Genomic DNA, 144,179 nt, shown 5'->3' with positions numbered 1-144,179 from the left:
CAAGCCCTCTGTCCCAGGCATTGGTGCACCTGCTGGCCCTTCTTTGAGTCCATTCTGCTGGGATCTCCACTAAGCCCTTCATGTATGGAGAAGATACTGACCCTCTCATCAGCTCTGACAGGGATCCCATCACCAACTCCATGGTGCAGAAAGACCAGTAACTTGCCCAAGGCTATACACTCTGGAGCAGGGGGAGCCAAGATGTGTAGAAAGTGCCCCAGAAGCAAGTGGTGATGTCATGATTGGTGATTAGGCTGATTCTCATTTAGTCTCTCTCCAGTTAAGACAGAGGACCATGAAAGCAAGCTTCAGAGTCGTCCAGGCTAGCCCATATCCCAGTTCCACCTCTAGAGTTTCCATCACAGTCTAGTTACGCTTAGCAAAAGAACAGTTCCAGGTGGCAGGGACAGCTAGCGTGAAGATTCCGAGGTATCACAGACCACACCATGCTCCCTGCTCGTCTGCAATGCTTCCTCCAGCAACTCAGCTAGGTGTTGCCTCCTCCAGGAAGCCTTCCACTACTGCTGACTGAACCAGAGCCTTTACCCCACCCTGAGTAACCAGAACCCATCAGCATTGACCCATCAGGGCCATCTTGCCATATTGATGTCTTTGACAGTGACTGTGTTGATGACATCAGATTCCCCAGTTCAACCAGTATCTTCCCTCTTTGAAGCCATGGGGAACCGTGACAAAGGGACAGATGAAAGCTAGTGGTGTACCATGGGACACAGGAGACAGAGCTCCGGGTATTCCTCAGGCAAGTGGCAGCATGTCTGGGTGGGGGCATGACTCTCACTCCCGCAGAACCATAACATGCTCAAGGCTACAGGGCCGCAGAGCCCTGGGGCGTCACTCTTGGGGGCAGCTGATTGGATGGAGAATTGCTGGGGTGCAGGTTATAGAGATGGATGTGAAGGGAGAGATGGAGAGGGACCTTGGGAGGTTCCCAGGCAGAAAAGGGGTTCCTAAGATATAATGGACAAGAAAAGCAGCACCCCCAGGACAGGTGGGACAGCCAGAGTCCCTAAGTCAATGCAGCTGTTGGAGACCAGGGAGAAAACAGCAGGACGTAAGAGTGAGCAAGGGAGCAGAGAGCAGGGATGTTGGTATCGGACCCAAATTCAAATCCCTCTGCTGGTAGTCTGAAACCATTTGGCCTTGAATAAGTCGCTTCAGCCCTTTGGGTCTGCTCCTTCCTATGTAAAAATAAATATCATAAAAATCAAACTTGGAGGTGCCTTGCTCTCTCCAGCTCCTGTGAGGCTCTGGGAAGGAGCCTCGGAGGTATGGTTAGGGAGACATATGATCTGCCATCAGTTTTCCCTAAGAACGACTTTCTAATTGGATAAGCCTCAGGACCCCCAGAGAACCCAGGTCCTCCTCTCGCACTCTGAGCCCACTTGTCTGTCCCCTGGGCTTTTCCAGGTGATTAAGTGGGAGTTTGTATATGAAGCTGTTAGCCCACGGTGCTTGGCATGCAGTGGGTGCTCAATCCATGCTAATCACATGACCATCATCAGCCCTTCATCCTTACTGTGTTCATCGGAGTGATGGGGTAATCTAGACAGTGGATTTCAACTGGCCCGAGAAGGATAAAACCCACTGGGAGAAACGCCCAAAAAGAACAGGGAGGTGGGAGAGCGGGGCCCAGCCCCTGGGCAGGAAGAATGGCATCTGGGCAGCAGGAGCCCCCCCTTCCTCTAGCTGGGAGCCTCATTCCTTTTTATGAGTTTGCCCCTCCCCCACCTCTGAAGAGGCGTGTCCCCGTCTTAACAGATAAGGCAGGCTGGTCTGCCTTAAATATTTCTATTACTTAAAAGTTCATAAATCTATTGGTTTAAAACTGTCAGCAGGATCGGAAAATTCAGAGACGGAGCCATGCTTATCGCCCGCCCGGTGAGGAATTTGCCTGACGGTGGGGAGCCAGCTGATGAGCAGAGGGCGCTGGCAGTGCCCAGAGCCAGCAGCTTCCTGGCCTCACCCTCTGCCTGCTGCCTGGATTCTAAACTCCCACCCTCTTAGCCAATGATGATGCCTTTGCCCATGACTTTGAAGTCCCCGAGGCAAGCGTGATCTCACAAACTAGCAGCCGCTAGTGTCACTAGGAAGTGACAAAGGCTCCCCAGGCAGGGACCATGTGCCAGACTTCCTACACCAGCTCCACCTCCCTTTCTGTGAAAGGAGATGCCAGGGGCAGATGATGCCGTCCGACCCCCCAGAGCAGAGTGGCCTGGAGCATAAGGAATAATTGTTCTCTGAAGAAAGCTGGGGAAAGCCTTGGACAAAAGGGTTGTCTTCGGCTGTGACAGAGAAGAATCCCTAACGACCATCATCTCTCAAGGAGAAAATAAAATAAAAGTAGCGACAGAACTGTGAGAAACATGGCCTCCCCGTTTCTGTGCTATAAATAACTGTGGTATTGCGGGGAGCTGGGGAAGCCATGCCGTGGTACTGGGACGTTACCCCACAGTTCAATGGGTGTGGGTTGCCTCAGAATGGCATTGTAAACTTACAAAACTGAATTTTTCATCTGAGCCTGGGTGTCACTACATAGTCCAGGATGACCTCAAACTGACAGTCCCCCTGCCTCGGCCTCCCCAGTGGTGGGATTCCAATGGCAGACACTATATGCAGCTCTCGATGTCAGTTTCCAGTAGGGTCTCTGCCTCTGCTCACTGAACTCCTGGCTTGAACAGTTGGTCTGGCCAGCCATTCCAAACCAGGCCAGTTCATACTGGCTTCCATGCCTCCTCTGAGAGGTGGCTTGAACACCCCCCCTCCACTTCCTGTCCACAGGGTCTTCTGTGCACGTGACTTTGGCCACTTACTGAGTTTTTCAGGAATGATATCAAGCATCCCCAAAGAGCTGTGTTCTTCTTCTGCAAGACCCCTAAGGCAGACCCTACAGCCACCACACTTGTGTAGGGGGAAACTGACCCAACAAGACCAGGCAGTATCGCCTTTATTATTTTATTTTATTTTTACACAGGGTCTCACTGTATAACCCAGGCTGGCTTCTAAATCACGATCCTCCTGCCTGAGTCTTTGGAGTACTGGGGTTACAGGGAGATATCACTATGCACAGCTTGGAGTAGATCTGAAATGTCCCCTGGAAGTCATGAGTTAGAAGCCTGGTCCCTAGCCTGTGGCTCTATTGGAAGGCAGTGGGATCTTTGGGAAGTGGAGCCCAGTGGAAGGGAGTCAGAACATAGGACATGACCTTGAAAGGAACATCTGTGTGTGTGTGTGTGTCTGTCTGTCTCTGCTTTTCTCTCTGTCTCTCTGAATGTGTGTCCATCTGTCTGTCCTCTGTGTGTGTGTGTGTGTCTGTCTGTCTCTGCTTTTCTCTCTGTCTCTGTGTGTCTATCTGCCTGTCTGTCTTCTGTGTGTGTGTCTGTCTGTCTGTCTGTCTCTGCTTTTCTCTCTGTCTCTCTGTATGTGTGTCTATCTGCCTGTCTGTCCTCTCTCTCTCTCTCTCTCTCTCTCTCTCTCTCTCTCTCTCTCTCTCTCTCTCTCTCTCTCTCTCTCTCCCTCTCTCTCTCTCTCTCCATATATGTGTGTGTGTCCATCTGTCTGTCTGTTCTGTCTCTGTCTTTGTCTCTGTGTGTGTGAGAGTGTGTGTGTGGTGTGTGTTGAGCAGTTTCTCCCACAGGTTTCAATCGCCACAATCCCTAAAGCAACAGGTCTTAGCAGTTGGAGACAGATACCTCTGGAACCCGGAGTTAGCTAAAGCAAAGCTCCCCCCCCCACACACACACACACTTTTCAGCTGTCTCTCTAGGGTACTTCGTCACGTAGATGAAAAGTTGACACTTTAAATGACTTTGCAAGGCTCCAAATGTGGGTGGTGTCGAGGCTGGGATGGGAAACTGGAGACTCCTGACCACTGCTCCACCCTGCCTGTCCTTGCTGCCTTTCCAGGCTCCACCCCTGCCTATGCCTGCAGATTCTGTTCTGTGTGAGGACACGGGATTACCCAAGGGACCACTTGGCACACAGGGAAACCCATGTGCACGTGTTGGCCTTGGCGAGCAAGCTGAGTCAGGGGCGGTGGCACCTTCTGGGTGCAGGGGACGGGCTGGCCCGAGTCCTATCAGCTAGCCGGGAAGAGCGGAGATGAATCACTAGCTGTCAGTCTATTCTTATCCAGGCTTCAAGCACCCAGCCTCTTATCTGCAGCGGCTCAGTTAAAATATAGCCCCTCCCGTGAGACAGACCTCAGGGCAAGGTACGAGGGTGTATGTGTGTGTGTGTGTGTGTGTGTGAATACAGGCAGCGTTTTCAGCCTCCGTTGCTGTTCCAAGTCTTTCCAACTGGCGCCTGGAGCAGCACCTAGAGGCTCATCTCTCCTCCCTACTCCAGCCTCTGGCTGCACCAGAAGCACCTAGATTGGTGGCAGGAGACCTCTGTCTGCCCCTTTGAATTGTGGGCCGGAAAATCTTCACCTCCCCTTGCCTGTCCTCCCCCTGTCTGCCCTGGGAACCTGTGTCAAAGTGACAGTTCTTGTGTCTTACTGGCCTTGCCTGTTTTTCTCTTAGGAATCCCTTCTCAGAAAGTTCTGGAAACCCTCGTCTCTCTGTCCATTCAGGTTCCAAGGTGGCAATGACTTGGGTTTGACTTGACCCTCAGTCTTTTTATTTATTTATTTGGGGGCAGGTTTTCTATGTAGCCAAGGGGCTAAACTTGAACTCCATTCTCCAACTCTGCCTCCTGCATGCTGGGATTATGGACACGCAGCCCTGCACCCCGCTTCTAATGAACTCCTCCATTCAATTCTCTTTTCCCCTCCTTAACTGTGTATCTGGTCCCTGCCAGGATAGCAAACCCTCCTCTGAACCTCAGTTTACCCACTCAGGGAAATGGGTCCCCTCCCCTTCTCCCCGGCCCTGCTCACAGAGATTGCCTCCAGGTCAGAGCGGGCAAGGCGGGAAAGGCCAAGTTCAAAGTGCCACCCAGGAGGCAGGCATCCGTGTTATTAAGAAAAGCCAGATAGGTCTCCTCCACCTCCCCTCCATGCCCCTGACCTCCCCTCCGCATCTCAGCTTCACAGGCTCCTCCCCAGTTGAGGGTCCGCTGACGCTGCCCCCCTCCCCCACCTGCCCTGCCCCTCTGCGTCTGCAGAGGGATGAAGCGCCAGGCTCATATAAGTGTGTTTACATTAGAATATAAGGACAATGCACCGGCCTTCTAATAGTCGGCTCTGTATATGTTAGCGAGTGCTTAGGACCCTCTTTTAGAAACCCATTATGTCCACGTGACTCCACTCAAAGCCTTTCTTCAGGGCTTTGTTTTGACAGGAGGGCATTAAGGAGCCAAAAGTGATAGCACAAGGATACCAGTTACACACTTTGATCAAATCGCTCCATAAGTCTCCTGAAGAAAGTCTTGTATATATTAGGAAAGGAAATTAATTTTATTGCTGCTGTGCCTTGGCTGGCTAATGGCCCAGCGGGCTGGCTGGCTTCAGAAGGCAGCCATGGGGTTGAACGGTTTACCCCACTCGCTTGCCTCCCAGTCAGAGGACTGGCCGGTGGGCACCAGGCTGACAGAGCCCCAGAGGGTCAGCACCAGGCTGCAGGTCGTGGGGTGCAGGCAGCTGCGACCTGCTTCCCTGATCTCACTTCTCACCGGGGCTGCCACAGTCCAAAGGCACATGGGTGCTTGCTGCCTGTGGGGAGCTGGCCATGCCCACAGCACAGGTCATAAGTGGTCAGCATTGGGAGATTCATAGACTCGAATGTGGAAGGACTAAGCCAAAAAGGGGGGGGGGCTTCCCACCTGCTGTTCTCAGAAATAAAACTGAAGGCAAGCAGAGAATAAAGGTGTCTGGAGAGTTGGAGAGATGGTTCAATAAGAGCACTGGTTAGTCTTCTAGAAGACCCAGGTTCTATTCCCAGCACCCACATGGCAGCTCAAAACTGTCTGTAACTCCAGCTCCAGGGGATCCAATGCCCTCTTCTGACTCTCATAGGCACCAGGCATGCAAATGTTGTACAGACATACATGCAGGCAAAACCTCATGCACATAAAGCAAAATATAAGCTGGGGTAGAAAATGGCAGAGAGGCAGAATATTGAAATATCAGGACAAAGATCGAACAACCATTCAACTTAGTGATGGTTACTTGACTCCTAAGTGAATGTGGTATCCATTGTCCTCAGGTGGGATGGGGTGTCCCAAAGCCTTCTTGGTCCCTACATACCCAACATGAACCTAAAAATTAAGATGATGGCATTTTGTATGGCACACTCCCAAATGCCAGCTGGCCACTCCAAAGGAAGAAATTCTAAGCTGTGCCTAACCCTGAGGGACACTAGTGATTAAAAGAGCATTTGAGGGCTGGGAGACAGCTCAAGTCAAGTCAGTAATGTGGGTGCTATGTAAACATGGGAATGGGAACGCAAGTTTCCAACACTCGTGGAAAGAAAGGGACGGAGGGAGAGAGAGAGGGAGGGAGGGAGGAACAAAAGAAGGAAAAGAAAAGAGAGGAAAGAAGGAGGGGGGAGAGAGGGAGAAGGAACAAAGAAGGGAGGGAGGGAAAAAAGGAAGAAAGGAAAGAGAGAAAGAGAGAGAGTGGTTGTCACTACACCCACTGGGGGTGTAGAGAGGAAGGCCCAGGAAGCTCACTGGCCAGTCAGTCTAGGGATGGATGAGCTCCAGGCTCAGTGAGAGACCCAGCTCAAAACTAAGGATCAAGGAAGACACCCGATCTCGGCCTCTGGCCTCACAGAAGCATGCATGCACATTTGCATGCACTCAGAAATGCGTTGCATGCAGCCATTCTACTTTCTTTGGATCGTCAGTCTGTCTGAGGTTTTCTGCCATTGGAGATGGAGAACTCTCATACTGTCGTCGATAGAGAATTCTCAAGCAGTTACTGTTATTGCTAGTACCATCAGCTGTAGCACCATTTCCCAATAGTACCTGGGTTAGAGTCCTATTGCTGTGACCAATGCATAAAACACTCACCTTAAAAGGCGACAGCGAGGCCGGGCGATGGTGGCACATGCCTTTAATCCCAGCACTTGGGAGGCAGAGGCAGGTGGATCTCTGTGAGTTCGAGACCAGCCTGGTCTACAAGAGCTAGTTCCAGGACAGGCTCCAAAGCCACAGAGAAACCCTGTCTTGAAAAAACAAAAACAAAAACACAAAACCATAAAAAGGCGACAGTGTTCATCCTGGTTCACGGTGTTAAAGGGTCCGGGGCCATTTGGGAGCCTATGCTGAAGCAATGCATCATGAGGGAAGTGCGTAGTGGAGCTGACCTCACTGCTGAAGTCAGAGAAGGGAAATGATAGGGCACACCCTGGTCCTTGAAGTGCCGGACACTTTAATTCCAGCACTCGAGGAGCAGAAGCAGGTAGATCTCTGTGAGTTCAAGGTCAGCTTGGTCTACAAAACAAAACAAACCACCCCGGCCTGAAGACACCCACCAGGTTCCACTTCCCAGAGGTTCTGCCATTTCCTAATAGAACCATGGTGGGGCCTCTGGCTCTACCACGTGGATCTTTGGGGGACCCTTAAGCTGGACATGGAGGTACATACCTGCACTCTCGGTCCTTGGGAGGCAGAGTCAAACCCTAAGTTTGAGGCCAGCTTTGGCTACACGGCATTCACCTGGGCAGAGTGTAGCGCTCCCTCTGGTCCGCCCGTTTGGGTTTTGTTCCAAGGTGTGAATAAACCTTAGGTGATGTGGCCGAGCCAGTTTTGCTACCTATACTAGTTATAATGTTTCTTGCTGTCAGCATCCATGCTATGCTGTAAACGTAACTAAGGACTGCTTTCTGATGTCGCTGAGCAGAGGAGGAGGTTGTTTGATGGTAGAGGAGGGAGAGCAGGAGAAGGAGATCTTATCCTCCAGGAACGTTCCTTGCCAGCCCCATCCCTCACTGAAATCCCTGGCATGTGATCAATAAAGTCCCCAACACCCTTAGGGGCAGGCAGGAGGGCCATGCATACTTTTGGAATCCACCAGGGCAGCAATGGGGTGTGAGAGGTGCTGGTGTGTTTGGGGACGAGAAACACATCAGCTCATATCCCAGCTCCCCCTTGCTGGGTGCCACGCTGTCCCCAAATGAAGTCTTCAAACCCACATGGTCACTTTACTTAGGTCACTGACTCTGGTTAGGAAGGCAGACAAGGCAGGGATGGTGCACCAGTCAGCTTCTCATCACTGACAAAATCCCCAAAATGAACACCTTCTACAGAGAAAAGGCCTTCCTGGGCCACGGTTTCACTTGCCGCTGTTGCTTGGGCCCTGTGGTGACACAGGACACCATGGCCACAGCATGCAGTGGAAACAGCTTGTTCACCTCATTGGTGATCAGGAAGCAAAATGAAACCGAGAAAGAGTTCAGTGTCCCAATACCCCCACAGGAGCATGAACTCAATGACCTAACTTCCTCCCATCAGGCCCTGCCCCCAAAGATTCTCTACCTCCCATGAGTACTACTGGTTAACCACTAAGCCTTCACCATGTGGGCCTCTGGGTCATATCCCAGACTCATACTGTACCAGTGAGGGGTGGCTGGTGGGACCATGATACCCGCAGCTTCAGCTGGGAAGTCCCCTAGCTAGTGGTGTTTGAACCTCAGAGGGCAGAGGTGGGGGCTGGAATGACCTGGAGGCACCCTAAACATGTCAGTGTTGTTCGGGCTGGGTGTCTTTGTACAGCTGGTATTGTTCTAGCCTGGAGGCTGAACTCTGGGAAGGTATGCCAGGAGGGTGAGCTGAGAGCAGGCAGGGCCTTTGAAAGCTTGCTCTACCTGAGGCCCCAAGCCAGTCCAGGCTCAAGGGAATCAGTTAGATGCCACCTCTTGGCAGAGGAGTGGCCTTGCAGAAGAGTCTGGCAAACAAGTGTCATGGCAACCTGGGAGAGGCCATAAACTCTGGTCTACAAACACCCGCATCGTATCCAGGGGAGACATGACTCAGAAGTGCTGAGAATATATTCCGACCAGGTTCTGAGCCTGGCAGTGAAGGTGTCTAGCTAGCCTTATTTCACTCTCTTCTGAGGCTGAGCCATCTTTATCCTCCTGTTGGGATAGAGGCTCAGAGAGGGTAATTGATTTACTCATGGTCACCCAGGAAAGACATGTGTGCACCTTACTTAGAGTCTAGGCTTCTTGAGCCTAGCCACCTGCCTGCAACTTCCTCTTCCTTTTGTCTGATCCCGTCAAGATGCACAGGAATGAAGGTACTGTACAGAAATGGACTTGGTACGGACAGGGTCAAGGTCACTGGATCAAACTGCCAAGCCAATGGAGAGGGAGGGGGCTGAGCATGTGGCTCAGTCAACAGAGAGCCTGTGCAGCAGGCAAGAGCCCTGGGCTCAAGCCCAGCACCACATGAACCAGGACAGTGGTGTTTGCCTATAACCCCAGTACTCCGGCAGTGGTGGCGGGAGGATCAAAGGTTCAAGGTTATCCTTGGGTACGTGGCGAATTCCAGGCCGGTCTGGAATGTGTGAGACTCTGTCTCAAAGAAAACAATTATCTCTCAGCTTCAGTTATGCCCAGCCTGGGACAAGGCCCAGATGGGGCTTTTCTGTGGCTCATGAGGAGGGGGTCCCTTGGCCTGTGTGCCTCGACACGACACAGCAGCCCTGCCTTCAACCCTTAGCGCCATTCAGTGAGTCCCTGCGTCTGCTCCCATGGCTGTCAAGATCATGAGGGATGGCTTTCCTGGCCCCCGTGTCTCCCCATCTTCACCCAATCTCCCTTTCCTCCGGCCAGCTCCAGACCGGGGCCTCCCTGGCTATCTCATCCCCACCCAGGGTCAGGGATTATGACGCATTCAGAGAGCGTCCAGCCCTGAGCCGTGTTTACATTGGAGGTTAGCATTTATCTCTATACTTTCAACCTCTTTCCCCAGCTCCGGCGCTGCTGTCTGCCTTGAGCAAAAGGCAGGGGCCTCCAGGGATGAGAGCCCGCCAGGCTGGGGCCACCTCGATGGCATCTGGAGCCCCTGGACTCTCTTTCCCACCATCTTCGGGGTCAGTCCTCCTCTGTGGTCTGGGGCTAATCTCCGAAAAACCGAATTTCAAAGGAAGCACTCAATAAAAATGAAAGTCTGTGGTATACTTTTTCCCGCAGGCACATTTACTATGGATATTTGAGTCTTGTGAACCCTTTGACCCAGAAAAGATTTTTCTAGAAACCTTACTCTGCAGAGACTTGCATGTATGTGTGCAAACATCTTCACTGCAATTTTTTTTTGCATTAGTGAACAATTAGGAGAAACTATATATCTTCATTAATAGAGAGCAGACTCACTGATCCTACCGATCTCGGTGGCATCCACAGCCTGGACCAGGGGGCAGCTGGAGATGAGAAAAATGCTCTGGTTACAGTATTTTCTTAGGATCCCAGCAGGAAAGCACGTCAAATTTAAACTGGGTCATTTGAGTATGTAAATGAGGGAATTGTGTATAAAGGTGAGGTGGGCTTAGGGAAACCTAGGAGGGGCCTGGTAGCGCCCAGAGGCTGGTGATATGAAGGAGCCATTACTACTCTAGGCTTAGGGGGGAATTGATAGCACCTTGCTCCCTGGACACTGAGCAAGGCAGAGAAAGATGAAAGGATGCGGATGGCGAAGAGAACCAGGCTAGCTCACCTTGGCCTGACTGAAACATCCACAGAGCGTCCTGCGTCTCTAGAACCTAAATGTGTTCTGTGCAGACTTGGAAGGACTTTTCCTGGACTACGATTTTTTCTGTCTTAAAGACAAAACCTCAAGTAGCCCAGGGTGGCCTCCAGCTCACCGCATAGCTGAGGAGAACCCTGAATGACTGATTCTGCTGTCTGCAGCAAGCGCTGGGATGATGGGCATGGCCCACCATGATTGGTTTACTCTGTGCTGGAGATCAAACCCAGGGCTTTGTGCACGCTGAGTGAGCACTGTAACTGCTTCTAGCCCCAGCTTTTAATTTTAATATTTCAGTTTCAAATGGATTGAATTTAAAGTAAAATTAGAGCATTCCCTGGCATGTGTAAGAGCCTGGGCCCAGAGACCCGCAACACACACACACAGACATACACATAAAAATAAAAGATGAAGTAATTCTTAAAAAGAAGTTGAGAAATAATTCTTTTCACTCAAGACTGAAAAATATTTCTAATCAATGCTGATCACAAATAAGAGGTTTGGGGTTTTAGTTTTCTCACACGCAAAAAGTCCCACTTCTTTTCCGAGCTGTCCAGCCCACCTGAGCAGTCACCTTTTCTTTTATGAAAATGTATTTTGTCTTGGTGTGTGTGTGTGTGTGCATGCATGTTTGTGCATGTGATATGTGTATGTTTGTGTGGTAAGCATGTTTGTGTGGTGTGTGTATGTTTGTGTGTGTGTGGTAAGCATGTTTGTGTGGTGTGTGTATGTTTGTGTGTGTGTGGTAAGCATGTTTGTGTGGTGTGTGTATGTTTGTGTGTGTGGTGTGTGTATGTTTTTGTGTGTGGTGTGTGTGTATGAGAGTGTGATTACCAGAGGAATACGGAAGAAGCCATCAGACCCCCCCAGAGGGGGAGTTCCAGGCAGACGTGAGCCATCTGATGTGGGTGCTGAGAACCAAACTGGGGTCTTCTGCAAAATCATCAGGATGCTCCCAGCTGCTGAGCCATCTCCCCAGAAGAAAGGCCGTGATGGCAGTGTTTTTATGGAGATGTTTGTAGAGGTGATACTGGAGAATACGTTTAGCATAGTGAAGGGCATGCAGACAGCATCCAAACCTAGTCATGACTTCCATGTGTTCTTCCTTTAACCCATGCAACATGTACCCTTTTCTTCCTGTCCTTCCATGTCCTTCCATGTCCTCAGTTTTCCAACCTGTGGGTTCAAAGGTCACTGGACAGAAGCTCACATGTGACTCTTTCTGGCAGGTTCCCCACCTCTGATGGGACACAGCTGGCCAGAGAGGAGAAAGCCTGTTAGATAAGGGAGCCCAATAAAGGCTACACTTTGTGTCGCGACACGTCTGACCTTGTTCCTGGCCCCAACAAGGACAGGTTCTCAACAGAGGGTGGGGCAAGGAGAGGAGGCATTTCCTTTCTCTCCCCCACCTCCATTAACCTGACCAAAATCACTCCTCACAGGCGCAGCCAGGGGATTTGTCTCTGCTGGTTCTATGTCCTGTTAAATGCTAAAAAGGTGCATGCTATTTTTAAAACTTTATTCAAGGGTCTAGAGGGACAGCACACTGGTTAAAAGTGCTTGTTGCTCTTGCAGAAAGATTAAAGTTCAGATCCCAGGACCCAGGTAGCTCACAACTGCTGCTATGGCCAGGTCCAGAGGATACAATGCCCTCTTCTGGTGTCTGACAACATAACACTTGCGTGCACATACACACAGACAAACATAATTTAAAAACACTTATGAAGAAAAAGAAAACAGTAGCTAGCATACTGATGTAATTATTTTAGTCTGGACCAAACACAGACTGTCACACGTACAGGGACAGATTTCCACTCTGTTTACAGCTAAATTGCCAGCACCTTGGACAGTGCCTGCCACGCTAAAACCGGTCAAACATTTGTTGTACAGAAAGCAAACCATCTACTTACAGGTCCTTCTTAAAAAATCTCCTTGTCTTTCCTGATTTCTGCAACCCAACCAAAGAGAGAGTCACTGGGCATAGGTTCAGCCTCAAGTCTCTGCGTTAGAGATCTGCCACCTATCAGCTTTGACTTAAGTCAAGTGACATCACCTCTCTGAACATCAGGATTGCTGGACTCTTACTTTCAAAGTGTCTCCCATGATGTCATCTTCCTAATAAGCAACTTCTATCTGTGTGTGTGTGTGTGTGTGTGTCTGTCTGTCTACCTGTCTGCCTGTCTGTGTGTGTGTTTAGGGCTTTAAGTGTTAGGCAGGTGATCTACAGCTGAGCTTCGTGGGTTTTGGGGCCATTGTTATTCTCACTTATTTAATCACAGATCTCCATGTCTCTAGAGAGCATATTGTCTTCTTGTGTGCCTCTTCACGCTTCACAAATAAGCAAGAAGTCCGTGTTTGGGCTCTGCATCCCACCTTGGACGGCTTTCCATTTTGAAGAGCGGAGCTATAATTCATCCGTGTTCTGTCGATGGGAGTTCTGATGTGTGGACATGGTGCACTTTACCCATTCTGCTGTGGATAGGCTTTGGGACTGGTTCCTGGCTGTTGTTACGATGAGCATGGCCACAGGTGTCTCCATCACGTGGCGCTGGACATGCGGAAGCTGCCCACTGAGGCCTCAGCAACCTTCCTGGTCTATGTATGAAGAAACTCTGAGAAGTGGATAAGTTCCACTTTGCGTTAGTGTGGACTGAACTAGACAGGTTGGTAATGACCTCTAGTTTCAGGCAGGCTTCTCCAAGCAAGTTCCTCCCTCATGTGTGTTTCAGGGACAGTTACATTTTCTCATCTCTTTATAACCAGAGTGCACACTCTCTCTCACACACACACACTCACATATATGCACATACATGAACACACATAGGCATACATGCACATACATATACACATGCATGTACACAAACATGCATACACATACTTTTTTCCATTACTCTGCACAAAAGACGCTCCAACAGACTGTCCAAACCTCCGACTCACACTTTTGCAAACAGTGTCCTTATTAAATTCTCCTCGAATTACCCAGAGGAACAGCATCACACTGTTTCCTTTTGAGGTCCTGAGTGAACTATTTTTCACTTAACAAACATATAGGCCAAAGTATGCTGGCCAACTTAGGAACCTAACTCAAGCCATGTTTGTTTTATTTTTTTTTCCAATGGGAAACAAGTGCACATGTTTATAGGGTACAGTATGATATTTTAGGACACTAAATCAGAGAACACCTCGGTCTTCAGAACAGCAGCCATGATGGTTTCCAAATCCCTGGAGCTTGAGCAAGAACACCAAGTTCACCTGCTTTGGGAAGAACGGCTGTGGGAGCTCAATTCCGATGGGTTCTCTCTGTTTGCCCCCTTCAGAGATAATTCCACTCTAAACCCTGCTGAGGAAACTCAGTAGGGGTGGCAGTGATCCTGGGCTTGATCTGCCAGACACCGTGAAAAACTTGGAAGTTGAACCCCAGTCAATGTACACTGTCAATTCAATTATTTTTATAAGGCCAGCTGTTCCATCCCCGTAAATGAGGACTGGGAAGGGAGGTGGGAGAAGGCTTAAGCCAGCATTGAGTCTTCCTTTCTGGCGACAGATTAGGTGGGGCAATCCTCAGATTTCTGTGGTAGGATGCAGCCTTCGAACCCAACCCCATTTACTGCCACGCTTCAGTAACTGCAGTGGTGGAGGAAGGCCCCAAAACTGCCAAGAAGGAGCCAGAAGTTGGTGAGGCAAATCCCCAACCCATTAGTTTTGAAGCCTGACACTCATTAATCCGAGTTGAGAGGGGGCCAACCCAGTTCACTTGGAGAAGGGTCCAAGCAGCCTGTTTCTTTCCCCTTGGGGAAAACCTGTCTCCTGTCCAAGCTCCAACTTCCTTCCTACAAAATGTGAAGTTACCATGGCAATAACTGACCCTGTTTATTTTGCCTGAAATATAGTGCTGGCTGGAGGAGTGACGCTGGATAAAACAGTGTATTTAGGAGCATCCGCTCTGAGCGCTGGCCCGGGGCTCCAAGCATGGAGCTGGGATCCTTAAAGTGCACCCAACTGGGGGAAGCTGGAATATACATTCCTTCTGTCAAAGGCTTCCCCGCTCAGAGAACCATTCCACCAGCCTTTCCTAAATCCATCACAGAATAGCAAGAAGGAGAGGCGCCGCTACTAGTCAAGCAAGGCATAACCACCACAGCAATGGCCAGCGTAAAGGGGCTTAAATAACACACAGCTTTTCTTCTCTACCCAATAAGAATTTGAGCCTAAGGGGTCCAGGTTCTTGGCGTCATTCCACAGAGTGGGAGGCATGGGATCCTTGCACCGGGTTTCCTAGTCATCCCCAATCTGTGACTTCCGCCGACAACAGCGCGGAAAAGCTGTTTCCCCACTCCAGGTAGGACGTTAGAAAGAAGATGGCACAGCCAGGAAGTTATATTTAACTACGTACATCTCATTGATGAGAATTAGTCACATGGTATGGATAGCTGCAAAGAATTCTGGGAAATGTAGTCTTTATCTAGATGGACGTGTTTCCAGCTGTAGCCAGTGAGTCTATACCTGTGAATTAGCAGGTTTAGGGCTCAGAAAGTCTAGCTCTTATACTCTTAGTAAAACCTCAGTGGCCCCTGAGGTCAAAGACGGACTGTGTACGAAGACTGGGGAGGGTATAGGTAAGAGGGATGGAGCCTGGTTAGTCTTGTGGGTAATGGGAAGCCACTAAAAGTGCTTGAACAAGAGAGGAGGAATGTGGTCAGGGCCTGATGAAAACTCGTTATTTTAGTGGGACATTTTCAGGCCTGGGGGTGATCTATGAGAGAATCTCAGAAAAGGGACCAGGACACTGACTTGTCCACTCTCAGGGACTTGGGTTCTCTTTTGTCCTAAGAGTCTCTGCTAGAGCAGAAGTCAGTTTGCTTTGCAAAGGTCCAAATGGCAAAGGTGTTTGGTCTCACGTGCCCATAGGTCCAGGCTGTTGTCCCCTCAACTCTGCCAATGTCATAGTGGCAATGGCCACAGGCCCTGTGTGGGATGAATGAACCTGGCCATGTCCAGATACAGATAATTCTTTAATTTTGCTTTTAGATCCAGGCTAGAGAGATGACTCAGTGGTTAAGAGCATTTGCTGCTCTTGCAGAAGACCATGGTTCAGTTCCCAAACACCTGTAACTCCAGCTCCAGGGGATCTAGTCCCCTCTTCTAGCCTCTGAGAGAACCGTACACACATGCACATGCCCACACACATATACAAGTGATAAATGTTCAAAGTTTTAAATAAATAATCGACCGCTATCAATAAGATACTTAAGAATGCCTCTATGGTCTTTTTCTCCTGTGTTACTGTGTCTTCCACACTGCCTAGATTTGTAGGACCTGAGGTTTGCACTCCTTAGGAATCCCACTTAAGCAAAAGAAAGCAAGATTATAGATGAAGGAGAACACGTGAGAGTGAATATTTATTTAACACGAGAAATTCAATAACAACAAAACTTCAAAAGCTCAAAAGTATGAAGGACACAGGATCCATTCAAATAATTTTCATCTGTTTATTTGCTTGTTTGTTTGTTTTGAGACGGGATTTCTCTGTGTAGCCCTGGCTGTCCTGGAACTCCCTCTGTAGGCCAAGCTGCCCAGGAACTCAAAGGTTCACCTACCTCTGCCTCTTGAGTGCTGGAATTAAAGGCACAATATCACCATGCCTGGCTTCAAATTACATTTTTAAATGATATTTTTATGAATTAACTGTCGTGCATCCTGCATGTCTCCATTCCCACCCCCTTTGGAGAGGGCTGTGTGCCCTGGCTCTATTTTTGTTTTGAGCCAAATTTGAATCAAGCTTTATTAAATACTGGCCAGGACAATGGACACTGGCCAGGCCCATAGCCAGGATTCCCTGAGAATGACAGAGACTTCTGTTCATCAGAGGCTTATAAAGGCAAAATTCCCACGGCTACATCAGAGGCAAGCAAACATCTGTTCTTAGTGTTGTGGTTTGAAATGTCCCTCACGGGCTCGTGTTTGTACACTCAGTCTCCAGCAGGTGGCACTGTTTGGGAAGGTTGTAGAGCTTTAGGAGGTGGGACATCACAGGAGGAGTTGGGAGGGTGGGGGGACGACTTGATGCTTTATAGCCTGACCACACTCCCTGGTCACTCTGTGCTTGCTGTCTGCAGGTGCAATGGGACCAGCTGCCCCTCCCCCTGCCTGCACCCGGGCCCGTCCCTGCCATAATGGACTGTATCTCCCTGAACTGTCAGCTAGGTAAGACTTTTCTTCCTTAAATGGCTTCTTGTCATGTATTGGTCACAGTAAAGAGAAAAGTGACTGATCCAGATATCAGTGATGCTGGAGAATTCAATCTCTCTGTCAGCAAATGCTTTCTTCCATTGATCATTTATTTGGGGATCCAGATGGCCTAAGGGACTGGGATAATGAGAATAGCTTGGATTTCTACACAGCCCAGTAAACCAGCTATGCTGGGCATGAAGTGCTTCTGCCGTGGAGAAGGAGAAACTGGCACGGGAGATGGAGACCCCCAGAATCCTTTGCGATGGTTCACATTCCACTCTGGAACAACATCCTCCTGTGCCCCTGGCCCTGGGTGTCCCCGAGGAAATTAAATCTGTGCAGCCAGTGCTCGGCTGTAAAGTAAAGGTTATGAAAAATAAAATAATAATAGCTCTGCTTGGCTTCCAGGAGTTCCTGTGGAAAAAAAAAGACGTGTGCCCACTTTTAACAAATAAAAAATTAATGCAGCAAGAATTCTTTTTAAAAAAGGAATTCCAGAATTTGTCCCAAAGAAAGCTCTGCCAAAGGCAGAATTGCTTCATCTTCCCCAAGAAATTATGGGCTTGAATTTAGACTTAATTTCAGATGAGATTTGAAAGTTGGGAAAAAGAAACATCTAATTCTCCCTCTGGAACTGTGCATATAGCTTAGCGGGGTGCTGGCCTAAGGTACGAAGACCTGGGCTCATTCCCAACATCACACAGGCTGGTAGTGCAGGTTAGAAGTGGTCAATCATTCAAGGCCACTTTCAGCTACATAGGGAGATTGAGGCAAACCTGAGCTATATGGAACCCCATCTCCAAAAGAAAATCAGCAATACATTCTTCCTTTGGGGACTCCAAAGTGGGGTGTCTTCCTGGAGGGCTCTCTATGTTATTCTTTGATGCAGAGTCTCTCCACTAGCTCTACTGGCTGACTAGTCAGCTCCTGAGGGCAGCCTGACTCTACCCCGCTGCCCCCAGGGTTGAGGGTGTGGGCATGAACAATCATTCCTGGCTTCTCATCTGGGCTCTGGGGATCCGAACTGAGGCCTTCATGCTTGCACAGCAGACTCCAGCTCTTGAGCATCTCCCCCAGCCCCGACTGCGTCTTTCCGGGCCCTCTGCCTCTGCACCTGTCTGCCACTGACTCGCCACAGCAGAATCTTCAGGCTTCCCTCCCTCCCCAGGGCAGTTTACTGGTCTCTCTATGATCTCTGGTTTTTCCTTTCGAGTCTCACTCCCCAAACAACTCCATAATACTCAGGGAATTCTACTTCCTGAGTGGACCAAGATCCAAAGACACCCCAAGATCCTGAGATAGTGCCTTCCCCACATCTCTTAAGTAGTGTATATATCTTTTAACTCTCCTAGTGCCTTCTTTGATTTTATTGAGTTTTTCAACTGAAGCCTGACTGATACAGACTACTTGAGGGGAGATGGGGGCACACCTAAGTACTGGCTACAGCAGAAAAACAGTTGACCCTCCATATACCTGAGACTCCCAGCCGGGCATTCAGTCACTCGTGGGGGCGAGGGAGTGGACTAGCATGGGGGACATCTGTGACCTTTCTTGCTAATAAAGGCATAAACAATAGAGTACTAACTGAGCCATTTGTTTTGTTAGATAGTATAAGCAATCTAGAAAGATTTTTTTTCCTCTTGGTGTTTTGAGACAGGGTCTTAATATGTAGTTCAGGGTAGCTATGAACATGTAATCCTCCTACCTCGGGCTTCTCAATGATGAGATGATGAACTTGCATCCCCATACTCAACTCTAGGGCAGCTACAAATAAGACACATAACTATACATAGCACATACCACCTCCAGCCACACCTACACGGGCTTGTGTGTAAAATATAACATGGGGTACTGACAATGATTTAGGTACTAATTTAAATATGATTAAATAATAAACAAGCTTCTATTTGTCTTTCTGTATGTAATCTCTTGAGTCAAAGGGGCAAGTGCCCCAGCTTGAAATGATGTCATCCAACTAAAGACTACATTTCCCAGCATCCCTTGCTGTTAATTGTAGTCATATGACTCTACTCAGACCAGTAGGATGTGAGACACTGGAGCAAGCCTGATCATGTGGCACTAGATTGCCACCATTTCTGCCCAGGGTGATTAATGCTTAAAAGAGAACAATATTAGAAATCACTCTCAGAGTGGGTTTTGGATCAGCAGTTGAACCTAGGCCCAGATTAATTTGGGTGTCACACTCAGTCAGGATGTTTTGCTGAGATAGGGCTGTGTGTGGAGGAGGGTGAGCTGGGGAGGTTCAGGTGTGGCCTCTGTTTCTTCTTTCATCATGGCATCCTTCCACTTGGATTTGTTTTTCTATAAAGTTCTGTCATTTTGCCCCTGTCGGGGAAATTTGGGCAAAACCCCCATCAGCATCACGCAGGGCCAGGTACGGGATTTGGTGATGAGCTGTTATGATGACCAGCCAGACACAACATGAGCCCCTGAGGCCAGGCAGATGCTGGAACTCTGGTCCAGTCACGTTCGAGCTTTTAAAAGAATTAGCGGGGTCTGTTTGATCCTAATTGAAACAATGGTGTGAGCACCAAAGAAGAAAGGGCTTTCGGATTCTCAGCCCAGGTTCTGTGGCAGGGCCCTGTCTCTCAGGATGACATGATGGGGTGTGGGAGGCGTCCTTCGGGGGTGGTCAGAGCCATCAACACCTTCTTCACTCTCCTATTTATTGACTTGCTCCAGATTCGGGTGAGGATGGAGGGAGGCATGGAATGACTCCAAGATGGGAGGGGGCTCTGAAACTACGTTCTGCCTTTTGTTAAAGGGAATCCCTGCTCCGGAGCTATGTCACACTGTGATTCAAAGCAGATCCATCCAGAAGTGGCAGGGCAAAGAGGGGAAGTGGTCTCAGCTGTAGTTCTGGGGAGAGGAAACCCAGAGCCCGCACCACCACCAGGAGTAAACTCCAGTGTATCACGGGAGTTCCCCAGCCCAGGTTTGCAGGAGGGTTAAGTGGGAGGAGCTGGCTGACCAGATTGCTCCCTGTGAGCAGCTCAGGAGGCAGTGGGAGTATTGATCTCCTCTGAGTCACTTTGGGCTAACCCATTAGACGGCAAACAGTCAAGTTGTGCTTGGCTGCATTTTGAACGCTCCCTGAACGAGGGAACCTACTTCAACCCCATGTGTGTCTTCCAAATGAAGTCACGGAAAAAAGACAGGGAGGGCATTGCTCAGAGAGAGGACTCAAGATCAGGGATGGCCAGAGGCGGTGGTGGGGACACCTTCAGGATGTATCTGTAGTGTCCGTCATTCTACCCAGCCTTGATCACGGTGATTGGCAGCTCTGAAGCCCGGCACTACTCAGAGGAGAAGAAATGAATCATGGTAGCCATGGTGTAGGGGCCTGGGTGTTGGATTCCACAAGGTCAGCCTCGCACGTCTCTTAGCCATGAATGAATCTGGCTTTGTTGCCTTGTCATCTGGCCTGAGATTGTTCTACCACTCCTGCGAGGGTTATTTGCATGTGTGTTCATGCATGCATTCATGTGTGCACATGGTAGGTGTGTGTGTAGCCCAGGCACTGTTCCGTGTTTGTTTGTATATCCATTTATTAGTTTTTAAGGCAGGGTCTCTCCCTGGTCTGAGGGTCACCAAGTAGGCTAAGCTGCCTTGCCAGGAATCCACAGGTCTCTATCTACCCAGTGCTAGGATTATGAGCACTCACTACTAGCAGACCAGTCCTTTAAAACAAAACAAGCAAAACAGCAAGGGTGTTGGAGACTGAACTCAGCTAATGTCTTCATGCTCATAAGGTAAGCCCTTCTGTGACAGAGCCTAATCCCTGATCCCCAAGAATGTTCCTAAGATGCAGGCTACCTCATTTAGGAGTCCATTTTCACAGGGGCTACGAGGATATCCTTAAGAAAATTACCCAGTGGTTTCTGGATTCTGTTCTTCTCCCAGGAAGGATGTCACATGTCCCCTCATGGTTCTGGTTTGGATTTGATTGTTTCTAAGATGACATGTTATCACTCACGCACAGTGCTCAGTCTAGCTTCTGGCTCCCAGAAATGCTCAATATATTTTAACAGCTTTCTGATGGCTTAATGTGTATTTTATATTACGCAGCAAACATATTTCGAGGGAGTTGATGGGGCTGTTTTGGGCTGAAGGTCTAATATTTTACCAGAATTAAATTAGTGTTGATCTGAAGAAAATTGTGATAAATGAAGATCATATTGCAGCTCCAAGAGAAACCACAAACGTGTGTGTGTGTGTGTTAGAGAGAGAGAGAGAGACAGAGTAAAAGTAGCATATAATTAAAGGGGGCACTGAAAACATTTGCTTAACACCAGAGAAGGTTGTAACACTTGACTATCAGTTGTAATAACAGAATCAACTGACTCTCAACGGCTGTTGTACCCAGGTCACTGGCGTCTTGACAGATGATGGCCTGTTGGTCTATAAATTATCAGTTGGCCAGTCATGGTGGTTTTTACCTCTGATTCCAATATTCAGGGAAGTTGAGGCAAGAGGATCCAGACCCTGTCTCACAAAACCAAAGCCAAACAGATGAACAGTCAGGATGATTGATGGATCTCAGCAGTGTGGCAGAACCACATGACTGAGAGATACCAGGGTGCTCGGTAGCCACCCGAGACCTTGTCTACATTATGGTATCTGGAATCCCACCGTCTTCTGCACGCATCTGAGGCCAGCCCTGTGTAAGTTGAAACGGTTTATGAAAAGGCTAGCCCCTTCCAGACGGAATTCTTAAGGAGCACAGCCAGGGGATTGAAGTTCTAGAAGCATGAGGACAAAATGGCCACTCACATGAGGGGAAGACATCATGTGAACAACAGGGGTCTATAGACATGCGCCTGCCACACAGGCATGAGGACCCGGATGTGGTCCCTATATCCACATAAACAGCAGGTTTGCTATTGCGCACTGCAGAGGTGGAAGCAGGTGGGTCCCGGGACTTACAGGCAGCTTGGTCACCTTGGCGAGCTCCAGGCCAGGGAGCCACCCATCTTAAAAAGCAAGGTGGATGGCTGCAACTCACTGACTAAGCCTAACCCTAACCTCTGGCCTTTCCATGGATGTGGATGTGGACCCGCACACGTATGTATATACCTGCACTGCACATGCACCGACAGAAATGAACACATAACAAATTAGAAGGGAACCTTATATGTTCAGGGGATTGTGTGGCAGGGTAATGCTAAATAGAACACTTGGTAAAGGTTTAGCAGAGTCTTGAACATCTGACTAGGGAAGACAGAACCTGGGGGCTCTGGAGAATTGGGCCCTCAGTGCCTCCTTTAGCTGGAAGCGGAGGTTTGTCTGACTTTGCCTGCAAAGTCCGCCCCCTCCTCGTGAGGAAGGAGCGAAAGCCCCCTTTTCCTGACACCTGTGGTAATCCTTGGTGGAATGCATCTGAAAAGATGCAGAAGAAATTCTTAAAATATATTTCCCTCCGACCACAATATATTCCATATGCTAGCAGAGTGTCGGGGAGGGGTCTGGCGCGCCCGGCTACCTCTGGTAAATGTTTCTCCCCCACGCTGGGGAAATCCTTATCGGTGCTCTCCTACCTGACAGCTGGAAGGAATTTAAGAGAAAATGCAAAATGCTGTCGCGGAAGAAGAATCGAAACCGCAGAATGAGGAGAGCTGCTTGCAAGGGGAAGGGGCGAGAACTCTGGGCTGCCCAGCTCGGGAGAAAAAGAGCAGTTATCACAGGAGGCTGTTCTGCAAAAGATCTCACAGTAAACGGTGGGGAGCTCACTGGCCCCTGTGGGCCTCAGTCTCCCCATTTTTAAAGTGACCATGGCGAGGGTTTAGTTCACTGGGAAGGGTTCGTGTGTGGATCTGAGTCTTCTCTGTGGACAGCTGCCACGCAGCGGGTGGGGGCAGCCTCCAGTGGAAAGGAAGGGCGAATGGAAGCCAGTCTCCCGCTGGCAAGGAAGCTGTTTACACGCGTTTGCAGCCTCCACTACACGTGGGGATCACCTGCGGTAGGAGGAAGCCCGTGCGCATCCCACTGTGGAGAGATGGGGATTCTTAGGGTGCCAGGGTGTTAAGAAGCACCAAGAGACACAAACACACAATGAACCATACAACCAAGGCTCCGGAAACCGAGTAGCCCTCTGAATACGGCACAGCGTGTTGCCAATCCCTCTATGGGGATGTTGTACCAGGGCACGGCAGGCAAAGCCTCCAGCCTCACGCACGTGCTTATATGTTAGCTTTGTTTTGAGACAGGGTCTTGGGTAGCCCAGGCTGGCCTCAAACTAGCAGAGGATTTTCTTGAACTCGCTACATTTCCCAAGAGCTGGAATTATAGGCGCTACCATACGGCACCTGGCTAACGCAGTGCTGGGGATAAAACCCAGGGCTTCGTGCATGCTAAGCGGGTGCTCCAACCCAGATACTGAATTTTTTACGGCTGCGCTTCACCCCTGAGATCTATTCCTCTTGACACTCTGCATCTGGAGAACTTGAAACCCAGACTGGAAAGTCATTGGCTCAAGGTCACAGAGCCAGTTGGAAACAAATTTATTACAAGAACGGCTTCTTGTCGCCATCCTGATGTGGGGATTGATGCTGGAGGAGACAGAGGTTTGATCTTTTCTGCATTAGTCCGTGGTGGGCTGTCCCTATAGGATTAGGGACTCAGCTCCATGGTCAACTACTACTAAACTTAATTTTGGATTACTCACAAACCCGAAGAGGTGACTTGGAACCATAGGGGCATCCTACAGCAAGCTAAAGCTGTGTGATTGGCAGTAGAAAAGCAATTGGTGTGTAGGACACCGGGAGCCAAAGACGGGCAGGACAGGCTCTGCTGTAGGGGATGCCCCATGTACAGCTCCCCTAGGAAACAGATTTAAGAACATGTACTTCAAAAGATTTCAGTCCAGCAACTCCCAAGATTGACTTTTAAGGATTGATCCCAGGAAATAATTAACATGATCTACAAGAGTTGGGCATACTTCCATCTTCCAATGAGAGGTCATTGTTTAATAAGCATGGGCATTGGGTCGGTTATTTCGTGGTACTTTAAAATGACGATTTATACAAATCTGTAACACCAATACTCAGAGCTTAAAACAGGAGGATTGCAAGTTCAAGGTTGGCTTCCACGGTGAGACCTGGTATTAGTTACTGTTTTGCTACTGTAACGAAAATACCCGACATAAGCAACTGAAGGGAGGAGGAGTTTGTTTGGGCCTACAATTTGAGGGTGCAGTTCACCATGGGGAAGACATGGCGGCAGGAGTGTGAGGAAGCTGGTCACATGGCATCCACAGTCAGGAAGCAGAAGGAGGTGGATGCTGGGGCTCAGCCCACTTTCTTTTTTTCATTCTGTCCAGACCTCCGCCAATGGGCTGATGCTGCCCACATCTGGGTCTTCCCACCTCTAAGAAGCCAGCCCTAGAAAATCTCCAACATACATGCTCAAGGTAGAGGGATAGTGTTTCCATGGTGATTCTAAACCCTGTCAAGTTGACAATCACAATTAACCATCACAAACTCTGTCTCAGAAATCAAACCAATAACTTTTATACATAACTTAATATTAACACAAATGGATTTAGAATATACCGCTAGGCTTTACAAATTGAGTTATCTGGGTCTAGGAACAGCTTCAGCAGTTAAGAGCACTTGCTGCTCTTGGAGAAAACGTTAGTTCAATACCCAACATCCACCTAGTGGTTCATAACCATCTGTAACTTCACTTCTGGGAGATGATGTCCCCTTTTGGCCTCTGCAGGCATGTAACAGATGCAAGAAAATATACTTTAAATAAAAATAAAATAAGTCTTTTTAAAAATTGAGTTATAGGTCTCCCTTAATGATATATGTTTGACACAGACAGAGATGCTTAGTAGATAAATATACACAGAGATGCGCTGGGAGACAGTCAGGGAGGTAGCAGGGAGGTTAAATGGATAATAGATAATAAATAGGTAGATGATAAGATGTGTGGAAAAGAACCTGGTACTCAGAGGATGGGAGGTCATAACTGAGCCAGGGATGGTGACACACAACTATAACCCCAGCTGGGAGGCTGAGCCATGAGGATCAATTGTTCAAGGCTGACTTGGGCTGCATATTCTCAAAACAATAATCTCTCCTTCCCCCGAAAGTTACCTGGCTCCTGCGTGCACCCTGAACATTCTGCTTCCTGTTTGGTGTGAACGGGATACCAGCATCTGCTCCAGCCTGTGGCCTGAACAGCATACCTTCCCCTTATGATGGACTGACTAGAGACATAATTACCAAACCTTCCCATGATGCAGCCATCCCTGAGAATCACTGATGTAGGATTCCCCTCTGTATGCTATGAATGTGTTTTATTGCCATTAGTTAATAACGAAACTGCTTTTGGCCTATAGCAGTCAGAATATAGCCAGGCCGGAAGAGACATGTATAGGGAGTAGGCAGAATCAGAGAGATGCTATGTAGCCAGCCTCTGCAAGAGACAGACACGCCAGAAGCTGTCCAGTAACCCACGAGCCTCGTGGTAAGATACAAAATAATAGAAATGGGTTAATTTAAGATGTAAGAGCTAGCTAGAAATATACTTAAGCTATTGGCCAAACAGTATTGCAAATAATAAAGTTTCTGTGTGATTATTTTGGGTTTGGGCAGCCAGGAATGAATTAGCAGCCTCTGCCAACAACTCACCTCCATTCTCACCAGCTCCAATATGCCGTTATTACTGGCTCTCGGATCCTTCTGGGAGCGTCTGTGTTCTTTCCAAAGGACACTGGAGCCAGGAGACTTGCCTATGCGTGCTGACAAAATAGGTCCATTGAGCAATTGGGTGTGAGTTCTCCCACTGTGCATGCTCCAACTAGACCACTGTTATGGGGGTAGGGGCCAGGAGGAAGCTGGAGACGTCCTGGAAGGGACTCCAAGCACACACGGCAGAACACTTCCTGGACAGTGCTTGACGCACAGAGCCATGAGTAGTGTGTGCCCAAACACCAGGTTTTTACACCTCTGAGCAATACAGGGCCTTGGATGCCCAGTGGGCCAGTCCTTTCTCCAGACAGCCCAAGAACTCTATGTACATTTGGATGTAGCAGGATCAGGGCAAAGTCCTTTGTTCCTCTGCTCTTAGTGATCATTGTAGATAATGGCAATCAGTGACCTAACACTGTTTCTCAAGGTAGGATCTTGATATATAGACAGCCCAGGTTGGCCTTGAACTCATGATCTTCCTGCTTCGGGCTCCCCTGAGTTGAGATCACAGGCATACTCCTGCAGTGGCTTTAAACCCAGACTCCTTAGAAAATCTGCAGGCGAATGGCAAAGTGAATGAAGACCAGGAAGAGGAGGAGGGGGCACAACTGGCAAAGCAAGCGTGTAAGCGTCCAGGAGTGGACTCAACACCCTTCACCTCAGCCAGGTGTACGAAAATGTGCTGCAATGGCCAAGGTGTGAAGGTCGGAGGATGTGCTGCGTTGGAAAAGGGCTGTAGGTCAGGCTAGAAGCTCTTTCTTCCCCAGGAGGTAAGTGGAGATGTAGAAGCGATGCTTTGCTCTTGGCTAAGAAGGAACACAGAAGTGACCCCAAAACCCAAAGATCAGAAGTGATCCAAAGACCCAAATTATCAGAAGCCCCCCCACCTCCATCCCAGGGAGGAGCAAATGATAAGCTTTAATGAGGAATTTATATAAAGTCTACAATTCATATAAAGTGGATGGAGGGGTAAGGACAACAACCCATGGCTTTCAGTCACTCATTATTTCCTCAGCAGTGGGCGTGGAAAAGAGCCAGGCCAGCGTTCACAGAGACGTTTGACTAAAGACAACAGAGATCCAGAAGGTTGTTCTCTGTCTCAGTTAGGGTTACTGTTGCTGTGATAAAACACCATGACCAAAAGCAGCTTGAGAAGGAAAGGGTTTTTTTTTTTTCTCTCACAGTTCTTTCTATATCACTGTCCATCACTGAAGGAAGTCAGGACAGGAACTCACACAGGGCAGGAACCTGGAGGCAGGAGCTGATGCAGAGGCCATGGAGGGTGCTGCTTACTGGCTTGCTCCTCGTGGCTTGCTAAGTTTGCTTTCTTATAGAAACTAGAACCGCCAGCCCAGGAATGTCACCACCCCCAATGGGCTGGGTCCTCCTCCATCAATGACTAATTAATAAAATTCCCCCACAAGTCTTCCTACAGCCTGATGTTACAGGGTGTTTTCTCAGTTGAGGATCCCTTCTCTGTGTTGATTTGAACGTGTGTCAAGTTGACATGAAACTAGCCAGCACAATCACTGTCTTTACATCTTTACCCACCAGCCATTTGATGCCCCCAGAGAAAGCTAGTTTCATGGGATTATTGTTCTCTGGGTCCCACCACTGCCCTCGAGAGGGCTGTTCCCTCTGCCGAAGACCTATGTCTATTCCCAGCTCCATCTGACTTTCAGGGGTCTCAGCTGGATGGTCACTCATTCCTCAAGAGGACCGGTGGTTACCGCTTTTCAGAGGGGCCCCATGGTCACTGCTGCACACATCACCAGGCCTTGTCATATCATGTCGCATGTTCTCCCAGATGTTACTGCATCATTTCATCAGTCTGCACTCATGAGTGATGTCTGTAAGAGCAGCTTTGTCCTTCTGTAATCTCACCGCACAAGAGATTCTTTGTCACAGACTACTTCTTAATTAGTCTACGCTTCTAGCCTACACGTGTCTGAACTTACTGTTGTAAAAATGACACCCCAGGGAGGAAGATGACTCTTAGACTCTAAGAAAAAGTTTGCAAAAAATGAGCCAATAGAGAAACATATTTTTTTTTAAAGCAAGAACGTTTGGACAGGTATCTCTGATGTTTGCATTTTTCCAGAATGTTCCCTCGCCTGGATCATCTTTCAGTCCATCCTGGATTCCCACTCTAATACCCAAAGCAGGGAACAATCATAACTCACAGGGGTGATGTTCACAGATTAAAATATAAAGAGTCACATTCTGCTAGTAACATTGACATTTGGCAAAATGTCTCAGCCAGAAAAATATGTGCATGCCGGATGCTTTGCAGGACACGGCCAGATTCCTTTTATTCTCCTAGAAATACAGAAAAGCAGCGAGCAGCCAGGTTTGGATGCATTCCCATTTCCTGGAGTCTGGGTAGGAAAAAAAACAATAAGAAGAAAACAATAAACAATGAAAATCTGGCAGGCGATATCATGGATGCCTCAATCTGTCAAGATGCGCCACTCCTAAGGAGCTTCTTATTTTAAACTTGAGATGCTTCCAAAATATCTAAAAACAAAAACAAAACAACAGTGGGGTTCTTCCAAGTCAAGAGGTCAAAAAACAGATCTGCCAGGAAGGAGGGCAGAGTTCTGGGCATCCACCAGCACAGGCGGCAGCTGATGAGCAAGTCCTGAGTGATAAGAGAATGCAAGGTAACTTCAGCCTGACAGGTCCCCTCTGAGAAGCAGTGACCACGGTGCCCACGTGGAGAAAGGAGCGGGGCTGCTGGGTGCTGCTGGCTTCTAACAGTGGGTTTTCCCTCTGGGTTCTGCTCTTATGTTCTGTCTTGCTAACTGTGCTGGTGTTTGGGTCTTGTGGTGGTTTGAATAGGAATGCTCCCCACCCCCGCCCTGCCAAAGACTCCTGTTCGAATGCCTGGCCCATAGGGAGGAACACACAGTCTCCACTGTCTGCAGATCAAGGTGTAGAACTCTTAGCTCCTCTTCCAGCGTCACGTCTGCCTGCCTGCCACCATGCTCCTTACCATGACTATCATGAATTAAACCTCTGAAGCTGTAAGCCAGCCCTAATTCAGCATTTTCCTTTATAAGTGTTTTCTTGGTCATGGTGTCTCTTCACAGTTATAGAAACCCAAGCTAAGACAGGTGTGAAGGGTGAGCATTGGCCAACAGTCCCTAACCTTCAGATGATGCGGAAGCCATTTTCTGGTCACTATTTCACCCTCTTTATCACATGTGCTCAGGAAACCTTTTTTGATACAAGGAGAAATGTGGAAATATTGCTCTTTATCTTCATTCCCCATTTTTGTCACTTTTCTCTTGCTCCCATAAAGCATCCAGAGAAAAGCAACATAGGGAGTGAAGGGTGTACCCCAGTTCACAGTTTGATGCCATACTCCATCATGGCTGAGAGTCATAGCAGCAGGACCATGAGGTACCTGGTCATAACTGCAGCCACTATCAAGAAACACAGAGTGGCAGGTGTTTTTGGTGCGCGTGCACGCGCGCGCACGCACACACACACACACGCATGCACACACACACACACACACACACACACACTTTCTCCTTTTAATATAGTCCAGGATCCTATCCCAGGAAATGGTGCTGCCCTCAGTGGACAGGTCTTCTCAGATCATCCACTGAATGTACTAAAGAAAATCCTTCACAGGCATGCCCAAAGGCTCACCTCATCTAGACAGCCCCTCATAAGAGCTCCTTTCCCAGGGGATATCAGACCTCATCAAGTTGACCATTGTAATTCACCAGTGCAGCCCCAAATATCTTGTTACCCTTTCGATGTATGTCTTAGCTACATATGATTGGGAACACACACACACACACTTTTATGAAACCCAATTGCTGCTGCACAGGCTGTCCTGCCAAATGATTTGTTTGCTTGATTCTTTTCTTTTCAACCGAGAAAAAGATGAAGCCTCAGAACAGGCCTTTCTTCCTGTGTGAATAGCACGTATCACCAACGAACTCCAAGCTTCAAATCTGCCTGTGCAATGGGGGTAAAATGAGTACAAACGTCATTTTTAAAGCCTTGGCCTAAGTCCAGGCAAGTGCTCAAGAGGTTCCCACACCCTGAATGCTGAAATAAATGTCATAAAACTCTATGTGTATATCTTCAAAGCCCTTTGATGTTCTAGTTCTTGCTTCAAGTCTTCTCCTGTGCAGGCTGCAGTGGTCAAGTGGGCGCTAAAAGTGGAGCAGCCTCTCGGGACTGATACCTGAGCAATAGGAAAGGCCGCGTACAAACATGTTTGGCTTTTGAGGTTATCACACCTTGATCCAAACCACTCAACTCAACATATCAGCTATAGATAATGATCAACAAATAGGCATGGCTATTTCAATAAAACTTTATTTATAAAAATGGGCGATGGGACAATTAGCGTGTGGGACAGTTTGCTAATGTTTATAGTGCCATCAGCCTATTCAAAAGAGGTTACTTGACCCATTTTTTTAAATAAAAAAATAGATTTTTATGTATTTATTTTGGGGAGAACTGGGCATATTTGGCATAAGCTGCACCATGCAGTGAAGGCCAGAGGACAAATTTCACCAGTCACTTCTCTCCTTCTATCAAGTGAGTCCCAGGGGAACAACCCAAATTGTTGGTGACAGGTGCATTCACCCATTGAGCCATCCCATGGGGCCCCTCATTTTCTTTATTCCTACAACATCTAAGAGGGGTCCACAGGAGCACTGTTCCCATTTTATAGATGGGGAGGTTTTCAATGCTTTCTGGGGGCCCCAACATGATTGGAGCAAAACTGGCACAAAGCAAAAACAAAACTGCCAGAGTTCGGTCCCTGCCTGTCCCTTCTTAACCCAGTCCCTCTCTCTTGAGCCCTTTTTCCAGCTCCAATCCCTCCATCACCTGCACTCCCACCACGGGCCCTGAGGAGCTGCCATTCTTGGATTGACCCTCAGCCTGCAGACTGTCTCCTTCCAGGGTTTGGAAGCATCTCCAGGGGGCAGTGAATCTCAAGCTCTGCTCTGGTTTTGGTCTCTTCATTATCCATCCCAGTAATAAATCCCAACCCTGCTCCCACCTCAGAACCACTCATGTCAACATATTTTTTTTTATTCTTTTGTGAAGCTCTGGTCTCCGAGATCAAAGACAGAGGCACAGCATCTGGGGACCCAGGGAGAAACTTCCACTCCATCACTTCCAAGCAAGAATCTGCAGTGACCCCAGCTCACAGATGCACCATCCCGCTCTCCCCAGCAGCCACCAAGCACTGCTCCCCAGCAGATGAGGATGAAGGCCCCAAACAGGCTCAATTTATTGCCTTAAGAGGCACAGTTAGGACCTCAGGGAAGGCTCCTTGCATGTAGCTAATCTGAGAGCTTCAAAGTTGCAAGGGGAGGTCAAAAGGCTATTGCAGGACTGGACATTTTCCAAAGCACAACACCAGACATCTTCGGCCCAGATAGGAGAAAGGTACCGTGGGATGGTTGATTTTCTCTGCTTGTTTGTCTAAGTGATGACAAGAAGGGACTTGATGCCACAGCAGAGTCCTGTCCAGAGGGGAAAACTAGGTGGCAACAAAAGCTCAAACCTTTAGTCCTGCTCAGGTGGCTTTTTCTAAGCCAGACATAAATTCCTGGGCCAGACATTTGAGTTCAACTTTCTCCTTCCCTCTGGCTTAAGTTTAGACGCCACTGATTATCTTAAGCTTTGTTCTGTATTGAAACCAAAATACCCATATGAGTGTCAGATGCATGGAGTACACCAGGACGGGCAATGGTGTGAGCCAAGGTGTATTTCCAACTCAATCTTAACATTTTGTCCAAATGGGGGCTGGTGCAGTAGGAGAATCTCGAGTTCAAGACCACCCTGTGCTACACAGTGAGGACCTTTGTCAAAGAAAAAAGAGGAAGAAAAGGAGGAAAAAAGAGGAGGATGAGGAAAACAGAAGCGGGGAGGTAGGACAGAAAGAAGAAGGGGCGGAGGAGGAGCAGGTTTGAAGTTCACCCCAGCGAGAAGAGCTGTGCGGTCTAGGCTGTGTCTTTGCTGGAACTCTCACTGGTCCAGGACCTAGCAGAGCTCTGAGAAGGTCTGCAGGAAATGGTCCAGTTCCCCTCTGACTAGTTCCACATCTCCCATGTAACAAGCACATGCCAACAGCAGCGTGTCACACTTCCCAGCTCCGAGCAGCATTCTCTTGGATTGCTTAGGAGAACTGGCCATGGCTGGAATGGCCTTGTTTACCTTAGTGGTTTGGTCAGTTTGCCCATTTGGAGACCAGTAAGACCTTGGAGGCCACAGAGGCAAAGGGTTGGAGCCAGGCCAAGCTGGTCAGTTTCAATCTGAGCTAAAATCTTACTTCCTGGAATCACATTGGGGTCTATTTTGTTCCCTAGCTACCTGGTTCAAGATGAAACACAGTCATTGGTCCAAATCATACTAATGGGTGCTGCAGGATGTCTTCAGAAGAACCAGGGACCTGTCTGACATACTGAGCCCCAAGTCTGGCACTAGAGATTCTGCAAGCACATATTGAAGGCAAAGTTGTCCCAGTGACAGCAGCTAAGGAGGAAGACACTAAGAAAAAGGCATCAAAATTCCACACACCACTGTACGGACCAGTCAGTAATGGGGTGTCATTAGCTACTGGGGGATGCCAAGATACACAGTTTCTGATCATCACTGCTTATGGGGGAAGGGCACGGAAATGCAACTCATGGGGAAGGTGAGGGGACACATGGCAGATATTAGAAGCCCTGCCTTGCAGAGTGAGGCCAAGGTATGGGGGGGTGGGAAGGCTCAGCAGTGAAGTGCTTATCCTGAGAACGTGAGGACCCAGGTTCCACCCCCAGAATCCATGTAAGAAAAGAGCCAAGCATGGTGGAGCATACTTGTAATCCCAGCTGTGGGAAGGCAGAGACAGACGGATCTCTGAGGCTTACTAGTCAGCCTCACTTGATCAACGAGCTTAATAAACTAGCTTCTGATCTGTGGGAGACCCTGAGGGACAGACCCAAGGTTGATGGCTGGCCCCCACACATATGTGCATAGGTGTACACGCTCACTCCTAATCAAACAAAGCTAAGGTAGGATGTGCTGAGTTCGAGGGCAACCTGGGACACTGTTTTAGTTTGAAGGAAAATGGCCCCCATAGGCTCACATGTTTGAATACTTGGCCTCCAGTTGGTGGAACTGTTTGGGAAGGATTAAGAGGTGTGGCCTTGTTGGAGGAGGCGTGCAACTGTAGAAATCAGCTGGATTTGGGAAATAACCAGCTAGCCAAAGGATAAAATGATTATATTTTTATTTATTATAAGGGGAAAATTCACGAAACAGGAACGAGAAATCCAAGCTCAGCTGTGTCCCTGGGAATCACAGAGAAAGAGCACCTAGCTCATGCCTCAGTTTTCTCTCAGGTTCCAGGAAGCCACGCCTTAACTAGGACCAACCTCTTAAAACTAATTGGCTAATAAGGCTTCTCCGTCAGATGACTTTTGCTCCTTTCTGATGTCTACACAGATAAGGGGGGTGTATAAGACAGCCTTGGCCACTGTCATAGGCAGCTCTCCCTGGGAAAGCAGGGTCCCTCTTATGATTTGTGATTTTGGACGCTGTGAGAGTGCTCAGCACATACTCTGAATCTGGAGCTAGGCTGGCAGCTGGCAAGTCCCAGCAATCCTTCTGCCTCGGGCTCCTAAAGGGCTGGGGTTACAGTTGCCTGTGTGGTCTTGCTTGGCTTTCCAAGTGGGTGCTGGAATTTGAACCCACTGAGCCATCTCCCCAGCCCTGCAACCGAGTTGATGATGGAACTGCAGGGCAGACAGGACATCAGTCAAATGTGTGGAAAGTCAAAAGTGGTTGGTGACCAGGCATGTGCTAGGTTTTCTCCAGTGGAACCAACCAGCATTGTGTAAAAAGTCAAGTCTTTGTTCCCATTTGACAGATACAGAAACCAAGGCCTTAGCTACTAAGGGCCTGAGCCATCAATCCGTGGAGTAGAAGGGGTGATCAAATCTCTAGACTGAAGCTTTAGAACATGGTGAGGATCAAGACAAAGGGAGGTCATGGTAGTTAAAGGTCCCCTGTGTCATAACTTCCTTTCGAGTGGGTCCTGATCTTGGAGATTGGTGCCATCTCCTCTAAAATGCCAGGTACTGGGACCCCCATAATCACATATTCTGATGCACCAGGGGTCTGTGTGGGAAGTCAGATCCCTAAGGTCGATGAGAGATGTGGGGTGAGGAGGTGGCACCGTAGCATGGTGATCACGTGGCTCCAGGGCAGGGCCAGGCTCCCAGCCAACCCATGGCCCATCTACAAAGTGGAACGGATTAACGGTTCACTTTCAATCAGACTGACTTACGAGTGTGGTGATCCTGGGACATTTACATGAACCAGAAGATGTGTTATCTGACGAAAATTGCTTCATTTACTATCCTGGCTTGACAGAAGTATCCCTACAACCTCCCCGGGGGGATCTTCCAGGGTGGGTGAAGTTTTTAAAAGGCCTTGGACATGTTTAAGAAAAGCAGTTCCTGTCTCTTCCTCCCCTTCATTGAACAGAACACAGTTCTGAGGTCCAGCGGACCACCTGCCATTCGAGAGGCCTCGGGATATCCACTGGCAGTTAACAGAGGTAATATGTTTAAGACAACCTACATCCTAGGACAGATGAACTCTGGTTTTCAGTCATCACAGAGAAGGCACTGAAGCCCAGTTCTGCTAGACCAGCAACCTGGCTGTGGGTGAGAGAGGATTCAATGCAGAGGTAACGTCATTTTAAAGACGTAAAACTGGGGGCAGGCAAGATGGCTCGGCTGGAAAACGCATTTGCCACCAAGCCTGATTACCTGAGTTTGGTCCCTGGGACCACGTGGCAGAAAGAGAGAGCTGATTCTGGGAAGTTGTTCTCGGACCTCAGCACCTATCCACGTCCGTAACACGTACACAGGAAAATCAATAGACGTAATTTTTGACAGCTGTGAAAATGGAGCTGTCTCCAGCATGCTATGACAATTTATGCAGACCTACTAAGGACTGGGCAGGATTCCCCACTCTGTCATGCCCAGAAGAAGCTGCTGGAAGCCTTGCTGAGTGGCAGACAACTGGCCTCACCCTCACAGTGTGTGCCTCAGTAGGTTTGGGGCGGGGGGAGGGGCTCTACGAATATGCCTGGCTATGTGTCCCCAAGTAACACCTCTATTGCTGCTATGGAACTCCAACTTTGAGGTGCATGTTGCCAGTTATGCCACCAGACATCCGGCAAATAATGTCACCTGGGACCTCTGTCTTTGAACTCCCACATATGTCTGGCCTGTATTACTATATTTTTACTGTGTGTGTGTGTGGTGTGTGTGTGTGTGCGCAAAGGTTATCAGGTACCTTGCCCTGCTTTATCCCCTTGAGACGGTCTCTCACTGAGTCAAAGAGACACCCAGCAAGCCTAGGTGACCCCCCCCCCCAATCTCTACTTCTTGTAGCACTGGGGCTGCAGGTGTGCAGGTAGCCACACCTGGCTTTTTTACACACGAGTCCTATGGATTCATGCTTCGCAGCAGGTGCTCTTACCCACTGAGCCAGCCCTCCAGCCCTGCATACTATAGACACGCGCATATCTGCCACTTCGAGGGTGTCTTATAGACACGCGCATCTCTGCGACTTTGAGGGTGTAAACACGTGCGTATCTATGACTTCAAAGGTGTCGTATAGACACGTGCATATCTGCAGCTTCAAGGGTGTCGTATAGACACGTGCATATCTGCAGCTTCAAGGGTGTCGTATAGACACGTGCATATCTGCAGCTTCAAGGGTGTCGTATAGACACGTGCATATCTGCAGCTTCAAGGGTGTCGTATAGACACGTGCATATCTGCAGCTTCAAGGGTGTCGTATAGACACGTGCATATCTGCAGCTTCAAGGGTGTCGTATAGACACACACATATCTGCAGTTTCAAGGTTGTGGCTTTCGCCTTAGATATTGGCCTCTATGAAATTACTCTGTTGGGTAATTTTCCTACTGTCTGCCGCCTCTCCTTATTCAAAATCAAGAGGGGAAATAAACACAGAAAAACCACTTTTGAATACTCCTGGTTGTGTTGAAGTCAACTTAAAACTGAGCTGGGGTTGTGTTAGTCGGGATTTCTATTGCTCCAACTAAACACCATAAGCAAGCAACTTGGGAAAAAAAGGGCTTATTCTGCTTAGGTTCCCACATCATAGTTCATCACTGAAGGAAGTCAAGACAGGAACTCAAACAGGGCAGGAACCTGGAGGCAGGAGCTGATGCAGAGGCCATGGAGGGTGCGACTTACTGACTTGCTCCTTATGGCTGCTCAGCCGCTTTCTTATAGAACCCAGGACCACCAGTCGAGGGATGGTACCACCCACCGTGGGCCGGGTCTTCCCTATCAATCATTAAGAAAATGTCCTATAGTCAGATCTTGAGGAGGTATTTTCTAAACTGATGCTCCCCCCTCTCAGATAACTCTAGCTTGTGTCAAATTGACATATAATCAGCCAGCATGGGGATGGGGTGGAGTGGTGATTACATTATACAATTTTTCTATTACATTTTTATTGCACACACACACAAGAACACACGTATGTGACAGTCCTCTCCTTCCACTAGTGGGTCTCAGGGATCAAATTCAGGTTGCCGGGTTTGGCCTCAAGCTCCCCTACACTCTGAGCCATCTCACCAGCCCACAAAAAAAGTCTCTAAAAATCAGACTAAAAAGCAGACATCTCCATTGTCAAAATTCTGACCTCTTCCAGTAAATGATCTGTGGCTGGCTCCTGGTGACGCAGGACAACCTTTCCAGTGGCTTCCTGGCTCCTCATCCTCTATCACCTCTTCCGTGTGCCATGCCCCGGGTTCTCCTGATTCTCCTCACTGCACTCCACGGGCAGCTCCCTCTTCCTGACTCCTTTCCCAGCACTGAGAAAGGCTCTCCCTCCCATTCTCAGGACGGTTGAGAGGGCACGCAGCCCACTACTGTCCCCATCTGCCTGGCAGAACCCATGGATGATGCCTGCCAGGCCATCAAACTCTTAGTGCATGTATGCTTCAGAGTGAGAGCCAGCGTTCAGAGTTCTGAGAAGGCAGAGAAATAGAATTTACCACCTATTAGTAGGCAAGGGTGATACCGGGGAGGGGGGCGAGTGGAATGAAACTCTCAACCTGCTAAATCCTTAGCTACGTCCAACTTCACCTCTAACCTTGTCACTTTCTTCCAAGAGTAACATATCAGTCAAGGTTCTCTACGCAGTGGTCCTCAACCTGTGGGTCACAACCCCTTCGGAGGGGTCACATATCAGATATCCTGCCTATCAGATACTTGCATTACAATTCATAACAGCAGCAAAATTACAGTTATGAAGCAGTAGAGAAATAACTTTATGGTTGGGGTCACCACAACGTGAGGGATTATATAAAAGTGTCACAGTGTTAGGAAGGTTGCCAACCACTGCTCTAGAGGAACAGACCAGACAGCATGAATAAATGTATGAATAATATTAAATGGGTTAATTAGATTGGCTTATGCACTATGGGCTGGGTAGTCCAACCACAGCTGCCTCGTGCTAGAGAGTCTGAGAACCCCGGAGCCACACCCTCTCCTGGCAACCTATATAAAGGACACGGAAGAAGGAAGCTTGCTCTCTTTGTTGTTGCTGGCAAGTCCGCCCCTTCACTGGCATTAGAGCCCACTTCTTCTGGATTCTGGTTTATACTGAAGACCAACTGAGACATCCACCTCATGGACTGAACAACGAATGGATTCTTGGACTTTTCGTTGGTAGAGATCCATTGTTGGACTAGCTGGACAACAGCCTGCAAGCCTTTCTAATAAATGCCTCCCCTCTATGTGTGTGTATGTATACATCCATATATATGTATGTATGTATTCTGTAAGTTCTGCCCCTCTAGAGCAGTGGGTCTCAAGCTTCCTAATGTTGCAACCATTTAATACAGTTAATGTTGTGGTGACCCCAGCCATAAAATTGTTTCGTTGTTATTTCGTAACTGTAATTTTGTTCCTGTTATGAACTGTAATGTGGGATGCCCAAAGGGGTCTCGACCCACAGGCTGAGAACCTACTCTAGAGAAACCTGAATTAATATATCATCCAAGAGGAAATCAGGCATCAGAGGATCAAGGTGACCCAAACTTGGTGAGAGTCTGGATTCCAACTATTTACTTTCAGCCTCTGTTTTCCAGAAAGTTCCTGTGCCAACCATTCTCCCTCAGACATTTCCCACAGAAGACACTCTCCACGCAGAAGCTGGTCCAGCCTGGACCGCATCCTTCCCTGAGACCCATCTTCATGGCCAGGGCTATGAGGCTCTTATTGACCAAACCCAAGACAAAAACAGGCCAGAGATGCGTCTTAGTCACTGAGAGGAATTGAAAGGATGGGATAGGGGGGCCTAGATCATCCCCACCCCTCCCCGGGAGACTTTGATCCAAGTGTTACCTGCCACCAAAATCCACAGCAAGCTCCAATTGTACCACGGCCACAGGACGTGTGGTACGGTGGTTAGAAACACGGACACGGCCTCAGTGTCCTGGGTTCATGGCCATTCCTGGCTAAGTCCCCTGGCGAGTGCCCAGTGGGCCTTATGTCAGTTTTAATCATAGCAATGTCTGCCTTGCAAAATTTTACCAAGAACTCAGGAACCTATATGGTTTCATCATCACCATCACTTACGTTACACGCACATTCTATGCTACTTTGTGGGTGTGTCCTGTTCAGAAGGCCTATACTTTTTTGCCGGGTTTTCCAAGGGATTGGGGATGAAAAAGAGAGCGCCATTTCTCTTTTGAGACTGCACTTGTCTGACTTGAACACATCCTGTTACTGAGACGCAGACTCTCTCTCCAGTGAGAGTTTCCCGAGCACACGCCGCTTCTCTCTTTCTGATTCCATGGGCAGGTAGACTCCTAGCTCTGCCAAGCAGACTTCTAGCACCCATCCAAGTTGGACTGCCAGCCTTGGGGTGTGCCTCAGGGTAGTGTGGGCAGCAGGTTCACTTGGGTTTCGTGACTTGGTGAGTACCAATGGCTCCTGGCCCACGTTCAATTGCAGGGCTTCCCCCGAGAGCCTGGCTGCAGACCTTGGGAGGCAGAGCTAACTGTACAGGGCATTAGTTACTTTGTCAGATTTCTGGAAACTTGAAGCCGCGGCATAGACTTTGCGGTAACCCACATTCTCCATCAGACCAAACTGGCAGCAGGCGAACAGGCCTCCTATTTCAATTAGATACTCTGTCTAGATAACCTGGGGAGAGAGGAGGGTCAGGCGCTTTCTGTATGGGTATGCCCGGGAGGAAACTGACAGGAAAAATCACACTCAGAAATCTCTACCCTCTGCCCTTCCCTCCTGCTTCCTCCGTCTCTTTTTGACTTCCTCCCTGAGTCTTTAGACACCTTACCTACCACCACCACATAGAGGAGAACCTTGGAGAGGGCCTCGGGGGTATTCTGGGGGAGCCAGAGTAGGGGTGTGGTCTGAAGGGCACCTCCGTGTTGTCTGTATCCAATACAGTGCCCCCATAAGACTGGTCACAGACACCTGGTGATGGGCTCCATTTTTATTTTAAGACAAGGTCTCACGTAGCCCAGGCTGGCCTCAAATTTTTTACATAGGCAAGGATGGTTTTGAACTTCTGATTATCCTGCCTAAACCCCTGCATGTTGAGGTTAGAGACATGAACTACCACACACCTGGTACACGTGACCTTGGCTATGGACTCCAGGCTTTGGACAGGCTATGTGAGCAGCTGACCAACTGGGCCATATCCCCAGAACCTAGAACCGGGCCTGGTATGCAGTAGGTGCTTGAGTTAGCTTCTTTTCCTGTTGCTATAGAATGTTCCACCTGAAATAACTCAAGAGAGAAAGGGTTTGTTTGGGTCTGCTCATGGCAACAACATCACAACATCAATTTAGGCAGCTGTTGCATCTTACCATGGCCAGGAAACAGAAAGAACTCCATTGTAGTGGCATTTCAAATGTTTTTTAATAAATAAAGACTGCCTGAAGATCTGAGAGTAAAACCGTCCCACTGGCCAGCCTTATAGGCCAGGTTATGGTAACACACACCTTTAATCCCAGTAGACACAATGACACACACCTTTAATCCCAGTAGACACAATGACACACACCTTTAATCCCAGTAACCACAATGACACACACCTTTAATCCCAGTAACCACAATGACACGCACCTTTAATCCCAGTGGCCACAATGACATGCACTTTAATCCCAGTAACCACAATGACACGCACCTTTAATCCCAGTGGCCACAATGACATGCACTTTAATCCCAGTGGGTGCACACCTTTAATCCAAACCCTAGAGAGGAATATAAAATGGGGGAGACAGCTCTCAGTCAGTCTCATTCTGAGATCCCTGGAGGCAGGATCACCATTTCAGACTGAGGTCGAGATAAGAGCCAGTGGCTGGCTGTTTTGCTTTTTGGATCTTGAGGTTGAACCCCAGTTTCTGACCCTGAGCTTTTATTAATCGTGTATCACTTCATATTCAGATAGTTTTCTCCTTTTCATTTAGCTCAAGACCCATACCTGGAAAAGGGTGCTCTCCTCATTCAGGGTACGTGTTCCTATCTCACAGGCTTCCCCAGGGGCTAGCCTAATCTAAATGAATCCCTCACAGGTGTGCCTCAGCTTGTCTCCTAGGAAACTGTAGAGCCTGTGAGTGGACAGTCTGCACTATGAATCCATGGCCCATGTGAAATAGAACCTGTCAATAGAACCTGTTGGGAAATAGAACCTGTCAATCATCTATCATCTACTTGTCATCTATCTTCTACCTACTATTTACCTATTGGCCTATCAGATATGTGATGTGGGAGTGTCATATGTCAATCTGTTGATTTCATTGGCTAAGCAATAAAGGAACTGCCTTGGCCCATCTCATTGGTTAGAAGATAGGTGGGAGGAGTAGACAGAACAGAACGCTGGGAGGAAGAGGAAGTGAGCTCAGACTCCGCAGCTCTCCTCTCCAGAGCAGACGCCTCAAGAGAGACGCCATGCTACCTGCTCCAGGGAAGACGCACACCATGCCCCAGCTCCGACCCAGGATGGACTTAGGCTAGAATCTTCCGGTAAGCGCACCTAGGGGCGCTACACAGATGATTAGAAATGGGCCAGAGCAGTGTTTAAAAGAATACAGTGTCCGTGTAATTATTTCGGGCCATAAGCTAGCCGGGCAGGGCAGGCGGCTGGGGTGTTTGGGGACGCAGCCCTGCCGCTGCCCCTATTACTACAGATATGTATCAATTTATTTCTATTGCATATATAATTTATTTATCTATGTATCGTCATTTACCTACCCATCATCTATCATTTATCAATCTTTCATCTATCAGTTAATCATCTATCTATATCTGTCCATATGTCTACTTACGTGTGTGTATCTACCACCTATCTATCTGTCTGTCTGTCTATCTTCTATCTATTCATATGTCTATCATCTTTCTAATCTATCATCTATCTATCAGCTATTTAAGGTGTGTGTGTGTTTGTCTGTCTGTCTGTCTGTCTATGCATAATTTCCTCAGACTCACACACATCTGGTACACAGAGACAAAGCCATGTCTTTCTGACTTCTATGGTCATGGTCATCCCAATACCACATGGCCTCTTGCATTCTGTTCACCAAACCAGAATCCAGCAAGAAGCAGAGTCCCGTGAACGACACAGAGAAAATCTTGTGTGTTCATAGCTCTGCAAATTTCTTTTTGTTCTCTTCCTTTGTTCATTTGGTTGTTGGTTTTGAAACAAGGTCTCTCTATGTAGCCCAGGCTCACAATCTTCCAGCGTCAGCCTCCTGAGTGCTAGAGTTGCAGTTGTGAGCCATCATGACAGGTTTCTCTCTGTGTGTTTCTCTGTGTGTTATAGTATATGAATCATGTCTGTTGTTACAATGGTGCGCATACATGATATGTATGTACATATGTGTGTGTAGAATAGATAGTCAGACATTTACTATACTGGCAGATGTATGATCCTAGAATGAATGAAGACCCTGTTTGCAGGGCAGAATGCCGTGGAGGTGAGTGACATCTGTCTTGTTCCATACACAAGTGAATCTCAAACACAAATTCAAAATCAGATCAAAACAGATTCTGGTATTTGAAGTTAGGACAGTGGCTGGGCATGGTGGCGTGAGAGGGTCATCCCAGCATTCAGGAGCCGGAGGGAAGAGAATTATGAGTTCCAGGTCACTCTAGGCTACATAGAGAGACTGTTCTCAAATGAAACAAAATGAAAAGGTTGGGGTAGTAGCTTCATTTGGCGGGGTGCAGGAAGGGTCTCCTGGGGAGAGAGGGCTCTGGTTATTTTTTTTTCTTTTGCTATGATAAACACCATGACCAAAAGCAACTAGGGCAGAAAGGGGTTTATCCGTATACTGAAGACTTGACACTTTGAGGTCACAGTCTTTTAGTGAGGTACACTGGGGCAGAAACATAAGCAGGAGCTTGAAGCAGAAACTGGGGGAACATGTTTGTGGGCTTGCTCCTGGGACCATGCTTCCTTGTATAGCCCGAGATCTCCTGCCCGGGGAATGGTGCCACCCACAGCGGGCTGAGCCCTTTTACATTAATAAACAAAGAAATCAGCCCCACAGCCATGTTCTCAGGTCAGCTTGAGCTAATCAATTCTTTCCCATGGGATTCTAGTCTGTGACAAGTTGATGGTTAAGGCTATCTAGGATGGGGAATATCTGCTAACAGGTCAATGTGAATAGTTTCTCTGCCTCTCTCTCCTTCCCTCCCCCGATCTTTCACACACACACACACACACACACGCCACACATGTACATGCACACGCATACACACGCACACACACGCACACACACGCACATGCACACACATATGCATGTGCACACACGTACGTGTGCATGCATGCGCGCACACACACATGTTTTTCTTGTCCCTCTTCCTCTCGCTGACTTGTCCCCATCCTCCTTCCACCCTTTCTCCCCTGGCGTCCCTGACCCTTGCTGGGGGTGGGTTATCACGGACGTCCCATGTTTGACTGAGCACTCGGTCTCATTCTCACTGTTAGGACCAGTTCTCCGAGATCTCACACTGGCTGCTGTCCACCGCAGGAAGAAGTTTCTCTGGCCAAGGCTGAGAGCGACCTGGGTCTGTGGCTAAGGACTTAGAAGTTAGTTTAACAGCATGATCATTCAGCGAAATAACAACAGAGTGGGGGTCTGTGACCCACCGCCACCCCATCCCACCCCCAGCCAAGGACCAAAAGTGAATTCCCTCCTGTGAGCTTCTAGTCCAGTTTGAAATCGGTTAGTTACATCATAGCGTTCATGTCACTATTGCGACCAAGGGATACAGTTAGCCTGGTAGGTCCACGCTGCAGCATGCAGGGTCCAGTGCTGGGCAATAAAGCCATTGGTGGTCTTTGTCCCCCATCAGTTTGTGTGGTGCCTTCTGACACTGTGAAGGCTAGCCAGCAGGAAGGAAGCTTCTCGGTTCATCTGAACATCTCTGTGTCCTTCTGCCAAAGCGCAGAGCATCTTCAGCAAACAGTCTTACCATGTAGCTATGGAGAGCAAGCGAAGGATATGGCAGCTGCCTGTGCTGTTTCGAGACTTGGGGCCTCCCTGACTAATAGCTCATAGGAAGGTGTCATACGCATGGCTCGCACTGAGCTTTTCATCCAGTAACTCATGCCTGCTGGCAATGACATTGCTCACCCGTGCACAATAATTCTGCGTGACCTTTTTTCTTTTTGAAATTTGTATTTTAAAATTAGCTTACTAACTGGCAAGTTTCCATAAGGCATTCCCACGCATCTTTGGTTTCGCTGAACAAACCCTCTACCCCTTCCTCTCTTGCCTTGAACAATGAGCCCAAATAACTTCCTTCCTTACGTTGCCTTGCCAATAACTGGCACCCCCTCGCTGTACCCCAAACCAGACCCATAACTCATAACTGTAAGAAATGATTACTTAGCCCTGGCTAAACAGGGGAGAGTGTTCTTCAGGCTGCCATGGATAACTGGAAACTTTTGTGGAAAAATCTGGAGGCCACGCTAGTCTAAACCACATGGCCGTGTCATCAGACAGGGGGGATAGAATCTCATGTGCTAATTAGAACCGTCATTGCCTTGGATGAAGGACGGGCACTTACAACCCTGAGTAATCACCCCGCACATTCTCTCTGCTGTTCACAGCTGTGTGGCCTCCAGCGTGTGTCTTCACCTCTCTGGGCTTCAGTGAGCTCATTAGGGAGGTGGAGACAGAAGGAAAAGGCGTCTGTCGTGCTTAACACTGGGCCATAGCCGGCACTCACAACCATCTGTGACTTTCCCTCTGTGAGCTTAGTTTTCCATGTAATGGAAAGGACTGATAATGTCCACCCCTCTCCCTCACCCCTCAAGTTCCCAGAAGACAAGGATTCAGGGAGAACACAGCCAGCTGCAAACCATGGCTTTCAACACGGAACTTCTGGCCCTCCGACCCTTCACATCTGTCTCCCATCCCTAAAGACAGTACTTGTCCAAGAGGACATATCTGCATCAAGCCCAAACTTCATATGGTGATGGGCAAATTAGGTGAGTTTAGAATTTCACGTGGCATCATCTGGGTTGGACCAATAGGACAGCATGAGAGGATGTCTTTAGCCACTTCTTTCTTCCTCAAGCTCCCATGAGGACCTAGCTCAGATCCAGAATTGGGCTGGAGCATGGCACTGATTAGAATTACCTCTGGGCTCCACGGACCTACGGAGCTGGGCTGGACCAGGCTGTTCTGATCATCCTCTCTGTCGTCGGAGGTAAGCCCCACCTTCTGGGACTCTCCTATTGCCTACTCTGGGCTTCGGCTGTCAAAATCCACACAAGAAAGACAAAAGAAAGTGGGTTTGGGGTAGGATGATATGAGACTCACTCAGACACCGGACTCCGTGGTTCCAACCAACCAGGTTTCTAATCCTCCTTGTTGATTCTCCTCTCAGGGACAGCACAAATTAAATACTGTGCTAGATCAACTTGGACTTCATCACAAAACCCTGTCTCAAAGAGGTAGGGGCAATATCACATGCGTGTGTCTGCCTTTGTGTGGTACACACCTATTACCAATTCTGTTTTATGGAGAGGTTCAATGACTTTCCCAAGGTCACACAGCTAATAGCTGGCAAACTCTGCTTCAGAGTTCAGGTCATGCTAAGCCTGTTGCTTGCTGCATCTGGCTCCCAGTTTATGGCTTTTGTGAACTTAGCCAGTGTGATTATTTCTAGGGGATTCAATTTCCCCATCTGAATCTCGGGCATGATCCTGGCAGCTTCCTTGTTGGGTTCTTGGCATATGAAATGTGGTATGAAAACAGCATGCCATGGAGTGTTCAGAAACTGTCAGTCATCAGAATCCACAGCTGCTATTCCTGCAGCGGTTTATAATTAGAGGACTATCTAATGCAAGCAGGGATGACTAAGTGCACTGTGGATGTCCTCCTCTTCCTCAAATTCCACTTCAAAACAAGACACACACGGCAGGAGGGAGGCGTTCAAAGTTTACAGAACTTGGCTTTGACAGAGAGATGTTGGGAACTTCTGATTTTTTTCTCCCAACCTTACTCTACAGCTTGAGAAACTGAGGCCCCCATGGAGTTCTGAGTCACCTGCTCTGGCTCCAGTTTATCTGGCAGGTTCCATGCCTGTGGGATGGGACTTACTGACAAGCATGGCTAATTGATAGATAATAAAGCAGGGTCATCCTCAACCTGGGACGAGGGAGGCACAGGGCCTCTGGCTGCTTTCCCCTCCCCTCCCTGGGCTAATGGTTTTATGGAGGTCGTAAACTACCACTATTTCAATAATGAGAGTGGCCTCCCTTGGCCCAGTGACCCTTGGAGACTTGATTGACACCTCAGCCTCAGCATTCCTGAGAACTGTGAGAAACGGCTCTGCTCTGGGTGTGCCGTCAGAACCACAAGACCCCCACCTTCCCTGGGAACTTCCCAGATGTGCATGGGAGTTGCCAGGCTCAGCTCCCCCATCCTGACTCAAGGCAGAAGTACCCAGGCTCGTAATGTCTCTAGCAAACGCACGGCTTAGTCCAAACTCAAGTCACAAATAGCGATTCCCTTCTCTAAGTGGAACATCGCGGGAGGCATGGGGACCAGCATTAGATGCTTCTGGACTTTTCTTTTGTTTGTTGAGCCCATTCACACAAATGTCATAGCCAACCTTATAGGCGGCCTGTGCTGAGCCCACTGCCTAGAATTTGTGCCTTTATTTTATGCTTTTCTGTTTTGGTTGAGGCAGAGTCTTACTTACTACACAGTCGAAGCTAAAGCTAGCCTTGAACTTGTGATCCTCCTGTTTCACCCTCCTCAGTGCCAGGATTGCAGGTGTGTGCCACCAAACCCAGCTCTGAACCGATGCCTCTGCATAGGACCCTTCCCTGCATCTGATTCAAGTAACAAGATACCAAAGCAATGACAACGTGGCTTCTGGTCCCAGGTCACAAAAGAGACTGCAGCCACCATTCTCTCCTCCCTTTGGGTTACTTCTCTCAGGAACACCATCTACCAAGCTATGACAACATTTAAGCAGTTCTACATACCAGGATGTCTGGTCAGGGATCAGAGCGTCCTGCAAGGCAAGTCTTCAGATGAGACCAAAGCCCCAGTGTCCGGAGAGTGACCTCATGAGATACCCCCAAGCCAGAGCCACACAGTCAAGTCAGCTCCAGATCTTCCCTGTAGAAATTGAGACCATCAATATTCGTTGCTTTGGCTGCCAGATGGGCTTATTTGTTATGCAGCCACAGCTGACTGATACTGTGAACACTTGTGTATGATGGGTCCAGCACACGAAACTTGACAAGTGAGTCAATACTGAGGATGGTGCCTTCCAGAGTTTAGAGTCCAGGGGCAAATCTGGTGGAAAGGAGAGAGTGAGTCTGTGGGGTCAGGATCTGGTGCAAACTGGAATAGCTCATCAGCAGTGTAAGCTCCCACAACTCACCCTAGTCTCCGTCCTCACAGTGAGGCGCTGAGCAGGTGGGGACCTGACCCTGCTATGGTGTGGTGGAGAAGGTTAGGATTAGGATCGGATGAGGTCATCGGGTGGAGCCCTGAGGGTAATTACTAGCTATGTCACTAGAGGAAGAGATAGAACATGCTCACGCATACAGACACACAATTGTTCCCTTCCCCTTGTCTCAGATGCTCTCTAAGGATGAGCGCTGATCACCAGATCTGGTCTGTTGACCTGAACCCTTTAGACCTCTGGGCCAAGGCTGACCTGTTTTCTTCCTCATGTCGTCTCACCTCAGGCACCTCAGTGTGGTGGTGCAAATGGACTAAAACAGAGGTAGAAAAGCAGTCTTCTCAGGGAAGTGAAAATGAACACTTCTAAAATATTTTTTACTTATTAACTTTGTTGTGTGCACATATTCTGACTAGCCCTCCCCATCACTCTTTCTCTACCTCTCCTTTCTTCCTATCAATGCCCTCCGTCCGCTACCGCTCCCTCTCTCGGGAGCATAATTTTGAGTTTTGTTTTATGGCCCATTTTGTTTAACCAGGGCCATGTGTTTGACCACTGGGTTAAAAGAACTTTGTATTTCTGTGCTGTCTGATTATCTTTTTAAAAAATAATTCAGGCTAACCTCAAAGTTTCTATGAAGCTAAAAATGACTTTGAACTCCTGATTCTCCCGGGCAAGCACTCTACCCACACAGACTCTTCCTCCAGCCCTAAAACGATTTTTAAGGCACCTTTTCCCAAAGAAATTGCTTTATGCAGATTCTCAGAAAGGTGTTTGGACAACATTATGTATATTCTTAAAAATACATGCTCTTTGACTTAGACATTCCACTTAAGTTATTATTTAAAAACAAAACAAAACAACCACAGAGCTGGGCATGATGGCACATACCTTTAACCATTACAGTTAGGAAGAGGGAGATAAAATATGTCTAGGCACTTTTGATTTCTTTTGATTTTTCTCCCTTTCTCTCTCCACACCCCCCGTGTGTGTATGTGTGTAGTGTGGTGTGTGTGTGGGGGGGAGTGGGAGTGTGTATAAATATTTATGAATATTTGTTTTGAAAAACATTCATTACTCTTGAATATGTAACTTTGACATCTGTATTGGAGAAGCCCCCCCCCCAAGAGCTCCTTAGCTAGCCTCAACTGCGCTATTCTGAGCCTGGGTGTTGCCCCAACCCTGCTGCCAGGATGCGGGTTCCAGATTCTGCTTCATTTCCTCCTCACCCCTAAACTTGTTGGAAACCAGAGTCACCCCACTTTTGAAAGCCCAGAGTCTCCAGGGCTTCCCGGGATGTCCCCAAATGCCACACATCTTCTATGGGGTAGATCTGCATGTCCACAGAGCATGGCACTCTGACAATCGCATCTGCCTTTGGAGGAGGGAGTGGGGGGAGTCCGATTTACTGCCCACCCAGGACCCACGTAGAAAGCAAGCCATGATGCTCTCCATACTTGGATGGCCTGTGAAGGATTTGTAATTCTAGCAGAGAGGCTCTTTCAAGACTCTAACCCCGGTAAAGTGAGCAGGATCTCATAGTGAAATATAAGTCAAGTGGAAGGAAGCTGGACTTTCCAACTTGGCTGAGGGTCTTGCACAGCGGGGAGAACAAGGAGACAGACTGGGGCTCTTCACGGCTTCCTGTCACCAAGAAACACCTACCTCAACCATTCTCAGCTCTGGAGTTCATCCTTGGAGGCATCGCTATGGCTCGGGTTGTCTCCTTCCTGTCCACACTGATCTAACCTGGGCTACTTGTTCCCCCGTCTCTAAGAAAAGTCAGGCATTCATTTGCCAATAAGAGCCTTGCAGTGACACAGAGACATGGGGACTTCATTGTGAAGATGAGAGGAGGCAAGGCTGGCCTGGGCTAGGCAAGGGCCCCGGAGTTTTGAGTCAGACATCAGGATTGCTTGCTGGGCAAGAGAGAGGGGGCTAGCCACATACTGACACGGGCAATCACTGCTGCTGATGCCTCATGGGAGGAGACATTGGGGACGGTCTGGGAGAATCACTGCAGGCCTCTGGGAAGAGAAACATTTAAGCCAACTCCCGTAGAGAATCAGAGCTTGTGGACTGCAGAATCTCTTTTTACAATCTGACCTTTGTAGCCCTACCCAGAATGCATAGCGAGCCAGCAGCACCCTCCTGAGCTCAGTCTATCCCTTGGTTCACAGGAGTCCTGGGATGGTAGGGGTGGGGTTGGTTAGGAAGGATGACCACATCAGGGGCCAGGCAAGTCCTAGCTAGATGCCACCGTGACTGCCACCGTGGTCCCTGGCATTGGTGGAGCACAGCATGGGCGGTCTCACCTGGTGAGAAACCAACCTCCAGGCAGAAGCTCCTGCCCAGCACTCGTCATCTGAGGCCACTTCACCTTGTCTGACTTGAGCTCCCATTGGGTCAACCAACTGAAAACAGAAAATAAAGCATGTGACTTTACTGGGAAGACTGTGAAGAAGAATATTCCTGCTAGGAAATAGGCTTTCTGAAGTATGGGCAAATTCTTCCATTAAACAAACGAACAAACATATGGGGCCTGAGGATGTTTAAGTTTTAGGAGTGCTTCCCTAGGCACCAGGAGGCTGGAGGATCCAAAGTACAAGGTCATCCTCAGCTACTCAGTGAGTTCCAAGCCAGTCTGGGCTGCATGAGTCCCTGTCTCCAAAACAGAAAAACCCACAAGCCAAGGGGAAGTCACGCTCTGGGTGAAAGGAGTCTGAGGTCTCTATGCCACCCACGGGGGAACAAGATGGCTTCCTACAAGGCCTGGCTCCCTGCCTCCAGCTCATACTTCCTCCCTGGCTCAACCATCTCCCTGTCCCTGTAAGTGGACACCCCTCCCGCCCATCCTGGCCCATCATTCATCAGCCAACCATTGCTGCCCCCTCCCTGCCCCTCTTGCTGTCCCCCTTCCACGTCTTATAGAAAGGATGCCTCCCCTGAATCTCCCTGCATCTGTAACCCAGAGACTGCTTAACCCTTACAGTCCCACAGCACCTCCAAGTTGCTGCTCTGGGAAGGTGGGATTGCTGGATTCTGAACTCTTAGGGGACACGAGGATGAGGCAGGAGCATCCTCTGGCTCAGGGGATGCACGGTTGGCAAACAGACCAACCTGATCCACCTCTCTGAGAGGCAGCTACCTCCTTCGTAACTCTCCGAACAAGCCCTTGAATGGACCCACACCCTCTGGTACCATAACCTTGGATTTGAACCTGTACCACAGCAAGGACAATAGAGTCCTGGTGTGGGTACAGGAGGGGAAGGGAGGAAGGGAGCAAGGGATACATGGTTGAGCTCTGCTAAGAATGAAAATTTGCAGCTATAGCCAGGCTCTGAAGGTGCCAGAGCTGGGCTGGAATCTTGACACTACAGTAAATGTTGGAGCAGTTGTCTGGGTGGGGTAACTCTCAATAAATTCATCTGTAAACTGATATGAGCACACCTATTTATCTGACAGGGGACATAGCCACAATTTATAAAGAAGTCCATAAATTACCCCCCCCCACACACACACACATAAAAGGTCTAATCAGTAATTGTAGAAATACATTGACCAGATGGACAGCTTTCTGAGGAAAGTAAAACAGGCAGAAATACAAGAATACAAGAAAATATTCAGCACCCTCAGCTGTCAGGGAACTGCCAATCAGAGCCAGGCTGAGATCCTATACCACACAAGTCAGAAAGGCTGTTGAGAATCCAAAGTCCTTGGGAGGACGGAGGGAGCGGGCCTTCAGCGCTGCTGATGGAAACCCAAGCTGGCATAGTTGCTGAGAGTGTCAGCATAGAGATTTCTCCAAAAACTAAACAACAACTACAGTTTGAACCTCCTTCCCTACTTCCGGGTGTACACACAAAGAAACCACCACAGAGACACCCGCACTTCCACCTTGATGGAGGTCCCGTGCACGGCCAAGAAGGGAACCAGCCAAGAGACCTGACAACAGAAGGACCCATGAAGAAAACACACAGTGGACACAGAACCATTCAGCTGTAAAAGAAGGGTGGCAATGAACGGTTTGCACAGAAATGGGTGGAGCTGGAGAGCCCTGTGTTAAGGGAAATAAGCCCGGCTCGGAAAGACCAATGTTGTATGTTCTCTCTCACGTGCGGGATCCAGATGTAGACATGAGAGACTGTGGGGCAGGAAGGCAGAGGCGGGGCTGTGTCAGGGAGGAGGGAGCCTGGTGGGAGGCGAGGCGGGAAGGAAGACACACATTACTGCTGTCTCTGGTGTGTGGGCGGTAGGTTTAAAAACATATAAGAACACACCAGCCATCCCAGCGGCTTGAGAGCAGAGGTGACTGGGGAGGAGAGGAACGGGAGGAGTTGGAGGGTCCAGGGAAGGCTGTGGTGGGGGGCAGCGTGGCTGCAGCCTAGCGACAGACATTTATGAAAATATTATAAGGAAACCCATTATTTCATATGCTAACTAAATAATATGGCCAGGGTGAGATGGCTCAATGGGAAGAGGTCATTGATGCCGGGCCTGAAAACTTGGTTTTGATCCCTAAGATCCACGTGGTGGAAGGCAAGAACTCTCTCAAGCTGTCCTCTGACCTCTGAGAGTACATGACACATGGATGCACTCCGACCCCCCCCCACACACACACATAAACACCACACCCGAATAAACAGAACTTTAAAAATAATTATAAAATCACTATGGGACGAACAGTAAAATCTACATTGCAGGACTGTGGTTAGTCAAAGTGTAAAAAAGTGTGACGGGCCCCTGTGTCAAACAGTCAGGGGCGGCATCCCAACGGTTGAGCTACAAGTAATGATGCCTGATATTCATGGGGTCCTTGTGAGGCTCCTCTGGGATAGAGGCTAACCTTGTCTCCATTCTAAAGAAAGCTGAGGCTAGAGAAGCACCTTGCTCCACAGTTTCACAAATGGCAATGGCCAGACCAAAATCATGCTGGTCTTGTGTCGAGAAGAGACCTGAGCATTTGTAGGCTGGCCCCGGGGAGCCATGGAAGGCTCACAGCATGGCGGATAAGGTCTTATAAACAGTGGCGGGTTGAGGGCTAGGGGGACCATATCTGATTGCAACCTCAGTACCATTAATATCTCATACGGGTGCTGGCAAGATGTCTCAGCAGGTAGAGGCACTTGCCACCAAGCCTGAGGATCTGAGTTCCATGTTGGGGACCTGCAGGGTGGAAGGAGGGAACCAACCCCTCCAAGGTGTCCTCTGACCTCTGTGCATGTGTCATGGCGCGCGTCCCTGCCCCTCATTCTCTCACCCGATCAATCGATTAATGTAATACAAATATCCATTTGGGGCATATCAGTTTCGCTGTAGTTTTGCATCTCAGTCCTGTGTCCAGGCTGGCATCAAATAGCTGCTTAATAAACACTTGTTTAAATCGCCCCATGGATGACTCTACGGCTCTGAGCCACTCCAGTTGACAGTCTCTCCCCTCACTAGGCTGCAGACCCCACTGAGTTTTGCTGAGTTCAGAGCCGTGACTCACACCCCTGCTGTACCTAGCGCGGCGCCCAAAGCACTTGATGTCCCCAGGGAGTGCGTGATCACCTCCGTCACCGAAACTGAGAGAGCTGAGAAGAGAGCTGAGACTGGAAATAAAATAAACAAAGAATGCTGCCACCCATGATGGATACGGTTCTTCTGTGCTGGGCTCCGTGTCCCGCTGGAGCCTGCTTAGAACTGGCTAATCCCCTCCAGTCTGGGCAGTTTAGTGGGAGGACTGTGTGATTTCTTTGGTGCAGATTTTTAAACCAAGCAGATTCAATTGGATGAGCTGGGTGAAGTGAGCCAAGGAGTCCCATCAAAGTGTCTGATGTCTGGGATGAGAAGATCCTTGGGGTATCGGAGACTTGGCCAGGTAGATGTGCCTGTCTCTGAAGCAAACTGGGTCCTTCTTTCCTTTCTTTCTCCTTCCTTCCTACTTCCCCTCCCTACTGCTTTTCCTTCCTTCCTTCCTTCCTTCCTTCCTTCCTTCCTTCCTTCCTTCTTCTTTTTGAGTTAAGGTCTCACGTAGCTCAGGCTGGCCTTGACTCACTATGCAGCCTAGGATAACCCCAACTTCTGATCTTCCCGCCTTCACTTCTGTTGAAGGAGCTGCGGCCTGCATTCCTGCCACCCTGCTCCCAGCTGCCTGGCTAGCTTATACCCCAAAATAACAACACACAAACTGTATTCATTTAAACACTACCTGGCCCATTTCTATTAAAGTGTGTAGCACCGAGGTGCGCTTACCAGGAAGATTCTAGCCTACGTCCATCCTGGGTCAGAGCTTCATCACATCTGCCCCAGAGAGCAGAAGCCTCGCATCTGAGCTCACTTCCTCTTCCTCCCAGCATTCTGTTCTGTTTACTCCACCCACCTATGTTCTAACCTATGAGGCCAAGCAGTTTCTTTATTAATTAACCAAAGACCTTCCTCCATCACACTTCCTGAGTACAGGGGTCACAGGAGGCATGCGCCACCATGCCCAGTTGACACGGTGCTGGGTGAGGGTAGAACCTGGGACCTTGTACACGCCAAGCAAGCACTCTGCCTACTGAGCCCAGGAGGTAAACAGAACTCTGCATGTCCAGATCAAGTTGGATCATTTGACATCAATTATTGGTCGGGCTGGGAAGTGACTTCTTGGAAACAATTCAATGAATAATCTCAGTAACTAGAGGCCTCTGGAGCCAGCCGCTAGTCATCCACTCCATAAGGGTTTAAAAGGAAGCACCTGAAAGAGCTGTGCTCACACCAGAGTCTCTACACGGAGAAACAAGGAAGGGGTTGAGAGTCGGCACTGTGCACCACACACGCCAGTTTTCCCTGCGTCTGTGGGGGTCTGTCTTCTTTGTGACTCTTCCCTCTGCTTTTGATGCTCTTCCCTCCAACACCACACAAAATCCAGATTCCTGCTCTTAACCCAATGTCCCTTGTGTCCTCAGGAGGCCTGCCTTTAATCCCCCTCCCCCATCCAACTGATTTAATAGGACCTTACTAACACTTCATTCTCTCTCTAGAAGGGGCTCTATGCTCTCTTCATCTCTGGAGACCTGTGTACTCTGCCCACCCTGACTTGGCCAGGCAGAGCTTAGAACCCAGACTCAAAGAGACAGCCAGTGCTAATTGAGTCAAGAGCCATGGATCATCATGACAGCTGGGCGACTGATAATCCTGGCTGGCTAAGAGCACAGGCCTGGGGTGAACCTTCCAGTGTTGGCTTGTACCCTGAATTAAATCCCTTTTTGTCTAACTTCCAACAGCTGTGCCTGCCTTGCCTTCCCACAGCTTCTCACTCTCTGGCTGCTATGTGGATGATGGAAGAAGCAAGAACGGCCCGAGCTTGCCTCCCTCGCTCCAGGACACTACAGCTGGGGAGCCATCTTTGATTTCCAATTCAGAGTCGTCCTCTGGCACCTTCCTGTGCGTCCCTGACCCAGCCCCCACCACTTTCACATGACTTCCTTCCCTCCAGAGGTGCCAGGCTCCACTCTCCCTCCGGCATGCCAGTCCCACCCCTCCGTCAGAACCTTTGTGTTTGCTGCTTGCTCACCGCCGTTGGTCTGCATGGCTCACTCACGTCGTTCTTTGAGGTCTCAGCTCCAGTGCCATCCCAGAAAGGCTGCCCTTGAACTTGAACGTCCTTGTCACTCTCTCCTAGTTAGGGTAACGACTGCTGAAGTGAGACACCATGACCAGGGAAACTTGGGGAAGAAAGTATTTATTGGGCTTACACTTCCACATCATCGTCCATCACCGAAGGAAGTCAGGACAGGAACTCAAGCAGGGCAGGAACCTGGAGGCAGCAGCTGATGCAGAGGCCATGTAGCGGTGCTGCTCACTGGCTTGTTCCCTTGGCTTGCTCAGCCTTTCTTTCTTTTTTCCTTTTTTTTTTTAAATTTATTTATTATGTATACAATATTCTGTCTGTGTGTATGCCTTCAGGCCAGAAGAGGATACCAGACTCCATTACAGATGGTTGTGAGCCACCGTGTGGTTGCTGGGAATTGAACTCAGGACCTTTGGAAGAGCAGGCAATGCTCTTAACCTCTGAGCCATCTCTCCAGCCCGTCAGCCTTTCTTATAGAACCCTGGACACCAACCAGTAAGGGCGCCACCCACCATGGGTTGGAAGTCCATGTCACATCCTAGTGCACGCGTGTGTGCACATGTACTGTAAAGGTCAGAGGGTAACACGAGATGGGATTGTTCAGGTGTGGGCCATCTTGTTTCTGTTTGGTTTTTGGATATAGAGTCACTGACTTGTTAGGACCCAAGGCTTGCTGATTGGCCAGACTGGCTGGCCAGCAATCCCCAGGGAATCCACCTGTCTCTTCCTCTCCAGTGCTGGGATTTCAAGCGTATACCCCCACAGTGTCTGGCGCTTTACGAGAGTTCTGGGGAATCGAACTCGGATTTTCCCACTTGCACGGCGTGTATTCAATCAACAGCGCTCCCTGCCTGAGCCCCCACACCACCCATTTATTTACAGTGTTCAGCCTAGGCCGGTGGCCAGGCCCACAGACCCCTGCCGAGTGTCCTGCCCAGTCCCTAAGTCCTCCAGGTCTGTTGCTAGCTAGATGGCCTAGCTTGGCTCTGACCCAAATCACTGGAGGCTACAAGCCAGGGCTGAGATTCAGGTAGTGCCAGGGAGGCTGAAACCAAGCCTTTTCCTGTGTGGAGCTTGATGAATTGTCTAATGAGATGCCTGGACTCTGGGAATTAAAAGCAAGTGTTTGTGTGCCCCGCTGCGAGCGCCCCTCCCTGGCGATGGAGCCACCTCCATCTCCAGCTTCAGGTCTGCCAGAGTTTTGCTAGCATGCTCTCAGAAAGTCATTTTTGGACCCAAAATGAAGAAGTGTGGCCAAAACTCACTTTGTGGAAAGATTTTATTTCCAAATGAGCCTGCTTCAAGAACAGCCATGGATTAGTTTTGTTAGCTTTTTTTTTTGTTTTGTTTTGTTTTCAAAAAAGAAAAAAAGAAAGGAAAGAAATGGGAAGTGGCTGGGTCTTTCTGAAGCAGTTGGATGGACCCACTGGGCAGCAGTGTTTCTAATCACAGGGGCTGGGAACTTTTTCAGTGATAACATCTTCACGCTGGCTGGCACTGCAGTGGGAAGGCTGAATGGAAAGATTCATTGAGTCCTGTGTAAGGTGGGCCATGCCAGGGCAGGCTCTGCAGAGTCCAGGGCTGCTCCAGATGGACCCAGCGAACTCCTGGTGTGCTAGATGCATTTAACACAAGGAGAAAAACAATCCACGTGTGAGCAAGGAGGAGGCAGGGGGTGAGGGAAGAGAACCACCTTTGAGGGTTCCAGCCGAGGAGACGGCTTGTCAGGAGCCAATTTCCTCCTAAAATCATTACAGGAACCATCACCCTGGGGAGTCTGCAGAGAACCCCACACCCTTAATTGTGTTAGTAATGGTTCTATTGACAGAGCCTACCCCACACCCAAATTGGCTGTTAATGAGAGCTATCTGTTAGCGGAACCCACCCCACATTCCAAACTATCTAGGGAGCTAGGTGCGTCAACTTCCAGACCTACTGTGACTTGACCGAAGATAACCTCCTGCCTATGTGACCAACGAGGACCATGTGACCAACGTGAACCACGCGGCAAGAGCCCAGAACCCTGTGCCCATCCCCCCAACTCCTTACCCTATAAAAGGTTGTATCTTGTCCCTAATAAACGGAGGCTTTGACAAACTTTGCATGGCCTTCTTCCTGTCTCCTAGCCCATATCTTCCAGGTAGTGCCTCTCCGGGACCCTGGAATAACTGAACTGCCAGGCGGGTTACTAACCCTAGACTAAGTAGCCCGCCAAGGCAATCGACAACGGCTCCATGGGCAAAGAACTTGATGTACGAGGATGAGAACCCTGAGTTGAAATCCCCAGAACCCACGTAAAGCCAGATACTTTTTATCATCATTGCCTTTCTCCTCCCCATTGTCTTCTTCTTCCTCCTCTCCCTCTGCCTTCTTTTACTGAGAACTGGGACCTAGGCCCTCTAGCATCCTAGACAGGTATCTCCTTTTCTAACTTCTTATTTTGAAACAAAGCCTCACTCAGTTACCCAGGCTGTTATCAAAGTCATCATCCTCCTGCCTCCTGGGGACCCTCATCACAGCCATGCACCACCACGCCCAACTTGGATTCAGACCTCCATATCTCAAAAAGGCTGCTATTTCTGTCCTTACTTAACTGATGAGGGATGGTTTTTATGGGATAAGGGGATGCCAGAATCAGGACACACCTTGGCTCCCTTGCTTTACCCCCAGAGCTGGACTGTGTGAATCCCACCTCAGAGAGGCACAAAAGCAAAGCGCCTCAGCTTGGCCCACTGCATGCTCAGACCTCCTTCATGCTGTGAAGGAAGCCAGTGGAACTGGTTCCTTATTCTGCATACAAAACTGCCCTGCAATTAGGTTTCAAGCTTTGGAACCAGAACCCTGGAGTAGCAACAAAAGAAAAAAACTCACATCAGGGCGGGTTAGATTTAAAGGAAAGAAAAAGAGTCTGTCACATGTCAATCTGCTGGTCTAGGATGCAGGCTAGGAGAGATCCAGGCTCATTCCCTTAGGAGAGAGAGAGAGAGAGAGAGAGAGAGAGAGAGAGAGAGAGAGAGACTCAGAAGCCAAATGTGGAGGAAAAGGCTGTCTTTGTGGCTAAGAACTAGGGAAGAGCGTTGATGTCATGCTGTGATGGCCAGCCTGACTTGGTAACTGAGAGCTTAATTCTCTAATTCTAGGGAGAAAAGGGGTGTGGCTGTGTCCTGAATATTCCAGAGAAGGCCTGACCCACTGTCTCCTGGAAAGCAGACCTTAGGAAGAAGGGATGGGAAGTCTCAAGTGTCCAGCTGGAAGGTCCCCAGCTGTCCCAACCAGTAAGAGGTTTCCACCCCACCCCCACCCCCAGCAGTGGACCCATGAAGAAAATTCCTATCTTGGATAGGGTTATTGTTGTGATGAAACACATGACCAAAAGCAACCTAAGAAGGAAAGGGTCTATCCACTCACCGTTCCATGTACCAATTCATAATCAAAAGCAGTGTGGACAGCAACTTAAACAGAGCAGGAACCTGGAGGCAGGAGGCCGTGGAGGCTCCCCACGACTTGCTCAGCCTGCTTTCTTATAAAACCCAGGGCCACCAGCCCAGGGATGGCAACACCCACAATGGGCTGGGTCCTTCCCCATCAATCACTAGTTAAGAAAATGTCCTACAGCTGGATCTGATGGAGACATTTTCTCAGTTGAGGTTTCCCCCTTTCGGATAACTCTAGCTTGTGTCAAGTTGACATAAAACTATCCAGCACAGTTCACTTTGTTCTTGTTACCCTACTGAGTCTCCAGCCTTCATGGGTCTGGCGCCTTCTCCTTCCTTCTCTACAAAGAAGACCTGACAAGTGAGGGGGCCCAAGCCAGAAGGCTCCCATAGATGGGTCCTTCAAAATCACCAACCTTGACTCAACTATCATTTCTTCCAAGCTTCCCTTGGAGTCACCTGACCCTGGAACCCAACGAGCATTCAACCTGGGGATACTCCATCTCGCTATTGCTTTCCTTTGCACCATGAGGATAGCCTCATTCCTTTGGGTGTTTGATGACTCATGCCCAGTGTCCTCCTTACTTTATATAATCCGCAGAATCAGGCGTTTCCAGAATCTGGAACCAAGTTCGACTTGCCTACTAGATCTGTCGAATGGACCAATTCAACAAATAAATAACCAAGGAGGCAAGAGACTGAGGAACACCTGTTTCTATCAGGGCAGGAAGACAATGGTGATGAGGGCAGAGCAATGGATGGGCCAGCAGAGCTCACTGATTGGTAAGCCTGGTTGGCCAGTGAGCCCCAGGGGCCTTTCGACTCTGCCTCCTCGGCACCATCATTACAGGTACTCTAGGGATCCGAACTTGGGTCCTCATGCCTGTATGTCAAGCCTTCTGAGCCTTCTCCTTGGCCCTGTGTGCTCTTTGTAAATCCCTAAGTCAAGGACAGAGCCAAGCCCAGGCAGGTTGGGCACATTGAGACTCTGAGTCTAAGCCCCACTCACATGAGTTGTGATGGTGACATGTGACTATGATGTCTAAACTCGGCTTCTTCATCAATAAATAGAGATCAGGTCAGAGCTTCCCTCGTAGAGCCAGGGACAGGCTAAATGTGGCAGCCATGTGCAGTCTAGGACCAGATGGGTCATTACAATCATGGGTAGAAGCTGGCCATAGTGGCACACACCTTAAATCCCAGCACTAGGGAGACAGAGGCAACTAGATCACTGTAGGTTCAAGGTCAGCCTGATCTACACGGTGAGTTCCAGGACAGTCAGTGGAACATAGTACGATCCTATCTTGGGAAAAGAATTTCAAGAAAAACTTCCATTAGATGTTTTAATGCCTTGAACGCCTGATTGCTGAGTAGTTAATATGAAGTCATGTGATATTCGTGTTTTAAATGTGTTGTCAGATGGCTTAGGGTTTAGCTGTATCATTGCTATTTCCCATTTTTTATTAAATCTTTTCATGTTTGAAAAATATTCTGAAATCGTAGAAGGAAATGACTTAAGGCTTTAAGTGTTATTTTTTTTAATGTTTGCTGAATAAACACAGTTTTAAAATGAAGATAGTCCATCAGGGAAGTGCAAATCAAAACCACACCAAGACTCTCAAGACCCAGGTTCTCATCCTCAACACCCTTGGGTATGTTGGGTATGGCAGTATACACCTCTAATCCCAGAACTGGGGCGTGGAGACAGGGGGTTCCATGGGGCTTGGTGGCCAGCCACACCAGGCTGAAAGGCAGGATTTGAGTTAAAGTAATGTAGAATGGGGCTTGATGGCTCTCAGCTTTAATCCCAGAACCCAGGAGGCACAGCAAGAGGGTCTCTGTGAGTTACAAGCCAGCTTGGTTTATGCGGTGAGTTCCAGGCCAGCCAGGACTACATAGTGAGACTCTGTCTCAACACACACACACACACACACACACACACACACACACACACAGAGAGAGAGAGGGGGGGGGACTGTAAAGTGGAGGGAGATTGAGGAAAGTCACAGTGATGGGCCCCTCTGGCTTCCATGTGTTCACACACCACACACACAGTAGAATGGATGCCTTGAGTTACTAGCATCCTCATTGTCTTCTGAACTTCTTTTTGTAGAGAGGACTCTAAGGACCTACTCTGTAAGCCATTCTCAAGAAGACAGGCCACCAGCACAGTCACCATGTGAGACCCTCTCCACTCAGAGCCAAAGCCTGCACACAGTCAGGGCTCCCTATCCCAGCAGCACCAACCAAACCTCCCATGCTGAATTTCACTGGACAGGTTTGAAGTCACAGGAGCATCCCTGAACCCACCAGTTACTGTGGCAGATGGGATAGAATTTCCTCATTGGCCACACTGGAGGCATTGTGCATTCTGGGAACTAGAGGGCAGTACCCACGGTGGTGCTAGGGCACGCTTGCCAGTTCCAGGCTTAGTGAGAGATCCTGTCTTAAGGGAATAAGGAAGAGATGGATAGAGAAGGACACCCAAGTCCTCCTCTGGCCACCACACATGTGTGAGTTCATGCATAACGTGCACCATGCACGCACACAATTTTTTAAACATCTGATAGATTATAGAACTTTTCTCTTTACTAGAATTATCCATGATCCAAGAGTATATGTGCAACGCTAGCAATAGCTTCAGATGGGCAGATTTCTCCTTTTTCTTATTTTGGGTCTCCTGTGTTGAGTTCATGCAATGGGTTGCCTCTTGAGTCAAGGACCATCGTCTTGTCATTGTATCTGTTCTGATCTGAACACAGAGCTGTGATTTATGTCATGGATGAGTAAGAGATGCTCAGAGAGGTTGTGACTTGCTCCAGGTTGCACAGTCAGGATGCAGACTCTTTCTCTTGGGTTCAAAGACCCTCGATCTTTTTCTACGTTAGCATATTATTCCTCCATGATCCTCTCTTGTCCCCTCTCACCCTTCCCACTAGGGTTCCTCTCTCCAAAGTTTCCCCTTCTACTCTATTGTCTTTTTTAAAAAAATCTAGATTCTGCTATTCTGCCCTTGAGTGAAATATATAACATTTGTCCTTCTGAATCTGGCTCATACCACTTAGCATGGCCTGTGGTCCCCACCCTTTCCATCACACTGCATGACTTTGTTCTTTAGGGCTGAATAATACTCCGCTGTGTATCTGTGCTGGATTTTCTTTGTCCATGCATCCACTGATGGGTATCGGGGCTGGCTCTGTGTCTTAGCTTTTTGTGGACAGTGTTCCATATTACATGGGTGTGTAGGTGTCTCTGAAGTGGCCGTGTAGACCCCTGTGGGTTTGGACTCTGGAGGCGGACAGTGGGATGCCATGGTAGTTCCTTTTAGAGATTGCTTCCACAGTGGCTGGATTGTTTGGCATCCTCACCAGCAGTGAAGGCTTCCTCCTCCTGTACCATCCTTGTCCACATTCTTGATGGCAGCCATTCTTATTGGGGTGAGGTGGATTCTTTTCTCCCCCACTTTTCTTTCATTGAAAAAAACATTCAGACAGTATATTCTGATCATGCTTTTCCCTTCCTTCAACCTCTCCCAGTTCTTCCCCTTCTCCCCACCCACCCAACTCCTTTCTCCTCTCTCTTTCTCTACAAAACAAAACACATAAATACACCAAAAAATGAAAACCAGAATATACAAGTAAAAGACTAACAAGACAAAAAAAAAAAAAAGTCTTGCAAATTTGCAATGCAAAATGAGGCCAAATCCCTACAAAAATGCCACCGAATTTGTTTTGTATTGACCAACAACTCCTGGGCATGGAGTGAGATTCCGTTGGAGAAAACTAATTTTTCTCTTGTTAGTGGGTATCAATTACAGATGGGGTCTTGGTTAGCTTGTGCTCACTTCCTCCTCCGTGTGCTGGGATGGCATCTGGCTTGAACCTGAGCAGCCTGTGTGTCTGTGACAGTCTCTGTGTGTTCATAGGTAAGTCAGTCCTGCAGCGTCTGGAAGACACTGTCCTTGGAGACATCCATCCCTGCTGGCCCTTACACTCTTTCCAGTGAGGAAGAGTTTTATTTAATGTAGTCTTGATTTTCATTGCCTGATTAGAAACCCTATGGTGTCATGTCTCTCCTTGCTGCAAAGGCCTGTGAGACAGAGAACTCACTTCTTCCCTAGTTCCCACACAGGACCTCCAGAAGACAGTTACAAAGAACTTCATCAGAAGTCACCGATATGCCCAAAAGACTGCAAAGGTCATTAAAATACCCTCAGAAAAACTGGGGAGCTCAGTTGGGTGATGGTGGCACATGCCTGTAATCCCAGCACTCCCAGGAGGCAGAGTTCGAGGCCAGCCTGGTCTACAAAGCAAGTTCTAGGATAGCCAAGTCTACACACAGAGAAATTCTGTCTCGAACCCCCACCAAAAAAAGAATTGGGGAGTTCATGCCTGTAATCCTGCATCTCGGGAGACTAAAGCAGGAGAGTATCCTGGATTCAAAACCAGCCTGAACTACATAAGTGAGACCTTGTTTGAAAAAGACAAAAACAAACAAAAAGCAAAACAAAGCAAAAGGCTCTTGGAAAGGAGAGTGGGGTACGGAGAGCCCCAAATCCAAGCCTTGATCTCTCAGCAGTGCACGTGTGGATTAAACCCTTGGCGCGGATCTGAAGCTGGATCGGCATTTGCTGAGGCCAAAGGGATGAACTGGGGCAAGCTCCCCGGCCTCCTGGCAGATGTGCTAGCTCACAAGAGGCCGTTCATCTGCATGATGAATGTGAGGCGCAGGTTCCTGGATCCCTAGAAACAAGCTCCCACAGCCCCTCTCCACTTGGCCTTGGAGCCAGCTCCCACTCCCCTCTGTGGGTTCCTCCCCCTCATTCCAGGGTGGAACCCCAAGTAAGTCGCTAGGCTCATCCGATCCTCCCCAACAGCCCGCACACCTTGGTCACAATAGCTCTGGTTCATAAATCACGCAGATGCATTTAGCTGTCTCCCAATCAATCTCTTCCAGGTGTTGGCTCCGATGTCTCTCGAGGAGAGTGTCTCACTCCTCGAGGCTTAGGCGCTAAGAGCCTGCTGTCTGGGAGCAGTTTAAGGCCAGATCATGTCTCTTCTCTCTCTGAATCTCTTGGTTCAAACCCAACACCGCCTCCCCCAAGCCTTTGCAAACCACAGAGACCATTATAAAAAAAATCTCCTGGTGTGACTGAACAGATTCTGGGATGGTAGGTGACCAGGCTAGCCTAATCAAGGCTAGATTAACACAAACAACATTAGATTCCTCCGGCATCCACAACGCACACTTCCCAGGGGCAATCTAACCCCCACAGAGGCATGTAATAAAAGTGTTGGATCTAACCCAGCTGTGAGCAAATTCATTTCCGAGAGTTGTTTCAGGTGGGCCATCGCCGGGATTGGTCAGGCTCTTTGGTGACAAAGATAAATTTGGAATTGTTGGGAGGCGGGCAGCAGCACATCACTCCTGAGGGAAACCGGTTCTTAGAGTCGGACCCCAGAGTTTCTTCTTCATCCTGGTGTGGGGTTACAGATCACCATGACCTCCTGTGACTTTTCTTTGGTCACCCTGGGGACTACACCTTCTGGATAGGAAGTCAGTGCTGTTCTATGCCTGGTGTGGAACTGCCAGAAAGGACCACTCACCTTCTGCTGGTCTAGGATGAAAACCAGAGGTTTGAGCCACTGAGTTCTACCTCCCCTAAGAGACTACATTCTACCACCTGCTCCTGTTTCCCATGTGTAGAGCCCATCTTCATTTGCAAAGCCATGGCAGCATGGAGAACAGGATGTCTGCTGGTGAGAACTTTTCTACTTACTGAATTCACCCCATCCGCCATCTCATTTCTCTATCTGTCCACCCACGTATCCACCAAGCTACCCACCCATCCATCCATCTAACCTTCTATCTGTCTGTCTATCTATCTATCTATCTATCTATCTATCTATCTATCTATCCATCTATCATCTATCTATCTATCTATCTATCCATCTATCATCTATCAGTCTATCTATCTACCTATCCATCTATCTATCATCTATCTATCTATCTATCTATCTATCCATCCATCTATCATCTATCTGTCTATCTATCTACCTATCCATCTATCTATCATCTATCTATCCATCCATCCTGCTGGCCATCTTTCACTTCATCCTTCCATTGAATCAATTCATTCATCAATCCATTTATTCATAAACTGGATAAATTATAATCAGTGTATCACAAATCAAGCCACCTTTTCGCTGCATCAAGAGTGTAAATCCTGCCAGGAAGTCCGAGAACATGGGTATAGCATCTGGGTGCTGGAATCTGGACAGGGATGTGAGTGAATCACTCATTTGTGTGGACATGGATGCATCTTCATTTTCTACTTTCTCTTCATAGAGGGACGACTTCTGTCGAGTCTAATGTTGGCTGCATAGCACTGTGATGGCTGCAAACCCAAGCTGCTTGTGGATTTCCCCCTTTAGGAAAGGGAACGAAGAGATGAGTCCCCACTCAAAACAGTGTCAGCTCACAGCCCTCAGCTGTCAAGCTGTCAGAGAGGCCTCATCAACAGAAAGTCACCTCTGCCAAAGTCACCGTCTTTTCCTGTGGTGGCTCACATCCAATGATAGTTTTATGGTGAGGTGTGAAGATGACTCCATCCTGTCTCCAACATGGAACAGCTTAGATTAGCCATTCCAGCCTCAAAGATGGCGGCTGATAGATCCTAGGGGGGCATCCAATATCCTCCTGCTCTTATTCTCACGTCCTTCCTTGTAGACTCCTCTCCTCATGGATGTAGGTAGGACCTGAGACTAGTTTCTAGAATGCACAAAAGGGGCCAGGAGAATAGCTCAGCCAGTAAGTGCCTGATGTGATCCCCAGGAGTCATTAAAAAAAAAAAAAGAACAGCAGGAAACGTAAGTTTGTGGTTCCAGCGCTGGGGAGACTAAGACATGCAGATCGCTTGGCGCGCTGACCAGTCAGCTGATCATACTTGGAGCTCCAGGCCAGCAAAAGATCCTGTCTCAAAAAAACTAAGGTGGAGAGTACCTGAGAAGTGAAAATCAAGGTTAGCTCTGGCCTCCACATGCACCTTCACACAGGAACATGCATTATGTGTGCACATGTGCATGCATTAAAACATAGAATGCAGAAGAGAATGATACATCACTCTGACATGCAGTCCTTTAAGACTGGGACACCAGCTTTCTCTGAGGTGTCTAGTTGGTTTTGATGAAGCCAGTGACCATGCTGGAGACACCCACTGGCAGGAAACCAAGTAAGGCTTCCAGCAACAATCACAGTCCTGTAGCCGGAAGGAAACGGAATTCTCCCAACAGCCCTGGGGTTTTAGAAGTGGGCCTTTCCACAGCCTGTCCTTAATGTGAAACCCACATTCAGGCTATCCACCCATCTACACATCCATTCATCCATCCATCCACCAATATGTTCATGCATGCATCCATTCATCCATCCATCCATCCACCTATCCATATAACCAACCGCTAATGCATGCATCCATCCACCCACCCATGAGAAGACCCTGAATCATGGACCATGAGTCACTGGAGAGCCACCTGACTCTCCCATGCTACAAAATGATGGACACATGCCAAATTTGTACCAGGTACAGAAATAGACAACCAACCCAGTGCTGTCTGCGGGGTCTGCTCCAGGAAGGCCTCGCCACAGCCTGCCCCGCTAATGTCTACTCTTCATTCTCTCTTCTATACCCCATGTGTTGGTCCCCAAAATACCCCCTAATAAACCTGTCAAAACCAAATTATCTCAGGATCTACTTTCTGGAGAAACCAAATTGAGACATATCCATTACTTACATGTTCCCTTTTCTGTTTTGAGGATAAACCATTGGTTTTGATTATTTGGCCTTATTATTCCAGAGAGACAGGCTTTAGGCCAAATGGGTAAGGTAGGTGAGTGGATGAATGGACAAATAAATGGATGTGTGTATGGGCAGAGGGTGGATGGATGGATAGATGGGTGGATGATGGATGAATGGATGGGTGGAAAGTGGATGGATGGGTGGATGACTGATGGGTATATAGGTAAGTGGAGGATGGATGGATGGATGGACATATTGGTGGATGAATGGATGATGGATGGATGGATGGACATATTGGTGGATGGATGGATGATTCTAGAATGGATAAGAAGATAAGCGAATGGGGACTGTGTAGCTTGATGGTAGTCAGATGAATGATGAGGGTTTGGAATGGATAGGCAAACAGATGAATGGAGGGTGGATAATGTGTGAAGATAGGAAATGAGTAAATGGGCAGAGGGCTGAACAGGTGTGTGGATGGTGGGTGGGTGGGTGGGTGGGTGGTAGCACTTACCTCTTTGCTTCCTGATATCCTCCCCACACCCATCAGGTGACTCTCTAACCCTGGCCTACAGATCTTAGCTCACACCCCCATCATTTGCTACATTTTGTGAGCCTTAAGTCCGGGACAGCATGAGGCATGGGATTGCCCTGGCTCTTTCTCTAATGTGCCTGATGTCCCTGTTGAATGGGAGCAGAGGAACAATGTGCAGTGCCTGTATGTGTCTGTCACCTGCTGCCATCCTCCCCTGGGAGCACAGAGGAAAGAATCAGGTTAGGAACCCTTTCGGCTTGCAAGGGACTTTGATCTGCTGTGTGACTCTGATTGAGCCAGCTCCTTCCCTTCTCTAAGTCTTAGTTTTATCCTGTCAAATATGGACATTGAATGAGCTAGTATCTGAGTCTCCATCCTAACTGTCATTCAAAATTTTATCTCCAGTATTGCACACAAGAAAGAGAAAAAGACCGGCATGGAGGGAGGGGAAAAAGAAAGAGGAAGAAGTGTAGAAGGAAAGGAGAGGAGAGGAGAGAGAGGTCAAAAATCGGATTTCTAGATAAAGTCACAGGCCCTCCTTGATCCCCTCAAACCTCAGAGGAAGTCACCATTGAGAATGCTCTACCACCAAGATACATCAAGATCCTAACAATTTTAAAAGATTGTCCCTACATTCTGGATTTAGGATTCGGTCCGAGACTGTATCTCCACTTCCTTGCCATCTCCTTGCCCCAAATCCAGAAAGAGTGCCCAGCTCTGGAATGCAGTTCTAGAGTCTAAACAGTAGTTCTCAACCTATGGGTCGAGACCCCTTTGGGGGGGTCACATATCAGATATCCTACGTGTCAGATATTTACATTACTACTCATAACCAGCAAAATGACAGTTATGAATTAGCGATGAAATTACTTTATGGTTGGGGCTCACCACAATGTGAGTACTGTATTAAAGGGTTGCAGCAATAAGAAAGTTGAGAATCACTGGTTTGGAGTCAGTCTCAGGGGTGGAGGGGTAGGGATGGTCAGCAAAGAAAGAGGCTGATCTTCTCTCCTCCTTTACCTCCTCCTTTCTCTCTGTCTCTCTTTTTTTCTTCCTCCTCTCTCCCCCCTCTTCCCTTATCTCTTCCTCTTTTCTTTTCTTCTTCCTCCTTTCTCCCCCTCTTCCCTTATCTCTTCCTCTTTTCTATCCTTCTCCTCTTCATCCCCCCTCCTCCCCTTCATCTCTTTCTTCTCTCCTCCCCTTCCCTCCCCTCCCCTACTCTTCTCTTCTCTTCTCTTCTCTTCTCTTCTCTTCTCTCCTCTCCTCTCCTCTCCTCTCCTCTCCTCTCCTCTCCTCTCCTCTCCTCTCCTCTCCTCTCCTCTCCTCTCCTCTCCTCTTCTCTTCTCTCTCACCTTCCTCTTTATCCAAGTTTCCAGACTCTACTCTCAGCCTCTTTGAGGTCAGGACTGTGTCCTGTTTTGTGAACAGTGGAGAGAAAGGCCAGGTGAGGCTCTCTAGCATACAGGAAGAGACTTCCTAAGGCATACACATGAAGAACACACACCACTGTGAGCCTAGGAGAAAGCCCCATTCCCAGACTGGGAAGGAAGAGGGAGAAGCCACGTCTCTTTCAGCAAGATAAGCCCCCTCCATCCATCTTTCCTGACACTATCTGCAGGACTGACTGTCTCCTCCTGGGGGAGGGGAGAAGCAGGGCTTTAGGGACAGGATGCCCTGGCTGGCCAGTTTCCTCCCAAGAATGGGATTTCCAAGCTGAGAAGGTCGTGCCCTTTGCTTAGCCTTCCTTGGCCTGACCCAGGTGCTGGGTGCTGGAGATGCAGTTTTGTCTTGTCCTTCCTCTGACTCTCCTCCCACGGGACTGGAACCACTTGAAACTGCGGCTTGTCTCTCTCAAGTGGCAGCGGAGGGGAGAGAGCCAGAAAGAGAAAGTGAGGGAGAAGGGAGGCTCAGTGCAACCACTCTGGCGCTTTGCTCGCTAGCGAGAGAGAGAGAGAGAGAGAGAGAGAGAGAGAGAGAGAGAGAGAGAGAGAGAGAGAGAAAGCCAGAGGACAACTTCGGCTCTTCGGCTGTCATTCTTCAGAAGACATCCCTCTTGTTCATTGTTGCTTTAATTTGAGACAGAGTAGCTTGCTGGAACCTGGGACTCACTGACTCAGCTAGACTAGCTGGACAGTGAACTTCAAGGACCTACCCGTCTCTGCCTCTCCAGCACACACTACCACATAAAACCACTTTTAAAAAGTGGGTCCTGAGAGGCAGGCGGATCTCTGTGAGTTCGAGACCAGCCTGGTCTACAAGAGCTAGTTCCAGGACAGGCTCCAAAGCCACAGAGAAACCCTGTCTCGAAAACCCAAAAAAAAATAAAATAAAATAAATAAAAATAAAATAAAATTTAAAAAAAAAGTGGGTCCTGGGGATCAAATTCAGAACCTCACCCTTACAAGATAATCACTTAACAAATGAGTCGCCCTGATCCTAGATGAGCTATCCTGCGGATGGATCACTTTTAACGACATACAGCTATTTGTGCTCTATTCACGCCACGAGGAGTTCTGGACCTTGCTCCTGACTCTACCCTGGGTATTGGGGTTTCATCTGGAGCTCCTGGAAAATGTCTCTTTAAATTCAAGCCAAAGCAATGAAGACTGCTGTGGCTCAGTAGCGCCATGTGGGCTACCTGATGTCTGAAATCTCTGAATCTTCACTTGGGGATTTTAGTACAATGAGGGCCTGAGAAGACATTGTCCTACAATGAGGGCCCTAGGGGACCCTGTCATACAGTGAGAGATCTAGGGGACCCTGTCCTACAATGTTTACTGTTGAGTTTACCACACTGATGCCATCAACTGAATGAGCAGCCTAAGTAAGAAGCCTCGTGCTTGCCATTCCTGCACTTGGAAGGCTAACACAGGAGAATGGCAAGTTTGGAGACCAACCCAAGCTGCAGAGTAAGACTGAGAAAGAACTGGGGGGAAAACTGATTTTCTTTTTTGCTTTGCCTGTCCTGGAATTTGATTTTTAGACCAGGCTGACCCCAAACTCACAGAGCTCCTGCTGCTTCTGCCTCCTGTTTGTTTTTAAATGTTTTTAAGTGTATCTGTCTGAGTGGGCGTACACGCGTGCCAGTGCAGATGGAGCTGGAAGACTCTGCAGGGTCCGCTAGAGCAGAATCATCTGTTATCAGGGTTTCTGTCCTGCCTGGTTCCCAGAGTAGTCATTAAGTCCCAAAGAAATCACACAGAGGTCTACATTAGTTATAAATGGATTGGCCCAATAGTCCAGGCTTCTTATTAACTCTTATAACTTATATAGTCCATTATTCTTGTCTATGTTAGCCACATGCCTTGGTACCTTATTCAGCGAGATGGTCACATCTCATTTCTTCTGTGGCTTGGTCACACCTATGGATCAAACTTTCTTCTTCCCAGAATTCTCCTGTTCTCATCACCCCGCCTCTACTTCCTGCCTGGTTGTCCCGCCTATACTTCCTGCCTGGCTCCTGGCCAATCAGCATTTATTTAAAATATAATTGACAGGACACAGACCATTGTCCCACAACAATCACCAGCAGTTGTGAGCTGTCCGGAGTGGGTGCTGAGAACCCCACTCAGGTCCTCTGCAAGGAAGGTAGGTGTTCTTAACCACTGAGCCATCTTCCCAGCTCCAACAACTACAGGATACAAGATTCTACATCATCTTTCCAAGAGCTACCCACCCCTGACCTTTAGCGAACTCCTCCATCTGCCTCTGGTCAGCGTGCAGACTCTCGCGGCTAACTCTAACGCTCCTTGTTTAGACATCAGGCTCGGGACACATGGATTTCTTTCACCTGCACAGAGTGTTCCAGACAGAAGGCCGAGAAGCCAGCACTCCTAAAATGCAGAGTCGTAAAACCGCCACTTACAATGCTCCTAGATCCTAGTGCCTGCATGGGGACAGAGCAGGACCAGGGTAGCCTGACTTAGTGCCATGGCGAGAAAAGTCCTGCCACAATGTGGGAGTTCTTCACTCCTGAGATGAGGAGAGGGTGCTCTCCCTAGGTTGAGGTCTCAACTCTTAACCCTGTGAGCCTTACTGGGCTAAGCTATGCTTCCTCCCAGAATGGAAGCTGAGTGTCAGGGAGTGTTTGGGGTGCAAGCTAGAGAGATAGCTCAGTGGTTCAAAGCGCTTGCTGTTCTTTCAGAGGACCCTGGTTCAGTTCCCAGAATCCCCAGAGTGACTCACAAGTGCCTATAATGCCAGCTCTGGGTATCTGGCACCCTCTTCTGAGTTCTACAGGTGAGTGTCCTCATAGGCACATACCCACATGCAGATACACATACATAGATAAATAAAAACACACCTCAAATAAAACAGATTATGGCTTAAATGAATTAGTACATCCTATAGAGAGTAATAAAAAAAAGAAGCCTCCATTTTAAAAAAGGAATTGAAGGTGTATGTTCCACCCTCAGTGCCTAGCTAACCCAGCTGTGGCCTCTGCGGGAGCTGCTTTCAGCCGAGCCCACGGTACTGGAGCAGGATGCTCAGCCACACTCTGTCTAAATTGAGCCTCTGCTCCCAATTCCACATTGAAGGCAACAACGGAACCCCATGCCAGAGAAAACTTCAAAAAGGGTGAGAGACTGAAAGAGAGTTGGAGCCTTCAGGCCGAATGCAGTCATCGAGAACAAATGAAGCCTTGGCAGGTGTCAGCTGCTGCTGGCTTCCCCATCTTTCAAATGGCTGTCTTTTTTTTTTTTTGCCTTTGTGTTGTTTGTTCTTTTAGACTGGGTACCCCTTTGTGACTCCAGCTGACCTCAGACTCAAGATCCTTCTGCCTTTGCTGCCCCAGTGCTGGGGTTAAAGGATTGAGCCAACACTCCTGGTCTAGTTGTATATATTTTTGAGAGCACCCTCAATGCCCGAGGCAGGAGGTGGGCATCCAAACACATGGCACCCAATGCCACACTGGATTGAGATCTCTTCATGGTCAAAACTGAGGGCTTTGGCTCCATAGATCAACATGCTGGAAGTGTTCCACATCACGGATGAAAAAACGGGCGCTGAGAATGTGACCAGTTGGTTATCCACCTGGCTGACATGTATGAAGCCCTGGGTTCGAATTCTGGCTCTGCTGCATAAACCAGGCATGGTGGCAGACTCCTGTAAGTCCAGCTACTCAGGAGACTGAGGCAGGAAAATCACAAGTTTGAGGCTAGCCTGGGCTACCTAGGAAGACTCTGTCTCTAAAGTGTAATAAGAGGATTGGGGGTAGAACAGTGGGAGAGCATTTGCCTAGCCCTTGGGTTCACTTCCCATGTATGCACACACGTGCACACGCACGCACAAATTTCCCTTTAAAAAGCTATTTTTGCCAACCTTTGATCAACCAAGCCAAGGTCTTTTGGCCAAATGTTGGAGCTGGCAGATCTAACCAAATGAAGTCCATGGAGCTTGGCAGCTGAAACCTGGGGAGGTGCCCTCAGAAATGGGTGCTGTGTGGGGGTGACAGTAGGCAGTGGGGGGCTGACGGAAGAGCAGGTGGACTTCCGTCTCTCTGGGTCCAACTGGTGCCGACTTCTGTTTTTGTTTTTGATGGAGGATGTGGGGGACTCCAGAAGACAAACAGCTTCGTGACCCACTCTTCTTCTGTTCTTGGAAATCCTCAGATCGCCTGGCCCGCCAGGCGAGCCCCAGCTCGAAGCCCAAGAGCTAAACCTAGATATGTCATATATTTATCCAAGGCAGCCATTGGCCAGGAAATGACTATAAAACACACATTTTGAATAAAATGGGAGATTTATGGTGCTTTCGTGAATCTGAGCCGTATCTCTCTGCCTCCCCCAGGCCAAGATCCCCTTAATCACTAACATACCCCCAGCTTGGACGCTCAGTGGGCACAGAATTGCTTCCTTCTGGTTCTGTCCCAGTGAAGGATAAGATGGGGATGGCCCTAGTTTAGCTGACTGTCCGCAAAAGTATCGCTGGTTCATTTGGAACTCCGGTGGGGGCTGGGCTCTCCCCCACTCCTTGGAGGACACAAAAACGAGGGGGGCTTTTATATGGATCTTTGATCACTCAGGACTTGAAAAATTATTTTCCTAGGAGTTTATCTTTAATGTCACAAGGTTAAGGCAGGGGGTGGGGGAGGGGTGGTGGGATTACGGGGATTACTTGCCAAAGACAGCTTCTGTGTGCCAGAAGGTAGAGTAAGGTAGGAGCTGCTACCTTGTCTCAGCCTCAAGCGCTGTCCCCACCCCCATCTGCTCCATCCTCTTTCTTCAACCACCCTCTTCTTATTCAAGGAAAAGAGGCAGATGGCGGAGAAAGTTGGAGAAAGGTATTATTTATAGCTGGGCTTTCAGATGTATATTTCAGATGAAACAACAATTCTGGGGGTGGGAATGGCTGTCCTATGAGTCTCTGCCTCTAGCACTAGGGATGCACCACTATGCTAGGCTGCTATGTGGGAGCTAAGGATGTGAACTCAGGTCCTCACTTGTGAGTGGCAGGCTTTGTAGCTCATCATAGTACATAGATAATGACTAGAATCACCCGTGTTTCTGTGGGTAGTTCCAGCAAAGTCAGTGGGGCTAGGCTTGGGTGGGTTCATTCTTTTCCTTTCTCTCTCTCTCCCTCCCTCCCTCCCTTCCTCTCTCTCTTCCCCCTCTCTCCTCTCTCTCTCCTCTCTCTTTTCTCTTCTCTCTCTCTCTCTCTCTCTCTCTCTCTCTCTCTCTCTCTCTCTCCTCTCTCTCCCTCACACACACACAGGTCATATGACGATAGATACATCCTATGACAGACAGAACCCTGCCCAAGTGGTGGGCTGTGTCCTCTGAGGAGCACATCTGATGTGTGAACAAACAGTTGGGCTGTCCCTACTCCTGCAGAGACCTCCTGGCCCTAGACACCCGCAGTTCTGGAAATGAAAAGGACCAGCATGGAAGGAAAGTTGTCCAAACTGCCTTGGGGAAGGAAGCAAGGTGGTGGCTGTGATGATCCTGGTGATGATGGTGGTGATGGCGAAGGTGGGGCTTGCAATGGTGGTGACAGAGATGATGATGGTAGAGATGGTGACTGTAATAGTGGTGATGGGGATAGTGAGGTGCTCATCATGGTGACTGTACTGGTGATGTTACTGCCGACACTGCCAGTGGTGATGACGGAGACAGCGGTATGATAACGGCAATAAGTATGGTGTTTTCCTCACCCACACTCAGCCTAGATCTACAGTAGAAGATGGTGGGGGTGAATTTCTGAAGAAAAGAGATGAGGAAGAGAAAGGAAGGGAGTAAGAAGCAGTAAGAGCAGCTAGTGACTGCTCTTCTTACCAGCTGGGGCCCAGGCATTTTCTCTATGCTGGGCTTCTGCAGTCTGCGCTCACAGCCCCACTGCCTCCTCACCACAGCCAACTGTCCCTGCCATAATCAATGGAATCTCCCACCCCAAGGACGATCAAATAGAAGGCCACAGAGTTAAGTGGCTTTCCCAAGGCCACGGGGACCGCAAGCGTGAGATAAATAAAATAATTTGGGTCACAAAACAGAGGTAAATGTCTGGTACAGAGTGAGTGAGTGAGTGTGTGAGTGTGAGAGAGAGTGCATGTGTGTATGAGTGAGCATGTGTGTGAGTGTGTGAGAGTATATGTATGTGAGGGTATGTGGGAGTGTGTGTGAGGGGTGTGAAGGGGTGTGAGTGTATGTGAGAGTGTGTGAGGGGTGTGAAGGGGTGGGAGTGTATGTGGGAGTGTGTGTGAGGGGTGTGAAGGGGTGTGAGTGTATGTGGGAGTGTGTGTGAGGGGTGTGAAGGGGTGTGGGTGTATGTGGGAGTGTGTTTGAGGGGTGTGAAGGGGTGTGGGTGTGGGTGTATGTGAGAGTGTGTGTGAGAGGTGTGAAGGGGTGTGAGTGTATGTGAGAGTGTGTGTGAGGGGTGTGAAGGGGTGTGGGTGTATGTGAGAGTGTGTGGGGGGTGTGAAGGGGTGTGAGTGTATGTGAGAGTGTGTGGGGGGTGTGAAGGGGTGGGAGTGTATGTGAGAGTGTGTGTGAGGGGTGTGAAGGGGTGTGAGTGTATGTGGGAGTGTGTGTGAGGGGTGTGAAGGGGTGTGGGTGTATGTGAGAGTGTGTGTGAGGGGTGTGAAGGGGTGTGAGTGTATGTGAGAGTGTGTGTGAGGGGTGTGAAGGGGTGTGAGTGTATGTGGGAGTGTGTTTGAGGGGTGTGAAGGGGTGTGAGTGTATGTGAGAGTGTGTTTGAGGGGTGTGAAGGGGTGTGGGTGTGGGTGTATGTGAGAGTGTGTGTGAGGGGTGTGAAGGGGTGTGGGTGTATGTGGGTCTGTGTGAGGGAGTGTGAAGGGGTGTTTGGGTTTTTTTGATTTATTTATTAATTATGTATACAGTGTTCTGCCTGTGTGTATACCTGCACCCCAGAAGAGGGCACCAGATCTCATTATAGATGGTTGTGAGCCACCATGTGGTTGCTGGGAATTGAACTCAGGACCTCTGGAAGAACAGTCAGTGTTCTTAACCGCTGAGCCATCTCTCCAGCCCTGAAGGGGTGTTTGTATGTGGGGTGTGAAGGGATGAGTGTGTGGGAAGATGTGAGTGTATATGAGTGTATGCACTGTGTTTGTCTGTGTGTGATAGCGTGTGAGTAGTATGTTTGCTAACAAGGAAAATAGAGCTGAGTCCAGGACGACAGGCTCCCTGCACCAAGAGGACCAAATAGCTGCGTGGGGAAGTGGAGACATAAATATCCAGGCATCTCCTTTGTCTCTGAGACAGGACATTCTGTGATTAACAGCTGGCCAGCTGGTGCTGTTGCCCGCTCTGTCACTGATCAGGCCAGCATTGTCACAAGCGAGGATCTCTACCACAGACAAGGCAGTCTTACTGCGTGTCTGCCTATAGGACAAATGCATGTCGCATACATGGCTACCATTATCCACCTGCTTCTCAGCCTCCCACTGCTGTCTTTCTATTGAAATGCTGATTCTGCCAATTGTTTGCTCCCATTTATCACTAGATACAGCTCAAATGCCATACACACAAACAACTCTCTCTTACACACAGAGATACATGTACACTACACGCATACAAACATACATACATACACATGTTCACACTCTACACACACATACATGTTCACCATGTTCACACCACACACATATATACATGTTCAAATTCACACACTTCATACACATACACACACACTTTCGCACACACCACATATACACTCACACACACACATGCACACACATCTTTTCACACACATCACATACATTCACACATTCACACACACCACCACAGACCCTGTTCAGTCCCCTTGTCCTATCCCTCACTGACACTGTGAACTAGGTCCTCACGATTCCCCAACATGACAGTCCATCCACGGAGTCTGAGAATTCTGTCGCTGTGCAGAGACACCATGACCACAGCAACTCTGATAAACATTTCACTGGGGCTGGCTTACAGCTCAGAGGCTTAGTCCACTCTCCTCAAGGTGGGAGACATGGTGGACACGCAAGCAGACACGGTGCTGGAGAAGGAGCTGAGAATTTCACACCCAGATCTGGAAGCAGCAGGAGAGAGAACACTGGATCCAGCTTGGGCTTCTAAAACCCCGAAGTTCAACCGCAGTGACACACCTACTCCAGCAAGGCCACAATTCCCAACAGTGCCACCCCTATGAGCCTGTGGGGACCATTTGCATTCATAAGATTAAGGACCTTTCACCTCATTAAGCTACAAGCACCCAGGAGGACTGAGTTCCCACCACTTCGTTTGTCCCAGCATCCCCAGTACTGACAGTCAGTCTAGGTCAGAGGGAGCTTTCCCTACACAGATTAATAATGCAGCAATGACCTTTGTACCTCTTGACAGACACACAATGAGAAGATGTGAGCATTTGGGTATTACACCCAAGCCCTGCCGGTTCAATGAAAAACTCCACAGTAGCCATGATTGAAGTACAAAGTATGGATGCTGGCTGGAGGTGGAAGCTGGTCACAGACCAGCCACTTTCCCTGCCCAAACAACTCCCCGTCCCCAGCCAGTACTACTTCTCAGCCAATCTGCTGCTTGCTCCATCTGTCATGAGTGACAGATGCACAAATCTGAAATTTCTGACTTTAAAGAAAAAAAATACTGGTTCAGCAGGGTGGTGGTGGTGTACGTACTTAATCCCAGAACTCAGGAGGCAGAGACAGGAGGATCTCTGTGAATTATAAGCCAGCCTAGTATCTATAAAGAGAGTTCCAGGACAGTCAGAACTACATAATAGACAGACCCTAGCTCATACAAAACAATCATCATCATCATCATCATCATCACTGGCTCATAAGTTGTTTGGATGGAGAACCACTCAACACAGCTGACCTAAAAATAGTTCAGGAAAAGACACCTCAGAAAACCCAGGCCAAGGCAGTAGCTACTGTAGGATATACCCACTTTGAGACCAGCTTGTGTTATGGTTTGATTGCGAAACATTACCCACTTCTATTTTGAGTATTTGCTCCTGGCGGGCTTGCCGTCTTGAGAAGCTGTGGCTAGTCAGAAGTAGTGGGTCACTAGGAGGCTTCCTGAACCCCGTGAACTATAGAACTCCCACCTCCACAACATTCTGCTCCAGTCAATGGAGCCAGACAAGCATGGACAGAACCTTCCAGAACCCTGAACAGAAATCAACCCCTTCCTCCCTTACCTTGTTTCTGTCAGACAGTCAGACTGGATTCCTGAAGGTCCTTGGTTCTATTGCCCAGGTAAATTCAGTTTTAAACACATCACACCCCAAGATCCTAATCCTATGAATAATGTATTCCACTCCACCCTGCTTGGGAGCCATGGGTCTGAAATACCCCTAAGGTCAGCAGGACAGAACACATAGCAGGCAAAAGTCAGCCACAAGCATCCCTGCTCCCTCTGCCCAACAGCCATCCCCTTCTTCAGTCCGCAGAAAACAGAGAAACAAATAAAAAACCACGGGTGTCCACGTCTTCTGTATTCTCTTAAGCACATGGTATTTATTAGGCATTAATGGGCACACAAATGTAAGGAACGGTTACTTGATTCTCACCCCCCCCCCCTTAGAGACACAAAAAGACAAAAATCGCATAGGACACTCACGTGCAAACACACTCACTCACTCACTGATTTCCGCATCCTCAACCACACAGATTACCCTGTTCTGTTTATTAGGGTCAGTTAAAAAAAGAAAGAAAGAAAGAAAGAAAGAAAGAAAGAAAGAAAGAAAGAAAGAAAGAAAGAGAAGAAAAGAAAGAAAAGACACAAAACCTTAAAAAAAAAGACCAAGAAAGGGAAACACATTCAAAAGCAAGAGAGAGAGGAAAAAACACAAACGTAGTTTTGAGTACCAATAAAATTAAAAGGTCTTGGTCAGCCCCCAGGCTGGGTTTCCTGTTACTAAATTAGAATTCCTATTTATAAATAAATAGTACCAGTAAAATATTACATCTGAGAAACCCTACAATAATGTAGTACTTACACACTTTTTTTTAATACTGTTTTTCGACTTTTGATTCGTGTGGTTTGTGTCCCAGGTGATTGGCGCTGGGGCAGTTTCTTGCAGGCGGAGGCACCGGTAATATGGCTTCCTCTCCTTCAGCACTTGGAGCTGGTTAGCTTTGTGTGCCTCCTATTCGCCACAGGGGCGGTTTGAGTCAGCCTGGGGCTGACTTCCTGGTTGTCTTCTTTGCTTTGCTTTTTAACCATGAAGTATACTTATTCTCGCTTTTTTCCCCTCTCCTACATCTTGGAAACGGGGTGCTTGTCCCCCTGATCTGAATCCCAGTTCTGTTCCCCTCTATCACCAGGGCTCTTTCAGTTTGTGGAAGCAAGATTTCCAGCCGAGAAGTCATAGGCCCCATTCTAGCCACAGACGGAGAGACCTGGAGCTGGGGAAAAGACGCTGAAAGGCAAGACGGCAGATGAAGTCCGACGTCCTGACTCCATCCGCTCAGTAGAAGGCAACTTTGAATGCCATGAAGCTGGGGAGGGCAGGTCAAAACCGAAAGGGGGGGGAAAAAAGCAAAACCCAATCCAAAAGCTAGCAGGTACCTCTGGGACCTTCGTAGACATCTCACGTGACGGAGGTAGGTATTTTCGTTAGAGGACGGTGTCTGAATGTACATCTTAGCTCGTTTATTGGAGGGAAGCCCCAAAAGGAATTGTTTTGAGACATATTTGTCTCTGCTCTCCCTCCATTAAGGGACTGGGTCCCAGTAAGAAAATTCAAAGAAAAAAATATATTATTATTTATTATATAACAAAGTCAACATTAACACCAAGACACAGAATGTCTCTCACTGTGCACTGGGGTCAAACACTCAATGTGGCAGTGTGTTCTAGAACCCAAAAGAAACAATCGGGGAACGCGGCTGGGGCGCTGTGGGTGCACCTGGCTGATGGAGGTTGTCGGGGTGGGACTAGTCTCTTTTTCTGTTTTGTAGGTTTTGAAGCAAAAAAACGACAGAGCCACAGTTTCGGAATGGTGACTTCACTGATCAGATCAGTGGCCGTGGGAGCCTCAGGAACAGAGGTGACAAGAGGTCACATGAGTTTCTCATCTGTGGGGTTCTCATTGCTACTGTCCCTCATCTCTCTCTCTTTTCCTCTCCTCTCTCTCTCTCGCCCCTCCCTCTCTGGCAAAAGTCTTCCTTTAACTATTCTCACTCCACTCTGGCACCATGCCAACGCCGTGTACCGAGTGATACTGGTGTGGGGACAGGGTCCTGGGCACGCCGTGAGAGTAGAGGAACTCAGGGGGCTGCAGGCCCCCTGGAGACTGAAGGCCAGTCTGAGGCCCGCATTGCCTGACCACAGGCTGATGCGCCACTGACGTCTGGTGCTGGAACATTCCCTCGCCGAGCTGAGGAGACCCATGGTTGGCCATGCCAGCTAGCCGAGGGACCAGGGGCCCGGAAGTAAAATGAGCGGAGAAGTGCTGATAAGGTAGGCGGTCCATGGGCTGCACCGTGGTGACCGTGCAGCTGCTGTAGGACGGCATGCTGGGCCACGTGTTACAGCTGATGTCCTCCAAGCTGGGCACGGGCTCGCTGGGTGGAGCGGAGCTGGCGTACATGCAGGCCTGCCTTTGGGCCGACTCAGTCCTGTAAGAGGCACTCAGGCCCTGCTGCTGGGGATAGCCCGGGCGGTAGAAGGCATCCTCCTCGCTGGGGGATGTCTCCATGTACGGTTTCTTATAGGGGTGCTCAGTGCTGGAGCATTCTTCATCTGCAAAGACCGGAAAGAAATTAGCCACCCCATACCACAGCGGAGACCAGAGATAGCCACTGGGCCCAACACTAGGGGCTGTCAACTCCAACCTCCATTCTGACCAAAAAAAAAAAAGTGGAGCATCATGGCCATAGGGTTGGGGCTGTGACTTTTAAGTCAAAATCTTGACCTTGCACTAAGTTAATTTCTGAATCTACAAAATGTAACGAAGTCCTCTATAGCACTTCCTACAGAGAGGAACACTGAGAATTAAATGAGAAAATGTGTCCACTAAGCAATCCAGAGCCTGGTACACAGAAAAGTTCCACAAAGCATATCATCACCATCATCATCATCATCATCACCATCAACACCATCACCATCATCATCACCATCATTATCATCATCATCATCATCTCCAGCCTTATTATTAATGATAACATTAGTAGTACCATTGTTTCCCCCTCTTGTCCATTATCTCATCCGTCCTCTATCACCCCAAACCCGGTATAAGTGCAGAGATAATAGAAACAACAGAAGTACCAGAAACAGCAATAACAACAAATACACACGATGCTGACAATGCCCGGCCGTGTTCTAACCACTTCCCACAAGATGACCCACTCAATCCTCACAGCAACCTTATGAGGTGGGCTAGTAGTCCTGTTTCATATGTGAGAGAAAAGGAACGGAGAGGGTAAGAAGCTTGCCCAAGGCCTGACACCGTGGCTGATAATGGTGGCTTTGTGAGTAGTGATCTGCTTATCTCACTATAAAGTGTCTGCTCATCAATGTCACACTGCGTGAAGGAAACAATAAACATCCCATGCAATGGATAGGTAGATGGATGATGGATTGACAGGTGAGTCAATGGGGTGGGTGAATGGTGGATAGATGCAAGGGTAGATTGACGATGGATGGATAGATGATGGGTGGGTGGGGGATGGATGGATGGATGGATGGGTAGACGGATGGATAGATGTGTGGATGGATGGATGGATGGATGGGTAGATGGATGGATGGATGGGTGGGTGGGTGGATGGATGGATAGATGGATGGGTGGGTGATGTATGTATGGGTGGATAGATGGATGGATAGATGTATGGATGGATGGGTAACGGATGGATGTATGGGTAGGTGGGTGGATGGATGATGGATGGATAGATGATGGGTGGGTGGGTGATGGATGGATGGGTGGATGGATGAATGTAATTTTGAACAAATCCCCTTTACTAGTTGTTGAGTCAATATCAATCCCTGTGTCTCTGTGTCTTGTGGACTGGATCATATCCCTCTTCTGTGCAATACTTAGTCTCGGAACAGGGTAATGGAGATAATTTCATCTCCAGAAGAGTCTCCATTAGGCACTTTGGGACTGTTGGCCCTCTTGGGAGCTAACCAATGTGCTTGCATGGGTCATTTCCTAGAAGAATTCCCAGAAAAAGAATGTTTTGAAAATGTATGCACACACAGTTTTCCACAACTTTCGGGGTGCCAAAAACTTACTAAGACCCAGACCCCAGGCTAAGAGCCCTCAACACATAATCATTTGATTCTTCTCTTAGTGTGTTGCCAGGAGGGTGGTGGGGTAGGGGAAGTGGAAAGGGGGAGTCCACCCCCCAACTACCATCTCATCACTTCTGATGCAGGTTAGTGATGCAGACCTCACTTGATAATAAGATTAAATTGAGGAGAGAAAAGAGGAATGGATTTGGTGAAAACATATCACATGTATGCAATCCAAAACTCAACAAAGAAGAAGAAGAAGAAGAAGAAGAAGAAGAAGAAGAAGAAGAAGAAGAAGAAGAAGAAGAAGAAGAAGAAGAAGAAGAAGAAGAAGAAGAAGAAGAAAATGCAAATCGCTAGTCCCCTGATAATTTAAAGAACGTCTCTCATAACCAGGACAAGACGGCACATCATTGTCATGGAAGACCTGGTCTCTAGCCGCTGCCAGCTGCTCCCTGCAGGGAGGCCATACCTGAAGGTATCTGCCAAGTTGTCACTTCAAACATGCCCATTCCCTGGGGCAGATCTGACCCTCCTGATTGGACATTATCAATTTTCATCTCCTGATCTCTTTCTGATCAACATATGCTGACAAATAACTTATGAAGCTGGGAATGCAGTCCAGTGGCAGAGTTCTTGCTCCAGATTTGATCATGTATGGTGTGTGTGTGTGTGTGTGTGTGTGTGTAAGAAATGAGGAGGGTAGGAAAAGAAGGGTGAGAAGTCAAAGGGTCTGTGTCAAGAAAGTAAACTCCATCAGCCCCTTCTGGGAGCCAGAGCCATCTACCATCATAGTTAACATGTGCACTGTGGTTGAGTTTAGCTTATCTGAACATTTGTTTATGTCTATGTGTTTTGATACAAGGCCTCACTCTGTAGCCCAGGCTGGCCTAGAACTTGCAATCCTCCTACCTCGGCTTCCTGAGTGCTAATCCTCTCTGAGTTTCTCACTTGTAAATGGGGACAGGTGTCTCAGAGCCTGGAGGCCTGGTCAGCACCCAGCAGACTATGGCTATCCCACATAGGTGGCATTGAGTCACTGTGGATACTGAGTCCCTGGAGGATGTGAAGATACAGTCACTGTGAGTCACACAGAGGGGACAGGGTGGCCTTCAGCCCATGTTCTTCAGGGTCAGACACCAGGGGTGCAGCCCACCTTTGGGAGTCAGAAGTGTTTTTGTGATGTGGGCTAACTTAACCTTGGTCTCCTCTGTCTGATTTAGAGGATATCGTACTTCAGGCTCCAGGTAGATTGTGTCTTTGGGGGTTTGTCATGAAGGTATAGGCTTGTGTGTATGCTGTAGGCTTGTCTGGGGTGGGCTCAATCAGTGACAATTGTTTTGTTACCGAAAGGAGGGAGAGAGGGAGGAAGGGAGGAAGGGAAGGAAGGAAGGAGAAGGGGGAAGGGAAAGAGAGCAAAGGGAAAGGAAGGATGGGGAGGGGAGGAAACCATGGCTGTCTTTGAGAAGTACAATTGTCTTGGTCATGATCTTTCTTGCACGGTCAGCAGTCATGGAGCTAGATGTTAGCCTAAACGCCACGAGGAAGAAACTACTCACGACGCACCTACGATGTGACTCCACTCTGTCTTACAAAGCCCTTCAACATGTCTGTCTTTGCTACCATTTCTCATAGCAGGAAGTGAACCTCAGAGAAGTGACAGGGACAGAAATCAAAGCGGGTGCTGACTTCCTGCGCCTATGACGCCCTGTTTCTTTGCTCTCCACCTTTCTGAGGGTCGATGCCATTCATCTGGCAACCCAGCGGGTATTGCCTGAGCTCTGCCAAGTGCCAGGCAGTGTACCAGGTGTTTTGACTGGAGCTATGACCCAGGCAGACATATGTCGGAGGGAACAGTGACTAAAGAAAAGCTAACTATCTTGTCACTCAGAGCAAGGACTGGGGTATAAAGTAAGCATCCATTTGCCGGCACAGCCCATGGGTTGGTTTATTAAACAGCCCTTCCAATGGATAGATAAGTGTAGATCTGGCTTCAGCCACACAGCACAAGTCACTGTGTTCCCCAGGTGATGCCAGCAGGCAGCTTGGAAGCCTCCCTGTGCAGTGTGGCTTGTGCCTGCCTCTCGGCATTGTACGTTTATTTTTAGCTAGACATTTGCAACACATCTGGGAACCATAGGGTGCCCAAACATTGGTACCAAAAAAAAAAATTCAAAACATCCCCCCCCCAAGGAAACTCTTGCAGTCACTTCTGCAGGTGTTCTGTGTACACAATGCCAACCACGCAGATGTTTGAAGACATCCAGATGTTTTGCAATGTTTACTTAAGAAAAAAAACTTTTAACTAGCTAAGGCTTTTGGACTCTTGACATTGCCACCTTTGGCTCATTTTCATGCCTGCTGCCTCCTCTCTAGATTCCTTCCTCCCAATCTTCCTTCAGCCCACCAGACCTTAAACCCAAAGATCTCACTGTTGCCGGCTGGGCTCATAGCTTTGGATTTTTTATTATTATTATTAACAAGGGCGTTCCCCCTTTCAATAACAGAAAGTACAGCTGCAGGGTACCCTTGGCAAGAGAAAAAGAAAGGCAAAAAGGAACCATTTTTAAGTTTTTGATCCCTTCCAGATTCATTACAAGTTTAAAAGGGGGTGGGACGGGGAGGAAGAATAATAAGAAAAAGGTCGGAACACAGTTTGGAAAATCGTAAAATTATGCATTCCAGTCTTTAAGACCCAAAAAGATCTGGTGCAGAATGCTCAGGAAAACTCCCAACCCGGGTTCCTGCTGAACACAGGACCTGAGGATTCTCAAGTCTTCCCAGGCGTCATCACACTGTAAAGGAATTCTACCGCAGGGTCCAGGCTTCAGGTCAGGTCAAAGCACTGCATGCAGTCTCAGTGTGTGTCCAGGGCGAAGACCTGCTTTCATTCTTTTTATTGTTTGGGTCGAGCTTAGCTTCCCTGGCGGTGGAAAAAGCCGTAAGCAGATGTCAAGTGTTCTAATGGGACTAGTCGAGGACCTGAGGATTCTGCTTCTGAGCACACGCAGCAAGAATGCTCAAGGACACTTGCAACCCTGCGAATCCAGCTAATTCTTTTGAGTAACAGGGAAGTTCTTCCTGAATCTGACCACCCAATACAGTATAGTACTGCAGGAAGCCCTGCTCTTTTAATATTTTCTAGAGACATGCTTTTGTTTGTTTGTTTGTTTGTTTGTTTGGGGGGGTTGTTGTTTTAATCGGGGATAAAATGGTTTTGGTGATGAGCTCAGAATCCTGACTTTAAAGCAGAGTCCTGACTCCAAGGCTTATGCTTCAAGTAGCCATGGATGGAGACCTGAACTGCTCTAAGCTCAGTCCCTGACTGTTCATGGGGGCAATCCCCAAACGCCTCGTTAGGTTTAATTAAGGAAATACCAAGTGTGGCCTCCTGTCTGTCTGCCTTACACAGCAGTCAGCTCAGTACTTGAAGTAGGAAATCTCTTCCCTCAAACCTTATCCATCTGCATAAGCCACGTCTCCTCCCTTTCTCTAATTTTCTCTATTAGCATACTAGGCAGATGGTGCTCTGAAGGTCACCCAATACTCAGAGGAATTTGGGTGGATTCCAGAGCTGGAAGCTTCCCAGGGCCACTTTTCAAGTCACTGATCCCATTGAGCAAATATGGTCACAGTTCCCAAGTGGGTCATATCCCTTGCTGGCTGAGTTAACGCAAGGAAATGTTGTGGCGTCTCCACAGACAGAGACCTTGGAACCCAGCTCATAGAACTCTCGGCTGAGGGATCTGCAGGTAGTCAGAAGATGGCTTCATTCAGACCTTCTGAGTCACAAAAAAGTGAGGATGGGTGACCCTGGACTTTCTGCTATTAATGTAACTCAATAGGGTCAGCCAACACCTTACATGGATGGATGGATGGATGGATGGATGGATGGATGGATGGATGGATGGATGGATGGATGGATGAATAGGTTGGTGGGTGGACTAATAGATGGGTGGATGGATGAATGACTAAATAGATAAATGGATAGATGGATGGATAGATGGAGAAATAAATGAATGGATGATAGATTTTGAATATATATGACCCAAACTCTCAGTACTTGAGTTAAAATGGAGACCTTGGGATGGCATCATGGGTAGATCTCAAGTAAAAACAAAACCACCTTGACTCAGAACCTAAGCCACTACAATGAGTTTACCCACTGGCTTCATGCCTGTCTCCCCACAAGAATACATGTTTCATGAGAACAGATCTCTCTCCAGTCTGCTTTCTGTTTACAGGGCCCAGTGTACACCACGTTCTCAGTAAGTACGCCTTTGACTTCTCCCCAGTTCTGCCTTTCATCACTCATCATCAGTCATATTACCTTAGAATTTGATATTGGTGCACAGGACAGAGGAAGGAGGACTGGGCATTTCTCCAGCTCAGGCTGCCCTGAACAAATCACTTACGGGAAAACACTGAAGCTCTAAAAACTTTTAAAAACACACAACATCAGGTTGGCATGAAGGCTCAGCCCGTAAACGCACCTGCTGAAAAGCCTGGCAACCTGAATTTGATTCCTGAGACCGCAGGAGGTAAGGCTGGAAGCAACTCCTGCAAGCTGTCCTCTGAACTCTACACACTTACCGTGGTAAATGTGCACCCATGCACATTTACACACATGTGCGTGCACACAAAACAAACACATGTAAAATCTTTACAAACCTCATAGCATGGGAAACAAGTAGGCCCTCCTCATCTCTCCTGTGGCCTTCCCTTTGATAGCCAGTGCTGTGAATGCCTTTGCTACATCTTAATTTGGGTCGGTTTGCTTGCTAATGAGAGCATGGTGAGAGTCAGGGTACAGGGAAAGAAAGACGAGTGCTCTCTCCGATCTTCAGATCCTGGATTTGATGGAGTGGCATTGATAAAAGACCTTCCCAGCTTTTATGACTCCATCCATTGAGAGAGATAGGCTGGAGACAGCCGTGTCCAAACACAAGGATAGGCTCCTGGCCTGTGGGGCTCTTTGACATTGCATGGGCCTGGCTCCTGAGCTGGCTGGAAGGCGGACAGACAATGAGGGGAAGTCAGATAGCAGGGCCAGGCTGGGGCCAGGGGGGAAACCACCCACAGAGTTATCTCTCCTAGGGAGTCCCAAACTGGAAGGAAGCCTCCCTGATTCGTTTATCACCTCACACCGTGGGGACCGATGATGAATTGCCTTCTGACCCCATTGGCTTCCCTGTCACCCAAAGCTCCTTTGGGGGTTGGGAGCATAGAAGGTGGCAAGGAAGGCAGAAGTTTCTGGGAAGACCAGAGGCTTTCTGTGGAGTATATACTGCACTCCCTAGTACCCCAGCTCCACTGGCTTCACTGGGGATGCCGGGCCAGGCCTCTCACTGACTAAGAGACTTTGGGAAAATATCTCCATCTCTCTGAGCTTTAGTGTCCAATCTGAAGGGACAGAGTAGGGGGACACATTTTCACATTCTTATCTCTAGTCCAAGGTTCTGGTTCCACTCACTTCTCCAGCTCTGAGCCACCATGGCAGGCCTCACAACCTACAGTCACCCCTCAACAGGTGTCTGGTGTCATTCCTGTCTCCTCCTATCACAGCCAAGTGATGCTGCCAAACACAACATTTAACCAGGACAGTTGCAGGCTGCTGACCCCCTGACGGCCTCCCATGCCTGTTCAGATAGCACTTGAGTCTATAATAGAAATGGCTTAGGAGACACCCAATTGGCCCTGCCTCTCTCTCCAGTCTTCTCCTTTGCTCTGGGCACCCATGCTCCAACCTTCTCCAGAGAGGGTGGACACCCACACCCTCCCTTACCCTTCTCCTAGCTGCCTTCCACTCTCCCTGATCCCACGCCCCATCTGTTTTTCCAGCTTGATATCCGTTAGCAATCTGAAGCTGTGTGTGTGGCATTCATGTTTGCATGTATGAGGGACACGTGTAGACCCTCATATGTAAAGGTCAGGGGACAGCCTGGGCTGCTGCTTCAGGTGCTCAGCTATGCCGGTAGCGGGCCAGGCACTTCCCAAGTATTCTCTCGTCTCATGCCCTCATCCACCTAACTCACCATTAGAGGTACTCCCAGTCCCGAAAAGTGAACAATTTGCCCAGGGTAACCTGGTTGCAAGTCGACAGCAGTTGCAACCCTTTCTGCAACAGGCAGACCCTTGCTTCAGCTCACTATGGTGATTCTAAGTGCATCTAAGCAGAGAGGTTGACTCTGGCATTTTTGCAGCCTTCCCAGCACCACATCCATGCAGAAGGCGTGGCTAAGGGCTCTGCTGTGAGTATTGACCCCAAACGGGCTTTGATTCTTCTCAATCTTCTTTCTAGCCTCTCTTCTCTTTAGGTCTGGCATTAATTTAATCAACAGAGCTCCCTAACGCAAACCTGCTGAGTTCTCTATCGTTATGTATGACCAAGTCTCCACGGCAGTCTCCCTCTGGAGATGACATTTTGAGAGTGTGCTTGGTGGTAACACCGACAAGAGTGTGCTGCTAAGAGACACAGGGTATCGGTGTGCAAACCAGACTTAGCTTCCAATTCCACCTTCATGAACCACTGGCCAGCCAGGTGAAGTGGAGTTTGCCTGCAATCTCAGTACTTGGGAAGCTGATACAGGCAACTGAGGTTGGTTCAAAGCCAACCTGGGCTACGTAGTGAGTCTGAGCCCAGCCTGGGATACACAGTGAGTTTCAGACCAACCTGAGCTATATACGAAGTTTGACCTTCTCTTAAAAGAAAAAAAAAAACTCACCAGCCCTTTTCTGTGCCTCAGTTTACCACCTTTAAGTAGAGGTCCCCGTACCTACATTGGGAGAAGACTTACTCAGAGACCGAGACAAGTGAGGACCTTTTTAGCCATCACATCAGACAGGATGTTTGAACAGGAACTCCTCCTTGGATACTCTTTCCCTCTCTGCAAGCCGAGAGAACAGACAAGCTTGCCGCATCTGGTATCCAGCCCACTCGAGGGTGGATGTGTGGGGAGCCAGGCTGGGGGCTGTTGGGGTGACATTGTTCAGGCCTCGGAAATTCAAGGAGTTTGAAGGGTTTGGGGTCCATCTGGAAGTCAGGCATCAGCCCCAGGCAAGGACCAACGCCAGCACATCTATCCTTTCCGAATGCCAGGATGGGGCAGCCTGGGCTAGTCACTCAGAACATGTTTTCTTCCTCCGGGAAGCCCAGCTCCTGAGAATTCTACTACAACTTTTACAGAAGTAGCTTTGCTGGCGGTGCCTGAGGACAGTGGCTTAACTAAAGGTCCAGAAACAGGTCACTGCACTTCTGCTGGCGCCCAATAGGCACTGGTGGGGAGAGTAGTAACAGGCCAGACTATGACTTAGGTGTTTTAGAACAAAACATTTGCCATTGACGGAGCCCACCCCAGACAAGCACACAACATATGCACACACCTACTGTTCCTTCACATCAAACCCCAAAAGACACATAACACCAGGGCCTCTTCTAAATCAGAGGAGACCAAGGTTAAGTTAGCCCACATCACAAAAACACTTCCGACTCCCAAAGGTGGGGCCGCACCCCTGGTGTCTGACCCTGAAGAACATGGGCTGAAGGCCACCCTGTCCCCTCTGTGTGACTCACAGTGACTGTATCTTCACATCCTCCAGGGACTCAGTATCCACAGTGACTCCATGCCACCTATGTGGGATAGCCATAGTCTGCTGGGTGCTGACCAGGCCTCCACAGCTCTGGGAAGCCTGTCCCCATTTACAAGTGAGAAACCCAGAGAGGATTAGCACTCAGGAAGCCGAGGCAGGAGGATTGCAAGTTCTAGGCCAGCCTGGGCTACAGAGTGAGGCCTTGTATCAAAACACATAGACACAAACAAATGTTCAGATAAGCTAAACTCAACCACAGTGCACATGTTAACTATGATGGTAGATGGCTCTGGCTCCCAGAAGGGGCTGATGGAGTTTACTTTCTTGACACAAACTCCTTGGCTCGGACAGCTTAGGGAAAAGTCATCAATTTCTCACTTGATAAGGGAACTATGGCATGCCTGAGACACCTTACTGCACGGATGTAAAGACTCTGTGTATGTGTGTGGGAGAGGGGTGTAAATGATAGAGAGAGGGTGTGTGTGAGAGAGGGGAGGTATATGTGTGCTGTTTGTATGGTATGTGTTATGTGTGTGCAACGTGTATGATGTGTGCGTCTTTGTATTAGTATGCATGTCTGTGTATATATATTAGGTAAATATTGCGTATTTCTGTGCATGTGTATGTGCGTGTATGCACATGCTATACACACACACGCACATGCATACTTTATAAAGCAGATCTAGACATTTTCCATCTTCCTCAAGGGGAGGCTGCACTGAGAGACATCCTAAATGAATCTCTTACTTGTTTCCTGCATGGTTTGAATCTCCTATCCCTTCTATTTTTCTGTGTTATTTATTGAAAAAATGCTAATAGAAGAATGCCCTGTGCACTCCACCCTGGGGAGGAGTGCGATAAGGGAGGGGGTGCTGGCAGGCCTGCCACACTCACCTTTCCTCTTGGTGCAGTGGTAAATTTGGCTGTGCTCCTGCGCCAATGGGTACGGGTTGGGTGGGGGCAGAAGATCCTGGGAGGGGCCCGAGACACCATTCTCGCACTGGTACTGGGACCCTAAATTGGATGAGGTGGAGAGAGCTCGGGTCTCACTGCTGAAAGGACTGTGGTTGGAGGGCACTTTGTGCCTCACTGTGCTCCTGGGAACCACGGGGTACTCTTTACTGGAAGGAAGAAGACAGAAAGTTAGGTCCATTGGTGCTCTGCTGCTGAGCCCTCTTGCTGAGCCACGTGCCAACGAATCCACCAGAAACGTCAACAAATGAAAACCAAGGGGTATTTGGGGATCAAGATGGCCCAGGGACACTTCTGGCATCCCATACCACGAATCCATATGTTCAGGCACTCACTTTTCACATCTCCTGCATTTAGCAAGTAGGTCTGAAAACAGCCAGGGGACACCTAAGAACCCGCCCTGACATTGGGCATCGGAACTACTTCAACTCATCCACATGTCTTTGAATTGTCCAATTCAAAAGATGGATGGCTGCCCAGACATTTAGGCTTAACTTCTGAATACTTTTTTAAAGGGTACGTCTTTGCTCAAGTAGAGCAGAGAACTCTGGGCAGTCAGGTACAGCCTTAGGTCTTTCTACTGTGCTCAGATTCCTGGTTGTGACTTTGAATTCGTTTTAAGTCGCTGTCTTTGTCACACTGCTGTACTTAACTGATCTGTGTCTTGCTTTTTCCCATCTGTAAGTTGGGGGCAATAAGCATCCCTAGTTCACAGTCAGGAAAGATGACTCAGTTGGTAGAGAAGTTGCTCACAAGCTTAGAGGCCTGAGTTCAGTCCCTGGAAGTCTCGAAAAGATGGAAGGAGAAAACCAACTCCACAATGTTGTGCTCTGACACACTATGGCACATGCATGCCCCAAATACATATCACATGTACACATGCATGGGGACACACACACAAATAATAATAATTAAAAGAAGTTCTCAGAGGCTGGAGAGATGGCTCAGTAGTTAAGTTTGGTTACCAGCCCCCTATATGGGACAGCTCACAACCACCTGTAACTCCAGCTCCAGGAGAGCCAACACCCTCTTGTGGAGTTTGTAGGTACCTGCGCTTGTGTGCACATAATCCCCCTCTCACACACATACATGCATAATTAAAATTTTTAATATACAAGAGATTACGAGTGAAAATGCCCCACTTTAAAAAAAATTCCCAGTTTAAAGGGTTGTTGAGCAAAGGAATGAGGAGGACACAGCAAGTGCCATTCACTGTGGCTAATGTTTTAAGTAGAGAGAAGAGACACAGGACAGGGAGAGATGGGAAGATAAAGAAGATGGAAATCACACAACAAGATGAGGCCAAACCAAATCCAGGTTCTTCTTGCATCACACACACACCCTGCTGAGCCTCAGTAGTCACCCTGAGGCTTCCTGCTCAGCATCCTCCCAGGCTCTCCGAATCTGGTCCCTCCCAAGCTGAGGATGTAGGGTTGGTCGAGTGCTTGCTTAGTGTGCACAAAGTCCTGCATTTGATCCCCAACACCAAATAAACTGAGCAGAGTGGATTGCATCTATAATCCCAGCACTTGGGAGGTAGAGGCAGGAGGATCCGGAGTTCAAAATAACAATAACATGATAATAATTTGATAGCCATTTCAGCATGATTAGACTCCTGTCTAAAGCCTGTGATTTATGAGTTAATCACAGTATTCTAGGAAATTTATAGGCTTCAACACTCAGCCAGAGACCCCTGGCACTAGGAACATATTCTGATACAAAACACATATGGATCAGGAAATCCCAAGAGTCAGAACTTTTTTTTTGGCATAACCTGGAATCAAATATTTCTCTAGGCATTTTTGAAAGTAATTTTTGACCCAAATCGGTTTAGTCTCACTATGGAACAATCAAACACACGGTGAAAGTAAGTGCTTGGGGTACTAACTCAGCTCCTTCCATGCAGCTAAAACAAACGCTTACTTGTGGAAATTAAAGCATACATTTGGGACTGGAGGTATAGCACAGAGGTACACTTAGCATGCATGAAGCTCTTGGCTCAATTCCCAACACCACAATATACCCATCCATCATACATCCATCATACATGCATCATACATACATATATCACACATACATGCACCATACATATGCACATCCTAATATATATCGTACACACATGCATGATACACACAAATCATATATGCGTACATACATTATATACATTGCTGGAGATGTGGCTTAGTGGTAGAGTACATGCCTAGTAAGCTGAGATTCAATTTTCAGCACCAAAATTTGTTAATTAGTTAATTGATAACAGACTAAGAATAGAGCTCAGTGGTATTCTCATGGGATGTATAAGACTCTGAGTTTTAATAACTGAACTGCAATAAATTAAAAATGAAATAAAGTACAAGGCGTACATTATACAATCTCAGTAGCAAGCCCCTACTTAAAAATTCTTGAGAATGCCACAGGCATGAGTTCATGGCACCCTTTTCATGAATTATGATGGTGTTATGATTGCTGTGCCCATTTTACAGATTAGGAAGCTGAAGCACAGAGAGATGAGACAACCTGCCCACAGACTCAGAACTTGTTAGAAGACAACCAGAATTCTAGCCCAACCATTACCTAAATACATCTTTCAATATCTAAAACAGAGGCCTGGGATCAAGGTCCCCTTCTATGCACCAGTGATATAGACTTCTCTGCCCCTGTCTACGTCTGTTATGAGGAAACACATCATGGTGGCCAGGCAAGGGACACGAAGAGCCTGCCAAGTTTCCATGATACTACACACCCACCACTCATGACACCCAAGAGTCTCTTGGCTACGCCTCTCCCGGGGGCCTGTGCCATCTCGGATGCCAGCTGGGATGCTCCACATGGCCACCAGTCAGCCAGGAAGCTAAGCAGAATGGCATTAGCTCGAGAGCTCTGGTTTTGTGGTTCAAACCATGTAATGGAAAAACAAGAATAAAAGAAAAAGCAAAATAATAAAACACTACCAAAGCCATCAATTCTCACCGGTAATTCTGCCTGGGTCTGCTGAGGTCAAGCACTGGGCTGTCAGCACTCCAGGAGGAAGGGAGAAACCGTTTTGGGGTTTTATATGTTTAACGGGGATGGTTATTTTTTTTAATTAAAGAAAATACGCCTCCAAAAATATTGGCTGAGGGAATTTACAAGGGATCGTACCAGTGTGCTCCGTGGAATTCTCCCATCCAGCCTTGCCAAACTGCAGAATTACTCACCCCGAGAAAGGCCAAACCCTGTTTTATAAACACTTCCAGAAGTGGAAAAGTGATATTATCCTCAATAACCACGTGTCCCTCCCAGCTTATTTCCCTCTAAGGAGCCTCAAACATCATCCCCAGCGTGTATCAAGAACATCTCGTTTAGTGCCTGAGGTGCTGCATCCCAAGGCCATCTGACGGTGCCAGGCTGTGGGTAAGGGAAGGCAGTGTGCCTCCCCAGCCAGTGAGGGGAGAGAGACGCAGGGAAGGTACCCCACGGAGCTCTTCAGTGGACCCACCAAAGGATCCATCAGTACGGGGGAACTGTTAGCGTCTCTCTGGTGGGATCAACATGGTGCCTGAGACGGGAAGGTACAAGTTGTTTTCATCTGAAGCTTAAGGAACCCGTGAAGAAGCTAGAGCATCACAGCAGAGTAAATGTTGAAAAGGGGTATGTGTGTGTAAGGCAACCATGGAGGGCAGGTTTTCACCATAATCACCACCACCACCATCACCATCATCAGCATCACTACCATCGTTATCGCCGCTATCACCATCAACATCACCATCATAACCACCATCACCACCACCATCACCATCATCTTCACCACCACTGTCATCACCATTGCCGCCATCACTACCATGATTGGGAGTGTTTCATGAACGCTCACCCATGTTCCAGCCACCGTACTGACTGTCTTCAGTGTCTTCCCTCATTTGCTCCGAGACCATTCCTCATTGCGTGCAAATACTTAGGAGCTACCATACAGATAGGAAAATTCAAGTTCGGAGAGCTTTAAAGAGCCAACAAGCGGATCCATTCAAAGTCCATTCTGCTCCTAAACTCTTGAGGACAAACTTGGTTGTGGTGACAGGGAGGCTCTGCTGGCGCACTGCTAACAGGCTTATGATCACAGAGTTGGGAACCATCTACACAGAGCAGGGTTGAGGTCATTGGGCAAGTCCCGCTGTTCCTGAAGCCCTGCTGACCTTGTCATCCTCCGGCAATCCCACCAAACGGGCTCTGCTCAGAGGCACCAGACCCAAGCCAGATCTCGGGTCCCTCGGCTCTCCCTGGGTGCCAGAACCCACAGAGCAGACCCTCCCTGACTCAGGCTCCCTGACGTTCTGTTCCCTGCGAGTGAGCGCCGAGTGAATGACGCCATTGTCACTGGGTCTGGGTTGTAAAACATTACAAGGGAAGATTGAAGTCGAGGGCCAATCTGCACCATCAGCTCGCCGCCAGCTAATGAATCCGTTTTCCACTGCACCCGAGCCGATTGAATCGACCTTTTCACGAGAGCAGGTGGCGGAGAGCTGATGTGGAGGGGGCTTTTGTTCAGTTTTGTTTTCTCTAGGAGATGCTTACCCAATTTCTGGCAGCATTTTTAAACAACCAAAGTGGGGTGAGGGCTATAAAAGTCCTGTTCTTGTGGGGCACATTCCTTTACGGGCTCCCTACTTTCATCTGAGACCCAAATTAAAATGGGCCAGGCAAATACGGCCCCTAGGGAGCTTTCCTGGTGCGCGCACCTTCTAATTTACTTGGGGGAGTTGTTATGACCGGACATATGTGGGCACCATGGGAAACCAGGAAGGCACACCTCAGATGGCACACAGCCCAGGCATCATACAGATCAGCACAGATAACGGATAAATTTGGTTCTCGGCTCACAGCAGAAAGGCAGAAAGAACCATCTTGCTGTGGAGAATAAGCCCAAATACTTTATGCAAATTTCCCACTAGGGTTGTGTGGTTTGAGAGGGACCAAGACTCTCAGGGACTCCTCCTCATGCTAGAGACAACTTTAGGAACAACCTTGCTTTGCAGCTATGGGGTCACGTGGTTATACATCTCTAGAGAGAGTAACGGTGAGAATTGGCTCCTGGTTCTGATGCTGGCCTGGTTGGGTGGATGCCCATACTTAAGCACAGAGAAAGAGAGGAGGAAGGGAGAGGAAGGGAGAGAGAGAGAACATCCAGGCTGGCATCAAACTCAATACATAGCCGAGGATGGCCTTCAACTTTTGTTTTGTTTTGTTTTTTTATGTGTATGAGTGATTAGTGTGAATGTGTGTCTGTGTACCATGTGTGTGCCTGGTCTCCATGGAGACCAGCAAAGGGCACTGGGTCCCCAGGAACTGGAGTTATATATAGTTTTCAGTCACTATGTGGGTTCTGAGAATTAAATCCAGGTCCTCTGAAAGAGCAATTAGTGCCCTTAACCACTGAGTCATCTCTCCAGACCCATTTTTGTCAGGAGCAAGTGCTCCTGACAGCTTTGAAGCCATGGAGCAAACTGGGCCTGTCTCCCTTTGTCCCTTTGTCTCTTTTCTTCCGTTTACAGGAAGGGGAAACCAAGGCCCACCCTGCAGGAGTCACAAGGAGGAAGCTCCGCAGAAGGCACAGCAGTGGGCTTGACTGGGGCAGCGCCCTAAAGAGCTCAGGCTGTCCATCAGACACTCTTTCCTCACGCCTGGCACACTGCACAATGCAGACTCAACAGTCCAGTCTCAAATACTGACAAGTTTGCCAGCTGGAGAGATGACTCAGTGGGCAACCAACTTGCTCTAAAGGCCTGAGTACCAGAATTCAGTTCTCAGCATTCACAAAGTGCCGAGCAGAACTGGAATCCCATCTGTAATCCCAGTGCGAGGGAGGCAGAAACAGGGGATCCCAGGAGCAAACTGGGCATCTAGACCAGATGAATTAATGAGCTCTGAGTTCAAGTGAAGGACCTTATGTCATTCTAGGAAGACACCTAACATTAACCTTGAGGCCACACACACATACACACACACATACATACACACACACACACATATGCACACACATACACAATGCATATACATATATACACACCCATACATATGTATTCACACAAACATACACATGTGCACATGCACACACATATACATACATATGCACTCATACATACACAGAGACATATATACATATGTGCACACACTTATAAATGCTAATAAATAAGGGGAAAGGGGGGATTTTTCTGGTAGATTTTGACAGGGGTTTAGATTTTACAATTATGTACACTTATCAAGAACCAGAAGGTAAACTTATGTATATTTCACTCTAGAAATCTCAAAGAAAAGAAAGAACTGTGAAGAAAAATTGAATCTTAGTTAATGATACACACGCTGAAGGGGTTGGGGTGAATTGGCTCCTTCCTCTGGCTTAGTTTAAATTTCATGTTATAGTGAGAAGGATAGGTGGAGGAATGGCGTGAACACATTGGAGAGACGGATGGTAGATGGGTGATGGTTATGTAGGTGCACCAGAGAGATGGCCTGGAAGAATGGACAGGCAGACAGATGGGCACGTATGTGACAAAGAAGACACATGAGCAGGAAGGTGTAGGAAGCTTTTGTCCCATCCCGGAGCCACAGACTGCCAGAGAGACATAGAGAACTCTTTTCTAGCAAATTTGCTTGTAAAACTGATAAATACTGCCGCAATACAGATGAGGAAAAGAGATAGATGGTGGTGATGATGGTGATGATGATGATGGTGATAATGATGATGGTGATGATGATGGTGATGATGATGGTGTGGGAGTCTGGGAGTGTAGCTCAGTGGTGAGTCACACGCTTAGCAGGATCAAAGCACTGAGATGAACCACCAGCATCCCCCAAAATAATTAACTAAATAAAAAATATAAATTATGTAAAGGATCTAGGCAGAGATTTCTCCAACAAGGCACAGGAATGGAGGAAAGGGTCAACTCCACCACTCGCAGCGGAAATGCAAGGCGGTCGGTCTCTCCGGGAGCTGTCACCTCACACCTGCTAGGATGGCTGCTATCGAAATGACATGAGATAACAGGTGTTAGCGAGAAGGTGGAGAAAAGGGAACCCTCTCCACTGCTGGTGGGGATACGGTCTGGCACAGTCATCACGGGAAACATCACAGAGTTCCTTCGAAAGCTAAAAATAGGAGTACTGTATGATCCAGCAGTCCCTCACTGGGTCTGCATCCAGAAAGGATAGAATTGGTGACTGGATTCCCGTGCCCATCACTGTCCTGGTCACCGGAGCCAAGAAATTGAAACAACCTATGCCTACAGGTGAACAGATAAAGGGAATGAGGAGTGTGTGTATAGCAGATAAGTCAACCTCAAAAAGGAATAACTCCTCTCACTGGAGACACCATGAATGAACCTGGAGGGTGTTGTGCTAAGGGAGAGAAGCCAGACACAGGAAGATAGAATGTGGGGCCTCACTCCTAGGTAGAATCCTAAAATGGGCCAACTTCTGGCAGGAGACTAGAGTGGTGGCTGCCATGGGCTGAAAAGGAAGAGGCATGGAGTCAGGCTGGCCAAGGAATAGAGAGTTCCAGGCATGCACGAGGAATAAGCTCTAGAAAGACACCGAGTAGCCAGCATGGCACAGGGTGATGGTGCCGCACAGGGCGGGTGGTAATTTGCAGAGGGGTAAGAACTAGGTGTTCCTAGGAGGGAAGGGAAGGGAAGGGGGCAAGACAAGAGCGAAGGGGGGAGGGAGGAGGGGAAAGAATGGCGGAACTTTCCACTTACAACCTCAACCTCCCTCTTGTTTGAGATAAACATGGTCCCTCCCCCACCCCACCCCGTGGAGCAGGGGCAGAATCCACAATTATAGCAGAGTCAGGAGTCTGGATTGCTGACACAAAGAAGTCTCAAGTCACTTCTCAGTCACCGCACATTTGGATGGTCTTCAGCCACAAGCAAGGGAAAGCAAGAGCGCTCAGCCTTCCATAAGAAAGCCAGACATGTATGTGGTCAGGGGCTGAAATTTGATTTACAAGCAGAAGGGATAGAGGCAGGAACAGAAGAACTGTAACTTTGGAAGGGCCCCAGCCCCACAAGTCCCTTGAAATCGTTGAATTTTTTCCCTGTGTATATAGTGTATTCCGGGTCTTTCTTGAGTTCATTTAATCTAGTGTGTGTGTGCTCCTGCGTGTGTGTGTGTGTGTGTGTGTGTGTGAGAGAGAGAGAGAGAGAGAGAGAGAGAGAGAGAGAGAGAGAGAGAGAGAGAGAGAGAGCTCTATGTAGCTCTGGCTGTTCTGGAACTTGCTATGTAGATCAGGCTGGCTTTAAACTTAGAGACCCGCCTGAGATAAAGGCCTGCACCACTACCAGCTGCTTTCATTTGACTTTAAGGGGAAAGGATATAGTGGAAAAAGTGATACAAGCAAGGCCAAGCAGAGGTGGAGGACAATGAATGTAGCCAGGATGAGTTCCTCCAAAACTGTTGAGCAATGGGGGTGGGTGGTTCTGACCTGGCTACTGTGTCCTGAGATCCAAACTCCCCCACACTGTCTGCTGAGGACAGCTCAAAATCTAGACACATCTACCTTACTCTCAAAAGAACAAAGAAATGCAGATAGCATCACTCCTCTCTGAGGGCATCACAGCCATGAAGTGTGTTGACCCACAAAATTAGATGATTCCAGGGAACACAAGCTGCATATCCTGAACCCCCAAATCCAAACGCTCCAAGGCCTGAAGCCTTCTGAGCACTGGCAAGACCACCTCGGACTGGGAAACTGCACGCTTGCTGTAATCCAAAGCACAGGTACAACACCGGCAAGAAGACTCAGCAGGGAAAGGCACTTGTTGGACCAGCGTAGAGACTTGAGTTCCATCCCCAGGACCCACAAAAGGGCAAAATGAAAAAGACAGCTCTACAAAATTGTCCTCTTACCACCAATACAAACATGCATGGTATGCATACACACATACACACATACACATGCATACACACACATACACATACACAATAATAGTAATAATAATAATAAACAATGTAGGTGTAGGACTGGGGATGTGTCTCAATGATTGATCACTTATTTGGCCTGTGCAAAAGCCACAGAGTCTGTCCCCAGCAAACAAGAACAAAATATAAGTAATCCAAAGAACTGACAAGTGCTGAAAAAAAAACCAACAACAACAACAAAAACTGGAAACAACCTAAATGCCCCTTGACTGAAGGAAAATGTGGTACATTTATACAATGGAGTACTACACAGCAGAAAAATATAACGATATGTTGAATTTTGCAGGCAAATGGATAGAGCTAGAAAACATCATTTTGAATGAGGTAACCCAGACTCAGAAAGACAATTATCACATGTACTCATTCATAATTAGTTTTTAAACATAAACCAAAGAAAACCAGCCCACAAGTCACAATCCCAGAGAACCTAGACAACAATGAGGACCCTAAGAGAGACTTACATAGATCTAATCTACATGGGAAGTAGAAAAAGACAAGATCTCCTAAGTAAATTGGGAGCATGGGGACCTTGGGAGAGGGTTAAAGGGGAGGGGAGAGGAAAGGAAGCGAGCAGAGAAAAATGTAGAGCTCAATAAAAATCAATCAATAAATAAATATAAAAATACTGTATAGTATTCCCTTCAGTCTGCGTGTACAAGGCACGGAGACACAAATGAATCATCGCATGCGCAGTTGAAATCGTCCATGTACATGCAATGATCCAAAATTCACAGAACTCCCAACTCTGAAAGGTCTCTGAGCTCAAACATTTTGGGTGAGGGACATTCAGTCTGGACCACCTGTAGCAGAACAGCCACCAGGGCGCACCCAGGGACCTCTGCAGCTGCCTTGAATTCAATGCCCATTCCTCCTTCTGTAGAAGGGGGCTCCCCTCCACACCTCTCATCATATAGGAGGGGACTCCCCTCCACCCCCAGGACCTCCTTGCTCATAAAGAGGGCTCTGCATCTCAGTCACTTTTGTGATTGTGACAGGCCCACCTGCCCTGTGACCTCTCCAAGGTATGCACTATCACCCAGCATGGCCAACAAGCAACACGGGACGTCCCTGTTCTGTGCCTGCCAGGCAGTTTAAACCTCAGGGTCACTCCATCTAGGCCAACGAAGGACACGAAGAACCTCCTCCTATAGCCAGAGCCCGTGTTGGAGAAGCTGTGTGTGGCGCTCCAGTGCACTGGCAGCATGACCATGAGGGGGTGGCCTGAGAACCTACCTTTCCTTCCTTAAGTCACAGCCCTCGTCTCCCAGCCCCACCCAGATCCAGAAATCACAAGCAGTGTGTGGCCTGGTCAGCGTACGCTGCAAGTGTGGATCATAGACGGGTTTCACTGAACTCTGCGACACGGAACTCTACGGTCCTTCAACCACCCCAAGGTCCTATGTGGAAGAACCGAGGTCGCCCCACACCTCTTTCTTCTGTATGCAACCTAGAGATGCATTTCGGGGAATTTGGGGTGACCCTGTGTTCCACTTTTTCTGGCTCAGATAGTCACACACAAAGAACGGACAGAATAAGCTCGGGACAGGACGTCCCAGTCTGTCTAGGACAGTTTGGGATTCGTCTATTTGACATTAAGAGTTATCCTGTAGATAAGTCTCTCCCAAAGACTTGAGAGGGACCTGTAGCTGGAGAGAGAGATGGCTCAGCAGCTAAGAGCACTGGCTGCCCTTCCAGGGGACCCAGGTTCCATTCCCAGCCCCCCACAAGGCAGCTCACAGCCATCTGTAACTCCAGTTCCAGTGCCCTTTTCTGGCTTCTGAGAGCATTAATACCTAAGTGGTACACAGATTTGCAAATAATCATACACATGAAATAAAATATAGCAGGCGAGTCAGAGGTCTGCCCTCCTCAGAGATCTTGGAAGATGCCCCCCCCCGCACACACCCCCTCTCACACTTGCTACCAGGTGAGTCTCTAGATCTGCTGCTCTCTTCTGCCCTGGGCTTCTGCCTTTCCACGGAACCATGCACCCGCCCACTGTGGATCAGAATGTCTGAAACTGTGACCCAAATTAAGTTTTTTTCTTATGAAGGCAATTATCTCGGGGATTTGCGGCAATGCTGGAAGGCTGAGTTACAGCATCTCATTACCTCACGGGCCCTGATCATCTGCAATTCCCAGGTGTCTTCAAGCTGTCTAGATACTTTATAGACACCAAAGCCAAGTTCAAGGCAGGGACATCAGCGAAGGGCAAGGTGTAGGGTTGTCTCTGGCCACAGAGGAGTCGCAGTCCTCCCCAGTGGCTGAGCTGGTGTGCACGCAGGTGCACGATTTCTGCTGTCCTTGGGTTATCTCGACAGCATCATCTATTCGACATTACCTATTCTGGACACCGACCCCATTGCAAGTGTCAGTCATTTCCTTCACTCAGCTGGGAGCCGTCCTGCCAGCTTCCTCCCTCCCTCCCTCCCTCCCTCCCTCCCTCCCTCCCTCCCTCCCTCCCTCCCTCCCTCTGTCCTTGTCTCCCCCTCTCCCTTCCTTCATTCCTTTCCTCCCTCCTCCCTTCCTGTTGACTTAGTCTCATTCTCTACATAGAAGCATCTTTGAAACCTCAGCCCTGACACGCGGGTGAGCCCAAGCGCCCTCTAAAACCAGCTCCCCCATCACTCATCTCTCAGAACTTTGAGGAACACTGGCCGCGAGAAGCTGTTTTTACGGCAGTCCCCATTTTTCCTAACAACCTGAGTGCGTGCACACTGTCACAGGAAGCTGGAAATAGGCCTTTTATGTGGTCTAATTTTTCCCCCAGCTCTCCCGTGTTTACTATAAGCAGTGATGGCTCCTGTAACCGGACACTGTAAATGAATACTGAAGAATAGCTAAGCCACGGCCGTGTTTGCCCAAATGCAGAATCGGAAAAGAGAGAGCACGGAGCTAGAGTGGGACGGTGTCCAGGTCTTGGCCAAGCTGCCCTAGAAGAGTTGTGCAGCCTCCAGAGCCCTGCCGCTCTCTCTCTTCCAGATTCCATCCCTCCTCCTCCTCCTCCATCAGCTGTCACCGAGTGTGTGGGGGACAGGAAACAGAATTACAAGATTAACAGTGAGCCGGCCTTTATCACAGCTGACTCCAAGAGCTGCGGTTCCTGCTTGTCACTACCTACAGCAACCTGGGGCTTGAGACAACATCCCAAAATAAATTCTGAATAAAGTCAGAACTGAGAGTCCCGGGACAGTTTCCCTGAATTAGGACCCAGGTTCCCTGCAGCATTTTCTCAAGTAATGTTTTTTTTTCTTGTTTGTTTTTCATTTTTGTTTTTTGAGACAGGGTTTCTCTATGTAGCTCTGGCTGTCCTGGAACTGGCTTCATAGACCAGGCTGGCCTCAAACTCACAGAAATCAGTCTACCTCTGCCTCCTGAGTGCTGGGATTAAAGGCGTGTGTCACCACCTCCCAGACAAGTAATTCTTACAAGTGATACAGAGCAAGGGACAACCCCAGCTTTGACTGACCTTGAAACTCTGTTACATCAGCCACTTTGCTTCCTCCATCACTGTCCCTAAAGTCACCTACAAAGAGCTGGATAATCCCCAAGAAGGTCTAGCCTTCTCCCATTTCCCCAACACAACTCCTGTGACCACAGAGACCTATGGTTCTTAGGCTGAGAGATCTTAGGCTCCAATATGACAAGCCACTACCATTTGTCCCCCCTCCCTCCTCGCCCCCTCCTGATGGAGGAAGGTCATTGGTTAATTAATAAAGAAACTGCTTGGCCCTGATAGGTTAGAACATAGATGGGTGGAGTAAACAGAACAGAATGCTGGGAGGAAGACGAAGTGAGCTCAGACTCTCCTCTCTGGGGCAGACGTGATGAAGCTCCGACCCAGGATGGACATAGGTTAGAATCTTCCTGGTAAGCACACCTTGGTGCTACACACATTAATAGAAATGGGCCAGGCAGTGTTAAAATGAATACAGTTTGTGTGCTGTTATTTCGGGGTATAAGCTAGCCAGGCGGCCAGGAGCTGGGCTATGGGAAGAGGCCCGCAGCTCTTACTACACCCTCCTTTTTCCTCTCTCCCATCTGACACCTGAATGGAAAGAGACCTGCTTGACCTGGACCCGTGGTGGCAGTGAAGGCGGGTTAGGACATCCATGTGTCCTAGCTCTCAAACACCTGCCCTTTCCCCACCTGCCTCTCCTTTAGTATCCGACACCTGCTCCTGTGAGCTTCCCATCAGGGAAAGACTATTAAGGAATGCAAGGGGAGAGAGGGGAATGATCAGGGGCAAACTGAACACACGTCCCAAGGCTACAAACAAGAAAAAGCGTACAGAGTGCCTCTTTTACCGTGAGCCAAATGAACAAAGCCAGGGGTAGCGGGGTCTGATGGGAAGGGTGTGAAGTCAGTGATAAGAGGTCTCCCGGACCTCCTTCCACAGTGATAGAAACCTGGGGAGTTCCTGCATGTGCAGTGATCTTGTCTGGTTGTGTTTGGCAAGGCTCTGTGTGGGACTGCCTGGAGAAGGCTCCAGAGGAGAAGGGGCTGCAGTCAGCGTATGTAAGTCAAGAGGCTGCCGCTGCCAAGGAGGGTTGGAGTTCAGTGTGACAGGAGACAGGTGCTGAATGCTAAGACGCATCAAGAAGAATCGGGCTCAGCAGTAGGGCATGGGTTTATTGCGTGCAAGGCCCTGAATTCGGTCCTCAGCACAGAAAGAGCTGCCTTAGGACTGCTGGGGCTAGAGCAGGCCATTGCCTCCTGACCTCTCTAATCCATCGTGGCCTTGTAGGAAAGATGGAAGAGGTAGGCAATGCTAAGACCCTTTGATGACCTGGGCTTCACCTGTAGCTCTCAGAGAGGGCTTCAGAATGGCTGTTGCTTCGTCTGAGGCAAAGTTACCATCCGCATGGAATGTGACTCTGAACTTGGCTGTCTGCGAGCCTTGGGTAGTTGTATCCATCTCTGCTTAGATGGGATTTGTGTTGGCACAGACTCCACTGACCCTAGAACTATAGCAAGTGCCAATTTAAAAATCCATTTTGCAAATATTGAATTTAAATATACCTGGGGCTGCAGAGTTGGCTCAACAATTAAGAGCGCTTGCTCTTCCAGAGAACCTGGATGTGATTGCCAGCACCCCCGTGGCATCTCACAACCATCTGTAACTCCAGTTCCAGGGGATCTGACACCCTCTTCTGGCCTCCATGGCCATTGAATGTACATAGCACATTTTCCATGTGCATGGAAAATACCCATATGAATAAAATAATATTTTTTAAGTTAAACTGATTTCATAGCACACAGTTTTTAGACCAATGTTTAGACTTCAAGACTATGGGATCTCCATCCCTTTCTCTGTTTTTGGTTCCTCACCCTTTTTGAATGACCATGTTCCAAATATAACTAACTTTCCCTTTTCTTCTCTTCCAGAATGTCATCAGTGATTTCATTTTATTTTGAATCACAAAATGCACTGAGAGGGAAAGAGAAACAGAGAGAAAATGAGAGAGTATATGTCTACATTCACCAGGTGTGTGTGTGTGTGTGTGTGTGTGTGTGTGTGTGCATGTGTATCTGTATGTACACCGTGTGTGTACACCCACCATGTGTGTGTATGCATGCATGTGTATCTGTGTGCTTGTGTATGTGTTCGCGTGTATTCGTGCATGTGTAACTGTGTGCTTGTGTGTGTGCGTGCGCATGCGTGTGCTTGTACACACACATTTGATCAAGGAGCTCAAGATGTGATTTCTAATTCTCTTGCCATGTAGTGGTCAAGCTGGAAGTTGAGAGATCAATCGACGACCTGCCTTACTTGTTCAGTCATTTCCATCAGACCCAGTTCTCTCTGTGTATGCTTGTTCCGGCCCTTTCTATCTTTCATTTCAGCGACTGTGACCACAGGATATGTAAAACTAGCAATTGATTTTTGGCACTGGCTCCCCACTGGAACTCCCATGCTCATGAGCTGTCCTGGAAACCACCTGGTGTCAAGTTGGTCTGTGTTTCGCCCTCAGGAAATGGGGTTGCTCACTTCTCTCTCATTGATGGAGAGCTGTTGCCAAAAGAACAACCTTCAACAGCTGAGACGAATGAGGGAATGGGAAAGGTTTGATGGCGGGGAGGGACACACAGAAGAGGAGGCATATAGCCTTGGAACCTGGGCCAGCTGGATCCTATCCTACCCCACCGTTGACGCTGCAGGCTGCCTGAAAGCGCCCATCCAGATCATAAAGGTTATCAGAGAAAGGGCTGGGGGCCCTGGAAGTGGCCCATTCCATAAAGTGCCCGCTGCCCATGCATGAGTACCTGAGTTCAGATCCCCAGAACCCATGGCACCCAGAATCTAGGTGTGCTGAGGCTTGCCCGCAATCCCACTTGTGGGGAGGTGGTCATAGGAGGATCCCTGGAGCTCAATGGCCAGTCAGCCTGACTGAATCAGGAGCCCAGGTTTAATGAGAGACTCTGTCTCAAAAAAAAAAAAAGGTAGAGAAGTGATTGAGGAAGGTACCTGTGTTGACGTTTGACCTACAGAGAGAGAACATATAGGGACAGATGAGAGAGAGAAAGACAGAGAGAAGAGAATGAGAGATCTCTTTCTCTGTTGGATGGCATAAATGTTGCTTGGAGGATCTGTGGGGTGCATTTTGCCCCGATTTCTTACCTTTGCATCCGAGACATCCTGTGCAGTTCCATGTCATCGCTGCCCCGAAAGCCTTTGGCAAAGGGGTTGTTCTCAATCTTCAGTTGTGTAATCTGAGAGGAGGAGGGAGAACAAGTTGGTTCACACTTGATTACCACAAGAGGACCTTGGGACAAGAGTGCATCACAAACGTGGGAAAAGAGGCTCCGGACAGCCCAGAGGACACAAAACAGCCCATCACAGTGACGGGACTCCACGTTAGAGTGGAGGCTTTGAAAATGTCCTCGGTCAGAAGGTTGTTAAGGGGAAAACCTGGATTTGGTTTATTCATTAATTGGAGTCATATTCTGCATCGTGTGTGTGTGTCTGTGCGCGCGTGCACAAGCGCACATACGTGCCCATGTGTGTGGAGCATTTTGCATTTCAAAGAGAAAGGAAGCCTCAACATTTGGCTCCTCTTCCTTAGACAGCCGTGAGTGTTGACGTGGTGACTGCATTTCCCACACAATGTGGTAATCTCCCTGTCGCAGAAAACACATCTTGATCATTGCTTTCAAAGGTCCGGTCATGCCCCATTTCAGCATTTTGCAGACCCCAGGTGTAAAACGCTACCCAGTACAATAAACACCAAGGTCTGAGGCTCCCGCAGAGGGGGGCTGTCCTGTGGCTCTGACCCTCTATGGTTTTCTAGGCAAGGAGATGGGGACTCTGTCTTTAAAATCTGTGTCACAGCCCCGAAGCAGAACTGTGTGTTTTTTCACACTTTGGTTCAGGGCCCAGCTCTTTAATTTAAGCCCTCAACACGTATTATATTAGCGTCGATGTAATAGTGGGTCCAGGTGGCAGGCTGCATCCATATGGAATTTGCTACAAGTGTTTCCTAAACGTTGTGTGTGAGTTTAGCTGCCACACAAAGAATCCCATGACAGACACCAGGGCATTGTGGCTGCCATCAGCGGCCCAGGGTTCCCCTTCAGGGCCTCTGCCACATCTGAGAGCATCTGTACACTGCTTTGCGTAAACTGGGGGTCTGTTTTGCTTTGTTTACATGTATGCGTGTATACATGTCTGTGTACATGCATGTTCATGTGTTTAGGAGCACGCATGTGAAGACCCAAAGTTGACACTAGGCTTCTTCCTGGGTTTTCCTCCACCGTATATGCTGTGGCGGGATCTCTCCCATGAGCCCAGAGCGTGCAGATCCAACTAGCCTAGCTATCCAATTGTCTCCACTTCCTGAGTAACATGACTATAGGTGCCCAGCTGTACCATCTCAGCATTTGTGTGGTTGCTAGGTGATCTGAATTCCAGACCTCAGGTTTGTGTAGCGAGTACTTTATCTGCCGAGCCAGCTCAATTTTAAGATTTTTTTTTTTAATTTACTTTTGTTTCTCTGAGACAGGGTCTCTATGTAGCCCAGGCTGGCCTCCAGCCTGAGGTAATTCTAAGTGCTAGGATTATAGGGGAACAGATATGAGCCCCCACACCCAGCTACTATTTTTATTTAAATCAACTCCCTTTCTATTCAAAACTATTTTACTTGGAAATACTGTTAATGACTCTATACAACAAAGGAGAATCCAAGAGCACCAGAATCACTTGGAATTCAATAAAGAAAAGATGACAAACTCTCTCTTTTGATATCCATAGGAAGTTCTGAGATCAAAGCCTGCCTTCTGGCTTTAAGGAGACAATTGATGCCATTAGAGAAGGTTCGAGGACAAGCTGGTTCTGAAGTAAAACTCGCTCATGGAAATCTAGAGAGTTCATGGATTGCATCAGTTGGAGGTGGAAAGCAAAGAAGCTGCAGAAAAGGACATGATTAAGTAAAAAACCAAGAAGTGGACATGGTAGTGTACACCCTTAATCCCAGCACTCGGGAGGCAGAGGCAGGCGGATCTCTGTGAGTCAGAGACCAGCCTGGTCCACGGTCAAGGCTACACAGAGAAACTCCGTCTTGAATAACCACACATACATACACCACAACAAAACCAAAACCAAGGGAGGAAATAAGTGTACTTATACAATATTTTAAAATCAGCTGGGCAACGGTGGAGCATACCTTCAATCCCAGCACTCAGGAGGCAGAAGCAGGTGGATCTCTGTGAGTTCAAGGCCAGCCTGGTCTACAGAGTGAGTTTCAGGACAGGTTCCAAAGCTACATAGAAACCCTGTCGCCGGGCGGTGGTGGCGCACGCCTTTAATCCCAGCACTCGGGAGGCAGAGGCAGGCGGATCTCTGTGAGTTCGAGACCAACTTGGTCTACAGTTCCAGAACAGGCTCCAAAGCCACAGAGAAACCCTGTCTCGAAAAAAGAAAAAAGAAACCCTGTCTCGAAAAGCCCCCGCCCCAAAATTAAAATCAACCATCATTTTTAAAAAATATTTGCCTTATTTTAAATGATGTGTTTGTGTACCTGGGTAAGGTGCCTGCAGAGGCCAGAAGAGAACACTGGATCCCCTGGAACTAAAGTCCTGGATAGTTGTGAGCCACCTAAAGTGGGCACTGGCAGTCAAACTCAAGTCCTCTGCAAGAGCAGTATGTGTTCTTAACAACCGGGCCATCATCTCCGCCCCTATTTATTATTACTGTCGTTACTGCTTGTGTAAATGCGTCTGTGTGTGTGCTACAGTATATATGGAGGTCACAGGACAGTTTCACGGAGCCAGTTCTCTCGTTCTGCCTTTAGAGAGGCTCTAGGAATTGAACTCAGGTCTTCAGGCTTGCTCAGCAGGTGTATCGCAAACTAAACCATCTCACTGGCCCTAAGACAAGTTATTAAATTTATCAGAAAATTATTTAAGTATGTGGGGGGGGTTGCTGCATTAGGTAATTTGGGAGAGTCAGTTTTCACCTTCCACCCATGTGGGTCCCAGGGATGGAGCTCAGGCCGTCAAGTTGGGAAGCAAGGTTTGTTTTCTGAAGAGTGTGTACTGTTGGGCCGATGAGATCGTTCTCAGAGTTTGGATAAGATGAGACAGAGAACAGCTCAGTCTGATCCATGAACTCTCTAGTTTTCCGTGAGAAGATGAGACACAGAACGGCTCAATCTGATCCATGAACTCTCTAGTTTTCCATGAGAAGATGAGACACAGAACGGCTCAATCTGATCCATGAACTCTCTAGTTTTCCATGAGCAAGTTTTACTTCAGGACCAGCTTGACCTAGAACCTTCTCTAATGGCAACAATTGTCTCCTTAAAGCCAGAAGGCAGGCTTTGGTCTCAGAACCTTCTGTGGACATCAAAGGAGTTTGACATCTTTTTACTGAATACCAAAAGGCTCTTTCATGCCTGGATTCTCCTGAATTATAGCTTCTAACTTTTGATCCTCCTGCCTCAGCCTCCTGGGTGCTGGCATCACAGGCCTGCGTGGCCACGCTTGTCACTTTCTGATTTTGTCTGGACCCGGCAGTGCCATTTCAAGAAACTATCTTTGAAACGTGAGCTTCTGAATTCTGAGGTCTGCCTGTCCTTCTGAGAGTTTGTCAAAAGGTACAATCCAATGAAGGACGGATTATTTTTTTAAATGAATTTGCAAAGAATTAACTGAAAACCAAGGCCATGTATGCTGGCACATACCTGTAATCTCAACATTCTGAAGGCTGAGGCAGGAGGATCAAGAGTTGGGGGCTAGTCTGGGCTACATAAGCAAGACCCAATAATAATAATAATAATAATAATAATTTGGAGGGGGCATGGAGCTTAGTGTGCCTGCCTTGCATATAGAAAGTCCTGGGTCCAATTGCAGAAGCATAAATGAAGCACCATGTCAGGCATCTGTGATCACAGCACTCAGGCAATGAAGGCACGACGATTACAAATTCAAGGTCATTGACTACATACCGAGTTGAAAATCAGCCTGAATTGCATGAGACTCTATTACAAACAAACAAAATAGCAATAACTATACCACTTTAACAGGACGGAACAATCCTCAGTTGTGTCCCCGCCTCCCATGCAGTGTTGCAGCCCTTCCAGTCAATGCAACACTGAGCACAAATGAACTGGGAACCCAGACGAAATCCGAGCCCAGTCCAGATCTGCTCTTCTAGAAGACCCATGTTTGACTCTCAGCATGCATATGGTGGCTCACAAGTGCCTGAAACCCCACTTCCAGGAAATCTGATGCCTTATTCTGGCTCCTGTGAGCACCAGACACACGCATACACACAGACATACATGCAGACAAAACACTCAAACACTCATTTTTTAAAAAAGAAATCAAAATTGGCCAAAACAAACACACATACACACACACACACACACCACACAATGCTTTTTTGCTCACATTGACTCTTCTATGACACTTCAAGTCTCTTGCAATTTCACTATTCCTTAATTTGTACAAAACGAGGACAGCAGCCAGGCATGGTGGCTCACACCTGTAATCCCACCATGCCAAGACTGAAGCAGGAGAGACATGAATTTGAAACCCCTTACTGCGACTCTGTTTTAAAAAAGGAAACAAAAACTTGTTGCATAAGGTTAAAAAAAAATAGTTACAGATACACTTAAATGTATTGATTTTAGAAGGCTGGAGAGATGGCTCAGTGGTTAAGAGCATTGCCTGCTCTTCCAGAGGTCCTGAGTTCAAATCCCAGCAACCACATGGTGGCTCACAACCATCTGTTATGAGGTCTGGTGCCCTCTTCTGGCCTGCAGATATACACACAGACAGAATATTGTATACATAATAAATAAATTAAATAAATAAAGTATTGATTTTAAATGTATCTACTTTTAGGCGGTGCTGGAAATAGAATCCAGGGCCTGGCACACACTGGTCCAGGGCTCAGAGCTGCACCACATCCCAGCCTCCCTTCTTTAATGGACATAGACACCTCCAAGATCTAGGCACTGCTAGGGAGGGCTGGGGTGATGGGTCAGGTGTAGATTGCCTCTAGCACAGACTCTCGGGGTACAGAGACAGCAGGATCCCCAGGAACTCACTAGCTAGCCAGTCTGGCCAATTGGGAAGTTCTAGCTTCAGTGAAAAACCCTGTCTCAATGAGAAGGTGGTGCCCCTGAAGAGGTTTAGCTGGTAAAGGTGTGTGTCCCCAAGCCTGGCAGCCTGAGCTCTATCCCTAGGACTGAGAGGAGATAAGGAGAGAATTGATCCTCTCAAGTTGTCATCTGACCCATTTGTGTACAGAGTGCACACATACACACACACATATATCCCAAGGCACATGTCCACATACACGTGCACACATACACACACACATATACCCCAAGGCACATGTCCACATACACGTGCACATACCACAGGCAAACACACATACACATATGTGCACACACACATATACACCACATGCATATACAACACACACACACATGTACACACACGCAGAGAATCATCCTTGAGAAATGCTTCTCGACAGGCTGTGCGGGAAAACACATCTTATTTTGCAACGGCCTCATACATTATAAACCAGTCTATAAACTGCAGACAGCACGTCAGCTTAGGAGCCCCCAAATCCGCACACCTGGAAGCCCCGCATCTACCAAAAGCTCCTGGGAAACCTACTTCTATTTACCATACAAAGGCGCTCCCTTCTCAAATCAGCATAAAACCGGATATCCGGGGAGGGAGAGAGTGGAAGGGGGGCAAATATAATTGCTGGCTCCAACTGGTGAGACAGAGGTTGTAAAAATTAATGAAAATAATTGTTGCAAATTCTTGCTTTTGGGGGGAAAAAAAACAACTCACGAGAGCCAAAAAAAATCTTAATTATGTCTCTCTATTAGGGGCTTCATTTCCTGGTACCGACCAGAAAGCTAGTACCTCATAAATATGGACTCCATACACAAGGGCTCAAGCTGGAGCAAGGCACCTCGGAATGGAAAAGTCAGTTAACATGGGGGGACATGCATGCTTGCATACACGCATGGCCATTGTAGCAAGAGCCGCGGGAAATGGAATGCCCGAGTGACTGGTGTTTAACACCTACACATTTCTAGGCAGTGTACTGGGAGTTGCTGACAACCGCCGTGAAAACCCGAACAAAATGTGTTTCCCGGAGTGAACGTCCATCGTGGCTGGGGGAGTTTAGGTTTTAAATATCTTTTTTTCAGGCTGCCAAACATCTGGGGAAATAACTCCTGAATCCAGCTTAGGATCACAGCTGGTCTGAGGAAATACAGTCGCCACTGAGCGTCCTGTGCTGAAAGGGTGTGCGTATTCCTTATCGCCTAAGACAGGAGCCCCGCTAAGTACTCATCCCTACCTGGCTCTCTGGAGAAAGCATCAAGGGGGCTCTGAGTTCTTTGAACCCCTCCCCAAACAGTGGCTTGCTTTCCTCAGATATTCCTGGCTGTCCACTCATCCAGAATATTCCCCCCCAGACTCTTTCATCCAAAAACAAACCAAGCCAGTTCTTGATTGACAATGAACCAAGAAGTTCACAAACATTGACATTCGTAGTTCTTTTTTTTTTAACCACAATAATAGACCTAATTTTAAAATGTCATTCATTCCGATTTTAATACAACCAAAGAGTGACAGTGAGCAGGCAAAGAATCCCACCACCAAAAAATAAAATTTTGAACAGAGCTGGCCCACAAACAAACTGACCAGGGGCCAGAGCCACACCATTGCCTTGTCGTGAAGCCTACGCCACTCCCTGGGTTTATTTTGTGATTATCTTCTGTAATCCTCATGAGAACCTCATAAGGTGGATGCTGTCATGATCCCATTTTGCAGATGGGAGACTGAGTTAGATCCCGCCTTTGAATCTGAGCACTCTGCCCCTCCCCTGTCCTCGGGTCCACCCCTTAATCCATGTGTTGTTAACCTCTCAGTCGGCTTACCCACACCCTCAGCCTTCTCAACACCCATTCCAGCTGGGACAATAGAGCTAGAGACGCTGTCCACAGATCATAAGGAACCATGGCCCAGTTATGTTACACGTTGCATATCGACCTGAGGAAAGTTTCCTAGGGTCTTGAACTTGACTGGGAAGTGCATCACCTAGGGCTCTTCACGAGGGAAATTAACAACTCTGGGACTCTGGTCACAACTCTGGGACAACAGGTAAGAAGTGGGGAAGATTCTGTGGAAGATGAAGGGAGGCAGAAACTCATCTCCCCTCTTCTGTGTGTCCCAAATCTCTCCATCTGGCTAAAAAGGCTTTCCTGTGCAGTTCAACCAGAGTGCCACACCCAACTAAGACAGGAAGCCGCTCCTGTGAGTGGGGTTTCTGTGCAGTCATCAAACACACACCCAAACGTGTGGCTGAAGAACCACACTGGCAGATCTGAGACATTTAGACCAGAGTTCATTAAACTGTGCTCAAAACTCACACACAATGGTCAGAAAATGACTCAGCAGGTAAAGGGGCCTGCCTCCAAGTCTGAAGACCTGAGTTCAATTCCCAGGACTCACAAAAAGGTAGAAAGAAAAGAATAAATTCCCACAGGTTGTGCTGCCTTGACCTGGACAAGCAAATCATAGCATTTATATAACACACCCCCCACACACACACCCTACCCTTCCTCCGTGAACCTAGGTTTGCCTGAGTGGGAGGAGGATGAGGTATTTGTGGTCCTTGTGTGTCAGGTCTGGAACTCTTTAAGCAGTGACATGGCCACAGTTATAGGAGGGTTGGGTTTGCAGAGTCACCCAGGATCTCTGGGAGTGCGACTCAGGGTAGACTTGCTAAGTCACCTCGGCTGACCTTACCATTTCGCCCTTGCTGGGGTCAGCTCTGTTCTTTCCCTTTTAAAAAGTTAATTGTGTTGGGGAGGGGGCAGGGGTTTCTTCTGGGGCAAGGAAGGGGAACTCTCCCTAGATCTGGAAGGGATCATCCATCCATCATAGTCTGGCCATTCACAGTCGGAATTCAGAGACTACCCACAGTAGGCTGTAACAGGATTGGTTGAGGCATTATCTATCACCCAGCCAGCACCAGAATGATCTCCACTGCATGACCAGGAACTAAACCTGCCTATGAACCTTCCATGCCCTACCCTGCCAGCCTGGCAACCTATAGCTAACTTCACCCAGATTGAGGGGGTGGGGCAGGGTCCACAACAGGGGGTCAGCCCTCACTGAGCTCACCTGCCCCCATGCACATACTCTTAGCATCTGCTATGCTATCTGCCCCATTGCCTCTTGAGGGACCTCTTTTTTAAAAACCCAGGACACTGGTCTCAACAGAAAAGGCTATCCTATCCAAGGGTAGCATTAGCCAAAAATTCTAGCACCTTTCTCCCTACCCTATCGGCAGGCTTGCACCAATTGTTAAGTGAATAACAAATTTGGTTCTAAGTAGAAAAGGGTAGATGAGAGAGATCCTCCCCCACCATGAATATAACGCAAACAAACCCAACTCGACCCCTGCCTAGGCCACTGAAGGAGACTAGAAGTTGAGTCTGCGGGACTGCGGACCCACCCTCAGCCTTTAAAGGACAGCATTCCAGCGAAAACCCAGAACCCAGCGCATGCGTCCATGTAAACCAGCAGGCATCTGCCGCTGCAGGCTCCCAGAGAGTGGGGCTTACCTTGTGATTCTGGTACGAAGTCACGGCGATAAACGCGGTCTCCGGAAAGACGTGGGTGCAGAACGCAGTATTCTTTGAACCAAATCCATTATTTTCGTCTGCTTTCACGATGTGTAATCGGGGCTGGTATTTGTGCATGGAGTTCAGGATAATCTAAAAAATAACAGAAAATGAGATTGTCAAAAGAAACAAAATCAAAACTCCCTTTGTTTCCAGCTAGATCCTCGCTCCTCCCCCATCTGTACTGCCAATTAGCTTTATTATATAGGCTCTCCGGGAAGAAAAAAAAAATTAGCCTTTTTTTTCTTCTGTTTTGAAAAGGGGCCAGTGATTTCGTTTAAAAGAAACATTTCAAAAATGACAATTTCCACATGAGAAAGTCAAGGTAATATTCCAGGAACCTACCCAAAGCACACAAGGCAGTAAATCAGAATTCTTAATAAAGTTTGCTTAATAAATTAACTCTGTGTATAAGGGCACTTCCCGCCCCCAACGGGGAGCCTGGCAAGTCTGGAGGCGGGAACCAGTGGGGGTTGGGAAAGCCGGACAGCAATGGGGTCCGGGGAGGTACAGGAAGAATGTATGTCCATACATACAAGTAGTCATGGCACACACCCCTCCTCAAAGTCCTTCTGAGGAAGACTAAGGACTGAGGAAACCCCAGACAGACAGACCTCAAACCTAGGCCCTTTGTTTTGAAACGTGAAAAGGAGGGAGGAGAGAGAGAGAGAGAGAGAGAGAGAGAGAGAGAGAGAGAGAGAGACTGTTGGTGGGGGAGAGCTGAGTCTGACTTCCTAAAACAGTGAGGTGGGGAGGAAGTGCTCCCCCCCACTGTCAATCCCGTTGAGGGTTGATCTGGAGGTTTCTTTTCTCTAACATATGGGACTCAAAGACAGAAGTCTGCTGGAAAGGAGGTTCTGTCCTTCTCTGTTCTTGGGGTACCCTGAGTGGGGCTTGCCCCTGCTGTTGTGGCTATTGCTACAACCACCTTAGTATTGTCAGGAGACAGAGATGGAGGAGGAGCCTGGTTGTAGCTCTAGCTGGAGTCCAGGCAACTGCACAAGCATTCAGAGTAATAAAACCAGGTTTGCTGTCCAGACAATGCCCATATTTCGATGCTGGTGTGTGTGTGTATGTGTGTGTGTGTGTGACTGTTTAAAAGTCACAAAAACTTCTCTAATGCAACAGGCCACATTTACTCATTCCCCAAACCTGGTCTGCTTTCCCCCACAGGATCCCAGTCCTCAACAGAAGCAGGATTCTACTTGGTGTCTCTGGCTTGCAGACTCCCCGGAGCAAGGCCCTTGAGTTGCGACCCCTTGGTTTCTGACTGGGGGGGGTGTCTACCTCTAATCACACACACACACACACACACACACACACACACACACACACAGGCTTATAGTGACGCTGGCTGACACAGGCGGTGTGGCGACAGAGAGACTGCACTGGGGCCCCAGATTGACTGCCACAGCCCCTGGGCCAGCACAGCCGTCCTCCCGGCTTAACCAAATTGCTTTGACAGCTGGGGACAGTGTGGAGACTTCAGAAAGAGGGTGATCTAATGGCCCCTAATTCCATCAGGATGACTCTAGATTCAAAGTTGGGGTTGAGTACATCTCTCTTTTTCCTTAGGTTGTTGAGAAGGAACTAAAACAAAACCAAACAAAAACCACTAAGTGGCCTGCATTTGTTGATGGGGCTAAGGACCTCTCCTGGATGTCTACTCCAGAGTGACCCCAAAAAGCACTGCCAGAAAAACAAAAGGGCAGTTTAGAGCTGAGATGACAATGTGACAGTTTCACAGAAGCCCCCACTTGAGGGTCCCAGCACTCATGAGGAGGCAGGAAGGACCTTAATGCAATGCGTAGTAACCACTGGAACACCCCAAACTTTCTAATCCTGCACCTGGACAGCCCTGGGCCATCTGTGCAACTGGAGCCACAACCCAGGCTTCTCTCCTATAGAGAGAACCCCTCAGTGGACCATCCTGCCACCGAGGTCCCAGGTGGCCTCTGTCACTGTCACCCAGAAAGAGCAGATTCAACATTTGAACTTAGCCCCAAGTCCATCTTATCCAGGCCCTCATTTCCCTAAACTGGAGACTATATGCCCTTCCCAGTGAATCCTCTGACCCCCAAAAAAACTATATGAACCCCCCACTTCCCTTTGCAAAAACAACTTTGAGCAACAGCTTTCCAAAGATGAGCATGTTTGAATCACCTATCAATGGGCTCTAAATGCAGAATTCAAAGTCAAAGCAATTGAGAGATTTGGGACTATTTCTCCCAAAAGCCTGTGGGTTTTTGTTTGTTTGGTTTTTGTTTTTGTTTGTTTGTTTGGATAAATAAGGGTGAGGCTGGGCTGGGAACCCACTGAAGGCAATGATCACTAAAGAGAGGAGCCATAAACACTCATTACACACATTCACTATGAACACTTGCTCTGCACACTCACTGTACCCCAGGTTGTTGGGAGGATTCCCCAAGCCTCCCTCTCAGAGTTAAAGAGACCCCAGGTTTAGGTTTCTGCTCTAAGCATGAAAAGGAGAATGGAGACTGGATAGTAAGAGAAAATAAAATCAATCTGCCCAAGAACACCAAGCTTAAAGCAGGCGCTGGTGCCAGGGTTCACTTGCCACCTGTAAAAGAAGGGGCAGGATACTGGCATTCCCCTTTCATTGAGAAAGTTCAATTACAAATTAGGGCTTAGAAATAGGGTGGCCTGAAGTTGACAGCCACCCAGGGAAGAAGAAAGGCAGATGCTAGGATAGACCACTGGGATTGTCCCCCTCCATTAAGGAGTGGTGAAGATAGAAGAACTAGAGGAAGAAGAAGGCAGAGGTACCAGTGAATTGAGAATGTGAGAAAGGGGGAAGCTGAGAACAGGGGGCAGGAAGATGGGACAAAAAAAAAAAAAACGTCCAGGTCAGAAAGGTAGAGGAAGGGTTGGGTGTAGCTGCTCTTACTGATAATCCTACCCTGAAGAGGGTCCCAAATAGTTGAGGAACAGCTTGAGGCTATGTGAATGGAATCTTTGAGAGAGAACTAGGGAAGTGGGGAAGCATAACCAAAATAAATAAATAAACAAACGAATGAATGAATGAATGGAGATAGGGATAGATAGATAGATAGATAGATAGATAGATAGATAGATAGATAGATAGATAGATAGATAGATGGATAAAAGGAGACGATAGAGTCCCAGGGAGAAGTGAGAAAATGGGGTGAGGGTGAGAGGGTGGGGGGTTGTCTCACACACTGATGAGGATCAGGGTACTTACATGCCCAAAGGGGTCCAGGTGGTTGTTGGTGAGCTTCAGTTTCTGGAAGGAGACAAGTTGCCGCATCCAGTGTGCTCCAGTTGCCGGGGAGTCCGGGTGCACATAGAGGCGGCCCGGCATGGCAGGTTCCGCTTTGCCGGTTACGGACCTGGGTGAAGGAAGTGAGAGCTGCTGGGCTTTCTGTGGTCCAGAGGCAGCTGGCCTGAGGAAGGCTGCAACCCGACTGGTCTGGGTACAAGCTGGTCTCCTTCAGCGGGTTACAGCCTCCGCTGCTCCAGAGAACCCCACGCGGATTCTTTCTTCTTCCCCTACCTTCAGTTCCTTCCCCAGCCCAGTTCCAGGAGTGTGTGGGGCCTCAAGGCCTCTGCTGCACACAACTTATTGGTGAGAGCTGAAGATCTGCACATGCAAAATTCTTGAAAACTCCCTAACTGCTTTCAAAGGAGCCCTCCTCCTCCAGCCTCCGCCTCAACTCCTCAACAGTGCTGTGGAGCCCAGCAATGGCTTCTCCTCTCCTGGCTGCTTTACCAGTAAAGCCATGGGCCAGTTTTGCAGTTTCATTAAAAAAAAAAAGAGTCATGTTCAAAGCAGGTAACTCATAAAAAATAACTGTAAATGGTTTTGTGCCCCGCAGAAATATATCCAGTACTTGGTAACAATACCCTGTTAACAAAAATAAAATAATAAAAAAAAAATGTGTAGCCCTTGTGGAGTTAGAAGTACACAGGGTCTCCTCGCTTCCTGGCAGCCTTAGTTTTCAGGCCTATGAAATGGGAGCTAGTTGTCGCAGCCCCTTTCTGTGCAATAGAATAGGCACACAGGTCTTGAGCCTTAGTGGAAGCTAAATGAAAGTACTAACGAGTTTACTGATTAAGTTGCTGGGAGTGGAATAGACATTGCACTTCCCTCCCAGCTCTCCTGCCCTCTGGAACTCCGGCGCCTACCATTTATTATCTGCAAATTTATATCTGTGGTCGTCCGCGGGAACAATATCCATGAGAAGAATGTACTTCGTTTTGGGATTAAGGCCAGTCACCTTCACTTTGTAACTAGGAAACATCCGCCTGGGAGAGAGAGGGAGAGGAACACACAGAGAGAAAGCGGGGAGGGGGGAGTTAACGCCAATACTCAGAAAAGCCCTTTCTGATATTGTAGCAGTTCCTGGAGAAATAAAGAGCACTGGCCCCACTCCATCCCCGGTGAAATCCACCCCGGGTTTCCCCTGAAGTTAGAAGGGAGGCAGCAGCAGCAGCGGTTGCAGGCACCTAGGAAGAAACTAGGGCCCGGAGAACATTGCTTACAGACTTCTATGTTTAGAGACTCTGTGCGGAACCTGAAATCAGGGTGAGGAAGCCGGTCATTCCAACAAAGCTAGCGGCCTTCTCACTTTGGTCCTGTGGCCGCCAACCAACGTGGCACCCCGGGGACACATCACCTAAGATACTAACTTTTGTCCTCTGCCCTTGAAGGTGCAGGTTTACTGTGACTGCCAAGAGGTTCCCAAGTTCGCCCGGTTAGTTTCCAGGCCCGCATCGCATCGCCAGCGTGCGGTTACTCATAAATGATCTGTAACTTCTCCACGGAGCTTGGCAGGTTTCCCCGGGGAGCTTAAACTCCCAGGCACTAGGGAAAGAAATTCCATCCCCTTCCAGATTCGGCTTTAGAGAAAGCCAAAGCCTATACTAGAAAGCTAACGGCACCGGCACCGAACTGATGCAGAACTCGGATTCCTGGCACTCCATGCCTCGGGCCCCCTAGAAATTTTTCCTTAAGGTCTGGTGAGGCACAGCGCCTCAGAAAGCAGGACATCCGACTGGTTTTGCGCATCGGGACAAGTCGTTGGACCTAAATTGGAGCGCGGCGTGAGAAGAGCGGTGAGAAGGCCTCTCAGTCACAGGCCCGGAGCCCGGACCTCTTCGTGTTTATCTGCCCTAGCAAGAGCGCCTGCCCGGCAGGCAGAGGCACCAGAGACTGATTTTGCAAGCCTTTTATAGTTAAATCCTCTAGGCTCCAGCGAGGGGGAAAAAGCAGCCGGCTGGGACTTTCCTTCCTGAGTAGGATGGGAAAGGGGACCTCAGATGTCTGATATAAACAGACCCACCTCCTTCTAGTTCACTAGGGCCTTGGGCTGAGCGGGGGAGCCGACATTGTTTAATTTCAAGAAATAATAAACGTCACCGTTGTCAGTTTATTGAGGGCGGCTTGGGCTAGAGAACCCGCGGAATCTGGAAAAATCAACTCCACCCTTTGCCTTTACACACCCGGCATCTTGGGCCTACTGGCCTGGCCTCCGTCTCTTCACACGCTGGCTCTAGCCAATTTCCTCTTAGATGCTCTTTGATGGTGGGGACCTATGTGGGCTCAGCCGGTTAGGAAGCATAGGGTAGCTTTCCCAGGCCGGGAGAAACAAACGCATTCGAGGACACTCGGAGACCCAGAGCTTGCGCCCGCTCTGCCACCCTTCCCCCCAGGCCTAGCCTTTCTAGTTGAAACTCCGGCCAGCCTTGTAGAGCGATTTTAGTCCCTGCGCAATGGCTCATCGGCTGTGTTTATCCGTGTCTGTGTACAGAGCTCGGAGGAGCCCTCCGCTCGCTTTCAAAGGCTTCGCCGGCTTTCTATAAACAATGAAAGAGGTAGCGAATACATTCAACAGTTTCAGCGGTTGGCGATTGTCGGGTGGGACCCTGGAATTATTTCAAGGTCAGAGATTGTGGGAATAGAGGTGGGGGCAAAGGATCAAGTCCAAATCCTTCTCCACCTCCATTCTCTCTCTCTCTCTCTCTCTCTCTCTCTCTCTCTCTCTCTCTCTCTCTCTCTCTCTCTCTCTCTCTCTCTGTCTCTGTCTCCCCCCCCCCCCATGATAACCTCTTTAGATAGCTGCTCAGGCCCCTGTTCACTTTAATCTCACTCAGAGGTAAGTAAGACTTTGGGATAGGTCCCCCAGCCTGCTGAGGACTCTTTAACCAGAATGAGCTCTGGTTGTAAATATTGTCTCTGTTCTATTTCTCTCCCTGCCTAGTCTCCCCATTGTCTCCCCTCCAACGGCTCACCTCCCCGCCTTTGTGATGATCATCTCTGTGCCCACTTCATGGAACTTCAGCCACAATTCTCTTTCATGAAGAAACACCTTGATCCCTTCCATGCCCTGAGAGACAGAGAGAAACTTGTCAATGAGAAGCGTTAGCGGGCAATCTTTTCTCTTCCCAACGGGTTCCTGTGTGCAGAGGCTGCTTCTCTGTTATGCCCACAACAATCCTGCAAGTTCAAAGAAAGGGGGTTCTGATGGAAATTCTAGGGTAACCTAAGGCATAGGCCTAGAATTCACAAAGCAGGCTTGAGCCTGCTTCCAGCAACCTCTCCTCTCAAGGTACCTGCTGTCTCCTCCATCAGCCTGAGGCCTGGGAATCATCTCTCCCAGCACTGCGCTCCTCTGGAGAGGACCAGGCCAGCTAATTTTGATCCATTTGTAGCTGGGATATGGCTTGGAAGGTGTCAATCTAGAAAACCCCACCAGGATATTCTTGTATAGTCACCCAGATGCAAAACATACAGCTATGCAAAGACATTACTGCCAATTATCATCACTGGGTGTGACTATAAACATACAAGAATTTCCCGATCTTATTCATTATTGTTATTACATGAGACAAGGTCTCAGTCTACAGCCCGGGCAGGCCTGGAATTCACTACCCTGCACATGTATCAGACTCTTGGCAGTCCTTTTGCCTTGTCCTCCCTAGTGTCGAGATTCTAGCACATGTGGGTTACTATGTGGAAACTGTCAGTTTTAAAATGTTTCTTTCCGACCCCCAGCAGCAAAAAAACAAAAATTAGTTCTCAGCGTCTATATTAGCAGTCCTTCCAGGCCCTCGCCACCCCCCTGCCCAGCCTTTGTCTTGGGGCAGCCCAGAGCCTTTTAACATTTTCCCTTCCAACTGGAAGTTATTTTTAAAAACCAATACCAAACATTCAGACAAAAAATCTTCATTTTGAAACAGTTATTATTCCGCTAAAAAGTAGACTTGTTTTTCCTTTTTAAAAATTTTTGCAAAATTTCTCCCGAACTAATCTTTAGCCTATCTGCTTTTATTAACACACACACACACACACACACACACACACACACACACACATGCACACCACCATCACTACCACCATCATCACCACCACCACCCCCCCCCCACACACACAACCACTGAGAGAGAGAGAGAGAGAGAGAGAGAGAGAGAGAGAGAGAGAGAGAGAGAGAGAGAGAGAGATTCTGGAAAGGAAGGAGAGAGCCCTGGAATTGAACTCCCCAGGAAGGATTTCATCAAATCCATCTCCCCGTTAAATCTCCCTGCTCAGTGCCTGGTGACACTAATTTTCAAGTCCACCTGGAGCACCCAAAACGCTGGGTGTTTCAGGGTGCAGGGCACAGGGTGCGAGTCCAGCTTCCAGCCAGGTGGAGCTCGGGGCCCCCGGTGCCCTAGTCCCAGCCTCCGTGTGCTCTCCTCCAGGCCCAGGGAGCAAGATAAATGGTATTGCTTGAGAGGCAAGGCGGGCTGCGCAGAGCAGGCGGGCGGAGGCGAAGGCTAAGAAAGATCTAAGGGGGGTCAAACCATCGCTCATGCCGGTCTGAAGCGGCCGCTGACCCGACCCTTAATAAGGCATACCCGGGGCAGCTGGGAGAGAATTATCTGGGCCATTGTTAGCTGACCCCAAATAGTCAGATAATTGAGAGCTCTCCAATAATGTAAATAGGTTTCTAAAATACGCAGGCCATAAAGATAAACGCCTCGATAAAGTGGATTGGAATAGAGTGGAATTGGGGGAGATTGGATGAGACTAGCCAGTAAAGAGGCGGGGAGTTACCGCTGGCTGGGAGCCGGGCTCGGGCCTCGCTCTGAGCGCTGGGCCAGCTTTTCTTACCTGCTGGGTGAAGGCAGCCTGCGGGGATGATGGAGACTTGCTGGGAGCCCCCAGAGCGCTCTCGGGTTTTGAGTCACAGGACCTGTCTTTGGAATCAGGCTCCAGAGGCGTGTGCGCGAGGCCAAAACCCTCATCTGCATCCGCCATGGTGCGCCCGGGTCCTGAGCCCGCGCGAGGTTCTATTCTGAGGACAAGAGACAGAGTTGGAGAGTGTGTAGGGACGTCGGGGACAGCAGTTTGATCCTCCACTCCCAGCTGAAGGAGGCTGTGGAAAGTCTTTTTATTATTTCACTTTCCGACCACGCACCACTGCTTGCGAAATACCCCCTTTAGACAGGGAGGAGGCGGCAAGGCCCCCTGCTCAGGCTCTGGGCGATAAGAGAGCTGTCCGTCAAATTTGTCTGAACTCCTGGAAGAGCCAATAAAGATAAGGCGTCGGTATTTTTGGAAGCCATCGGGTAGGAACCCAAAACAAAACAGAAAACAAAAACCCAGCACCCCTTTGAGAAATGGTCTTTGTCAAATTCAGGAGGCCATGCCAGCATTTTGTTTTTAAATGAAACCTCCTAAGAAACATTATTTTCCCACAATAGGCAAAAGACCCAGAATGACCCGCGTCTCGCAAAAATAAAAAACACAAGGGGAGAAATGGCCTGAAGCGATGCACCCGGAGGAAACAGAATAGCGGACCTCTTGCTATACAGGCCTTACATGAAACAACATTTAAAATTAAGTCTTCCCCTCTCCCAACTTCAAGTAATCTTATTTTTTTTTAAATTAAAAGTAGTCACAACGAGAGACAACAGGAGGTAGGTCTGAGAGAGGCCAGGGATTCTGCTGCTGGCTCTCCGCAGCAAACTGCAAGCCGGTGGGCTGTATCCTCCGCTAGCGAACAGGGGCTGGGAGGCGTTTTGTGGAGTGAGCAGGCTAAAGGGAACTTCTCTGAGCTCCAATCAGGACTGGCTCACTCAAACTGCAGGGCTGGCTCCCAGGATAGTCTAAAATCACTCCCGGATGAATCTTGGGCAGCAAGCATTGAATGGGCTGCCAGGGACCCAGGCGGTTATTTGGGCAGTCCCGGGCTTCAACGAATAAAGACGAAGCAGTTGAAGTTCTTCGATCAGCCTCCTTCCTTAGAGAAGGATTTCTACCACCGCCTCCACCTCAAAACACCAGAAGACTTCATGAAAGAGATTCCCCCCTACACACACACACACACACACACACACACACACACACAATTTTAGCAGCTTCTTAGGCAAAAAGACTGGATCCCAACCTGGGTTGTAGTGGCCTGAGACAGAAATGGGGTCACGGACAGCTTCTGAGGCCCAATTCTCTGACAGCTTTCTTCCTCTGGCCTCAGGAGTTGGGGGAGACTTCCACGGGAGCCCCATAGTCTTCTCATAACAAAGGAAAGCAGGGCTGGCGCCCCACACACTCTCTCATTTACGGGCAGCCATCGCCGGGAGAAACCCACCCTAAAACCATTGCCAGGATCCCGGGAAGCTGGGGGGCTGGCGGAGGCGAGCAAGATGTAGTTTGACAGAACCAGGCCGTGTGCCTTGCAAGCCTCAGCGCTGCTCCCCCAGCCTCGGCAGCCTCCCGGCTCCTTCTCGCCTTGAAAGATCCAGGCCCGGATAAAATCTCTGCAAGCCAGACTCCGCAGAATGGGAGACAGGCTGGAGTCCGCCATTCTCTGCTTCCCCGGCCGGCCGACTGTTACCGCCTGCTCCCGCCCGGGCATCTGTTTGTACCGTTACCTCGCTCTGTGCAGCCGGCAGCATTCACCACCACCCCTCTTCCTCTTAGCAGGAAAGCCGGAGGCCAGGTGGGGGTGCAGGCATGGTGACTCTTGAGTTTGTGCTGCTTCTGCTACTGTTGCTACGAAGTACCCACTACGGGAACCTCCCAGCGACTGCCCACCTCCAGCGCACACCTCCTCCACAGCTTGCTGGCTGCTCTTTAGCCCTAAATACTTTTAAGTTGTCAGGCTGGAGAAGGGCTCAGAAGAACGCGAAACTATACAGCAGGTCCGCGAGCACCCCCAAACCGTACCATAGAGTCGCAGTGCCCTGCTCTACCATTGCACCTCCAGAGAGGAAAAGTTGGGGAGTTGGGGGACCTGGGAGAGTCTTGGGACTCGGCCAGCTGCTTTCAGAGAGACGCTTTCCGCTTTCCGGGGTTAAAGTTCCAGAATTTGAGGTATGAGATTCTCTCTCTCTCTCTCTCTCTCTCTCTCTCTCTCTCTCTCTCTCTCTCTTTCTCTCTCTCTCTCTCTCCTTCCCTCCCTCCCTCCCTCCCTCCCTGTTCTCCCCCTTCCTCCCTCCCTCCCTTAGACAATCTAACTCAGCTGGGATGCCAGGATGCTCACAAAGTATAAGAATTGCTTCTCCAACTTTCTCCCTCCCTCCCTCTACCTTTTCCACTTTTTCACTTGATAACCCCCCCTACACACACACACACACACACACACACACACACACACACACACACACTTGAATCACTGTGAGACTGTCAACTCTAGACCTGGTGATACCCCACCTCCACTCCCTTTCCATCCTCCTGCCTTCATCTCATCTGGCTGTGCTGAGCCAGTGGCTGCTAGGAAGAAAGACAGAAAGAAAGGAAGGAAGAAGGAGGGAAGGGCGGAGGGAGAGAGGGAGAAAGCAAGGAAGGGAGGAAGCAATGAAGAAGAGCTACAGGAGTCAGGACAGAGCTGACCAGCTTCTCTCCGGCAACCCCAGCAATTTCAAAGGCCTGGTCATGCAGAGAACCAAGACTGGATTATTAGGCGCATGCACACACCCAAGGGCCTCTGCAGCCTCGCCCGATTTCCGTCTCCAGTGCTGACCTCAGACAGAGAGTGGTGTGACCCTGCCTGGCCCCATGCAGAGCCAGGACTAGCTGCCTTGACTTGACAGCTCTTCTCCACTCCAGACTCATCGCATCCCCCCCACCCCCAGTTCTCTAGGACTTGGGACTTGGGGAAGAAGGTACCTTGGGAAGGTGGACCAAGACCGAAGATGCCAAGAAATCATTGTGCGTGCACTCCTCCACACACGCACACACTGGGGTGCACACAGGGCAGTGCCCAGTTTTATTAAAATAATCAGTCACTGAGGACTGGCTGGGTTTCAGCTCTGAGCGCTCCTCAGCCTGCCCTCTGCCTCTCTGAAGGCTGTTGTCCAGAGGGTGAAGGAAAGCAGAAAGCAAGTCTATAGCAGAAACTGGTAGTGGGTTCTGGTGTGAGCGGAACCAGACTGAGACAACGGTAGAGCGGTGCTTGAAACAAATGCCAATGATCCCATTCTGTTTCCCACTCCAGCCTCCTTCCTTATACCCTCTCAGCACGTTTCTTTTCTGGGACTCTAATTAGAGACTACACCCTTAGAGCCAAGGGTTGGAAAGAGAGAGGGGGGAAAAAATGCCCAGACTGGGCTCCAGCAACAACATAGCCTCTGTGGCGGCAAAATTGTAGGCCGCCCCTGCACGATTTCTCCAGTGGACTTTTCAGTTGCAAATGTGGGCCAACTGTGGAGAAACCCCGCCCTCTACCTTCCAGGTCTGTCTTCAAGCCGACCTTGCCCGAGGCCAGCTATTTATTTGTGCAAACACGTTCACTCGACTTCGAAAAGTCCGCACCGCGGCCTTTGGGTTTGAACCCAGTCAGCCTCAACTTCGAGCGGGACACAGAAAGCCAACCTGACCTCGGGTTGAGAGCCTGCCTCTCTGGTGGTGGGAAGGGGAAATCCAGACAGACCTCTCCAATCCCTTTACATTTGCAGAGATTTGAGGATAAAATTAATCCCCATAAATAATCAGCGGGCCCTTCCCGAGAGGGAAAATCTGGGCTTCCCCAAGCAACAATCCAGCCAGATACACTTCCTTCGTTGAGCTTAGATGGTGCACGGAGCCAGCCACCACACAGTGTTGTTTTGAATATTTTTTTTAAACCTGGCAGAAGAGATCCATTCTTGCAAGTGATCAAAGGGCGAGATGCCTCTCAATTGAAGTAAGGAGGGGGTTCAGCCAGGCCTAGGTAGGGTGGGAAGCTGGGGGTTTCGGTGGGGGGGAATAAAGACCGGTTGTAAATAGCTACAACCCTCTCCCCAAATTTTCCCTCACAAGACTCACCTCTTCTTTCAGGCCAGAAGTCAAGACAAGCTCACTGAGGTAAAGCAGTTCACAAGGAGTTTTGAGAGGACATACCCCCCAAAGACCTCCTTTAAAGCGAAGACTTCTTCCAAGGTCTGTCAAGAGAAGCAAGTACCTCCCAGTCTGCCGTCGGTTTGTGGTCTCCGACAAATTAAATATTACTGTTTATTGCCAGGCATACCCCAATAAAATAAAGAGGCAACCGGGCGATAGCGACTATCTCACCAGCCGCTGCTCCTATAGGGCTTGGAGACGTCACAAGTCACGCAACCAGCCCGCGCCTTGTCACGCTTGACTGGGGGGCAGTGGCGGGAGGCTGAGTTCTCTCTCTCCATCTTCGTCTATCAAGGTCTGCTGTAAGACACAAGTCCAGGATGCCTGGACCCTTGGGGAAATAAAGAAATAAATAAACACACCCAGAGCCCTCTGGGAAAGTGGGGGTGATGATCAGGAGGCACCAGAAGAATCAAGAGCGATTCTCTTAGAGAGGGCAAGAGAAGTGAGATGGGGGCCCACTTCAGTCTCCATTTGTAGGGAAAACCAGTGTTGCCCAGAGTTCATTGCAAAAGGCAAAGATTTCTTTCTTACTTACACAATTTTATTTTTCTGATGAGGAGGCCGTTTTAGCTGGTTACATTTGGGGTGTCATAGCTCATGCGCAGGTCCACTCCTGCACTAAAGTAATTACTAGGGGCTCTCAAAGTTCCTTGTAGAGAGAAAGGCCATTCGGGATGCCGCTCCTTCAGTGAGGTCCTGGGATGCGATCGGTCCCGAGTGACCAGACGGGGGGGGGGGGGGGGGGCGGGGTGCGAGTGTGTGGTGGGGCGGGGTGGGAGCAGGGGTGGAGAGGGGTGCACTGTCAGGAGAAAAAAATCAGCGCCGGGTCCTGCAGAGGGGCGACTCTCTCTATTCTGTTTTGTGGAAATTGGCAATTATTTATAGTTGGATCAATGGGTGTAATTTCTAAGCGGTCGGGTGCGTCTGCGTAAGCGTCTGCGTACATTTGAAAACCCATTCCGTTTTGAGTTGCGAAACCAACCGCCTAGACTTTCCCCCAACCGGCGGCGCCCAGCAATAAGTTAGGCCTGCCCTACACGGAGCCAGCGAGTGCCAGGCCTTCCCGAGGGTAAGTTCCCCACTCCACCCCTAAGCGAGCAGCCCCAGGGGAGCCACACTTTTAATCTGAACAGGACCTTAGACTTGTGGATCTATTCTGAGGTTTTTGTGCTCCCCGAAACCTTAGGATTCCCAGAAGCATGACCCGGTTTAAGTCGCGGTCCGCTGGGGACTGAAGCAGCAGTGACTCGGCGGCCCAGCAGCTGCAGAGCCAAGGTCAGGCCCCAGGGGACAGCGGGCTGCGGCCTTAGGACGCAGGACACCGGCGTGTCGCTGCCCTTGCTTCCCAAGAGTCCAGGCCACCGGGCCTGCTGCATCAGCTTTGCTTTCGTTTCCCAAGCGAATGACTCTGAGCCCAAATCCGAGATTTCTCCCAGATGCCAAAAAACGCAACCCGGAATCCTTGCCCGCCCCCATCCGAGTAGGGTGACTTGTAAGACGGAGGCGGGTGAGAAACCCCGACCGAGGGCGCACGGCAAGTGGGCCGAGTTCCTTTCACTTTCCCCTTTGCTCGGCAATTTCGGGTATAAGTACCTGGACCAACCTTCAAGGGTTCCACCAGCCCAGCCTCAGACTCTCCCGGTGCTCCCTCCGCAGAAAGCAACCGTCACAGAAAAACACTACAGCCCCCAAACTGAACCTCAGAGGCCCGTCCCTTTCTCCTCTTTCTCTTCGGTGAGACACGGCCGTAGCACACCTCCCTCCCTTGTCCCCTCTTTTCTTTGCAAGAACAGCGCTTCTCTAGGTTTGCTCCCAGGCGGGCTTTTCTTCCGCATGTACTTCCTTCTCTTTGCAAAAATTGCGCATTGATTTTTTTAATACCTTGAGAGATAGGGAGACCCAGGATCCTACTAAAAGCAAAACAAAACAAACGGAGCCGTTGCTCTTATTATTGTGGCTACTTACATTCCCCCTTCCATTTTAAAGTAAGTCACACCCAAATTTCAGAAGAACACAGGAACACACTCAGCCCAGTGTCCCTTCCCACCCGCCCGGTCCCTGCCTCATTTGGGTTCCCGCTGGGGTCAGAAAGTAGAGAGGAGGGCATGCAGGCCTGGGAAAGTTAATAAGAATTCAAACGACAATAGAGACGATGAGAAAACTAAACTTTGGCCTACTTAGATCGCAAAAGGAAGACTTCTGGGGAGGGTGGGAAGGTTTTCTTCCCCCTCAGGGGGTCACTTTCCCTCTCGCCTAGTGAAATCTGATTTATTATAATTTTTTTCCAGGACCTCAGGAGCCGTCTTACCAATGTTTTGTTCAGCTCCCAGCTTCCCAACTTTGGGCCTTTGGGGAAGAGCCTTGGCTGTGTTTATTATTATTCAATATTTGCTATGCCCTACTAATAGTCCTCCAGTTATGAGATTATCGTTCTAGTTTCATGTGCGTGGATGGGTTGTTTTGTTTTTCAAATCAAGGATTATGAGATCAGAAATGGGAATGCTTCTCTAGACAACCAAGTACTAGAGGAGTCACTCTCTCAAGGCTGCTTAAGGTGAGCAGCAAAGTTTGCTTGCAAAGGAGCTGCTATCCACGTGCCCTCTCATCTGAGTGAGTGGTCACCAGTCCCTAAGGGTGAGGGGTCTGAGCTGAGCTGACCCGGGGACTTTGTGGGCTGCGCTGAAGCCGGGGAATTCAAATTCTGTCTGCAACTCAGAAGTCGAAGAAAGTCCGGCGGGTGTAGACACCACATCTACGCCATCAGCCGCTCCAAAATGTGTGTGTGGTGACCTTGTTGCCAAAGACTTAGGCTAATAATTCTAGGTCTGGGGTTCCCCGCGAGGGGAGAGGAACCTGTCTGGACCCACACACACCCCAACTGAAGGGTGCCGTGGAAACTTGGGACTGCACTGTTCTCTGGGGCTCTGGAAAAGACAAATTTTCTTTGGCAGAAGGAACAGTGTCGCGCTGTCGACACGAGAGACTATTTTTCTTGTTTCCTTTGGGGGGGGGGAGAAAGCAAGAAAGAAAGGAAAATTAAATCCACACGTGTTGCACTCACTCAAAGGGCCAGAGTCAAAACCAGAGACGAAGCTATACCTCCGAAGTTGGCAGCCTCTGGGGGCCCTTTCCAGCCAGCCTGCCCGAAGAGTCCCCACCAGAGAGAATCCAACCCCAGTTTCGTAAAGGGTTGTACTTAAGGGGGAGGGGAGGCAATGCCTCACCCTGGGCCAGGGAAACAAAGGAGGAATTGGGAAGGGTTACTTCTGAATATCAGCTCGGTGAGGTACCTCCAAACCCAGTTCACATCCATGAAATCTGTCTCCTTCCTCAGATTTTGAACTACATGGTCAAGAGGACCTAAAAATAATAATTTTGTCTGCACTGATGCAATCACCTTAATCTTCAAGGATAATTCTTGTGGCCTTCAATAGCTTCTTTCCTCTCCAGAGTGAAATTTGCAAGACCCAGGTCTGGGAGTCTGCTGGGGCCCCCTGAGGAGGGAGAAGGTGAAGAGAGTTGACGCTCCTGCCTGGAGCTGCCAGTGAAGACTCTGGTAATGACTCTTAGAGAGGTGAAGGAAGGTGGGGGTGCGGGTGAGGGTGAGGAGGGCAGCCAAGCTCCAAAGTGGAAGGATCCGTCACCAAGACGATTGCTTGGTCGAGACCTCTAATTTTTCTTCTCCAGCAGCCTGGGTTCCCAATCCCTCCCCAAGTCAGTGCTTTTCAACTTTTTTTTTTGAACACTCCTTAGAGAAGACTCTAGAAACAGAAACACACCTTCCCTCCATCCCCATCCCAAACACATGGGAAGAACACTGGCCAGCGGGAGACTGAACTGGTCAGGAAGGGAGGGCTGTGTTGTATGGAGGACTCTGAATTTCTGATCCCTATGGCAACCAGAAGTCATCCACAACATTCTCAACAATGGAAATCGAGGGACAGTCCAGCCTGTGCCCCTCAGTGTCCTGAGACCCCAAGATGCTTCCACTGCTGTTCTTGGCTTTCCAGAGAAAATTATAGAATCGACCTGACCTGATGGGGACTCTTTGGAGTGATGTCAGTCACAGCCAGGTGTGGGGTTTAGGTGTCCATATTCTATACCCCTGGTCCCTTCGGTGTTGGGAACACTGTGGGCAGGCACCCTAGCCTTCCCTTCGATGGCCTGGAGCAATCTCTTCATGGGAGGAAGAAGTCGGAAACTAGAAATTCTCACGTCAATGGTAAATGACACCCGCCCTTCTTTTAGGAACAACAACAGCAAAATGTTTGCTTGTGGATTTGACAGAGGAAATAAAGGAGTATTCTGGTTGAATTGTTCCTTAAGTCTTTGGTGCAAGGAGAGAAAATGATCTTCTTTGGAGGTGGGGGTGGGCGGTGGGCAATACAGGCTAAAGTTTTTGTGTCTACTTGAGAGGCAATAAGCTTTGAGAAAGAATGGGGCGCCGCCCCTACCGCTATGGACTGTCCAGCTTGGCAACAATCTACCCAAAGAGACAGAAGAGTGAGCCATGGAGAGAGAGGTCTGAATCCAGCAGTGCCCATAAGGACCTTGGAATTGTGGGATGGCTAAACCCCATCACTCTCAGAACTGGTCAGAGAAGATGAATAATTGTACATCTCTTATCCAGTTTCCTGATGGGGCAACTAATCTCAGCCAACCTCCTCACCACCCTGTGGTGTCTTACCCAGACCCCTGGTCTCAGCCTGGTGAGATAGGTAGGGGTCAGGGCAGCTATAGTGTCCTCCACTTACTCTATCTTACGTATTTTCTTTTAGTTCTCTTTTGGAGATGGAAATCATATAGTCCAGGCTGGCTCCAATTCCCTATGTTTGCCCAGGATGACCTTGAACCTCTGTTCTTTCTGCCTCCACATCTCCAGTGCTAGAATTGCAGACATGGTTTTTTTGGGGAGGGGAGGGGATGGTGAGGAACCCTAAGTAAAAACTCTACATCCCCAACTCCCATTCCCAGTATTTCTGTATTCTTGTTTTCTCAAGAGTCCCACTGGTGTCTATGTGTGAGTGCGCGCATGCACACGTGCTTGCGCGCGCGCACACACACACACACACACAAATGCAGATACTTTAGGCTCGTGAATCTGCCAGCACTTGAGGTCTAAGACTAATGAACTTTTTCAGCAGGCAAGAGCTGCCTTGATGTGAGTTCCCCTGGCTCATTCAGCTCCATGAGGTCCTGCCAGGAAGAGACATTCACATGTGTCCCCAACATTGCAGAAGAGGTTTCTGGGTACTGACCCGGGTCACAGTCAGGCGAAATGAAATTTAATTCCAGGCACTCTGACTACAGAGTCCCCACAGAATCTTCATTGTTAGCCTCTGTGGCTCCTCTAAGGAACCTGGGAACAGCTCCCAAAGAGATCTACTGGGCTGAATAAGTTCAAAGGTCACCTTGTTGACCTTAGACGTTCCTCCATCCAGCGAGAGATGTTTAGACCTCTCCAGGTACCTGGCTTCTCCCCACCAGTCCCATTGACAACCAGAAAATCAGTAGAGGACCCTGGTTTGCTAGTCTTTGGCACCTGCAGTCCAGGATGAAAGATGTTGGAAGACTGCTTTTCCAACCTCAGCGTTGTATTCTCATCTCCTGGCCTCTATATCTGTCAAAGCCTTAAGGCCAGAACACACTGTACCCTAGAAGTAGGACGGAGGCCATATATAGGTATAGAGAATATGAAGACCGTTCTAGCAGTAAAGCCACACATTCTTACCCTAGTCTCTGGCACCCTGGGTTGGACCCAAAAGGGAGCCTCATGCAGAGGAAGCTGCCACCCAGAATGCTAGCAATTTGTGGCCTTGCTTGTAGAGGGAGACTCTAGGAGAGGGCTGTGAGGATCACAGGGTCTCCTCTTCCTCCTCTTCCTCCCCTTCCTCCCCTCCTCCTTTTCTTCTTCTTCTTCTTCTTCTTCTTCTTCTTCTTCTTCTTCTTCTTCTTCTTCTTCTTCTTCTTCTTCTTCTTCTTCTTCTCCTCCTCCTCCTCCTCCTCCTCCTCCTCCTCCTCCTTCTCCTCCTCCTCCTCCTCCTCCTCCTCCTCCTCCTCCTCCTCCTCGTCCTCCTTCTTCTCTCCTCCTCTTCCTCTTCTTCTTCTTCTTCTTCTTCTCGTCCTCCTCCTCTTCTTCTTCTCCTCCTCCTCCTCTTCCTCTTCCTCTTCTTCTCCTCTTCTTCTTTTTCTTCTCTTCTTCCCTCCTCCTCTTCTTCTTCCTCTTCTTTTTCTTCTTTATTATTATTATTATTAATCATCATCATTTTTTTTGAGACAGGGTTTCTCTGTGTAACAGCCCTGGCTGTCCCAGAACTCACTCTGTAGTCTTTGCTGGCCTGAACTTTAGAGATTCACCTGCCTCTGCCTCTTGAGTGCTGGGATTAAAGGCGTGCGCCACCCCTGCCCAGCTAGGCCCTCTGTTCTTATGTTCCTCTTCCAGTCACTCTGTTATTTCCTGGGTGGAAAGAGGCAGGGTCACCATGCGTCTCTATGTTAGGGTAGCTTCCTGGGGCTCAAGTGGGGGTCATGAAAGAGTCTCAGACGTGTGCTCAGGTCAACAGGGGAGGACTTTCTTAGAAAGGGGACTGAGAGCTTGGTCCAGTGTAGTGGCTAAAATGGAAACTATGGAGTGGTGCCCACTCTCAAGTCCTCCTCTCCCTAGGCTCCCTGCACCTGGCTGCCTTACCAACCCACTAGGAAGCTTTTCTGAGAAGACTTCCAGGTCACTAGGACCGGAGTTTTCAAATCTTCCCACATCTACTTCCAAGGGCTGGAACTGTAGATACTGCCAGTGTACCCCGTTTAATGCTGTCCTGGGGTGAAACGGGGGCCTTATGCTTGCTAAGAAGCTTTCTGCTAACAGACTCGCATCCCCCGCCTCTACTGTTGTGACTGACTTTGTTTGTCTTTGCGACAGGGCCTCGTTGTGTAGACCAGGCTGGCTTCACACTCAGAAATTCACCTGCCTCTGCCTCACAAGTGCTGGGATTAAAGCTGAGCACCCCCATGCCCGGCCTATCACTGAATATTGTGTATGATTGTGGATCCTTTGGCAAGGGACTCTGTGTCACTGCGCAGACTTCCTTAAGGTATTTAAATAAACACACTTAAATATGTGTCAATTTAGAGTTGTGTAGATGTATCATTGTGTAAGCTTCCTTGGAGAATTAAAACACGCATCCATTTACAATATGCATAAGTACATTCAAATATATTTATTTATTTTCTATGTACCTCCTTACACGAAAACACCCGTGAGCAATAGTGTGCAGGGGCATGGGACACAGGCTGTGTGGGGTGATCATGCATGTGTCTGTCATTGTGGTGTGTATGGTAAGGGCCAGGTATGTATGTCTGTATGTGTGGAAGTGAGGTGGGATGTGGGCACGGGTGTGTGACTGTACATGCCTATATATGCACGTGGACATCAGAGGACAATTTGTAGGAGTCATTTCTCTCCTCTGAGTACTATTTGTGTCCTGGGGATTGAACTCAGATCCCCAGACTTGGCAGCAAGCGCCTTTCTCTCCATTTTTATCATCTGCTTTTGTGATGATTGTTTTCACCAGCAGCTCCAGGTGTGAGCCTGAAGCTGGCCTGTGGCAGTCAGTCCTCTGAAGGCCCGGCATTCTAGAGGCCAGAAGGGATGTCTACAGACAGCCAGGGGCCACCCCTGTCTATATTTGGAAACAAATTCCACAGCAGCTTCCTGGGAACTGGGCAAAAGGTGCCCGGGTTGGGAATAAAGGGGCAAGTACAGCTGAGCATGCTTCTCACTGCCCCCCAAGTGTGGGGATGCCCCCTATTCCTGGCAAGCTGGCAGGAGCACAGGGGCGCATGGTGTAAACAGCCCAGACCACACAGTGGCTGGTGGGAGGTTCGGTGATTTTCTCTCCAGATGGACATACAGAACCTCAATCCATTACATCCCTCCAGGCTTCCTGCTCCCAGCACCAGTGAGCTTCCTCTTACCTCTACCCCTGGCTGTTTCTTCCTGGCTGCCCCCAGGGCTTGGCTCCAGGCAGCCTTTCACCTTGTCGCCAGAAAGCAGGCTGCTGGGAACCAGCAGCTGCTTTTGGCAAAACACTGTTTCTAGGTGTCCCTGGTCAGGCCCTCTGCCTCCTGTTGTTAAAAGAAAGCTGAGTTACCAGCTCCCAATAGCCAGGAACCCCTCTGCCACCAGCTGGCGCTTCTTTAGGGAAAGAATCAAGCAGCAGAATGCCCAGGACTTGATCATGCAGCCGTCACTTAAAGCACACATAGCCCAGTTAAGGTAGCAGTTCGTGTGAGAATGTACCACATAGCACATGCCAGTGTAGACACAGTCGTGGTTGCTCCCAGCCGCTCACAAACTCAGACCTGCAAGTGCGCAGTCAGAAATGATCCAGACACCGCACACTCAGCAAGACTTCTTTTCACCCGGCAAAGTATCACACCAGCTCGGCCTCATAGCCAGCACATGGCACAACCATAACCCACGCTCATTCTCTGCCATGCACACCCATATTTTGTTTGCGTGGCTGGTTTTCTGAAAGAGGGTCTCAGGTAGCTCAGGCTAGCCTCAAACTCACTGTGTAGATGATGAAACTGGCTTCAGGCTTGAGATGTTCTTCCTGGTGTTTCCTGCCACTCTCTGCAACCTGAAGTTCATAATATACAATAGTCTCTCTCTCTCTCTCTCTCTCTCTCTCTCTCTCTCTCTCTCTCTCTCTCTCTCTCTCTGTCTCTCTCACGCACGCACACGCACGCATGCTAACACACTCACACACACACGTACACACGCATGCACACTGAGAGTCGCAAATCAGCCATCAGCCAAATTGAATGTCCACAGCAACACAGTGCATGTTAATTTGCCCACCCCACACATAAGGACATGCACACACCCAGTCCCATTCATAGGCATTCATTCATGATTTATACCACATCCATGGTCTGCCACGCATGAATTTCCCTCTCCCCTCATACACACACCCTCCCTTTATGGGTGCAGCCAGGCCTGGTGGGTCTATCTTAAGAGACTGTCTTGACTCAGTAGGTCCCATCCATCCTGGAAGCCACCCACCGGGAGGAAAAAGGACATGTGAACTGGCAGCAGACAGAACTAGCTCATCTCTATCTGCACCTTGACTCTCAGCCCACCTTTCCCTGCCCCCTGCCACCCTCACAGAGGTCCCCTGGAAGCTGGGAAGTGCATGGGCTCAGCACCCACCAGTCAGACTCCTTAATCCTGTCCAAACAGGAGCAAGCATCTAGAGAGCCAGGCTTCCAGAGTACCGCTGAGGCTGGGGCAGGCATCTTCTACCTTCTGCGCAAACCACCCCAAAGTGATCCCGGAAAGACAACCTGGCCCTGCTCCACCACCCAAAGGTGTGACCTGTGTGTCAATCACCTGCTCGCCCCACCCCCAGGGACCCCTGAGCTAACCATTTTGAAATAAATAAAAGACACCATGTGATATCCTGACCCCCAAGTATAGCCTTCCAAAGGGCTCCTGAAGGTCTTTGATAGAAGTCCCACTTTTATACATCCTGGAGGTGGTGCTGGCTCCTGTCTGCAGGTCCCACCTCCTACCCAGCTCCCTTTCTGCCTCCACAGCCTGAGCCTGCCCTAGGCTAAGCCCCACTTTGTTCCTACCCCAGGACCTTTGCACTCATGTTTACTCTGTCCCCCCCCCCCCGCCTGATGACTTGTTGCTGTTGCTCCACCCATTTGTATTTTTCATTTGCCACTTTTTACATACTGGGCAGTAGGTGACTATGTGTGTGGTCAAGTATATTATGCCATCTGTGGCGGCTATGCTAGGACCTGAGGAGGCACAGATCCCAAATCATCAGTAAAACACACAGGGCTGTAGCACTCTCCCCGTTCCTTGCAATAAAAGGAACAGCAGTTGGAAAGGCAAGAAGTGTGGAGGAAAAACAAAGGTCCTTGCTACATATATGTGGGGAAGAGGGGGACATCCGAAGACCCCCTCTCTATCGCTCTGTTTATCCATCTCCAATCCCTCATCAGCCTCCTTTCCATCCCTCATCCCTGGTCCCTTTCGTCTACGCTCTGTCTCTTCCCATGAGAAGGAGGCAGCTGATAGGTGAAAGTGGTATTTTTATAGGCTGATAAACCCCTCCTTATCTAGAAAGTTCTGTCTCATGCCCACCCCTTAAGTGTCCCTCCTCGGCTGTTTATTCACCAGATCTGCAGGCATCCTGGGAAGGATGACCCTGGCCACCTCCCTGGGAGTCCTCAGCTCACTTTGGCTCAGTCCCCTCTTGCCCCATCCCCCCATGGAGGACTACCTCATCCCTCTCCCTATGGAGGACTTACTCTGCCCCCAAGCCTTTGCCTCTGTTTGATGGCAGGGGACAGGAGATGCAGAGAGAGGCAGGGGTGAGGGGAGGTCTGCATGTCCCCACGGGTTCTCTATATCGCCTTTTCTTTAATGACACCAGTTATATTAAATTCTGTACTCTGAAGTCTCTTAAATCCATTTACGGCCCATACCGGACCCTGAGCCATAATAACAATAAATAAAATCAAGCATTTAGACATCCAGGGTGTTGCCCGTAGCTGGCAGGAAAGATTGTTCTTCTTAGTTGCTTATGCTGGCTTGTCACCTGGGTACTGACCTTTTGGTCTCATTGTTGTGGGGGCCTGAAGGAGTAAGGAAGGAGAGTCAGGCTCCTGCTGAGCAGGGAGCAGTAAAAGCTGGGGAGCAAAGGGGACTTTGCTGGGCTCAGCTCAAACTTCAGCCTATTCCTCTCTAAACCACACTGGGCCCAGGAATGAGGAGAGATGGCCGGTGTGGGAAATTTGTAGAGGAAGCCAGGCTTCAGAGCGAAGCTCTTGGACATAGCGGTGGCACTGTGCATAGCCAGCGAACGTGTTTCATTTCTCTTGGCCTCGGTTTCTCACTCTGTGCAGCCCAGTGGGCTGTCGTGAAAGAAGAAAAAAGATGAGGTGACCACATGTGTATAAAACACATGACCTGGGCATCAGCAGGGCTTGTAAAAAAGTGTTGTCAAAGATCTCAGGACCTCAGAGAGAAGAAGAGGTGCGGTGGGGGGGGGGGGATGGGACTCTGCAGGCTAGTGTGTGGCTGGTCCCCCGCCTGGGGAGGAAGCGAGTTCCACTTATTAAAATCTGCACGGAGAAGTTGAGGGTCCTCTGACAGAGATTTCTAATGAAGGAGGGCAGAAGGAGGAGATCAGAGATGCTCATGGTCCCAGACACCCTGGCCCCAGCTCCGAGGTGGGGGCAGGGGGTGGCTGGTCCTTGGCTACTTCATTATCTGGGGCCCCACTGCCCTAGGCCACTATAGCCTTTGCCCATATCTCCAATCGGCACTTAGCAGCCTAAAGTAACCGCTGGCTCTCAGGCCCTCATCCTATGGGGACAGCCCTTTGGAGGCAGGAGCTGTGGATTTGTCTCACAAATCCTAGACTATCAAACGCCATGGCGGACTCCCTGGTGCAAGCTCAGTATACAGGGCTTGCCTAGCATGGCGGAAGCCCTAGGTTTCCAGTCTACAGCATTTAAGAAGGGAGGGGAGGATGGGGCAGGGGGATGGAGGAGAAAAGAAGGTAAAAGATAGGATGAGAGTCAGTGACTCACCGGCCATTCCAGCACTTTTTGCTGAGGCAAAAAGGATTACCATGAGTTTGAGGCTAGCCCAGGCTACATAGTGAATTCTCAGATAGCCTGGGCTAAGATCTGAGATCTGTCTTAAAAACAAATAGACAAACCACAGGCAAGCAAGCAAGATGGCCCTCCGACCTTCAGTCCTGGGATCCAGCATTGCCGAGGCTAGTTCCTGCTAATCTTCCTTTGCCTCTTATGATTACTCCTGATTACTCCTCTTTCACGAGGCATGAAGGAAACCAAGTGGGCTATGAGTGGGTGGAGTGGATGACCCTCCTCCATCCTCCACGAAAACCCAGCTAATGTTGGCAAAGGTTCATTGTTCCTGCCTGGTGGCTTGCCATACACACCTGGGTGAATGCTGGCGGTTAGACCCATCTGTCAGGTCCACAGACTCACAAGCGAAACTAAGCCTCAGATGATGACTGTTTGTTACTGGGCATCATTACATCAAAGATAGCTGATACAAGGCCTTGAGCAGAATCCAGCCCTCACTAGCCCCATATCCCAAGCTGGGAAAGAAGTCTTTACTTCCTGTTGCAAAACTTCAGGCCTTATCTTGAATCTCTAAGGATATCAAAAGCATCAGAAACAGACAATGGGCTCAGACTGCTCTTCCGAAGGGGAGCAGACTTGATTCCACCAGCCCTCCTCTGTGATTTGCTAGGTAGGGTAGATTTGGAATAAACCACCCCAAACTCTCATCTCTGTGGGTGATTACCCACACTGAGCAACCCTTCCCAGCCCCTGTTTCTCCTTCAGGGCTGTATTGATTCCTGGGGTTGGTGTGGCTGAGTGGCTTAAATGAGAAAAATTTATTCTCCTACCTCCACTAAAGGCAGACTCTGACATTCAGTCATTCACTGGTCAGTGCTCTGTGTGAGCCTGAGAGCTGCCCTTCCCTCTACCTGGCAGTGATGGGCACTCTTGGCATCCCTTGGTTGGCAGATGCCTACATCGCTGTGGCAATCTCCCATGTGCCTACATGAACACTTCCTTTCTTATAAGAGTTCCAGTTGAACAGGGGTGGTGGTGTAGGGTCCATTCTAATGACTTCATTTTAGTTTAATACCTCTATAAAGCCCCTATTCCCCCATGAGGTCACATTCCAAATGAAAGAATTTGGGCGGTGATGTTATTCAATCATTAACGAGAGGGTCCTGTCATCTGCACTGACTCTAAAAGGGTATCCAGACAAGGGTCTCTCTCTCTCTCTCTCTCTCTCTCTCTCTCTCTCTCTCTCTCACACACACACACACACACACACACACACACACATTATCTAACATAAAATTAAATAAAGTCAGGGGAAATAGTGGTCATGAGTAACATAGAGTGGAGAATATCCAGAGTCTTGGGTTCAAATCCCAGCATTGACAAATGCACAGCCTGTGGTCCTGCTGGCTTTCAAGCTCCCTGGGTTTCAGTTTCATCTCTAAGACCAAGATAATCACCGGCTTCCCCACCTGGTAGGGATGTAGTCTTGTGACAAACAGGGTGCCTCGCGCGTGCTGAGCTCACGAATGCTGCTGATGTTTGGACATTTGTTTGAATTCTGACTGCCTGGTATTGTGAGACAGAGTACTGCCATATAGCTAAGGCTGCCCTTGGACTCACCACCCTTTTTCCTCCCAAGTGCTGAAACTACAGGCACGCGCCACTGTGCTAAACTCTTTGGCCCCATTAAAAAATACTTTATTGTTTTAAATTATGTGTAAGTGCGTGTATGCATCTGCAGGCATTCACGAGCGCGTGCACGCATGCATGCGTGTGTGTGTGTGCCTGTACATGTGAGTGCAGGAGCCTTGGGAGGCCAAAGGCATCGGATCTCCTGGAGCTGGAGTTCCAGATAGTTGTGAGCTGCCTAATGTGGGTGCAGGAACCCAAGTCTGGTAGTATGGGTGAGTAGTAAGTGCTGTTAACCTCAGAGGCATCTAGAGACATTTAGCCTCAATTTTAAACACAAACAAGTATCACTTTGTTAGAGTGTACGTCTTCCAAGCAGAAAAAAAATATCACCTGCATTTATTTCTGCCACAGATGACTCTAAACCTGTGGCTGGAAACCTGGGAATGGGAAACTTTTTCTGGAGAAATGGAGTTTCCCGCCTAGACACGAGTTTGTGCAGTGTTGTTTCCGCGAGCTGCCAGTGATGTGGCGAGAATAAAGCTGGGGCTGGAAAATGGCTTCGTCAGCTCAAATCTCCCGAGGCATTATGCTGGCTAATGTGTGAAGGTGGCTTGGGGAGTGTCCGGTAATAAACCAGCTGCCCTTCCCAGCTGGGTTCCTCCCCAACCCACAGGTGATGAAGGAGCCGTGCCTGGATGTTTACCAAGCCACAGAGAATAGATACTTGCACTTAGCTCTTCTGAGTATCTACACTCCGTCAACATTGTGAACATCAATGGAGACATTTGTACAGCCCATGTCAACCCTGGGATCACCAGTCCCTGACCATCTCTGCTCATTTATATCAAAGTCTTGTCTCCCTTCCTATACACTTAAGAAAACCCAGCTGGTCATGGTGGTGCATGCCTTTAACCCCAGAACTCAGGAGGCAGAGGTAGGCGAATATCTGTGAGTTCGAGGTCAGCCTGGTTTACAGGACAGCCAGAGCTGTTACACAGAGAAACCTTGTCTCAGGAAATAAAAGGCCAACAAAAAGAAGAAGAAAAAAGAAGAGAAGGAGAAAAAGGAGGAGGAGGAAGGGGAGGAGAAGAAAGTCCAACTGTGCAAAAATACAATGTATCTGGTCTTTTAAGCAAAATACAATGTATCTGGTCTTTTAAGCAATGTCAGAGGCTAGTTCTACTCAAAGCTGACCTTCATCCACTTCTGCTGAGTGATAGATGGACTTCAAAAGGTGGCCCAAGCCAAAGACTTAGGAAGACTAGGAAGGAGCTTTGCTTCTCTGCTCACTTGCTGGCTCAAAGTGTGGAGGTGGGTAGCCACAGGGGTGAACTCACACCAGTGTGACACTTAACCCCTGGCAGGCGCTGTGCAGCGGTTGCTCTTCCTCTTCACGTGGCTCTTGAGCAAAATACAAAAACTTAACCCACAGGAGAAGACTTTTTTTTTTGAGACAGGGTTTCTCTGTAGTTTTTGGTGTCTGTCCTGGAACTAGCTCTTGTAGATCAGGCTGGCCTCGAACTCACAGAGATCCACCTGCCTCTGCCTCCCAAGTGCTGGGATTAAAGGCGTGCACCACCACCGCCTGGCAAGGAGAAGACTTTTTAAGCTGAGAAGGAAAAGAGCTTGAGCTGACAAGGTTGGTCTAGTCAGTGTCTACAGCTGTGTCTGAAAGCATGGAGCTGAGGACACCCACCATGAACAGCTGTGGCAAAAACAGGAAGGGTTTCTGACAGACTGACACCTTGGACGAGCCCACCCACTGGACATGATGGATAACCACATCACAAGAGGAAAAGGCAACCAGGAGCCCCAGGGACTGGTTGTGCTCAGCTGATTTCACACCATCCCCCCAGCACCCTCCTCCGCCTAAATGGGCCCTTAGCTAATACCTGCTGCTGTGTGATTGAGAAAGGAAGTTAGTAGATGCGGTAGGCAGCAGAGGTGGCCCAGTTAACCAAGGGCTTGCTTTGTAAGTACGAGGACCTGAGCTTAACAACCCAGAATGTATTAGCAGTGTGGGATGTGTTTATAATTCTAGTGCTGAGGGGGTAGAGACGGGGAATCCTTGGGACTCGCTCGCTGGCCAGCCTTGACTACTTGGTGAGTTCCAGGCCAGCGAGAAGGATCCTATCTCAATAAAAGAGGAGATGACCAGCACCTGAGGATGCACACACACATACACACGAGTTTGTGCACACACATATTTGCACACATGCTACACATGCATGCACACACATTCACATACACATGCACACACATGCAAATACATGTATGAACACGCACATGTATTCACACACATGCACACCCACACACACCTGCACAAGAAGTTTAGCAGATGAGGATCTGAACTAACCATGGAATTAATTTAATGCTCTGCTCTCATCTTATTGCAAAGTCAGCCTCCAGGCTACCCAGCAGGGATACACAGTTTTAATTCAGAACTGACCATCCATAGTGTGGCTGTGTTGAAGTCAGAGCAAGGACTGAAGCAAATGACCGGCTCACCATCACAACACCCATATTCCGTGAGCTGGGCCCAACTCTTGCACGAGTGCCCACTCAGCATGGGTGAGGTTCTGTGTTCAATCCTCAGCATGGAGCAAATGAAAAGTCAATTAATTAAAAAGAAGCTTATATTGTAAAGTGAGAGCTGGCTGTGTGGAATCAAAAATATACATATCCCAGCACCCAGGAAGAAGAAGCAGGCAGATCTCTGAGGTTGAGGCCAGGCTGGTCTACAGAGCAAGTTCCAGAACAGCAAGGAGTACATAGAGAAACTCTGTCTTGAAAAAACAAAAGAATATGCATATGTGTGCACATGTATGTGTATATGTACAAATGCATCCTTGAGATGCATACTTGACAAGGGCTTCAGCAGGCATTTTACCAAATTCCTATCACCCTGCCATGATCTCCCATCCATGGGTGGAAATGCTGGCGGCTCAGCAAATTAAACTGGCTTCATAACTTTTTTTAGGTTTGTTTTCATTATTTTTTGTGTGTGCATCTACGTGTCTGTGCATGAGAGTACAGGTGCCCTCGGAGACCAGAGGCATCAAATCCCCTGGAGCCACCTGATGTGTGTCCTCTGGAAGAGCAGTGTGCTCTCAGTTTGATAAAGAACTGCTTCAGAATGCCACCACTAGGCGAGACTGAGGGCACTTGTGAGCCAAGGGTCAGGTGCAGGAAATGTCTTCAGGTCAGTCTCACTATGGAACACTGGGCACACTGGGCTGAGCATGAAGAGATGGGGGAAGCCTGGCAGATCTCAGTTTCTGCGGGAAGGGCTGCTTTCCTGAATGCGTCCTTCCAGGTGACTCAAACCTGGAAGCAGACTTGTGGAAATACACCTTGTTGGAAAGAACTGAAGTGGACCCTGCAAACTCAGGTCTCATGACCTTGAGAACCCAGCTCCTGTGAAGGTGCTGCCAGTGAGCCCCATGGGAACATGTCATGTGGGATACCAGTTTCTAGAAGCCAAGGGGCTTGGAGTGGAGCCCATAATAGGTGACCAGTGAGAAAGCTGGCACCTCCCAGAAGATTAAATATGTGACCCCAAGACACAACAGAGAAAGGCAGATGTGGAAGTGAACATTTGCAAACCCAGCCCTGGGGAGGCGGAGGCAGGAGGACCACATGGATCCAAGGCCAGAGTGGGGTAGGTTTATAAGGTGGCCCTGCCTCAATAAATAATAAGTAACAAATAAATAGATAAATAAGACCTCATATAGACACATCATACAAACTCAAGTCTCTACATAGCTAAATTGTATTCTTCCAAATTACCAAAGCCAAGGAGACCAAAGTAAGGAGACCATAGTCTACCAGAGTTGAAGGCCAGCTAGACTGATACAGAGCCATAGGTGAGAAAGACAGGAGATGGGAAGATGTCTGAGCAGGTGGCTGTGCTGGGATTCTGGAAGATGCCACCCTAGTTCTCAGTAAACACCAGCTCCTATTTTTAGAGAAGAGAGAAACAATGTCTTTAATTTACATGGTTAGTGAAAACCTATGTATGGGGCTGGAGAACTGATCAGCCATTAAGAGCCCTGGATGCTCTTCCAGAGAGCCCAGGTTAGATTCTCAGTATCCTTATGGCAGCTCACAATCTTATCTCTAGCTTCAACTCCAGACATCCAACGCCCTCTGTTGGCCACTGTTGGCATTACAATCACATGTATATACTCATACATAGAAACACATAAATAAAAATAAGTTTGAAAAAATGATATGCATTGTATATAAATACGTATGTAATACACACACACACACAATTTTCATTTGTTGTTACTGTGTTCATATAATGTGGAGGAGAGGGAATAAGTTCCACAGTGTCTCTATGTGGGTCAGAAAACAGTTGTGTACAGTCAGTTCTTGGCTTCTTTTTTTCCCCCCTTTGGTTTTTCAAGACAGAATATCTCTATGTAGTCCTGGATGTCCTGGAACTCACTCTGTAAACCAGGCTGGCCTCAAACTCAGAGAGGTCTGGCCGCAGCACTGGGATTAAAGGTGTGCACCACCATACCTGGCTCCCGCCTTCTATTTTTAAGTGAATTAAGTAAGTTGTCAGGCTTGAGTCTTCAGACAGCAAACACCTTTGCTCACTGGGCCACTGCAGCGGCCTCCGTGTTAACATTATATAACGCATGAATGGTACCAAAACATCTAGCAGCATTCTTTTTTTTTTTTTCGAGACAGGGTTTCTCTGTAGCTTTTGGTTCCTGTCCTGGAACTAGCTCTTATAGACCAGGCTGGCCTCGAACTCACAGAGATCCACCTGTCTCTGCCTCCTGAGTGCTGGGATTAAAGGTGTGCGCCTGCACCACCCAGCTTCTAGCAGCATTCTTAAGGTTCTTTGATTCTAAATGTGCCTGAAACCAGCACACTCTAAGAATCCTCCATTCCATGCCTTGATAAAATCCTCCTCTTTAAACTAACTTTCTTCCTTCCTTCCTCTCTCTCTCCCTCCCTTCCTCCCTTCTTTCTTTCCTTCCTTCCTTGCTCTCTCTTCCTTCCTTCCTCTCTCTTCCTTCTTTCTTTCCTTCCTTCCTTCCTTCCTTCCTTCCTTCCTCTCTCTGTCTCCCTTCCTTCCTTCCTTCCTTCCTTCCTTCCTTCCTTCCTTCCTCTCTCTTCCTTCTTTCCTTCCTTCCTTTCTTCCTTCCTTCCTTCCTCCCTTCCTTCCTTCCTTCCTTCCTTCCTCTCTCTTCCTTCTTTCCTTCCTTCCTTTCCTCCTTCCTTCCTTCCTTCCTTCCTTCCTC

The 144,179-nt window shown here is 48.7% G+C and overlaps 1 protein-coding gene across 5 annotated transcripts; it reads right to left on the bottom strand.

Moving 5' to 3' along the window:
* Positions 1 to 77,124: 77,124 nt before the first annotated feature.
* On the bottom strand, positions 77,125 to 125,700 carry Tbx5 (T-box transcription factor 5). 5 transcript variants are annotated; one of them, XM_075957612.1, is made up of 9 exons: positions 125,572 to 125,700; positions 121,435 to 121,618; positions 119,574 to 119,668; positions 117,468 to 117,587; positions 116,524 to 116,671; positions 113,241 to 113,393; positions 104,759 to 104,850; positions 89,110 to 89,336; positions 77,125 to 79,137 (listed from the first exon to the last, which is right to left on the bottom strand). In XM_075957612.1, exons 2-9 carry the CDS (start codon positions 121,579 to 121,581, stop codon positions 78,563 to 78,565), a joined length of 1,557 nt encoding a protein of 518 aa, XP_075813727.1. In that variant the 5' UTR covers positions 121,582 to 121,618; positions 125,572 to 125,700; the 3' UTR covers positions 77,125 to 78,562. The 5 variants fall into 5 exon arrangements, with proteins under 5 accessions (XP_075813727.1, XP_075813736.1, XP_075813741.1 ...); XM_075957621.1 differs by lacking the exon at positions 125,572 to 125,700 and adding an exon at positions 123,198 to 123,228; XM_075957626.1 differs by lacking the exon at positions 119,574 to 119,668.
* Positions 125,701 to 144,179: the final 18,479 nt, after the last annotated feature.

The sequence above is a fragment of the Microtus pennsylvanicus genome, chromosome 1 (genome assembly GCF_037038515.1).
Source record: "Microtus pennsylvanicus isolate mMicPen1 chromosome 1, mMicPen1.hap1, whole genome shotgun sequence".
NCBI classification, from domain to species: domain Eukaryota; kingdom Metazoa; phylum Chordata; class Mammalia; order Rodentia; family Cricetidae; genus Microtus; species Microtus pennsylvanicus.
Note: the sequence above shows the minus strand (reverse complement) of the source record. Positions and strands in the feature narration are given on the sequence as shown.

Bases quoted from the DNA above. Each gene is read 5' to 3' on its own strand.
- Tbx5 (XM_075957612.1), bottom strand. From the start codon at position 121,581: ATGGCGGATGCAGATGAGGGTTTTGGCCTCGCGCACACGCCTCTGGAG. The intron at 117,588-119,573 runs GTGAGCCGTTGG...TCTCTCTCCCAG, and splicing joins ATCATCACAAAGGCGGGGAG to GCGGATGTTTCCTAGTTACA. The intron at 116,672-117,467 runs GTAGGCGCCGGA...TCCTTCACCCAG, and splicing joins AAATTTGCAGATAATAAATG to GTCCGTAACCGGCAAAGCGG.